Source organism: Pelobates fuscus, chromosome 1 (genome assembly GCF_036172605.1).
Source record: "Pelobates fuscus isolate aPelFus1 chromosome 1, aPelFus1.pri, whole genome shotgun sequence".
NCBI lineage: Eukaryota > Metazoa > Chordata > Amphibia > Anura > Pelobatidae > Pelobates > Pelobates fuscus.
Genome location: NC_086317.1, coordinates 477,061,481 through 477,205,659, shown reverse-complemented (window position 1 = coordinate 477,205,659; position 144,179 = coordinate 477,061,481). Strand labels below are relative to the sequence as shown.

The 144,179-nt window shown below is 43.4% G+C and overlaps 1 protein-coding gene across 1 annotated transcript; it reads right to left on the bottom strand.

The window, feature by feature from the left end:
* Positions 1 to 29,083: 29,083 nt before the first annotated feature.
* Positions 29,084 to 137,400, bottom strand: MOGAT2 (monoacylglycerol O-acyltransferase 2). The gene is made up of 6 exons (XM_063432300.1): positions 137,208 to 137,400; positions 125,313 to 125,491; positions 70,949 to 71,153; positions 63,615 to 63,789; positions 53,789 to 53,988; positions 29,084 to 29,493 (listed from the first exon to the last, which is right to left on the bottom strand). The coding sequence occupies exons 1-6, from the start codon at positions 137,299 to 137,301 to the stop codon at positions 29,339 to 29,341; spliced, it is 1,008 nt and encodes a 335-aa protein (XP_063288370.1). The 5' UTR covers positions 137,302 to 137,400; the 3' UTR covers positions 29,084 to 29,338.
* Between the last annotated feature and the right edge of the window lie 6,779 nt (positions 137,401 to 144,179).

Genomic DNA, 144,179 nt, shown 5'->3' with positions numbered 1-144,179 from the left:
ATGAGATTAGTGTGGATCCTTGGGTTAGTATGTGGTGAGTTTGTTGAGAGGGGACCGGGGTTTGGAGAGACATCACCAGCTGCTAGGAGCAGAAGGATAGAAAGGAAGTGAAGGTGGGAGAAAGATTTGAAAGTTTTGTAGGAGGGTATGTAGAGGATTTGGGAGGTGTTTTGATACTATGTCTGCTCCCCCAGATATCAGGGCTCGTTTTGTGAATTCTGAGTATCCCATAGTTTTAGAAAGGAACTTGATAAGGTCTGTTGAAGCCTCTGAAAGCCATTCACTTACCAACTTGACCTCTTTCAGGGACTCAGAGATGTGCTGTCAACGTACACCTCTATCCAGGTCTTCCTCTATATCCGTGATCCAAACCTTCATAGCCCTTGACATGGCAGAAATGACTAATGCTGGATGACAGCCTAAGCCTGCAGCAGCAAACAATTTTGATAGGTTGGTGTCAATTCTCTTATTCATCGGATGTCTAAGAGAAGCATTACTATCAATATATAGTGTAGAATGCTTAGCCACCTTAATAATTGGTGCATCAACTTTAGGATTTGAAATCCAGATTCTAGAATCCCCTTCATTAATCGGGTAAAGCTTTGGGAGATGAGATTGCAAGTATAATCTCTTCTCTGGAGTGGCCCATTCATTTCTCATAAGTTCCTTGATAGATTTGTGCACTGGAAAGAAGACTTTTTTGCGGCTTAGGTCTGCAAAGAACTAGTCTGTGGCAGATGATTCTTGTACCTCTTCAGTAATCTCCAGGGTTCTACTGACCAAGAAGATCATATGCTCCATGGCCTTGGAGTCCAAAGGACATTGGCCACTGGAAGATTCCTCCTCACTTGAGGAAATTTGTTCCAATTCCCAGGAGTCTGCCTTATCCCAGCACCAATGTTCCTCTGATGTTCTGCGTTCTGTGACGAGCGGGGTCTAATGCCACTGAGGGCAGACTTAGTGCTGCAATGTAAGCATTGCAGTTCTCTGGAACTGCAATGTTTTACATTGCAGTACTAGGTGCAAAAGGGACCAGGGGCGGACTGACCGGTCGGGCACTTCGGACATGGTCCGAGGGCCCGGCCGGGAGGGGGGCCCGCCATCAGGGGGCCCGGCCGCCCCTTTAAATGCTGCAGCCGCCTGAGCGCTCTCTTAAGAGCCTCAGGCGGCTGCAGCTTCTCACCTCCCCGTAGCGTGGCCGAGCTGCTGTGCGGTCCGCGGTGCCGGCCGGAGTGATAGGAAGGTGCACACTCAGTGTGCACCTTCCTGTCAGTCCGGCCGGGTACAGGAAACAGAAACTCCTGTTCCGCGCGGAACAGGAGTTTCTGTTTCCTGTACCCGGCCGGACTGACAGGAAGGTGCACACTGAGCACCTTCCTATCACTCCGGCCGGCACCGCGGACAGCACAGCAGCTCGGCCACGCTACGGGGAGGGGAGGTGAGAAGGAGGGGGTGAGAAGAAAGAGGGAGGGGGAGGGGGGTGATGAGAAGAAAGAGGGAGGGGGAGGGGGGTGATGAGAAGAAAGAGGGAGAGGGAGAGGGGGGATGAGAAGAAAGATGGAGGGGGGATGAGAAGAAAGAGGGAGGGGGGATGAGAAGAAAGAGGGGGGGGATGAGAAGAAAGAGGTTGGGGGGATGAGAAGAAAGAGGGAGGGGGGATGAGAAGAGGGAGGGGGGTGAGAAGAGGGAGGGGGGGTGAGAAGAAAGAGGGGGGTGAGAAGAAAGAGGGAGGGGGATGAGAAGAAAGAGGGAGGGGGGATGAGAAGAAAGAGGGAGGGGGGATGAGAAGAAAGAGGGAGGGGTGAGAAGAAAGAGGGAGGGGGGTGAGAAGAAAGAGGGAGGGGGGTGAGAAGAAAGAGGGAGGGGGGGTGAGAAGAAAGAGGGAGGGGGGTGAGAAGAAAGAGGGAGGGGGGGTGAGAAGAAAGATGGAGGGGGATGAGAAGAAAGAGGGAAGGGGGATGAGAAGAAAGAGGGAGGGGGGATGAGAAGAAAGAGGGAGGGAGGGGGGGTGAGAAGAAAGAGGGAGGGAGGAGGGGGATGAGAAGAAAGAGGGAGGGGGTGAGAAGAAAGAGGGAGGGGGGTGAGAAGAAGGGGTGTAAGAAGAGGGGGTGGGGGGTAAGAAGAGGGAGAGGGGGGAGTAAGAAGAGGGGGGAGGGGGGTAAGAAGAGGGGGAGGGGTGAGTAAAAAGAGGAAGGGGGGAGTAAGAAGAGGAAGGGGAGAGTAAGAAGAGAGGGGGGAGTAAGAAGAGGGGGGAGGGGGGTAAGAAGAGGGGGAGGGGGGTAAGAAGAGGGTGAGGAAGAAGAGGGGGGGTTAAGAAGAGGGAGGAGTAAGAAGAGGGGGGAGGGGGGTAAGAAGAGGGGGAGGGGGGTAAGAAGAGGGTGAGGAAGAAGAGGGGGGGTTAAGAAGAGGGAGGAGTAAGAAGAGGTGGGAGTAAGAAGAAGCGGGGGAGTAAGAAGAGGGGGAGAGTAAGAAGGGGGATACGAAGAGAGTGAGGGGGGAGTAAGAGGAGGGCAATTGCCCCCTCCCCTGTCCGCAGGCACCGTGCGGGCAGCCTGCAGGGGAGGGAGGAAGAGAGGACCCGGGAGCTCTTACGAGAGTAAACTCTAGCCCTGGAGCTACGGGCTAGAGTTCACTCTCAACACTGTGACCACCAGGGATTCCTGGTGGTCGCAGTGGTGAGAGTGAACTCTAGCCCCATAAACACACTGCCCCCACACACCATACACATTCACACACTGCCCCCCATACACACACCATACACACACTGCCCCCCATACACACACCATACACATTTACACACATTGCCTCACACACACACACATACACTGCCCACCCATACACACACAGCCCCCCATACTAACATTGCCACACACATACACAGCCCCCTCATACACACATTGCCCCACGCACCCTACACATTCACACACTACATCCCCTCACACACACTGAACCTTTCACACACACTGCACCCCTTACACATTGCACCACTGCTCCTATACCCTACTTCAGCCTCATATCCCAGCAGACCCCAGGTAAGTTGTCAAACTGTTCTTAAACGGTTTGACTACTTACTCTGAAAGGGGTGCCCGGCCCTCCTGGCACCATAACGACTACACAGAGCAGTAGTGGTTAATGTGCATTATTTCTTTAAATAATCTACAAGTGCCCCAGTAGCCAGCAAGCCAGCCAGCCCACAGGCCGGCCAGCCAGCCAATAGGCCGGCCAGCCAGCCAGCCCACAGGCCACCAGTTAGGCTTACAGCCAGCAAGCCCACAGCCTGCCAACCGCAGCCAGCAAGCCACAGCCTGCCAACCAGCAAGCCACAGCCTGCCAGCCGCAGCCAGCAAGCCAACAGCCTGCCAGCCGCAGCCAGCAAGCCCACAGCCTGCCGGCAGTAGCCAACAGCCTGCCAGCCGCAGCCAGCAAGCCCACAGCCTGCCGGCAGTAGCCAGCAAGCCCACAGCCTTCCAGCAAGCCCACAGACTGCCAGCCAGCAACAGTAATTAAGGTAAGAGGAGCCAACTTGGCCTAGGTATCAGCGAGCTATGTTGTGTTGCTATATTGTGAATAGGAATCAGAGTGTTGGAGAGACCCCCCTCCAGGCCCCATTAGACTCCATTGTAGTCTCTAATGGGACCTGGAGGAAATTCGTTCTAACACACCCTCTAATGGACACTGAGATAGCCTCTGCTAGAATGCTCCCCCCCTCCATGGCCCATTAGCCCTCAATTGTAATCTCTACTGGGGCCTGGAGGCGACTGTTTCCAGCAGGGACACTGAGTTGGCCTCTGTTAGAAAGACCCCCTTCCAAGCCTATTAGACTCCATTGTAGTCTCTAATAGGGCCTGGAGGGGATTCTTTCTAACACACTCTCTAAAGGACACTGAGATAGCCTCTGCTAGAAAGACCCCCCTCCATGGCCCATTAGCCCTCAATTGTAGTCTCTACTGGGGCCTCAAAGGGATTATTGCACTTTTGTTCCTTGTGTCTAAAGATTGTGTAGGGTGTGGCTGGAGGCGGTGCATGGAGGCGGGACATGGGTGGCGCTTGCTGCGGAGTATGGGTGGGGCCTGTAAGGGGGCCCTTGATTTATTTTGCCCGGGGGCCCTGAGGGTTCTCAGTCCGCCCCTGAAAGGGACACAGCACTCAGACCACTTCAATGAGCTGAAGTGGTCTGGGTGCCTACAGTGTCCCTTTAAGCAGGGAGGAGTTGAACCTCAACATCCATGGAGAGGCTGTGCATAGATTTTAAACATAAATTGTGATATCTGCATGGTCCAACCACGTAATGGAGTTAATCTCTGATTTCCCTATTCTAGCCATTCCAGCTCCATTAGTGAGAAAATAGTCTATTTGAGAGTTTGTATTATGTGGCACACGTCCAGGTGTCGAATCTGCCATATGTCTATGTGACCTGTTTTTTTGATAAATCTGTTTATTAGATTGTCCTTTCCCCATAGCCTGTGTTAGCATATCCTTATCTCAGGCCGTCATGCTGTGCCACATTATCTGAGCCCACATTATCCTATACCACATTATCTGAATCCACGTTATCCTATGCCAACGTATGTAAGACCACTTAATGCTGCGTCATATAATCTGAGCACACATGTCACCTTATGTCAAACCACGTTTTGCTATGCCACATTATTTTACCACATTGTACTCTGCCACATTAGCTAAATCCACATTATGCTACGTCAAATTATCATGGGTTGGCATAGGAGATAATCTATCCTGATTTGTTCTACCCGCGCCTCCTAGGGCTGCCTTTTGGCATCGAATTATAGTGCTCGCCTAGCAGACATCAATCTTTGTTATAATATATTTTTATGTTCGCTCCATTGTAATCATAAATTTTAAAATATTGCTTAAAGGGTTACTCTAACCAGCATGATCACTACAGTGATTTGAAGTGGTTATGGTGGTAGGTGTATGTATGTGCAGTGTATCAGCTTGAAATATTGCACATACAGAGATGTATTTAATTGTGTGCACCCCCAGCACGAGTAACATTCCTGTTCCGGGTTTCCAATATCAATTATGTGCATAAAAAAGTCTGTGTTCAGCTCACACTGCATGCTCCTTCCTTCGCCGGCACAGAGCACGTGCATGGCATCACAGGCATCTCTCACAGCTTGTAACAAGGCGTCTGTGAAGTCGGAGGGGGCCCAAACGTCAATCAAGGAAAGGGGATCTCAATCTATATTCCCCCATAAAGTATATTAAACAAAGTAAATGTCCCCCCACTTGTAAATTGTAGAATTATTTTAAATAGAATTACTTATATGATTACATATCATTTCAATGCTGTCCCAAAAGTTATATTTAGTTACAAACTATCTCACATGAATAGAAATACAGACATTTATTTGCTATATACGTTTTTTGTAAAGTGGATTATACTATTGAACTTTTTTTTTTTTACAATAGGGATGTGTGCTTAGTAATACACATTTTAATATATCCCATGGGCTTATTTTCAGATAATGAATTAGACCATGCAATGCTTGCGTCATTGTCTTTCTCAAGGCAGGGGTGAATGCCTTAAATAGACAGAAGATATAAAGATAGCTTTTTGGATATTCTTTCCTTTGCCAGGTGCTGGCATTGCTGAGCAACACAATATTGTCCGTGTGTGTGTGTGTGTGTGTGTGTAGCAAACCTGTAAGCAGATCATTGAAATTCTTTTCAGCTTCAATTGCGATCTGGTGGGAGTATTAGGCCCAATGCCCCATACTAAAGAAATTCTATATGGAATCATGGGTCAGATTTTGAAATTTCCTCTGCAGAAGCAAAGTTCACAGATTTTATTTTTTTTAAAGTATCAGACAGGGTGACTGAACTTGGCAAGATAATGTCTATTTTAACATTTACATCATACTGAGTTAGCCTTCATCGATTCAAACAAATGATGGGAAAAATGTTTTCCAAATTTATAGAATTCTCAGTTTAAATGTATTTGATACTAGGTCCCCATGGGGTAGAGACAGGCAGTTGTATCGGGGATTCACCTTGTGTTATTTTATTTTTCTATATCTTGATTTCTAATATTTGCACTATTAATAACACACATTTTCTTTGATTTGTCAGGAGGCAAACATCTGTGCACGAGCCCTCATCCAGTTATGATGGTTAGATCTGACGGCTGATGTTTTAGTGTTTCTTGACAAAATAAGTAACTCTCTCTATTTAATCCCCCCCCCCCCCAAAAAGAAAATAGGTCAAACTTATCTCATTTCCAGTTCTCCCTGCAACAAATACCAAGAGTATGAGGCTAAAGAGACCTTAAGAAACCTCAATCACTTGCCCTTCGTTTAGTCCCCGCTAAGCCAGGTCTATGTTTTTGCTCACTAATGCCATTACAGAGAGTACCTATTCAATTTACTATCACACTGATCCCACCCTTAACGCCAATAAGTTACCTTTGCTCAAAAGATCCAGCAACCCTAGGAGATCATTTCAACTCATTTTAGCCTCGTCAGCGAGGTGTAGCTGAAACTACTTTAGGCACTGCGAGCACGGGGTGCATGTTCTAACTCAAGAAGGAATTTTTTGTCCTAGCTTGTTGCAAAATTGTGCTTCAAACTGGGTTTTTTTTTTTTTTTTGCCTTTTGGATCAACAGCAAAAAACAGGTGTGAGGAAGGCTGAACTTGATGGACGCAAGTCTCTTTTCAGCTATCTAACTATGTAACTATGTAACTATGTAACTCTTTGGTTGACGTCACTCCTCCACACCAGAAATGGAAAGATGTCATGGAGGACAGGCTGAGGGGAAGACAAGGGCAGCTGGTGCCAAAATGCTGTGCCTGCTTATGTGGAATGTAAAATCTGCTCAGAATTAACATTAGCCACCAGGAACTCTTGTTTAGGGCTGGCTTCTGGTGACTCAATAATCCTGTGGAGGAGGACTTACCTTTGGCAGCAGATGGGTTAAACTCTCTATGTGCAGGGTTTAATAGTGAGATTCTGCAGATACAGGCTCCAGGCACTATGACCACTTCAAATCACTGAAGTGGTTATGGTGCTCAGGGAAGCCCGTTGACGGTAATTTCAAACTGCAAAGGAAAAATCACACCCTGAATATCTTGGTCAGCATTTTATTATCAACTGGCTTTGTACCAAATTGTTACAGTGGCAAATACTTTATTACGCAACATAAAATCAACATTTCTGTAATAATTTGGCTATCCTACCGCACTGTCTGAAAATCTGTCTGAAAGCGAAATACAGTGGTTCCTCCGAAGGTCAAAAGATAAACGTTTTTGCTTGTGTACATTAATCAGTAATTGTGTATACATCGTATCATCAATCCACAGTGCAATGGTTTAGGCGATTTGTTTTATATGTTAATTAAAATGAAACTCCAGGCACCCAAAGTCTGTGCAATGAATACGTTATTAATTTCATTTTTCTTAATGTTCATTAGAAATAATACAAGTTTTTCATATTCTCTCCTTTTTCCATATTATATATTTTTTATGATCCATTTTCCAAAGCTGCATACTGGTCTCCCAAACTCGAGGAACTTTACTAGTTACAGATATGTAACAATTTATCAGTGACGTTATGCAGTTGTGAATATTTTAACAGAAAATATAATGTAGCTCTCTCCTATCTCCTTGGGATTCAGTCACCAAAATTCACAGAATTATAAAAAGTTTAAATTCCAAAGCTTACGCAAAAAGAGCTTGTCATGGACCCAGCGTTGCAGGCAAGGGTTAATCTTGCTTGGGTGGGAATTTTACAAGGGGAATTGGTTGTGCTCATAAAATATGTATATTTCTGGGTGTTTGAATTATATTTAAAGGGCATGCTGGTATAATAGAGAACAACGACTTTTGTATTCTATTCACATGCTTTGACAAGAGTGATAACAAGAGTGATATGGACAAAATGGACAAAATGGCGCTGAGTATTTGTTTGTTTTGGTGGGGCACTGATTAGTGAGCTCTCTGCTCAGCTCCCCTCGCGCGCCGCAGAGTGATCCCGGGAGCCGGAATATGATGTCATATCCGACTCCCGGCATCACTCTGCGGTGCGCGAGGGAGCTGAGCAGAGAGCTCAGGGGAAAGTGCTCCCTCGCCAGCGCCGCCCACCCGACTGGATTTTTAGTTAGCCCCTAGGCTAACAAAACTTTTGCCTGGGCATTTGGGGGCGGCTTTTTTGCCGCACCCTGGAAAGTGCCGCCCGAGGCAAATGCCTTGTTTGCCTCACGGCTAATACGTCCCTGCTCTCAGGGCCATTATGCTAGCAAAGCATCAAGGGAGATGTAGTCCAAAACATCTGGAGGGGTGCAGATTGCCCACCCCAGCTCTAGGGGTATAAATACCTCGAACAGCTGCAATAAAGTGTGTTATGTTTAACCCCTACATGTAGTCTTGCCTCATGGTGTGGGGTAATGACTATAATCACAGCTATAGTCACTCACTATATTTCACCTCCAAATGCTGTTCAGATTACTTGGAAATGGGAAACTGCGCACTCCTAATGGCACTGAGTATTTGACCCAGCAAGTCGATACCAGATGGTCCGGAAATAGCGTAGGAAGTAACAGAGGTACTTACCTGGTGTACGCGCAGGCCGTTACAGAACTGATGTGAAAGAATTCTATCTGGGCTATGGTCACTCTATCATTATTTTAGCCTCACTTTTGCAAACTGGTTTTATAACTTTTTTGCACAAGTCTAGTGCTTTTTGCATATGAACCCTGTGCAGAATACAGGATCAGGAATATGTCCAGAATACTGAGTTTAAACTATCTAGGCCAGTGATGGCGAATCACTGATCTAGGCTAACGATGCCACAATGACCCTGTGGAACGCAGAATTACCTCTGGCAGCCGAGGGGTTAAACTCTGTAGGTGCAGCTTTTTATAGTGAAATGCTGCATATACAGAGTCCATGCACCATGACCAACTCAAATCACTGAAGTGGTTATGGTGCTTGGAGTAACCCCTTGAAAGTAATTTCAAACTGCAAAGGAAAAAATCATTTCCTGAATATCTTGGTCAGCATTTTTTTATCAACTGGCTTTGTACCAAATTGTTACAGTGGCGAATACTTTATTACGCAACATAAAATCAACATTTCTGTAACCATTTGGCTATCCTATCGCACGGTCTGAAAATCTGTCTGAAAGTTAAATACAGTGGTTCCTCCGAAGGTCAAAAGATAAACATTTTTGCTTGTGTACATCAATCAGTAATTGTGTATACATAGTATCGCCAAGCCACAGTGCAATGGCTTAGGCGATTTGTTTCATTTGTTAATTAAAAGGAAACTCCAGGCACCTAAAATATGTGCAATAAATATATTATTAATGTTTTTTTTCTTTATGTTCATTAGAAATTATAAATGTTTTTCTTATTCTCTCCTTTTCCATTTTATATATATATATATACTTATAATTCTTTATTTTTCCATTCCGCATGTAAATAAGACACAGGCAGATGTTGGGTAAAGTAAACATGCATGTACAAGAATTAGGTCATCATCAACAGAATAAGAGCATGAGGAATGTTTTTTTGTAAATTTAAACATTAACGGTTGAAAAACACAAATAGTTTGCTCCCTGGATTATCCCTCTCAGGTAAGTGTCTGCGTGAGGTTCAAGATTCTTTGAGTGTGTGGGCCTATGTGTGCATTCCTGTGCAGTATCATGCTGGATAATTTAAATTCGAGTGACTGGCCAAGAATGGCCGTGATCCTGACAAGGGAGGTTATAGGACACGATTGATAGACTCTATATGACATGAGCGTAGAATGACGGAAGATAAAGGCCAGGTCTACATAGAGCTGAACTTAGTTAGGGAATTGGTAGCCTTACAGAAGATCTGTCACCAGCGCTCATGGATGCTTAAGTCACCCCTAATCAACAGGGTGGCGGGAAGGGGGGGGGGGGGGAGGGGACTGGAACTGTGCTCTGTTAAGGTAAATACAAATACAAAAAGATAAGTCCTGCGTTCACTCCCATCACTCCTGGGCGGCAGCAACGACCACAGTACACATCATCCGCAATACATCATAGAACATATGGATTAAGGAGAGAGCGCAGGTAACTTTTTGTATTTGTATTCACTTTTGTATCACACAGCTTTGTTGCAATGCTGCTGCCCATCCCATGTGTTCCCTATTAAGGGTTAATACCCTTTTCTGTCTCATTAGAGATATCTTTGCCAGAAGCTCAAGGAAGCAAGGTGAAAGGTCAGTGTAGGACCCGCCTAGGGGGGGGTTTGCCTTGACATTGGCAGGCGGGCATTCCTTCCAATGGCCATTGGAGTAACTAAATGACCTCCATTTGTTTAAATATACATAGGGATTAAAGGGACACTATAGTCAACTGAACAACTACAGCTTATTGTATTTGTTCAGGTGAGATCTATAGCTCCCTGCAGGCAATCTAATGTAAACACTGTATTTTCAGAGAAAATACTGTGTTTATATTGATTGATAGGAATACCTCCAGTGGCCGTCACTCAGACGGCCACCAGAGGGACTTCCTATCATGTAGGGCCCTAAAAAGGCCTCGTACACGTCAGACGTATTAAAATACATCTGACGTGTGCAGGAGAGAGAAGGCACTGTGTGCGCGCCTTCTCTCTCCAGCCTGTCAGCAGAGGAGGGGGGCGGGAAAAGACTGCGAGCTGAGCTGTCACTCAGCTCAGCTCGCGGCCGCGCACACCGCGCGCATGTGCGGTAGTGCGCTCAGGACTTCAGAGGGCGGCATGAATGCTGCCCTATGAAGTATGTGCGCACGTGCGGCGAAGCCGCGCATGCGCACAAGGGAGCAATGACGATTCCAAATGGAAGCGTCTGATTGCTCCCTGCTCGCGCCCGCCTATTTTGTCATTTTGACGAAATAGGGGGCGCGGCGTCACGAGGCTCCCGGCGCTGGAACCAGGTAAGTAAAATCGTCTGCCTGGAGAGTCCCTTTAAGGAGAGAGCGCAGGTAACTTTTTCTTTTGTTTAAGCAGTTAAGGTGAGCTGCTCCAACTTGGATGACCTATTTATAATGATGGTAGCCTGTGATGTGGCAATAAAACAGAACAATAGTAAACAAGAAACAAGTCATAACAAATAAAAATAATAAAGACATTTCCAGGTTTGTCAAGAGTCCGTGCCCGGGCGAACCCCCGTTGACCTCTCGGGACAAATGGCACTACTTGGCTCGTAATCAAAATTATTCAACCCACACTAAAAATCAGATTTATTGTCAAAATTTACAGACTTTCCGCTGTTTGCAATGAACAAATCAAAGAAAAGCAATTGGAATAGCTCGATACAACGAATGCTTCAAGTGGTTTCCCAAATTCTCCTGAATATGCAAATTATAATCACTTCTCCAGTCTCAAAATTATTCGACCCCTTCATAGCAAGCATCTTTAGTACTTAATAGATCACCCTTTCGCTGTTATGATCTGCAAATGAGATGCAATGGCCAGACAAGCTTCTCGCAGTGTTCCTGAGGAATCTTAACCCATTGTTCATGAGCAATGACCTCCAATTCAGTAATATTCTTGGGTTTGTGTGCTGCAACCACCTTCTTAAAAATCCAACCAGAGATTTTCTATGGGTCAAGTCAGGTGACTGTGATGGCCCTTGTAGAATTTTCCAGGACTTCTTCTGCAACCAATTTGAGGTATGCTTGGCATCATTGTCTTGATAGAAGGTCCAATTACACCAAAGCTTCAGCTTCCTGTCAGATGCCATGATGTTTTTTCCTAGGATTTCCTGATACTTTAATGAATCCATCTTGCCTTCCACACACTGCAGATTTCCAGTGCAAAACCGCCCCAAAGCATCACAGATCAGCCACCATGCTCAACTGTAGGCAGAGTGTTCTTTTCATCGTACTCTTCATTCTTTTTCCTCCAGACATATCGCTGATCCATTGGGCCTAAAAGTTCCAGTTTTGTTTCATCGCTCCACAATACAGAATCCCAAAACTTCTGTGGCTTATTTACATGGTTTTGAGCATATTGGAACCGACTTTCCTTGTGTTGTTGGTTCAGTATTACTGTACATGTGTTTTTTTTTGTATGTAAACCTTCTATATTTAGTATGTGCCTTACTGTGCCACTGAGTCTTCTTTGGCAGTCACTCAAGGGTCCTTCTCAACCCGACATCTCATAATTCTGGTTGCAGTCATTGCTAGTTTCCTGTCCAGCTAGCCACTGTTCCTTCAACTTTTAACTTGTGAACTATGCTTCCAAAGGTGTCTCTAGGAACATTCAGTGCCTTCACAATCTTTTTGTATACTGTTGCCTGATTGTGAAGGGCGGTGATCTCTTCTCTTAACTTTGTGGACCATTCTTTTGACATAGCCATATTTCTAATATGCAGTCACACGTGACACTCAACAAAGCCTAGCAAGTTCAAGTATTTCAAGTGTTCCAACTCAAGCACACTTGGTACAAGTAATTAAGCCTTTGATTCATTGTTTGAGACTAGAGAAGTCATTATAAGATGCATTTTTAGTTGAATTTGGAAAAACCACTTAAAGCATTCATTGTGTTGAGCTATTTCAACTGCTTTTGTTTAATTTGTTCATTGCAGACAGCTGAAAGTCTGTATATTTTAAATTTTAAACCTAACCTAAAGCTTTCAATGAGGGTTGAGTACTTTTGATTGCCACTGTATCAGGGCGCATTTTTGCAAATGGCTATTTACTTGCCTCATGCCAGTGAACAATAATTGAAAGTATTATTTTAGGAGAGCCACTAGAGGTGCGTTTGACCCTGCAATACTTTGCATTTTTCTATGTACGCTGTATGAATGTATTTTAATTGTTCATATGTTGTTGTTTGATTATTAAAATAGTTCAGTTCATAGTAAGTCATCCTCCCCACATCCATAGCCCGTCTCATCTGCACTGATCATTGGGAAATTACATTTATAATTATCTGTCCAACAATGATAATGAAGCAGCGATAGACCAAAAAGCACATCGGAGAAAAGCTAAGAAAAAAATCTCTAGTAAGAATTCAATGATGATAATTATCCCTATGGGATAGTGCTTTGCTCTCTCCTCCAGCTCTGCTTCACTCCTACTTGATATTTCCTATCCTAATGTTTCTAATACCCCACCTCCTATAGACTGTAAGCTCATTTGAGCAGGGTCCTCTTCAACCTATTATTCCTGTAAGTTTTCTTGTAATTGTCTTATTTATTGTTACACCCCCCCCCTCTCAAAATATTGTAAAGCGCTACGGAATCTGTTGGCGCTATATAAATGGCAATAATAATAATAATAATAATAATAATGGCTTTTAATAATTTGTTATATCTAAAAAGACTGATCCAAGTCTAGAATCAAGGTAAAGTTATTAACTCTGTTAAATCATATTACTGCTGTCGGTGAGTCTCTTTACAACATGGGTCACTCCTATCTCATTGGAGTCCGGCGCTGGCTGTTAATAGACTGGCCCACCACTGGCAGTATGTCTGTCTGACAAAATGGTGTCTGTTTCCTGTGAAGGGAGTAGCCCAGAATATATAGTGCAATGTCCTTTTTGGATTATGGTGCTTAGAGTGTCCTTTTCACTATCCAGCTAGTTTGATAAAAATTCATGAAATTAGAAACAATGTGTTCGTAGAGAAACAACGGATCTGAACGTGGCCTTGAACTAGTGAGTTCATGAGAACGTTTGGTTTTGGATTGAAAATACTAAACATCTTTGTGTTTCTAGCATGAGAGAAAGAAAGACTAGAATCAGACAGAAATTAATTCATTCAGCTTCCAGAACTCTAATAATAATCTGGATCAAACTCAAAAACCTCCAGTAAATATCTGGGTAACACTCTAACTGTTCTGGAATCCAGGATGGCGTATTAGCTCCCACTTATTTTAAATGCTGGGAATTGTGACGGACAATATGTAACAGCTGTGACTGTAGAATTATTTACTTTAGGGTCCGTTATGTATTCTATATATTTTCATGTATAAAGAAATATACAATCTAAAATACTTAATATGCATTAAGTCTGTGTATACTTCAGTTGTTTATGTAACATTGGATTAGGTAGGCTTTGTTAAAATTATTTCCATGCAGCAAGTATACCCAAACTTCGTAGTGACTTACAGTACATATAAGGCTCTTTTTGGTATTAAGTACTTTACTATTTTCTAGCAAATCCTCCCTTTATGTTAGTGCCTGATCAGCCATTTTGCTGATTTCATGTATTCCTGGGTCCCCCTTGCATGTATACAGTGTTTCCTGGTTACTTCCTGTTGCCATGGTAACACGGAGATCATGTGATACATGATGAAATCATCATGCACCGTGATTGGTGCAATCTAAATGTTTCTACACTTTGATTTTGGCAGGGTTGTGTGTTTCAGTCCCCTGTATGGTGTCTCCTGGAGCAGCATTGTTTGGTGGGTGGATGGTTTCAAGCACTGTATATATGTGGGTAAGTGGGCTTATGTTAGTCAATTGCATTGTACATTGAGAGAGGGACACATGCTTGAAACACCGCCGCCGTCAGCAAGAAGCAATCCCTGCTTCCCCAGCCACTAGACATTCCACACATGTGCCCTGGTCCAAGATAGTTGCACAGTAGTTTTAGCCATGTGAGTACTGAACTTTTCTTGAACATCCTGTAGCTTCTACCACATTCCCCTCTTTGATGCTTCAACACCTGGATACAGGTGGCCGATATGCATCATGTAACCGGAAATACCATACCAATATAGTCTTGGGTTCTAGGCAAGTGTCACGAATTTGGGAACCTAAAACGCTAACAGGTCACAGAGAGGAAAAGGTGCAGTACCGGTCCTTAGAATGGCCGGGTTAAGCACACCAAGAATAGTCAGGAGACAAGCCGAGTAAGGGGAGCCAGAAAACAGAAGAACGTGAAACAAGCCGAGGTCAAAGGGATGGAGAATACAGGAGAGTCGGAGAAACAAGCCAAATAAACGGTAACCAGAGAGAAACAGAAGCAAACAGCAATACAGGTAACCAAAGACCACAACAGGGCACAGAGAGACAGGAAAGGTAAGTATTTAAATCCTGTGCTTAATTCTGATTGGATAACTTCCAATCAGAATTAACAATCACACGTGGGGGATATCTATACCTCCCACCGTGATTATTGTGCTGTAGCTTTAACGCCGGGTCATGTGAGTGACTCCGGCGTTCAGATATTTGTGCCGGCTCCCAGCGTGCAGCGTTATACATGCTGCCGCTCAGGTCCGGATTAAGAGCCCAGTGGGCCTGGTGCTGACAATTATGAGGGGCCAAAGTACAGAATCTTATCGACCAAAAACACTAAAACAGACATAACTCTCAAGCATTATGTATCTGGTGGAGATGTTGCCGGAGGGAAACTCATAGGATGCAGCTATAAAAAAAAAACTTAGATTCTCTTAAAATATGCTAATCTCTCTGTAAATTATGCTTTAATCTTTCAAGTAAATCCATACTCCCTAACAGCAGTGTCCAGTGAAGCAGTAAGTCAATGGGCGGTGTAAAAGGGTGGGCCAGTGACGCGGATCATGTAACCAGAACTTCCAAAAGGGCCGAACATGTCCAAAAAGGAGGCGTGTCTGCCCAAAGAATTGGAAGGCTATTCTAGCATGAATGCATGTCAGGCTGCCTGCCAATCATGCATGCTGGCCAACAGCTTCCTGAGCTTGGCATAAATGCATCTAATGATGTGCTCTCTCTATGCTTTCTAAGGACTGTCCCCTAGTACTCGCTGGTCCACTTCTATCCTAACCTTCTTACTAGCAGGCAGACGCTCCTGGTATACAGTCTGAGACAGGGAAAAGGTGGATGTAGTGAGTGTAGAAGAAAGGGAACATGGCACAGTGTTAGAGAGACCAAAGTCGGCATTACCTTAACTAATTTAATTTCAGTTAGTCCACACAAGTTTTGTTCCTCTACATCCCTCTTAAGTTTCCATACTTAAGCAAGAGTATGTGCATCCTTTCTTGGAAAAAAGAAAGGATGCACATACTGTATTGCCGGTATTACTGCAATATCAGCACTGGCCAGGCAGCCTCAAATAAATGTTTTGTAAAAAAAAAAAAAAAAAAAAAAGTAAAAAAATGTTTTACTTTTTTTTTTAACCAATGGGCCTATTCCATGGGCCTAGAGCTGCAGCTCCATTATCCCCTATGTTAATCCGGCCCTGCTGCCGCTGGGAGGAGGAGAGGAGGACGCGAGCGGCGTGTCAAGAAGAGAGGACGCCGCTCGCTGACAGGTAAGGGGAGAGAGGACCGCCATAACCCCCCTCGAGGACCGCCCGGAGGGCAGGAAGCTGAAGGCTTCAAAGGAAACCGTGCATGAAAGGAGCGGACCAAAGAGGGCGCGTCCAAATCAGAGACAGAAACCCAAGACCGCTCCTCAGGGCCGTAACCCTTCTAATCAACCAGATACTGCAACCGACCTTGAGAGAAACGAGAATCAAGGAGAGCAGCCACCTCGTACACGTCACTAGAGACCGCGCGGGGGGGCATCGGAATGCCTGAGAGACCCAGAGAACCGATTACAGAGCAAGGGCTTCAAAAGGGAGGTGTGAAAAGAGTTGGGTATACGCATGGCAACGCCAGGCAACGCCAGGGAGCAGGGCACTACCTTATAGGGGCCAAGGAACTTGGGCACGAATTTCATCGAGGGAACCTTGAGGCAGAGATTCCTAGAGATTCCTAGAGGACAACCAAACCCTATCACCCGGAGCATAAGAAGGAGCCGCACACCTACGGCGATCAGCGAATCTCTTCTGCGCAACCGCTGCACGAGAGAGAGCAACATGGACCTGATCCCACATCTTCCGTAAGGAGGCGAGGTGCTCGTCCAAAGTGGGCATTCCCTTGTCGGAGGATACACCGGGAAGGACAGAGGGTTGGAACCCATAATCAACCATAAAGGACTTAAGCCAGTGGACGAATGAGTCACAGTATTCCTGGCGAATTCAGCCCAGGGAAGAAGACGAGACCAGTTGTCCTGGTGTGCATTCGTGAAGCAGCGTAAATACAACTCCACAGACTGATTGGCCTATTCAGTAGCTCCATTAGATTGTGGATGATAGGAGGACGTAAACGACAAGGAGATCCCCATCTCTGCACAAAAGCCCTTCCAAAACCGAGAGACAAATTGAGAACCCCTGTCGGATACGATATCCATAGGTATACCATGCAACCGGAACACCTCTTTGGCAAACACCTGAGCCAACTGAACCGCAGAAGGAAGTTTCTTAAGTGGAATAAAGTGCGCCATTTTAGAGAACCTATCTGTCACAGTCAAAATTACTGTCTGTCCATCAGAGGAAGAAAGATCCACAATAAAATCCATGGACAAGTGGGTCCAGGGTTTCTTGGGTACAGATAGGGGCATCAGGAGTCCCCGGGGTTTAACATTAGGCGACTTACACTGTGTACAGACACGACAAGCCTGCACATACTCCACCATGTCTTGTTTAAGTGAAGGCCACCAAAACTGTTGAAGGAGACCCTTGTACGTCTTGGTAATCCCTGGATGACCAGCAGTTTTGGCGGTGTGAAATAAAGCTAACAATTTTTTTCTGTCTTTTACTTTTACGTATAGTTTACCAACAGGTGTCTCAGAGGGTGCTTGTGCTTGGTATGTCTTGATACTATCAAGGAAAGGAGACGAAATAACCAAACGAGTAGCAGCTATTATCTGAGACGTAGGTACAATGGGTTCGGGTGCAGGGGCAATAGACTCCAAAGGTTCTGTCGGGAGATAGCATCAGCTTTGACATTACGGTAACCAGGCCTATATGTAATAACGTACTGAAAGCGTGAAAGAAATAAAGACCATCTAGCCTGCCGAGAGGACAACCTTTTAGCATCTGCTATATAGGAGAGATTCTTGTGATCAGTTATAACCAAAATTTTGTGTCTAGATCCCTCTAATAAGTACCTCCATTCTTTAAAAGCCATCACAATAGCCAATAGTTCCCTGTTCCCGACGTCATAATTATTTTCTGAATCAGACAGCCTTTTAGAAAAGTAACAACAGGGATGGAGGGGTTCGTCATACGATAATCTTTGGGACAACATTGCTCATACACCTGATTCAGAAGCATCCACTTCCATAACAAATGGAAGGGAAGGATCAGGGTGGTGTAGCACAGGGGCAGTGGCAAATGCCTTTTTGAGAGTCTCGAAGGCCTCAAGGGCTTCAGGAGTCCAAACCCTGGGGTGCAAACCGTTTTTAGTTAGTTTCGTAATAGGGGAAATAAGTGGTGAAAAGTTTTTAATAAACTTCCGATAATAATTGGCAAACCCTATAAAGCGTTGTATTGCTTTAAGTCCTTGGGGAAGAGGCCAGGACAGTATGGCTTCCAACTTAGAGGGATCCATGCTGAATCCCTGTTCAGAAATGACATACCCTAGGAATTGCACAGAAGTCTGGTCGAACAAACATTTTTCTAACTTGCAATAAAGACCGTTCTGCAACAATTTCCTAAGCACCATCCTCACATGAGTATGGTGTGACTTTAAATCAGGAGAATATACAAGTATGTCATCAAGGTATACCACGGCACAGACATGCAGTAGATCCCTAAGGCCATCATTTATGAGGTCCTGAAACACAGCAGGAGCATTACACAGTCCAATCTTTTGTCATATTCTTACAGCGTATTGGGTCTTAGAAAGGTGCGAATTCTATTTGCAACCATATACTTACCCATGTACAGATATTGTATTAATCACTTCAGTTCTAATATTTATTATTTTTTATTATTATTTATTATTTTTCATATCATACTTCACAATCAGAACTGACACTATTAGGGAAGGATTTGCTCCCCAAAATCGCCATATACTACTTGCCTGTATATGTAACGACCTAGGGAACACTGTTCATGATGTTTATCGATTACACATGTTCCCTACGGCCGGTAACAATAGCCGAGTCAGGGAGAACAGAACGGAGAGTAGTCAGGAGAAAGCCGAGATCCAAATACCAAAGTAGACACAGGAATACAACGCTTTCTTGGGATCTAATAACAGAAACCACAACAGGGCAATTAATCATACTGTAAGTGTTCCTTGTAAACCCTATGCCTTTAATTTATAGCCACGCCCCCCAAACAAACAAATTCATACATTTTGGCAGGCTGTGACATCATCAGCGTCATGACTTCGGCGTGCATGCACGCACAGCGTCATAAAAAGGGACGGAGCTGTAGCGGCTGGCGTCGGAACCACTGGAGAGGCACAAGGGATTAGAGCCGGTAGATCAGAGCTCCCTCGTCGCCTCAGATTCCAATACAGTCGTACGCCTCCCAGTAGCCCCACTGGATCCCAGGGACAGATCCACGTCAGCTGTCCATGTTGGGTTGCTGGGTGGAATTTTGTTAAAGTATTTTTATAATATTAATTATTAGTGAGTGTATGTGTGTGTGTCTGTGAGTGTTTGAGTGTGTGCCTGTGAGTGTTTGTCTGTGTCTGTGAGTGTATATTTGCGAGTGTCTGTCAATTTAGTGAGTCTGTGTCTGTCAGTGACATCTCTGTGTTTGTCATTAAGTGTGTGTGTGTGTGTGACTGTCAGTGCGTATCTGCCAGTGTGTCTGTTGCAGAATGTGTGTGTGTCGAATCAGTGAGTCTGTCTGTCAGTGACGTCTGTGTGTTTGTCATTGAGTGTGTGTGTGTGTGTGTGACTGTCAGAGTGTGTGCTTTAAGGGACACTATAGGCACCCAGAGCTCTTCAGCTCATTGAAGTGGTCTGGATGCAGTGTCCCATTCCTCTTAACCCTGCTAGTTTAATTATTGCAGTTTCTCTGAAACTGCAATATTTACCTTGAGGGGTTAACTCCTACCGGGTGGTTAGGTGACCAAAAGTCACCAAACTAATGCTGGACGTTCTCATGCTGTGCATGAAGACATCAAACGTCTGCTATATCCCCATAGGAAAACATTGATACAAAAATGCTTTCCTATGGGGAAGCCTAATGCAAGCGCGAAGGAGATGCCTAACCCATCGCTGAGGGACATTGGCGCTGGATTCAGGTAAGTGACGGAAGGGATTTTAACCCCTTCAGTGCTGAGTAGGGGGGGGAAGCATGAGGGGGGGGGCACTATAGGGAACTTTTAAATGAGTAGGAAGGTGGATTCTAAAGAGGAAGGGGTGGGTTCTTTTAACCCCTTAACGCCGTTATGGCGTACCATGCCGTCACGCATTAAATGGGCTTTAAAGCCGTTGCGACGGCATGGTACGCCGTAACGGCTTAAGCCCCCAAGAAGAGAGGTGTACTTACCTCCGCCGCGATCCTCTTCTGGGGGGCTGCCTGAGAGCCCAGGCAGCCCCCTTCCGGCAAATGAGGCCCCCGGGGGCCATGTGATCGCTCTCAAAGAGCGATCACATGGCCCCCTATAGCTGGCTGTGGATCTGCCAGCAGGGGGACTGTTTGAAATATCAGAGAGTCCCCCTGCTGGTAGGTAGTGTAAAAAAAATAAATTAGACATGTGTAAAAATAAAATAAATATATTTATATATATATATATAATATGTATATATATTATATATATATAATATATATACATATTATATATATGTAACGTCATACAAAGTGTATTTTAATATTAATATAAGTACATATATTAATATTAAAATACACTTAGAATGATGTTATATATATATAATATGTATATATATTATATATATAATAGATGTACATATATATATTATATATAAATACGTATAATTAAAATAATAAATAAATAAAATAATAAAATAAACAAATAAAATATTGAAACAAAATTTAATATAAATTATATATGCATATGTAATTTCATTCTAACTGTATTTTGTTATTAATATATATATATCGGTAACAAAATACACTTAGAATGACATTCTATATATATCTATCTATATATAAAATACAAAAAAACGCAAATATATATATATAGATAAATACATATAATTACATAAAAGATTACATTAGTATACGCGTAGAATTTAAATACCTATAAATGCATATATATTAAAATTCTACGTGTATATTTAAATAATCTTTTAACGTAATTATGTGATTTGATTAATTAAAATTTGATTGACATGCCTGACAACACAGGGAGAAAGTGCAGAGAATTTAATTCGCAAGCACTATATTTGACCCTGTAACTCTCCAAGACACCATAAAACCTGTACATTGGGGGTACTGTTTTACTCGGGAGACTTCGCTGAACTCAAATATTCGTGTTTCAAACTGGTAAATTGTATTACAACGATGATATTTTAAGTAAAAGTGACGTTTTTCACATTTTTTACAAGCGAACGGCACTTTTATGGTCTATATTATTGTTGTAATATGTTTTACTGTTTTAAAACACTAATATTTGTGTTTAGTGAAGTCTCCCGAGAATAACAGTACCCCCCATGTACAGGTTTTATGGTGTTTTGGAAAGTGAGAGAGTCACATATAAGGCTTGCATTTCATTTTTTTCACATTGAAATTTGCCAGATTGGTTATGTTGCCTTTGAGAGCGTATGGTAGCCCAGGAATGAGAATTACCCCCATGATGGCATACCATTTGCAAAAGTAGACAACCCGAGGTATTGCAAGTGGGGTATGTCCAGTCTTTCTTAGTAGCCACTTAGTCACAAACACTGGCCAAATATTCGTTTTTTGCTTTTTTCACACAAAAACAAATATGAACGCTAACTTTGGCCAGTGTTTGTGACTAAGTGGCTACTAAAAAAGACTAAACATACCCCACTTTCAATACCTTGGCTTGTCTACTTTTTCAAATGCTATGCCATTATGGGGGTAATGCTCATTCCTGGCTACCACACCGTCTCAAAGGTAACATTACTAATCTGGAAAATTTCAATTTGAAAATGGAATGTTCTATATTTGACACTGTAACTTTCCAAAACAACATAAAACCTGTTAATGGGGGGTACTGTTGTACTCGTGAGACATTGCTGATTACAAATCTGTGCATTTTTTTGCAGTAAAACCTAACAGTGTTATGACATTCACAGTTAAAATGTCAGACGGAAATGCACATTTTAAAAAAAATCTAATTTTCTCACATGTTTTTTAATTTTATTCATAATAAATTATGTTCCATATATGAATAGTTAATGATAGATTAAAGCCCTGTTTCTCCTGAACAAAATGATATATAATAAGTGTGGGTGCATATAATTTGAAAGAGGGGAACTACGGGTAAACAGACATATAGCGCAAATTCCAGTTTTTGTTTACGTTTTGTTTTGATCAGAACGTGCACTATTGACTCCGTCCTGAAGGGGTTAAATTATTGTTAGTTTTTTTTTTTAATTCTTTATTTTTGTTGTGCATGAAAGAACAATCGCACATCAACAATGCCACAGCAGCAGTTATAAGCAAATTTAAAAACACATGTTCGTCGACTGCTATACAGCATTCAGGTTAAACGCACCAATTTTTAAGTTAACAATACACGCTAAGTACAAGCTGAGTAACTACACCTGTCATAGTGAATTAAGTTGTCGATTAGTAACAGTAGTTTATAATTAATAATAAGTATCATCGCTTCAATGTCTAGACGTTTAGATTACTGTGATTCCGCTTAACTGCTTAAGTGAGGGGCATGCATTTTGTATAGTAACAGTAGGCCTCATTTGTCATAACATGCAAAACATATATTGGTTCCATCATTATTAATAACAATTACATGCTATTCAACTTTGCCTAGCTAGATATAAAGCAGCCATTAGTGCCTCTTCATCTCGAGTGATTGAAAGGTAATAAGGGGTGGGTTCTTAATCAGGAAGAGGTGCGAACATATTTAGATTAGGGGGTGCCCAGGTTTAGTCATGCCCAGACCAGCACAAAACCTAAATACACCACTGATTGTGATTGGCTTTGATCAACACTTTTTATGATGTCAGCCAAGGTGGCAGATCAGTGGGAGAGCCAGAAGCAGCAGACTGGAATAAAAGTAAGGTTTTACTATATATAGAGGGGCAATGGAGGCAAGAGGGGCTAGATGGTGTTTTTAACACTATAGAGTCAGGAATATAGAGTCCCCACTATAGAGGGGAATAGTGAAACACACAAGAAGAGTAAAGAACGATGAGTGGGTGCAAAAACGAAAAACAAAAGCTTAAAATTCTGGGATGGGGTGCCAACATAGATTTCCATCCTGGGTGCCAAGTGACCTAGGTACGCTGTGTGTTTTTAGTGTCCAATAAAAATTGTAGCAGTTAAGTGCGCATGATATTCTGGTTTGTCTTTGGTTTGTTTTTTGATATTATATAGATGTTGGAGTTTATACTGCTATAAGAGAGCCATAGTGGTCTTGAACTAGCTGCAAAGAAGTCAACATCTTGTTTTGATGACGAGGAGATGGGTCCTCGCCAGACCCTCTGCCCTGATGGCGCCTGGATCCTGGGGCTCCGGAGGCGTGAGTATGTGCTCTGCTTTATCGGGGCTCTTCTCACCCTTAGTTATACACCTAGCCTACAGTTTCAACGCTAATCCCCACCGGAACTGAACAACTCTGCTACATTGCTGATCCCTGGATTGGGCCCACCAGGACTCTGTTGGTGGGGTGGGGGTGTAAAATTGAGGGTCTGCAAATTATTTTTTCTTCCCTTTTTGGGGTTTGGGTGGGCACTCCAGGGGGTATTTGCTTCTGTGTTACAAGCAGGAATTGTGAGATCCAGCTCCTGATGATCCTGAGTCATTGTGCCCCTTCGTGAAAGGACTCACACTACTGAGGGATGGGGCATGGCTGATGTCTGGGCATTGATTTTGGTTGCCTGCTTGGGATTAGCGGGGGCTGGTTGACATTGTCCAAGGCACCTACACAGTGTTCAATCAAAATTGCATCACCTTGGCCTTGTTGGTTTGCCTCCAAAACCGTGACTCTACTAGTGTGCCACACAGCATCGAATTGTAGTCCTATTTTTATGGTTTGTTATGGTGATATTAAATGTAGCTACTTTGATGTCCAGATCTGTCATGCTGGGGCAGGTAGACATACTTTAATGTAAATGTCACTACTGGGATCTTGATTGGGGGGGAAGACCACACATGCTACTTGTGTATCGTATATGGTATGTTCCAAATATGTAGTAACACAGACGACCACTTTGGGGTATTCACTTTAAAAAGAAAACACCAAGTAGACTACTTATTGATACAATCCCTCTCTCTCTCTATGTATATATATAATGTGTGTTAAGTTATATTTGAAATAAATGTAAGATATAACAATAATCTATATTTAAAACTTGGACCTGGGGTAATCCTCAAGTAAACACATACAGAGCCACGGTTTGTACAAACTGACCTTTAAACTCATCCCTCATCTCAAAGGTTACAATTGTTTGTGTGTTGTTTAAAAGGAGGAAGCAGTCCGCACTATCCTCACTTCGTAGTCCAAGGTACAAAACCGGACCGGAGGCTGGCACCTCAATAAATAAGTAGCAATATGATCCAGGCACTAATTAACAATCATTGTAGGTCAAATAACAAACATGCACTTAATTCATTGAATAATCCGCATCTAAATCCAAATGACCGCAAAAAGGACCGCAAACAAGAAAGCTTGCCTGGTAGCTATTATGTATTTTATCTGAAATCTTTTAAGACAAATAAAATGTTTGAGCTAGAACATCTATGTGTTTATGTATAATGATGGAGACTGTGAGTATATTTACTTTGCTTTATCTATGGATTCCACTGGACAATACCTATAGACTCTATGGCAGTGATGGCGAACCTTTTTGAGCCCGAGTGCCCAAACCGCAATACATGCCAATTGTTTTTTCCTTAAAGTGCCAACAAGGCAATTAAACCTGAATATTAAGGTTTAAGTTTAGAAAAAACAACTCGTACTGTTGTCCGAACTAATTAACAACTTTTGTTTTAAAAGAACACAACAACAGAGAGTTCAATGAAACAAATTTTAAATAATGATATAAATAGATAAAATTAAGCTTATATTTATTAGTATCTCCAACAAATGCAATACATACACACACACAGACTGCTGAATACAAACACACAGTCTGCTGAATACACACACACACACACACACACACACACAAGACTGCTGAATATAGAGACTGATGAATACACATACAGACCGTCTGCTGAGTACACACACAGACAGTCTGCTGAGTACACACACAGACAGGCTGCTGAGTACACACACAGACTGGTGAGTACACACAGAGACTGGTGAGTACACACACAGACACTGCTGAATACACACACATACACTGCTGAATACACACACACACACACACTGCTGAATACACGCACACACAGACTGCTGAATACACGCACACACAGACTGCTGAATACACACACAGACTGCTGAATACACGCACACACACAGACTGCTGAATACACACACATACTGCATTGAGGGGTGTAGTGTATGTGTTTGTGTGAGGTGCTGTGTGTGAGGGGTGCAGTGTGTGAGGGGTGCTGTGTGTGAGGGGTGGTGTGTGTGAGGGTTGCTGTGTGTGAGGGGTGCTGTGTGTGAGGGTTGCTGTGTGTGAGGGTTGCTGTGTGTGAGGGGTGCTGTGTGTGAGGGGTGCTGTGTGTGTGTGAGGGTTGCTGTGTGTGTGTGAGAGGGGTGCTGTGTGTGTTTGAGGGGTGTGTGTGGGGGGGTGCTGTGTGGGGTGCTGTGTGTGTGTATGAGGAGTGCTGTGTAAGTGTATGAGGGGTGCTGTGTAAGTGTATGAGGGGTGCTGTGTGTGTGTGGTGCTGTGTGTGTGGGGTGCTGTGTGTGTGAGGGGTGCTGTGTGTGTATGAGGGGTGCTGTATGTGTCTTTGTGTATGAGGGGTGCTGTATGTGTGTTTGTGTGTGTGTGTGAGGGGTGCTGTGTGTGTTTGTGTGTGAGGAGTGCTGTGCTGTGGTTATGTGTATGAGGGGTGCTGAGCGGAGGTGCTGGGCGGGGGTGGGGGTGCTGTGTGTGTTGTGGGGGTGCTGTGTGGGGGGTAGGGGTACTGTGTGTGTGTGAGGGGTGCTGTATGTGTGTGTGAGGGGTGCTGTACGTGTGTGTGTGTGTGTGTGTATGAGGGGTGCTGTGCTGTGTGGGGAGGTAGGGATGCTGTGCTGTGTGGGGGGTGGGGGTGCTGGGCAGGGGTAAGGGTTCTGTGTGTGTTGTGGGGGTGCTGTGTGGGGGGTGGGGGTGCTGTGTGGGGTTAGGGCTGCTGTGTGGGGGGGTAGGGCTGCTGTGTGTGGGGGGGTAGGGGTACTGTGTGTGTGAGGGGTGTTGTGTGTGTGTGTGAGGGGTGCTGTATGTTTGTGTGAGGGGTGCTGTATGTGTGTGTGTATGAGGGGTGCTGTGGTGTGTGGGGAGGTAGGGGTGCTGGGCGGGGGTAAGGGTGCTGTGTGTGGGGGGTAGGGGTGCTGTGTAGGGGGGTAGGGGTGCTGTGTAGGGGGATAGGGGTGCTGTATGGGGGGTAGAGGTGCTGTTTGGGGGGTAGAGGTGATGTGTGTGGGAGGTAGGGGTGTAGGGGAGGGGTGGGGTGTAGGGGAGGGGTGCTGGGTGTGGGGGAGGGGTGCTGGGGAGAGGAGGGGTGCTGTGTGTGGGGGGTAGGGGTGCTGTATGTGGGGGGTAGGGGTACTGTGTGTGGGGGGGTAGAGGTACTGTGTGGGGGGTAGAGGTACTGTGTGTGGGGGCAGGGGTACTGCTGGGGGGGTAGGGGTACTGCTGGGGGTAGGGGTGCTGTGTGTGGGGGGTAGGGGTACTGCTTGTGGGGGGTAGGGGTACTGTGTGTGGGGGGTAGGGGTACTGTGTGGGAGGGGGTAGGGGTACTGCTGGGGGGTAGGGGTGCTGTGTGCGGGGGGTAGGGGTACTGTGTGTGGGAGGGGTAGGGGTACTGTGTGGGGGGGGTAGGGGTACTGCTGGGGGTAGGGGTGCTGTCTGTGGAGGGGTAGGGGTACTGCTGGGGGGTAGGGGTGCTGTGTGTGGGGGGGTAGGGGTACTGCTGGGGGGTAGGGGTACTGTGTGTGAGGGGGTAGAGGTACTGTGTGTGGGGGCAGGGGTACTGCTGGGGGGTAGGGGTACTGCTGGGGGTAGGGGTGCTGTGTGTGGGGGGTAGGGGTACTGTGTGTGGGGGGTAGGGGTACTGTGTGTGGGGGGGTAGGGGTACTGCTGGGGGGTAGGGTTGCTGTGTGTGTGGGGGTAGGGGTACTGTGTGTGGGAGGGGTAGGGGTACTGTGTGGGGGGTAGGGGTACTGCTGGGGGTAGGGGTGCTGTGTGTGGGGGGTAGGGGTACTGCTGGGGGGTAGGGGTGCTGTGTGTGTGGGGATGGGGGTAAACGTTTAAAAAAAAAAAAAGTATGGTAAATCATTATCTTCTCCCCCCCCCCCCCCCCCCTTCTTACCTTTAATGAAGGAGGGGGGGGACACAGTCATCCCTGGTGGTCCGGTGGTGGCAAGTACTGCTTCCGGTTCGGGAGGCAGGGGAGGGATCTGTGAAGCAGCTCCCCTGTCCTCCCGCGCGATACTGTGTGGAGCGTTGCCATGGTAACACGCGGCAACGCTCCACACTGATTGCTCGCCGGAGGACAGGGGAGCTGCTTCAAAGATCCCTCCCCTGCCTCCCGACCCGGAAGCAGAGTAGGCGCCTGCCGTTTCGGGCAGGCAGGTGCCTACTCTGCATTAATGGCGAACCTATGGCCGCGTGCCCACAGAAAGGGCCCGGCGTGCCACCTGTGGCACGCTTGCCATAGGTTCGCCATCACTGCTCTATGGCTTCCATTGCAAGCTCTTATATGATAGTCTGCTGATATGCTGCTCCCAAGCTTCACTCTGCATGATTATTACTTCTTTAGCCTTTTTGACATAGAACTTCTCTGCATCATATTTTCAACCTCAGCTACGACCCGTGTCATATTGTCTTTCACTGAATTGAACTCGTGTTCCTGCATCTTCTTACAGGTCCTCATTTTCTTTATATGTTTCAAGAGGACAAGAATTGAGGACAAGCAATATATGTATCATGACCCTGCAACCTCACTGATACATTATCTGCCATTTAGGAGTTAAATCACTTTTTTATGTTTATGCAACCATAGCCACACCTCCCCTGGCTGTGACTGGCACAGCCTGCATGAAAAAAAATGTTTTAGTTTTCATCAGAAGTTAACTTGCCTTATACGTTTTTATCTCCTGCTCTGTAAATTGAACTTTAATCACACACAGGTGTCTGCTGCAAGGTCTAGCAAGCTATTAACAATGCATGATGAAATTCTAAATTAAACACACTGTGCAATAAAGGAAGTTTAAACACAAGCTCTTTCCTTTAAGGAAGTTGTGTAGGAAGGCTGTGTATATTACATACAGGGAGGCTTGACGATCACTGTATTAACAAAGTGACTATAGTGTCCTTTTAAGAAATCATGTCCTCAAATAAAGTGCAGGGTGGAGAATTAAACTGGCTTAATTACCATGGATCTGTCAGTGAAACTGGAATTTTCAGAAATGAACATAACAAGGTTTTGTTTTGGGATTAAAGTCTAGCTCTTACAAGGAGCTTGAAGCTAAATTAATTTCTTCAAATGAATGTTTTTTTTCTACATGAACGATGTATATCAAGAAATATTCCAAGCAGGGGACTTATGGTCAGTTAATGATGGAAGACATGTTCACGGACAAATACATGGGTTTATTTACCAAGTTAAGAATGTTATGTATTGTTTGACATATCCCTATGTCTCTGCTTATGTAAGGGTTATCAAGTTGTCCAACAGGCTCACTTTAGTGAATAAGCCTTAAATAGTTTGTAACTTTTTATCAAACACTATCTGATGAGGTTACCCTGACAGAGAACCAAAAAAGAATGAAATATGGGTAGATTTAAAAAAAATACTTATAATTATGTTAAACGTTGTGTAAGTTATATTTGTAATGTATGAATGGTTCGGGCAGAAAAGAAAAAAAATAATACAAGTACTCTATAAATAATTATATATTATTCACACCAAAAGAACACCCGAGCTCTATTTTTTGGAATAAAAAAACATTTATTAAAGGAAACATACATTATTCTCTATATGTTATTAAATAGTTGGCAATCAAAACATAATCTTAACTCTTTAAGTACCAGAGGGTTATGCGTTGCTTTGCTTGACCCTCTGCCACCCTAAAGGTTAGTCCTGATTTGCCAAAGGTAGAGTTGCATTTTTGGAGTCATAAATTAGTCACTATTTCAAGTAAGTAATTATAAAAATATTTTTTTTTTCACATAATTCTATCCATTTTCCAGTAAATTCTTCTGAATTGAAATAATGAGTAAACAATCACAATTTTAGTTTTAAATTATGCCCTAGGAACGTGATATCTGTCAATCCAAAGATCCTTGTAAACTGTAACGTCATTTATCTGTGTAATGCCATGTTATACGAAGGTCAGGTGCTTGTCGGCTGGCACATTGTACTTGGTTTTATGCTCCTCAAACAGTTTGTAGAGCTCTTCTGTGTAAATCGTGTGCATTCGATCTATCTCCTCGTGGGACGGGTCCGGGTTCTCCACCACTTTGATTGGCTTCCCAACTAGAAAACAAAATAGAAACACGTAGCACTAGTAATGACATCTGATCCCATATGAGTCAATATAAATCTGCGGAAAATAGGCTAAAGTTGAAAAAAAAAACAATAATTGTCATAATCTGTAGCAAGCAAATGCACCGATATACCTTTAACAGGAAAAGGAAGAGTACCGTAAGTTGTGGTCACGTCACCAAGTCCCAGAGCAACTGGGAACACTGTAACCGTGTGATTTCGCATACGGTGGTATTACACAAAAATAGAATTTGTGCTGAAATGGCACCGATCTCTTTTTGTGGACTGAAGGCGCTAGCTAGTTTAAGCAGGGGGAGGTAAGTGAGCATTGACCCGCTAATTATCAAAGGGAATAGATGGGTGTCTCCTTTCCACATGCCCAATGTTAAAGAGATTAGAGTGTCACATAATACATAACATTCATGGGGGTCATACAGCAAAACAAGCCTGAAATTGTAGAATTTCCATTTAGTAATAATTCTCATTTATCAGAAGCTCAACAATTTTAATATCATAGAAAATAAAAAGACTCAAAAAACAAGGAATAATTGCAGATTAAAAATTAATAAAATCCTTACGAAGCTCACTAGGTGAAATAAAAATATACCTTAATTGTTATTGCTAGATACATGCAATTATTTTTGGCCGAATATCAGTCAATATACATATTTTTTTTATTATTTTTTGATCAATCTTTATTTAAGATTTCTTTTGATCAATTCAAAAACATAGAGAAAAAAAAATCAGGGGAAAATATCACACGCGGGGGAGGCAAAGAAAACAGAAATATGGTAACCAAGATGTAAAAAACACCCAAATTTTATATAGACTTTCGAAAAGAGCTCATGGGAACAACAAACAAGTGTTGCACATCATTATGTAGGTTCAAAATGTGAGATAATGTTACTCGGATACAGCAGGGGAAGCCTTGGACTAAATCCAGAGGCTGATATGATTTGGTAGGGAACTATGAATAATGAACAAAAGAGAACGGGGTAGGGAGACAGGAAGACTCAAGGAGAAGAAAAAAAAGCAGGGGGAAAAGTTAAAGAGCTAAGAATAAGAGGGATCAAGAGACAGGAACTGGTCTATCCACCTCCTTCATGGCCCCAAATCCCGGCCCCAAATTTCCCAGATGTCACTCCATCCAGGAAATCCAGCCTTGGGGAGTGATAACACTCCTGCCTCTGGTATAGGGTAGGCCATCATCTCCTAAATAGGTCTAATTCCAGCGACCCTAGCAACCCATTGTTGGAACATCGGAGGGCAAGTGCCCCTTCAGAGGACTGGGATCAGAGTCTTGGCAGCATTCAAGAAGACTATATACATTATTAATATTAACTTAATATATTTTCAGTGGTATAACTGCAGTAATCCATTGCCTATTTTAAATCTATACATCTCATGTTATATTTCAGATTTCCCTGTGTAATACATATATTTTCTTCAGCACAAATGTCTTAACCTTCTAAGTTGAATATCTCCCCTTTAGGGGGTTGTAGTGTTGCCACTTTTTGGATTCATTAATTCTCTGTAGGGATATTTGGTTTGAACCAAAACTTTATGAATTAACAACATTTTTTAGATTTTTGTCTCGAACCGAATCAAAAATCAAACTAGTATTCGGTGATTCAAAAAGTCACAACGTTTCAACTGAACTGAAACAAAAATTCTTCTAGTGAACATCTCACGTTAGTACAACATCTTCCTTGTTTAATATAAATGACATATTTTACAAAAATAATTTTCCTCTGAAACATGAAAATATATTTGGATATTTGCGGGTGTTTGCTTTGCTATTAATGTTTCACCTATTTCGAGGTAAAACTGTCTGCGGGGCGAAATTCGGCCACTTTGCTGATACTATTAATAACGAAGCTGAGGACAATCAGCAGTCACAAAGTGTAACGCACCATTACATTGTGTACAACAGACAGTTTGTGACATTAGTGTTGGGCACAAGAGGAACTATTTAACCATCCATCTATTGAGGTGACATGGGAAGCAGTATGGAATATGTCAGGACAGTCAAGGACGACCAGTTTGTACTTTGCTAATAGCCTTCGTAATGACCGTCACTCATTGTGTTGCGCACTCACCCACTGCTGACATGGCAAATAATTGTATACACATTAAACACTGCAAACACTTATCTGTTGGGTTGTTGAATTATGTGTTATTTTAACAGCTTGTGATAACTTACTACGTGCTCCATGCCAGATTTTTATTCAGGCAAAACTGTTGAGGCAGAATGTGAATGTGACGTTATACCAACGTTTTTATATATATAATATAATAATATATTAATGTATATAAAGGGTAAAGTATAGCTCAAGTTTAAGCTCATTAGTGTTTGGAAGAGCATACACTCACTCTGAGAGTCTGTCCATTCACCCTTAGAACCTGAGTGTACACTCACTTACAAAGAGTCTCTGTTCACCTTGAGCGTACACTTACATTGAGGGTATGCCCATTCACCCTGAATGTTCACTCACTTATGTAGAATCTGCACATTCACCCTCAGACCACCTGAGTGTGCACTCAATATACAGAGAGTCTGCCCATGCATTCTGAGAACCTGAGTGTACACTGAGATAACTTTTTAAGGTAATATTTATTCATTAAAGTGAATAAATATTATTTCATTCAGTTTTTGATAAAAAAGGAAAGGTTGCAGCTTGGAGTTGATATAAATGTCTAGTTTGATGAAACCGTGATTTATGAAGCTATTTGTATTAGAGTATTTACACTGGAGAATGTACTTAGAGCCTGTTTAGAGTATATTAAAGTTGCAGCCAATGAGACTTTGATTAATAACCTCCAAAGTGTCATTAATTCCTTCCCCGTCAGCACAGTCCTTTGTCCCCATAAAGCTGGATTAAGTGATTTTTTATGTGACGGCAGATAATGGCACAAGCAAAGAGCAATATTAAAGCAATTCAGTATTAATCAGAGTGATTCAAAGTGGATTTCAGATTTTCGGCCAATTTATCTAAATTCAAAAATTTTCCAAGTCAGACATGATTTTAGTTCAGCTATTTGAGGCTAAGATGTGAATGTTCTGAATTCTCAGACAATATATTCTTTAGTGAATAGCTCTGTACATGGTCTATGCTTCAGAAACTCTAGGGCTGGGTAGGCCACGTGGGCAACGCGGATTGCATCTCTCACAATGCTCTTACAAACATAATGCATCATGGGAGATGCAGGGCTGGATTAACATGTTAGGTACCTGTAGGTACAAAATTACAAGGTTTTAGGATAATGCATATAATTAATTTTTTTTAGCTGGACATCGCAAACCTAAAACCAACTAAAAACATTCATATTTGACAGCTGTATACATATAAATGTATGTTTGTATGTATTGTGTTTGAACCTGTGCGTGCAATGTAGTGAGTGTATGCAGCTGTGTAATGTGTGCACCGTTAAAGATAATGTTAGAAGTGGTTAGGGCAGGGTTGGGCAACCATCGGCACTCCAGATGATGTGGACTACATCGCTCATAATGCTCATACAGCCATAATGCTGGCTAAGCATCAGGGGAGACGTAGTCCACAACATCTGGAGTCCTGGGTTAGGGTAATGGGAGGTTAAGGTTAAAGAGGGGTTAATGCAGAGGCGTAACTAAAAACCACCAGGCCCCAATGTAAAAATTGCCCTAAGCCCTCCAATTGTCTCATTCTCTGCCCCCAATGTGTCTCATTCCATCCCCCCAGCCCTTCCATGTGTCCAATTCCCTCCCCATAACTCCTCCATGTGTCTCATTCCCTTCCCCAGCTGCTCCTTGTGTCTCATTCGCTCTCCCCAGCTGCTCCTAATGTCTCATTCCCTCTCCCCAGCTGCTCCTAATGTCTCATTCCCTTCCCCAGCTCCTCCATGTGTCGCATTCCCTCCCCCCAGCTGCTCCTTGTGTCTCATTCCCTCCCCCCAGCTGCTTCTTGTGTCTCATTCCCTCCCCCCAGCTGCTCCTTGTGTCTCATTCCCTCCCCCTCAGCACCTCCATGTGTTTCATTCCCTCCCCCCAGCCCCTCCATGTGTTTTATTCCCTCCCCCTCAGCACCTCCACGTGTTCCCTCCCCCTCAGCACCTCCATGTGTCTCATTCCCTCCCCCCAGCCCCTCCATGTGTCTCATTCCCTCCCCCCAGCTGCTCCTTGTGTCTCATTCTCTCTCCCCAGCTGCTCCTAATGTCTCATTCCCTCTCCCCAGCTGCTCCTAATGTCTCATTCCCTTCCCCAGCTCCTCCATGTGTCGCATTCCCTCCCCCCAGCTGCTCCTTGTGTCTCATTCCCTCCCCCCAGCTGCTTCTTGTGTCTCATTCCCTCCCCCAGCTGCACCTTGTGTCTCATTCCCTCCCCCTCAGCACCTCCATGTGTTTCATTCCCTCCCCCCAGCCCCTCCATGTGTTTTATTCCCTCCCCCTCAGCACCACCACGTGTTTCATTCCCTCCCCCTCAGCACCTCCATGTGTCTCATTCCCTCCCCCCAGCCCCTCCATGTGTTTCATTCCCTCCCCCTCAGCACCTCCATGTGTCTCATTCCCTCCCCCCAGCTGCTTCTTGTGTCTCATTCTCTCCCCCCAGCTGCTCCTTGTGTTTCATTCCCTCCCCCTCAGCCCCTCCATGTGTTTCATTCCCTCCCCCCAGCCCCTCCATGTGTTTTATTCCCTCCCCCTCAGCACCTCCATGTGTTTCATTCCCTCCCCCTCAGCACCTCCACGTGTTTCATTCCCTCCCCCTCAGCACCTCCATGTGTCTCATTCCCTCCCCCTCAGCACCTCCACGTGTTTCATTCCCTCCCCCTCAGCACCTCCATGTGTCTCATTCCCTCCCCCTCAGCACCTCCATGTGTCTCATTCCCTCTCCTCAGCACCTCCATGTGTTTCATTCCCTCCCCCTCAGCACCTACACGTGTTTCATTCCATCCCCCTCAGCCCCTCCATGTGTCTCATTCCCTCCCCCTCAGCACCTCCATGTGTTTCATTCCCTCCCCCTCAGCACATCCATGTGTCTCATTCCCTCCCCATCTCTCCATGTGTCTCTCCCCCTCCGCTCCTGTAGCTGCTCACCGCGGTACCAGGTCCGGACTGACAGGAAGTGCTTTCTCAGTGAGCAATTCCTGACAGACTGCGATCCGCTTGGCCATGCTACACCCAGGCACAGGCTTAAGGCCTGTTTAGCCATGCACCACATAGTTACGTCCAGGGTCGCCACCAGAAATTTGGGGGCCCCTGACAAAGCACACGGTCTGGGCCCCCCCAGCCCCCCCCTCCCCCACCCGCTCGGCCTGCTCGGCCCGCTCACAGGACTCCTACCTAGTCCGCTGCAAATGATGCAGGACTGAATGTGGTGTGTATAGTGGAAGTGAATTAGAATGTGTGTAATGGATGTAGTGATTGTGTGTATTAGATACTGTTTGTGCAGTGAATGCAGAGTGTGTGTTTGTGAAGCGGATGCAGTGTGTATAGTGAACGCAGAGTGTGTTTGAGTAGTGGATGTAGTGTGTGTTTGTGTAGTGGATGTAGTGTTTGTGTGTACTAGATGCAATGTGTTTAGTGGATGAGGTGTCTGTAGTGCATGTAGTGTGTGTATTAGACGCAGTGTCTCTGTATAGTGAATGCAGAGTGTTTGAATGTGTGGTGGATGTAGTGTGTGTACTGTGAATACAGGATGTTTGTGTAGTGGATGCTGTGTGTATAGTTAATGCAGAGCGTGTGTCAGTGTAGTGGATGCAGAGTGTGTGTCAGTGTAATGAATGCAGAGTGTGTGTCAGTGTAGTGGATGCAGAGTGTGTGTGTGTGTGTTAGTGTAGTGGATGCAGAGTGTGTGTTAGTGTGGTGGATGCAGAGTGTGTGTTAGTGTAGTGAATACAGAGTGAGTGTGTGTGTTAGTGTAGTGTATGCAGAGTGTGTGTGTGTTAGTGTAGTGAATGCAGAGTGTGTGTGTGTTAGTGTAGTGAATGCAGTGTGTGTGTGTTAGTGTAATGTGTGTATGCAGTGTGTGTGTGTTAGTGTAATGTGTGTATGCAGTGTGTGTGTGTTAGTGTAGTGAATGCAGAGTGTGTGTGTTAGTGTAATGTGTGTATGCAGTGTGTGTGTGTTAGTGTAGTGAATGCAGAGTGTGTGTCAGTGTAGTGGATGCAGAGTGTGTGTGTGTGTGTGTTAGTGTAGTGGATGCAGAGTGTGTGTGTGTGTTAGTGTAATGTGTGTATGCAGTGTGTGTGTGTTAGTGTAGTGAATGCAGAGTGTGTGTTAGTGTAGTGGATGCAGAGTGTGTGTTAGTGTAGTGAATGCAGAGTGAGTGTGTGTGTGTTAGTGTAGTGTATGCAGAGTGTGTGTGTTAGTGTAGTGAATGCAGAGTGTGTGTGTGTTAGTGTAGTGAATGCAGTGTGTGTGTGTTAGTGTAATGTGTGTATGCAGTGTGTGTGTGTTAGTGTAGTGAATGCAGAGTGTGTGTTAGTGTAGTGAATGCAGAGTGTGTGTGTGTTAGTGTAATGTGTGTATGCAGTGTGTGTGTGTTAGTGTAGTGAATGCAGAGTGTGTGTTAGTGTAGTGAATGCAGAGTGTGTGTTAGTGTAGTGCATGTAGAGTGTGTGTTAGTGTAGTGAATGCAGAGTGTGTGTGTGTGTGTGTGTTAGTGTAATATGTGTATGCAGTGTGTGTGTGTTAGTGTAGTGAATGCAGTGTGTGTGTGTTAGTGTAATATGTGAATGCAGTGTTTGTGTTAGTGTAATGTGTGTATGCAGTGTGTGTGTGTGTTAGTGTAATGTGTGTATGCAGTGTGTGTGTGTTAGTGTAGTGAATGCAGAGTGTGTGTTAGTGTGGTGGATGCAGAGTGAGTGTAAGTGTAGTGAATACAGAGTGAGTGTGTGTGTTAGTGTAGTGTATGCAGAGTGTGTGTGTGTTAGTGTAGTGAATGCAGAGTGTGTGTGTGTGTTAGTGTAGTGAATGCAGAGTGTGTGTGTGTTAGTGTAGTGAATGCAGTGTGTGTGTTAGTGTAATGTGTGTATGCAGTGTGTGTGTTAGTGTAGTGAATGCAGAGTGTGTGTTAGTGTAGTGAATGCAGAGTGTGTGTGTTAGTGTAATGTGTGTATGCAGTGTGTGTGTGTTAGTGTAGTGAATGCAGAGTGTGTGTTAGTGTAGTGGATGCAGAGTGTGTGTTAGTGTAGTGAATGCAGAGTGAGTGTGTGTGTGTTAGTGTAGTGTATGCAGAGTGTGTGTGTTAGTGTAGTGAATGCAGAGTGTGTGTGTGTTAGTGTAGTGAATGCAGTGTGTGTGTGTTAGTGTAATGTGTGTATGCAGTGTGTGTGTGTTAGTGTAGTGAATGCAGAGTGTGTGTTAGTGTAGTGAATGCAGAGTGTGTGTGTTAGTGTAATGTGTGTATGCAGTGTGTGTGTGTTAGTTTAGTGAATGCAGAGTGTGTGTTAGTGTAGTGAATGCAGAGTGTGTGTGTGTGTTAGTGTAATATGTGTATGCAGTGTGTGTGTGTTAGTGTAGTGAATGCAGTGTGTGTGTGTTAGTGTAGTGAATGCAGTGTGTGTGTGTTAGTGTAATATGTGAATGCAGTGTTTGTGTTAGTGTAATGTGTGTATGCAGTGTGTGTGTGTTAGTGTAATGTGTGTATGCAGTGTGTGTGTTAGTGTAGTGAATGCAGAGTGTGTGTTAGTGTGGTGGATGCAGAGTGTGTGTAAGTGTAGTGAATACAGAGTGAGTGTGTGTGTTAGTGTAGTGTATGCAGAGTGTGTGTGTGTTAGTGTAGTGAATGCAGAGTGTGTGTGTGTTAGTGTAGTGAATGCAGTGTGTGTGTGTTAGTGTAATGTGTGTATGCAGTGTGTGTGTGTTAGTGTAGTGAATAAAGAGTGTGTGTTAGTGTAGTGAATGCAGAGTGTGTGTGTTAGTGTAATGTGTGTATGCAGTGTGTGTGTGTTAGTGTAATGTGTGTATGCAGTGTGTGTGTTAGTGTAGTGAATGCAGAGTGTGTGTTAGTGTGGTGGATGCAGAGTGTGTGTAAGTGTAGTGAATACAGAGTGAGTGTGTGTGTTAGTGTAGTGTATGCAGAGTGTGTGTGTGTTAGTGTAGTGAATGCAGAGTGTGTGTGTGTTAGTGTAGTGAATGCAGTGCGTGTGTGTTAGTGTAATGTGTGTATGCAGTGTGTGTGTGTTAGTGTAGTGAATAAAGAGTGTGTGTTAGTGTAGTGGATGCAGAGTGTGTGTGTGTTAGTGTAGTGAATGCAGAGTGTGTGTTAGTGTAGTGGATGTAGAGTGTGTGTTAGTGTAGTGAATACAGAGTGAGTGTGTGTGTGTTAGTGTAGTGTATGCAGAGTGTGTGTGTGTTAGTGTAGTGAATGCAGAGTGTGTGTGTGTTAGTGTAGTGAATGCAGTGTGTGTGTGTTAGTGTAATGTGTGTATGCAGTGTGTGTGTGTTAGTGTAGTGAATGCAGAGTGTGTGTTAGTGTAGTGGATGCAGAGTGTGTGTTAGTGTAGTGAATGCAGAGTGAGTGTGTGTGTGTTAGTGTAGTGTATGCAGAGTGTGTGTGTTAGTGTAGTGAATGCAGAGTGTGTGTGTGTTAGTGTAGTGAATGCAGTGTGTGTGTGTGTTAGTGTAATGTGTGTATGCAGTGTGTGTGTGTTAGTGTAGTGAATGCAGTGTGTGTGTTATTGTAGTGAATGCAGAGTGTGTGTGTTAGTGTAATGTGTGTATGCAGTGTGTGTGTGTTAGTGTAGTGAATGCAGAGTGTGTGTTAGTGTAGTGAATGTAGAGTGTGTGTTAGTGTAGTGAATGCAGAGTGTGTGTGTGTTAGTGTAATATGTGTATGCAGTGTGTGTGTGTTAGTGTAGTGAATGCAGTGTGTGTGTGTTAGTGTAATATGTGAATGCAGTGTTTGTGTTAGTGTAATGTGTGTATGCAGTGTGTGTGTGTTAGTGTAATGTGTGTATGCAGTGTGTGTGTGTTAGTGTAGTGAATGCAGAGTGTGTGATAGTGTGGTGGATGCAGAGTGTGTGTTAGTGTAGTGAATACAGAGTGAGTGTGTGTGTGTTAGTGTAGTGTATGCAGAGTGTGTGTGTGTGTTAGTGTAGTGAATGCAGAGTGTGTGTGTGTGTGTTAGTGTAGTGAATGCAGTGTGTGTGTGTTAGTGTAATGTGTGTATGCAGTGTGTGTGTGTTAGTGTAGTGAATAAAGAGTGTGTGTTAGTGTAGTGAATGCAGAGTGTGTGTGTTAGTGTAATGTGTGTATGCAGTGTGTGTGTGTTAGTGTAGTGAATGCAGAGTGTGTGTCAGTGTAGTGGATGCAGAGTGTGTGTGTGTGTGTGTGTTAGTGTAGTGGATGCAGAGTGTGTGTGTGTGTTAGTGTAGTGAATGCAGAGTGTGTGTTAGTGTAGTGGATGCAGAGTGTGTGTTAGTGTAGTGAATACAGAGTGAGTGTGTGTGTGTTAGTGTAGTGTATGCAGAGTGTGTGTGTGTTAGTGTAGTGAATGCAGTGTGTGTGTGTTAGTGTAATGTGTGTATGCAGTGTGTGTGTGTTAGTGTAGTGAATGCAGAGTGTGTGTTAGTGTAGTGGATGCAGAGTGTGTGTTAGTGTAGTGAATGCAGAGTGAGTGTGTGTGTGTTAGTGTAGTGTATGCAGAGTGTGTGTGTTAGTGTAGTGAATGCAGAGTGTGTGTGTGTTAGTGTAGTGAATGCAGTGTGTGTGTTAGTGTAATGTGTGTATGCAGTGTGTGTGTGTTAGTGTAGTGAATGCAGAGTGTGTGTTAGTGTAGTGAATGCAGAGTGTGTGTGTTAGTGTAATGTGTGTATGCAGTGTGTGTGTGTTAGTGTAGTGAATGCAGAGTGTGTGTTAGTGTAGTGAATGTAGAGTGTGTGTTAGTGTAGTGAATGCAGAGTGTGTGTGTGTTAGTGTAATATGTGTATGCAGTGTGTGTGTGTGTTAGTGTAGTGAATGCAGTGTGTGTGTGTTAGTGTAATATGTGAATGCAGTGTTTGTGTTAGTGTAATGTGTGTATGCAGTGTGTGTGTGTGTTAGTGTAATGTGTGTATGCAGTGTGTGTGTGTTAGTGTAGTGAATGCAGAGTGTGTGTTAGTGTGGTGGATGCAGAGTGTGTGTTAGTGTAGTGAATACAGAGTGAGTGTGTGTGTTAGTGTAGTGTATGCAGAGTGTGTGTGTGTGTTAGTGTAGTGAATGCAGAGTGTGTGTGTGTTAGTGTAGTGTATGCAGTGTGTGTGTGTTAGTGTAGTGAATAAAGAGTGTGTGTTAGTGTAGTGAATGCAGAGTGTGTGTGTTAGTGTAATGTGTGTATGCAGTGTGTGTGTGTTAGTGTAGTGAATGCAGAGTGTGTGTCAGTGTAGTGGATGCAGAGTGTGTGTGTGTGTGTGTGTGTGTGTTAGTGTAGTGGATGCAGAGTGTGTGTGTGTGTGTGTGTGTTAGTGTAGTGGATGCAGAGTGTGTGTCAGTGTAGTGGATGCAGAGTGTGTGTGTGTGTGTGTGTGTGTTAGTGTAGTGGATGCAGAGTGTGTGTGTGTGTGTGTTAGTGTAGTGGATGCAGAGTGTGTGTTAGTGTATTGAATACAGAGTGAGTGTGTGTGTGTGTGTGTCAGTGTAGTGTATGCAGAGTGTGTGTGTGTTAGTGTAGTGAATGCAGAGTGTGTGTGTGTTAGTGTAGTGAATGCAGTGTGTGTGTGTTAGTGTAATGTGTGTATGCAGTGTGTGTGTGTTAGTGTAGTGAATGCAGAGTGTGTGTTAGTGTAGTGGATGCAGAGTGTGTGTTAGTGTAGTGAATGCAGAGTGAGTGTGTGTGTGTTAGTGTAGTGTATGCAGAGTGTGTGTGTTAGTGTAGTGAATGCAGAGTGTGTGTGTGTTAGTGTAGTGAATGCAGTGTGTGTGTGTTAGTGTAATGTGTGTATGCAGTGTGTGTGTGTTAGTGTAGTGAATGCAGAGTGTGTGTTAGTGTAGTGAATGCAGAGTGTGTGTTAGTGTAGTGAATGCAGAGTGTGTGTGTTAGTGTAATGTGTGTATGCAGTGTGTGTGTGTTAGTGTAGTGAATGCAGAGTGTGTGTTAGTGTAGTGAATGTAGAGTGTGTGTTAGTGTAGTGAATGCAGAGTGTGTGTGTGTGTTAGTGTAATATGTGTATGCAGTGTGTGTGTGTTAGTGTAGTGAATGCAGTGTGTGTGTTAGTGTAATATGTGAATGCAGTGTTTGTGTTAGTGTAATGTGTGTATGCAGTGTGTGTGTGTTAGTGTAATGTGTGTATGCAGTGTGTGTGTGTTAGTGTAGTGAATGCAGAGTGTGTGTTAGTGTGGTGGATGCAGAGTGTGTGTTAGTGTAGTGAATACAGAGTGTGTGTGTGTGTGTTAGTGTAGTGTATGCAGAGTGTGTGTGTGTGTGTGTTAGTGTAGTGAATGCAGAGTGTGTGTGTGTTAGTGTAGTGAATGCAGTGTGTGTGTGTTAGTGTAATGTGTGTATGCAGTGTGTGTGTGTTAGTGTAGTGAATAAAGAGTGTGTGTTAGTGTAGTGAATGCAGAGTGTGTGTGTTAGTGTAATGTGTGTATGCAGTGTGTGTGTGTGTTAGTGTAGTGAATGCAGAGTGTGTGTCAGTGTAGTGGATGCAGAGTGTGTGTGTGTGTGTGTTAGTGTAGTGGATGCAGAGTGTGTGTTAGTGTAGTGAATGCAGAGTGTGTGTTAGTGTAGTGGATGCAGAGTGTGTGTTAGTGTAGTGAATACAGAGTGAGTGTGTGTGTGTTAGTGTAGTGTATGCAGAGTGTGTGTGTGTTAGTGTAGTGAATGCAGAGTGTGTGTGTGTTAGTGTAGTGAATGCAGTGTGTGTGTGTGTTAGTGTAATGTGTGTATGCAGTGTGTGTGTGTTAGTGTAGTGAATGCAGAGTGTGTGTTAGTGTAGTGAATGCAGAGTGTGTGTGTTAGTGTAATGTGTGTATGCAGTGTGTGTGTGTTAGTGTAGTGAATGCAGAGTGCGTGTTAGTGTAGTGGATGCAGAGTGTGTGTTAGTGTAGTGAATGCAGAGTGAGTGTGTGTGTGTTAGTGTAGTGTATGCAGAGTGTGTGTGTGTTAGTGTAGTGAATGCAGAGTGTGTGTGTGTGTGTGTTAGTGTAGTGAATGCAGTGTGTGTGTGTTAGTGTAATGTGTGTATGCAGTGTGTGTGTGTTAGTGTAGTGAATGCAGAGTGTGTGTTAGTGTAGTGAATGCAGAGTGTGTGTGTTAGTGTAATGTGTGTATGCAGTGTGTGTGTGTTAGTGTAGTGAATGCAGAGTGTGTGTTAGTGTAGTGAATGCAGAGTGTGTGTGTGTGTTAGTGTAATATGTGTATGCAGTGTGTGTGTGTTAGTGTAGTGAATGCAGTGTGTGTGTGTGTTAGTGTAATATGTGAATGCAGTGTTTGTGTTAGTGTAATGTGTGTATGCAGTGTGTGTGTGTGTTAGTGTAATGTGTGTATGCAGTGTGTGTGTTAGTGTAATGTGTGTATGCAGTGTGTGTTAGTGTAATGTGTGTATGCAGTGTGTCTGTTAGTGTAATGTGTGTATGCAGTGTGTGTGTGTGTTAGTGTAATGTGTGTATGCAGTGTGTCTGTTAGTGTAATGTGTGTATGCAGTGTGTGTTAGTGTAATGTGTGTATGCAGTGTGTGTTAGTGTAATGTGTGTATGCAGTGTGTGTGTTAGTGTAATGTGTGTATGCAGTGTGTGTTAGTGTAATGTGTGTATGCAGTGTGTGTGTGTGTTAGTGTAATGTGTGTATGCAGTGTGTGTGTGTTAGTGTAGTGAATGCAGAGTGTGTGTTAGTGTAGTGGATGCAGAGTGTGTGTTAGTGTAGTGAATGCAGAGTGAGTGTGTGTGTGTTAGTGTAGTGTATGCAGAGTGTGTGTGTGTTAGTGTAGTGAATGCAGAGTGTGTGTGTGTGTGTTAGTGTAGTGAATGCAGTGTGTGTGTTAGTGTAATGTGTGTATGCAGTGTGTGTGTGTGTTAGTGTAGTGAATGCAGAGTGTGTGTTAGTGTAGTGAATGCAGAGTGTGTGTGTTAGTGTAATGTGTGTATGCAGTGTGTGTGTGTTAGTGTAGTGAATGCAGAGTGTGTGTTAGTGTAGTGAATGCAGAGTGTGTGTGTTAGTGTAGTGAATGCAGAGTGTGTGTGTGTGTGTTAGTGTAATATGTGTATGCAGTGTGTGTGTGTGTTAGTGTAGTGAATGCAGTGTGTGTGTGTGTTAGTGTAATATGTGAATGCAGTGTTTGTGTTAGTGTAATGTGTGTATGCAGTGTGTGTGTGTTAGTGTAATGTGTGTATGCAGTGTGTGTTAGTGTAATGTGTGTATGCAGTGTGTGTTAGTGTAATGTGTGTATGCAGTGTGTCTGTTAGTGTAATGTGTGTATGCAGTGTGTGTGTTAGTGTAATGTGTGTATGCAGTGTGTCTGTTAGTGTAATGTGTGTATGCAGTGTGTGTTAGTGTAATGTGTGTATGCAGTGTGTGTGTTAGTGTAATGTGTGTATGCAGTGTGTGTGTTAGTGTAATGTGTGTATGCAGTGTGTGTTAGTGTAATGTGTGTATGCAGTGTGTGTGTGTTAGTGTAATGTGTGTATGCAGTGTGTGTGTGTTAGTGTAATGTGTGTATGCAGTGTGTGTGTTAGTGTAATGTGTGTATGCAGTGTGTGTGTGTTAGTGTAATGTGTGTATGCAGTGTGTGTGTGTTAGTGTAGTGTAAATGGGGCATTCCAAAAAGTTATTCCCCCCTCCCTGGTTCTTACCTGGTCCAGGGAGGGGGTAGATTCCAAGATCCCTGGTGGTCCGGTGGCATTGTGGGCCCCCCGGCTCCCTACACTTGCAGAGGGGGCCCAGCAGACCGCAAGTGTACTTACAAGCTCTTCCCTCTCTTTAACTCCCGCGAGAGCGGCGTGCGTGGCGCGCGGAGCGTTGCCATGGCAACGCTCTAACGGCCGCACGTCTCGCGGGAGTTACAGAGAGGGAAGAGCTTGTAAGTACACTTGCGGTCTGCTGGGCCCCCTCTGCAAGTGTAGGGAGCCGGGGGGCCCGCGGCTGCACATATATATATATAGCGATCATCGCTATATATATGTGCAGAGAGTAATTGTGGGGCCCTGGACTGCCAAAGCAGTCCGGGCCACCCAGGACCGCTGGGCCCGTGACAACCGTTACGGTTGTCACCCCCTAATGGCGGCCCTGGTTACGTCACTGGGTTAATGTTAGAGTTAGATTATATAGGGTGTTTAGTGTTAAGAACATTAACAGCTTGAGAGGTGTTAAAGTCATAGTATAAAAGTTGCTTAGATTAATTGGGTTTAGTGTGAGAGTTGGATTAAATCTAGTATTGGGGTACATCAGTTGTTTACTTTTTAATTAAACATATGAATAAGGTAAAGGGTCTTTTCAGGGTTAGGCTTTGAGTGCTGGAGTTTTTAGGGTTATTTGCAAAGTACTCACCTTCCTACACACATGCCCCCGGCCATCCACCTGAAAGCGTGATCCATCAGATTATGCAACCTTCTTCCATTGCTCCATGGTCCAGTTCTGATGCTCAAGTCCCCATATAAGGTGCTTTCGGCTGTGGTTCGGGGTCATCACGGACACCCTGACCAGTCTGCACCTACACAGCCTCATACGCAGCAAACTGCGATGCACTGTGTGTTCTGACACCTTTCTATCATGGCCACCAATAAGGGCCCTCTAGTAGGTAGGCTCTGGCTATTTGGAAATGCGGCCCTGGCAAGATGTAGTACACATCACATAGAGCTCAAATTGGCAGACAAAACTCAGTCATATATAATAGTCTCTTTTTATGATGGATAATGACTGACAATGCTATAGGTAAACATGGAATAGTTAAATGTGGACCACCCATAAATATTAAAGTAACACTCCACAAGAAACATAACGTAAAAAAGAAAATGTGTGTGCATATATATATATACACAAAATAGTGACCGCACTCACAGGACTTGAAAAAAGTAATACTTAACTTTTATTGATTCATCATAAAAAGAGTGGTCGACGTTTCAGTCTCAACAAGGGGACTTTTATCAGGACTTGTTCCCTGGGTGGGACTGGTATAGGTTATAGATATAAGTTAGCTCTGTTGAGGCACAAGTGAGCAAAAAACTATTTTGATGCAAAGAAAAAGCAAAAAAAATACATGTTTTGGACCGCCTGGGCCTTAGACACAGGAGTCAGGTGGTCCGAAACATGTAAGAAAGAGTTTATTTCTTTGGCTATTGTTTTTCCTTGTTGGTTTATGTACCTTGGGGAATACATTTTTCCTATCGGATTCAAAGTACTTGATTTTTCTGGTATTATTTTTTTTTTTTTTGACCTTTATTATTTGACCTTTATTATTAATAAATTATTTTTGTACTTCACAGCACAGTGGATGAGCTCCCTGGATTCCAAGTAATTTTGAAAACTATTTTGAGACCTAAGCAGAGACTAACTGAAAGGCAAGCTATTTAGGTTTCTCAGAGTTCTCATATTGTCTGTTTTTGTGGCATAGCCATTGTAATAACCAGCTCCTAATGCAGTTGTCCCTAGTGGTCAAATAGGGTATGACTAGTGATGTCCCGAACGGTTCGCTGGCGAATAGTTCCTGGCGAACATAGCGTGTTCGCGTTCGCCACGGATGGCGAACATATGCGATGTTCGGTCCTCCCCCTATTTGTCATCATTGAGTAAACTTTGACCCTGTACCTCACAGTCAGCAGACACATTCCAGCCAATCAGCAGCAGACACTCCCTCCCAGACCCTTCCACCTCCTAGACAGCATACAATTTAGATTAATTCTGAAGTTGCATTCATTTTTTTTTTGTATTATTATTATTATTTTTTTTGTGTGTTTATTATACATTATCCTCCATAGCCAGTAACCTGTGTTTATTATAAATTATCCCCCATAGCCAGTAACCTGTGTTTATTATACATTATCCTCCCATAGCCAGTAACCTGTGTTTATTATACATTATCCTCCCATAGCCAGTAACCTGTGTTTATTATAAATTATCCCCCATAGCCAGTAACCTGTGTTTATTATACATTATCCTCCATAGCCAGTAACCTGTGTTTATTATAAATTATCCCCCATAGCCAGTAACCTGTGTTTATTATACATTATCCCCCCCATAGCCAGTAACCTGTGTTTATTATACATTATCCTCCCATAGCCAGTAACCTGTGTTTATTATACATTATCCTCCCATAGCCAGTAACCTGTGTTTATTATACATTATCTCCCCCATAGCCAGTAACCTGTGTTTATTATACATTATCCTCCCATAGCCAGTAACCTGTGTTTATTATACATTATCCACCCATACCCAGTAACCTGTGTTTATTATACATTATCCTCCCCATAGCCAGTAACCTGTGTTTAATATACATTATCCTCCCATAGCCAGTAACCTGTGTTTATTATACATTATCCTCCCATAGCCAGTAACCTGTGTTTATTATACAAAAAGTTAGCATTTAGTAATTATAAAAAAACAGAGTGAAGAAGACAGAATGATCTATAAGATTAGGCAGAAAGAGGCTAAGCAAGTTATAAAAGCTTCCAAATCACACACAGAAGAGAAAATAGCACAGTCGGTAAAAAAGGGGGACAAAACTTTTTTTAGATACATAAATGAGAAAAGAAAAGTAAAACAAGGATTAGTTAGACTAAAAACAAAAGAAGGAAGGTATGTAGAAGAGGATAAAGGTCTAGCTGACTGCCTCAATGAATATTTTTGTTTGGTATTTACAGATGAAAATGAAGGAGAGGGACCTCAGTTAAGAAAAAGAAAAAGGATAAATGGGTCATTTATACACGTGAGTTTACAGAGGAAGAGGTTCTATTTCAACTCTCAAAAGTAAAGACAAATAAGTCTATGGGACCTGATGGAATACACCCAAAGCTATTAAAAGAGCTTAGTGGTGTACTAGCAAAACCATTAACAGATTTGTTTAACCAATCATTGATAACAGGAGTAGTCCCAGAAGATTGGAAGTTGGCGAATGTTGTGCCCATTCACAAGAAAGGTAATAGGGAGGAGTCGGACAACTATAGGCCAGTAAGCCTTACTTCAGTAGTGGGGAAAGTGATGGAAACCATGTTAAAGGATAGGATTGTTGAACATCTAAAAACACATGGATTTCAAGATCAGAGACAACATGGGTTTACTTCAGGGAGATCATGCCAAACTAATCTTATTGATTTTTTTGATTGGGTAACTAAAAATATAGATCAGGTTGGTGCAGTAGACATTGCTTACCTAGATTTCAGTAAGGCTTTTGACACTGTTGCACATAGAAGGCTTATCAATAAACTGCAATCTTTAAGTTTGGATTCCAATTGTTGAATGGGTGAGGCAGTGGCTGAGTGACAGGCAACAGAGGGTTGTAGTCAATGGAGTATATTCGAAGCTTGGGCTTGTCACCAGTGGGGTACCTCAGGGATCTGTACTTGGACCCATTCTCTTTAATATTTTTATTAGTGATATTGCAGAAGGTCTTGATGGTAAGGTATGTCTTTTTGCTGATGATACTCAGATATGTAACAGGGTTGATGTTCCAGGAGGGATAAGCCAAATGGCTAATGATTTAGGTAAACTAGAAAAATGGTCAGAGTTGTGGCAACTGACATTTAATGTGGATAAGTGCAAGATAATGCATCTTGGACGTAAAAACCCAAGGGCAGAGTACAGAATATTTGATAGAGTCCTAACCTCAACATCTGAGGAAAGGGATTTGGCGGTGATTATTTGTGATGACTTAAAGGTAGGCAGACAATGTAACAGAGCAGCAGGAAATGCTAGCAGAATGCTTGGTTGTATAGGGAGAGGTATTAGCAGTAGAAAGAGGGAAGTGCTCATGCCATTGTACAAAACACTGGTGAGACCTCACTTGGAGTATTGTACGCAGTAGTGGAGACCGTATCTTCAGAAGGATATTGATACCTTAGAGAGAGTTCAGAGAAGGGCTACTAAACTGGTTCATGGATTGCAGGATAAAACTTACCAGGAAAGGTTAGAGGATCTTAACATATATAGCTTGGAGGAAAGACGAGACCGGGGGGGATATGATAGAAACATTTAAATACATAAAGGGAATCAACACAGTAAAGGAGGAGACTATATTTAAAAGAAGAAAAACTACCACAACAAGTGGACATAGTCTTAAATTAGAGGGAAAAAGGTTTAAAAATAATACCAGGAAGTATAGAGGGTAGTGGATGCATGGAATAGCCTTCCAGCTGAAGTGGCAGAGGTTAACAAAGTAAAGGAGTTTAAGCATGCGTGGGATAGGCATAAGGCTATCCTAACTATAAGATAAGGCCAGAGACTAATTAAAGTATTTAGAAAATTGGGCAGACTAGATGGGCCGAATGGTTCTTATCTGCCATCACATTCTATGTTTCTATGTTTCTACATTATCCTCCCATAGCCAGTAACCTGTGTTTATTATACATTATCCTCCCCATAGCCAGTAACCTGTGTTTATTATACATTATCCTCCCATAGCCAGTAACCTGTGTTTATTACACATTATCCTCCCATAGCCAGTAACCTGTGTTTATTATACATTATCCCTCCCATAGCCAGTAACCTGTGTTTATTATACATTATCCCTCCCATAGCCAGTAACCTGTGTTTATTATACATTATCCCCCATAGTCATTTATCGTTGGACTTAGGCAGGGCTGCCATCAGAAATTTTGGGGCCCCTGACAAAGCACAAGGTCTGGGCCTCCCCCCCCCCCCCCTCCCTCCCGGGCCCGCCCACGCCCGACCTAGTCCGCTGACAATGATGCAGGACTGAATGTGGTGTGTATGGTGGAAGTAAATTAGAATGTGTGTAATGGATGTAGTGTTTGTGTGTATTAGATACTGTTTGTGCAGTGAATGCAGAGTGTGTGTTTGTGTAGCGGATGCAGTGTGTATAGTGAACGCAGAGTGTGTTTGAGTAGTGGATGTAGTGTGTGTACAGTGATTTAGTGTGTGTTTGTGTAGTGGATGTAGTGTTTGTATGTACTATATGAAATGTGTGTAGTGGATGTAGTGTGTGTATTAGACGCAGTGTCTGTGTTTAGTGAATGCAGAGTGTTTCAATTTATGGTGGATGTAGTGTGTGTACTGTGAATACAGGATGTTTGTGTAGTGGATGCTGTGTGTACAGTTAATGCAGAGTGTGTGTCAGTATAGTGAATCCAGAGTGTGTGCATAGTTTAGTGAATGCAGAGTGTGTGCATAGTTTAGTGAATGCAGAGTGTGTGTTAGTGTGTAATGAATGCAGAGTGTGTGTTAGTGTGTAGTGAATGCAGAGTGTGTCAGTGTAATGAATGTAGTGTGTGTGTTAGTGCAGTGAATGCAGAGAGTGTGTTAGTGTGTAGCGGATGCAGAGTGTGTGTGTTAGTGTAGTGAATGCAGAGTGTGTTAATGTGTAGTGAATGCAGAGGGTGTGTTAGTGTGTAGCGGATGCAGAGTGTGTGTTAGTGTAGTGAATGCAGAGTGTGTTAATGTGTAGTGAATGCAGAGGGTGTGTTAGTGTGTAGCGGATGCAGAGTGTGTGTTAGTGTAGTGAATGCAGAGTGTGTTAATGTGTAGTGAATGCAGGGGGTGTGTTAGTGTGTAGCGGATGCAGAGTGTGTGTTAGTGTAGTGAATGCAGAGTGTTAATGTGTAGTGAATGCAGAGAGTGTTTGAGTAGTGGATGTAGTGTGTGTACAGTGATGTAGTGTGTGTTTGTGTAGTGGATGTAGTGTTTGTATGTACTAGATAAAATGTGTTTAGTGGATGCAGTGTCTGTAGTGGATGTAGTGTGTGTATTAGACGCAGTGTCTGTGTATAGTGAATGCAGAGTGTTTCAATTTGTGTTGAATGTAGTGTGTGTACTGCGAATAAAGGATGTTTGTGTAGTGGATGCTGTGTGTACAGTTAATGCAGAGTGTATGTTAGTGTAGTGAATGCAGAGTGTGTGTCAGTATAGTGAATCCAGAGTGTGTGCATAGTTTAGTTAATGCAGAGTGTATGTTAGTGTGTAATAAATGCAGAGTGTGTGTTAGTGTGTAATAAATGCAGAGTGTGTGTTAGGGTGTAGTGAATGCAGAGTGTGTGTTAGGGTGTAGTGAATATAGTGTGTGTAAATTTGTAGTGAATGCAGAGTGTGTGTTAATGTGTAGCGGATGCAGAGTGTGTGTTAGTGTAGTGAATGCAGAGTGTTAATGTGTAGTGAATGCAGAGTGTTAATGTGTAGTGAATGCAGAGAGTGTGTTAGTGTGTAGCGGATGCAGAGTGTGTGTTAGTGTAGTGAATGCAGAGTGTGTGTCAGTATAGTGGATGCAGTGAGTGTGTTAGTGTGTAGTGTATGCAGAGTGCATGTTGTATTAGTGAATGCAGTGTGTGTATTGTATTAATGTATTAGTGTATGCAGTGTGTGTTGTATTCGTGTATGCAGTGTGTGTTGTGTCAGTGTTTGCAGAGTGTGTGTTGTGTCAGTGTTTGCAGAGTGTGTGTTGTGTCAGTGTATGCAGAGTGTGTTGTGTTAGTGTATGCAGTGTGTGTTGTGTCAGTGTATGCAGAGTGTGCTGTGTTAGTGTATGCAGTGTGTGTTGTGTTAGTGTATGCAGAGTGTGTGTTGTGTTAGTGTATGCAGTGTGTGTATGTTGTGTTAGTGTATGCAGAGTGTGTGTTGTGTCAGTGTATGCAGTGTGTGTGTTGTGTCAGTGTATGCAGTGTGTGTGTGCAGGGCCGTCTTTAATAACGACTGGACCCTGGGCAAGCGTTTGCTTGGGCCCCCTGGGCCCTGCCGCCATCGCCCCTCACTCCCTGGTATGCAATCACGGCATCCATCCCAATGCAGTGGCGGCACTAAAATAGAATGAATTTTATTGGGACACCCAATTGCAAGATTGGACTAAAGGTAGAACCCCATCTGTCGTGCAACTCCAACAATGCTTTGACAGCTGGGGCTCTACCAATTTCGCATGCTTGCAGGGTTGTATTTAGCACTGTTTTGTGTGTTTGAATGTAAGCATGTGTTTGTATGAAGTATGTTTGTGTGAATGTGTTTGTATGTGGTACTGGAGTTTGAATGCAAGTGTGCATTTACGTGTAGTGTTTGTTTTTGAATGTAGGAGTGTGCTAGTGTTGAAGTTTGAATGGAGGGGTGTATTTGTATATAAAGTTGCACAGGTACATACTCTGACACACAAGCAGATACACAGATACATACACTGACTACATACAGATAAGCAGGCACATACACTGACAGACATACTGACACACAGGTACATATATTGACACACACAGACACATACACTGGTAGACGTACTGACAGACACACACAGGCTCATATACAGACATACTGACACACAGGCACATATACAGACATACTGACACACACACTGATCAACATACTGACACACATACACTGACAGAAATACTGACACCCACACACAGGCACATACACTGACTGAGATACTGACACACACACACACACACTGACAGACACACTGACACCCATATACACTGAGAAATACTGACACACATACAGGCACATATACTGACACACACAGACTGATATACTGACAGACACACAGACACATACAGAGACTGACACATGCATGCACATGCACTGACAGACATACTGACACACACATAGACATACTGACACACACACAAATATATTGACACACAGACAGACCTACTGACACACACAGATATATTGACACACAGACACACAGACAAACAGACATACTGACACACAGACAAACAGACATATACAGACACACAGACAGATATATTGACACACAGACAAACAGACATACTGACACACACACACAGACATACTGACACACAGACATACTGACACACACACAGACATACTGACACACACACAGACATACTGACACACAGACATACTGACACACATGTAAAATGTACATTTTTAAAACCACCCTCCAGTTTCCTACCTTTTGCTGGAGGGTGGATTCCCTGGGGTCCAGTGTGGTGCCTGAGGATGATGGGAGTGAGGATCCCCCATCCTCACTGCAGCCTCGTCCTCTCTCCCTCGCGACTCCTCCTGCCACCTTCCATGCAGCTCCTCTCTTTATGGGAGGAAGTGACTTGCGGCTGTCACTTCCTCCCAGCCGGCTGCCGGAAAGCAAGGGGCCCGGTCGCGGTGTTAAAGGGAAAGAGCGCCCGACCGGGCCCCTGCTGATACAAGCCCCCCGGGTGGCCCTAAGTGCATGGGCCACCCGGTGGGACTCAGAGGACGGGGGAAATTTTTTTACATATTTTTTTTTTTTTAATTTAATTACATGTTTCTCCCCCCTCCCTGCTTACCTTTGTCCAGGTAGGGGGGAGATTCCATGATCCCTGGTGGTCCGGTGGGGGCCCCCCGCTCCCTGTTACCGCAGATGGGGCCCAGGCAGCACACAGCTTCTACTCTTCTCTCCTCTCATCCAATAATTCTCGCGAGACCCGCGGAGCGTTGCCATGGCAACCGGGTCTCGCGAGAGTTATTACAAGAGAGAAGAGAGGAGAAGCTGTGTGCTGCCTGGGCCCCCTCTGCGGTAACAGGGAGCGGGGGGCCCACGGCTGCACACATAGATAGCGATATTCGCTATCTGTGTGTGCAGAGAAAGAAAGTGGGGCCCAGGACTGCCAGAGCAGTCCGGGCCCCCCAGGGCCGCTGGGCCCGTGACAACCGTTATGGTTGTCACCCCCTGATGGCGGCCCTGGACCTAGGCAGCATGATGTCTTAGGCAGGCCCAGAGAGTGAGTGAGTGAGTGAGTGAATAATATAATATATATGTTCAGAAACATATTAGTAATATATGTAAATCGGGCTCATGCAAAGAGGGTAAAAAGGTATTAAAGAAAAACACACTTATTGCATCAAATTTACAAAGCCAAACTTTTAAAAGCTTTCCTCACTTCTTTCTCGGGATGAGGAATATATCAGTTGTAGACTGAGGATTTCCATCTGCCCGATCTTTTAATAATATGCACTGGAGTGTCAGTGTTGAAGGAGACCGAAGCTGCCCCTATTCTAAATGAAAGACCCGAGACATGGATACAACCCAATCTTAGGAGTAGTGTTCTGATGTAGAAGATGAATTTAGCCGTAGTCAGAGGGATTCAGTGAGAGTAGTGGTGAAATGTGTGTGGCATGACTAAGTGTGGGTAAGTAAGAGTCAAGTATTTTAACTGGGCACTAGTTCTAGGTGGGATAAAGTGGTATAGCGGATGGATGAGTAGTTTTGGTTCGTTTTAGAGGTTTGTAGAGAAAGTATATAGTGATCCAGATTTTTAGCGATATCCAATATTTTTAAGGTGGTCCCAGTGCCACCACTCATATCTGCTGTCACAATAGCTTGCATTTAAAAAAAAACAAAAACTTTTTTGACTGTAATATAATAGCAGTCAGTTTCCTTCACACGTGTGCGTTTCAGGGCCTGCCAAGGCACAGTGTCACACCAGTGCAACTCATATCTGGTGTAACAGTAGTGTACATTAAAAAAAAAACTAGAAATTTGACTGTGAAATAATAGTAGTCAGTTTCCTTCACACGTGTGCATTTCAGGGCCTGCCAGGGCACAGTGTCACACCAGTGCAACTCATATCTGGTGTAACAGTAGTGTACATTTAAAAAAAACAAAAAAAAAAAACAGGGGGCTTGTTGTCACCTTTCGGGGACCCTTGGTGTTGTACATGGCTGAGTGGAGGAAGAGACCTTCAATTACATCAGTGAGGACAAGGAACGGGACATGGCTAGCTTGGTATCCAACCTTGTGCAAATGGGGAGTTTGCGGTTGTGCAAATAGACTGTTTGCGGTTGTTTGCGGTGCGTTAAACGGGGAGTTTGGTCTGTCACTGTGAAGCTGCTTAACCCTTACACTACCTGATCGATACAACATCATACCTGATGTTTTAAAGCACGTTATTCCAAACAATTTAGTAATGTTAGGTGATTTATACCCTTTATGGATTAAAACCAGACTCTGCATCAACTATGTCATTTTCCATGGGAGTTTTGCCATGGATCCCCCTCCGGCATGCCACAGTCCAGGTGTTATTCCCCTTGAAACAACTTTTCCATCACTATTGTGGCCAGAAAGAGTCCCTGTGGGTTTTAAAATTCGCCTGCCTATTGAAGTCTATGGCGGTTCGCCGGGTTCGCCCGTTCGCGAACATTTGCGGAAGTTCGCGTTCACCGTTTGCGAACGGAAAATTTTATGTTCGCGACATCACTAGGTATGACAACTTCACAAAACAAACGGTTGGCAAGTTGTGACTTACTTACCTACAGTACACACTGGCTTTCTGTAGGGAAGGAGCCCAAAACTGTACTGGAAGACGCCACGGGCGTGAAAGAGTGGCAATGCCACGCCCATGATTTTCTGTAACTTCTCCTGGATTGTTCTGAGCCACGAGCCCCTTGGATTTTCAACTTGGTCAAAGAGTTCATTCTCCCCAAAGGAAAATACAGGAACTAATGAGGCCCTGAGTACAAAGTAAGAGAGAGAATAAGGCCACCATAAATAAATAAAAATAACATTTCGCACAATAATAATTAGTGTATTCATTATATAATAGACATGTGCAATTCGTTTCACTCCGAACTAAAATTCGGCCGAATTTCGGGTAATTCGGACATTCAGATGCTTCCGAATGTCGGAATGGCTGAATTGCCGAAGTGCCGAATTTCCAAAGTGCTGAATTACTGAATTTCCGAAGTGTAGTAGTGCCGAAGTGCCGAATTGTGGAAGTGCCGAATTGTGGAAGTGCCGAAGTTCCGAAGTTGCCGAAGTTCCGAGGTGTCAAAGTGCTGAAGTTACAAAGCACAGTATTGCCTAAGTACTAATATACTTACCCAGTGAAAGAAGAAGAATGTTACATTGCATACAATTTCAAATAAAAAGTATACAAACATAGACAGGATTCAGCTGTAAGCATTTGCAACACTTACAACAATCAAGTACCATACATTCATATAAAATGTAAGTTACTTAGCCAGTCATGTAATGACTGGAATGAATAAGTAGATAACTCCCTAATTCCCACCTATTGTCCTCCCCACCGGCCCCCACCCCTGAGCGGTGGGTGGGGGCCCTAAATAAAAATTGGGGGGGGGGGGGACCTAATGTCATCCCCGCTGGCCCCCACCCCAGGGAATGATTCATCATCCACACCAGCTCTCCAGGTAGGGAGGCTGGGTGGAAAATGTGTATTTCTAAAATACTTAGTGAATGTATGTGATGTGTCTGTGTGTGTGTCTATGTCTGTGAGTGACAGCGTGTGTGTCTGTGAGTGACAGCGTGTGTGTCTGTGAGTACCAGTGTGTGTGTCTGTGAGTGACAGAATGTGTGTCTGTGAGTGACAGCGTGTGTCTGTAAGTGACAGAGTGTGTGTCTGTGAGTGACAGAGTGTGTGCCTGTGAGTGACAGAGTGTGTGTCTGTGAGTGACAGCGTGTGTGTCTGTGAGTGACAGAGTCTGTGTCTGTGAGTGACAGAGTGTGTGTCTGTGAGTGACAGAGTGTGTCTGCGAGTGACAGAGTGTGTGTCTGTGAGTGACAGCGTGTGTGTCTGTGAGTGACAGAGTGTGCGTCTGTGAGTGACAGAGTGTGCGTCTGTGAGTGACAGCGTCTGTCTGTGAGTGACAGCGTGTGTGTCTGTGAGTGACAGCGTGTGTCTGTGAGTGACAGCGTGTGTGTCTGTGAGTGACAGCGTCTGTCTGTGAGTGACAGCGTGTGTCTGTAAGTGACAGCGTGTGTCTGTAAGTGACTGAGTGTGTGTGTATGTGTGAGTGCATCTGTGTGTGTGTCTGTGAGTGATTGTATGAGTGTGTGTGCATGTGAGTGTATGAGTGTTTCTGTCAGTGTATGATGAGTGTGTCTGTCAAATCAGTGAAAGTATGTTTGTCATTGAGTCTGTGTGTGACTATCAGTGTGTCTGTCAATGAGTGTCAATCAGTGTGGGTCTGTCAGTGTCAATGAATGAGTGTGTGTCAGATCAATGAATCTGTGTCTGTCAGTGACATCTGTGTGTTTGTCATTGAGTGTGTGACTGTCAGTGTGTACAGAGTGTAGCGGAGCGGAGCGCGGTACAGGAGCTTCTGTTTCCTGTACCTGGCCAGACTGACAGGAGGTGCTCACAGAGAGAGCACTCCCTGTCAGTCCGGCCGGGTACAGAAAACTGAAGCTCCTTTAGGGGATCTGCTCTGCTCGACAATGCAACAGTAGAGGTAGGAGGCACACCAGGAAGGGCAGTGTGACCACTAAAGGGGTGTGGGGTGCACCAAGGGACAGGGAGGGAATGGGAGAGAAACACCAAGAGACAGGGAAAAGAGGGGGGAGGGGAGAAGAACACTAAGGGACAGGGAAGGGAAGGGACCACTAATGGTCGGGGAGGGAAGAGGGGCTGGTTAAGAGGCACATAGGTGAAGATGTTTTTTGGGGGGGGGGGGGGGGCGGAAAAATGCATCTTCGCCTATCCAAGCACCGCTGCACACATCCAAAATATACAGGCTGTGTCAGTGTGCCTGAGCTTAATGCCATTGGATCATGGATAGGGGAAAACATGAGTAACTAGTGAAAACAAGAAAGGAAAAAGGGAAACACATGAGGTATCAAGCATTTCTAGTTCAATGCACTCTGTTCAGCCGATGCCGGCTCTTGAGGCTTGGCAGGTGTGCCAGGGATAGTGGCAGAGTTGGTGCCTCGGTATGTTTCCATCTCCGATGGACCCTGGAGGGGCTCTCTGTCTGTGTCTTTCACCGGCAGGTGGCTGTGCTGTATCCCTGTAAACCTTGTGGTTGCCTGCATGAGGCCTTGAGTGTGGGACTGTGCTTTGCTGGTCAGAGGATTTCAAATGGGCTGGCATCTGCTGGCCGCGGGCACGGAGGCTTCCAGAGTCCCAGTACTTCCCCTTTCGGAGTGCATGGAGTGCCTTGTTAAACCTGTGCCTCCCTCAGCGGACGACCCTCCGTCTGAACGGGTGATGTTGTTACTGTTGTTACTGTGAGTGAAGGTGGTTTCTGTGTTGAGTGCTTTGCTAGAGAGGGGTCTGCTCACCTCTTGTCTGGCTGTCCACCGCGTGCCCTTATGATGCAGTGTAGCAGAGTCCTGCAGTTGAGTGATGAGAGTGTGGCGTGTGGTAGTAGGTATGTTTGCTCGATTAGGCTGATCACCATGAAGGGGCCCACATTCTGCCGGTCTCTCTCTCCTCCAGTTCCCTTCTGGGTTCTTTTTTGCAGTGTTTGACTGGCATGCTTCCAATGTTTTCCATAAGCGTTCAAGGATATTGTCGAGTCTCTACATGAGGCAGTCAGCAGCATGCGAATGTCCCAGGGCAGACGGAGGCCTGGGCAGCGTGGTGTTGGGCTCCAACGCCATCTTGCGTGATGGTGTGATAGTTTTTTGGGCTTTGCGATAGTGCAGGCTTCTTGCCAGGGGGGGCCGGGATAACCCCCCCGATCCAGAGGGGGGAGGGAATGGGACCTCGGGGTTAATGATTGAAGGTGCAGCAGTCGCCTGGTCGGAAGAGTGGCTGTCTCTCCCGCCGGGTAACTCCAACAGGCCTCTACTAGATCACCGCTATGAGCACAGAACAATACCGATCGGTCGGCTCCGGGTTCAGCCACCGGCTACTGGAACAGGCAGGTCTCGGTCTTAGGCTTACAAGCGGGCTGTTTATCATGAAAGTTGGCTTGGAAGGGAGATCAGGCCCAGAGCTCAGCCAAAGCACGTCCTGCCGCCATGAGGCTCAAGCCCCGTCCCTTCTTCTTTGGAATTTTCACATGTTGTGTAATTTGACTCATAACTCTCTGATTGGTTACTTAATCCACCAATCAGAGAGTTATGAGTCAAATTACACAGCGTGGGAAAATTCCAAAGAACTTTCCCACGCTGTGTAAAATGACACAGAGCACTCTGATTGGTGGATTTCAAACCAACCAATCAGAGTGCTGTGACAGGTAAATGTAGAGACTTACCTGTCAGTCTCTTCATTTACCTGTCAGAGTACTCTGATTGGATGGCTTAAACCCACCAATCAGAGTGCTCTGAGCCTAATTGAAGGGTGGGGCAAGGCTTTATAAGCCTTCCCCAACCCTGCAGAGCTCAGTCTACGCGGAGCCCTCCATGGTTGAAGATGGATTATTTTTTTTGCACTCGTTTTCTTTTTTTTTTTTTTATTGCGTCGGTTATTATGAATTTTTATTTGGCCTTTTTTGGGGCTGAAAAAAAAAGATTTTAGAAGAAAGAAAACATCATATGGTAAGTTTATGTTTATTTTTACAGGTACTTAGTTAAAGGTCCCCCCTCATTATTTTTAGGGTGAGGGGGGTAGGTATGGGTTTATTTTTTAGGGGAGGGGGTGACTAGGGGTTTGGCGACCCCTAGTCACCTGTGGGGGAGGGGGATTACATTTTCATTTAGGGCCCCCACCCACCGCTCAGGGGGACATTAGGTCCCCCCTTATTCTTCTTTAGGGCCCCCACCCACCGCTCAGGGGTGGGGGCCAGGGGGGAGGACATTAGGTCCCCCCCAATTTGTATTTAGGGCCCCCACCCACCGCTCAGGGGGACATTAGGTCCCCCCCTTATTCTTGTTTAGGGCCCCCACCCACCGCTCAGGGGTGGGGGCCAGGGGGAGGACATTAGCCCCCCCTTATTCTTGTTTAGGGCCCCCACCCACCACTCAGGGGTGGGGGCTAGGGGGGAGGACATTAGGTCCCCCCCCAATTTTTATTTAGGGCCCCCACCCGCCGCTCAGGAGTGGGGGCCAGTGGGGAGTACAATAGGTCCTCCCCCCCTTTTTTACTTTAGGGCCCCCACCCACCGCTCAGGGAGGGGGGATCCTTTTTTTTTATTATTTCCTTTTTTTTTTAACAGTGAGCAGCCACAGGCTGCTCACTGTTTACTAGACATGCCCCTACTCGCGGTATAGCGAGTAGGGGCACAATTTACTAACTAATTTTTACTTAGTATTAGTAAATTTGGCTGAAAGACCAATTTAGGTCTTTCAGCCCTTTGGTAGATAACTCCCTAATACCGTGGGAATTAGGGAGTTATCTACCAAGCGGCTGCAAGAAAAGTCCAGAAATGCCGGAGTTCCGAAGTTGCCGAAGTGCTGAAGTTCTGAAGTTCTGAAGTGTCTAATATCCGAAGTGGCCGAAGTTTCGAAGTGCTGAATTGCTGAAGTCCCGAACCGAGCCGAATATTTTCACCATGCACATGCCTATTATATAATGAGATATGGGCAGTGAGATATGATGATATGTAAGCGGAGTTATAGAATACAATCTCTGCCGGATCCAAACTCACTGGATTCTAATTTGATTGAGGTTAGCATAAGCCTGATGAAGGTCTCATGGCTGTATTTCGACTCTTAAATACATGTGCTTATTGTGAATGGACAGATGGGCCATATAGCACAAAATTCAAAAGTGAACATAATGTGCTTTATTTGTAAACACATTTATAATACAATCCTCATCATGGAGTGTCATTTTTGGATTTGTCTTTGTGGTTTTTTTTTTGCATATGTTACTGGTGCTAATGGAAGAGCTATAATAGACTGCAAGCTACACAATTATATAATCACAATGTCATTAAACAGACTGTGTTTTTCAACACATCTGTCAAGGTGCACCCACAGCTCCAGCATCCTAGTTGGGTTCTCTACCATGCTATCCACCAGGGGGCTTTGGTATTTGTCTGCTTCATCCTCCTGACTCCTTGCCTGGATGGAGCAGTGCTGACCAATTAGGGTCAGCTGCTCCTAATTAGAAGGCTGTAAAAGCCAGTTCTGCCTGAAACCTAGGATATGATCATTTTGTTTGTTCGGGTTTTCTTGCTGGATCTTTGCTGCTCTGCTGACTGATTTCTGGACTCTGACATCTGCCTGCTTTACTGACTACGTTACTCCGCTGCCAGCCCTGACTTCTGCCTCTTGTCTGATCCTGCCTTTGGATTTCCCCTTAAAGGGACACTCCAGGCACCCACACCACTTCTGCCCATTGGAGTGGTCTGGGTGCCAACTCCCACTACCCTTAACCCTGCAAGTGTAATTATTGCAGTTTTCATAAACTGCAATAATTACATTGGAGGGTTAACTCCTCCTCTAATGGCTGTCTACTAGAATATAGGTCTCATCGCCGCCATCTAGATAGCGTTGTGAGATTCTAGCACATTCCCAGTTAAACACTCGGGCATGCGAACGGGTATTTAATCTATTCATTCATCAGAAAGACGAATGAATGAATAGAAATGTCAGACGAACAAACAAACACCGAATATCAGTGTTCGTTTGTTCAGTTTATTACAAGGAGGGAGCTACTGGCTCGCAGCTCCTCCCTTGTAAAATGTAAAGATAGAAGCGGCGGGGAGCTGTGCTCCCTGCCACTTCCTAAGCCCCCCTATGTCCTACCTCACTCTATGGGGGTCAATATGACCCCCATAATAGCATAAGAGAGATTAAAATCTCCCGAATGCCCCTATCGCTATACCACGAGTAGGGGCATGTCTACTGAACAGTGAGCAGCCTGTGGCTGCTCACTGTTCACAAAACCCCAGTGCCCCCACCCCTGAGCGGTGGATGGGAGCCCTAAATAACAATAAGGAGGGGACCTATTGTCCTCCCCCCGGCCCCCACCCCTGAGCGGCCGGTGGGGGCCCTAAATTAGAATGGGGGGGAACCTATTGTCCTCCCCCCCCACCAACCCCCAGCTGCAGCTCCAGGCCCATGGAATAGGCCCATTTAAAAAAAAAAAAAAAACATTTTCTTTTTTTTTTTACTCACTACTCTTTGGTTTGCCACCTGACTGGTATTTTACCAGCACAGACAGTATTTGAGGCTGCCTGACCGTGTGTCACGATTCGGGGAACCCAACACGCTAACACACACACAGACACACACACAGAAAGTGTGCAGTACCGGACCTTAGAGTGGCCGGGCTAAGCACACACAGAATAGTCAGGAGATAAGCCGAGTAAGGGGAACCAGAAAACAGAATAACGAGGAAAAAAGCCGAGGTCAAAGGGTAGGAGAAAGTCACAAAGTCAGTATAACAAGCCAGAGAGTACGTAACCAGAAAGCACACGTTCAGTATCAATACATAAAGCAAAGACCACAACAGGGCACCGAGAGGCAGGAAAGGTAAGTATAAATATCCTAGCCTTAATTCTGATTGGATAACTTCCAATCAGAATTAACAAACACGCGTGGGGGGTATCTATACCCCCCACTGTGATTTTTGTACTGTCGCTTTAACGCCGGGTCACGTGAGTGACCCCGGCGTACTGATATGGGTGCCGGCTCCCAGCCTGCAGCATTAGACATGCTGCCGCTGGGGGGAGGAGAAGGAGAGGACGCGAGCGGCGTGTCAAGAGGAGAGGACGCCGCTCGCCGAACGGTAAGAGGAGGGGGGACCGCGGGCAGCGACGGACCGAGGGTGAGTGCTGCGAGCGGATTGCAGCCTCCCCTCACCGCTGCCCACGGAGCCCTGACACCGTGTCGGTATTTACCGGCAATACAAATGCAGATATTTTTTCTCAGTATAAATGGAGATTACTCTGCAATACCAGCACCAGCTTGTAGGGGTCACTGTGTATGGAGAGAGGCAGGGATAGGAAGTTACAGCATATTCCTCCCTGCCTCTCTCACTCACTGATCCGCAGGGGAGCAGATACACAGCACAGAGAGTTCAGGCAGAAGCTCCGAGCCTGCAGAGACAGACTACAGCTCAGGGAAGGGAAGGGAAGGGTGGGGGGGAAAGGCAGACATAGGGACATTGGGAGACATGTTGGGACATGGAGACACTAGGGACACAGTGTCCCCATGGCTACCGGTGTCCCCAAATCTCCCAGTGTCCCCAAGTGTCTCAGTATTCCCATGCCTCCCAGTCAGTGTCCCTAGTGTATGTGTCCCCATGTCTCCCAGTGTCCCCTAGTCTGCCACTGTCTGTGTTCCCATGTCTCAGTGTTCCTAGTGTCTTATTGTCCCCAAATGTCTGTGTCCCTATGTCTCCCAGTGTCTGTGTCCCCACGTCTCTGTGTCCCTAGTGTCTGTGTCCCCATTTTTCCCAGTGTCCCCAAATGTCTCCCAGTGTCCCCAAATGTCTCCCAGTGTCTCCATGTCTCCCAGTGTCTCCATGCCTGTATCCACAAGTGTCCCCAAGTGTCTGTGTCCTCAAGTGTCTCAGTGCCCCCATGTGTCTCAGTGTTCCCATGTCTCACTGTGTCCCCATTTCTCTGTGTCCCCCCTGTATCCTAGTGACACGGAAAACACAGACATGGGGACACGGGGAGAAATGAGGACTCTGAGACACTGGGAGACTAGGGGACTGGGCGACATGGGGACACTGACACTGTGATACATAGGGACACTGATGCCAGGCTGGCCTTCCAATTCTTTGGACAGACATGCCCCCTTTTTAGGCATGTTCGCCCCTTTTGGCAGTTCTGGTCATGTGATTCGCGTCAGTGGACCACCCTTTTACCCTGTCCATTGACTTCCTGCTTCACTGGACACTGCTGTTAGGGGTTATGGATTTACTTGAAAGATGAAAGCATAAATTAGAGAGAGATTAGCATAGGGTATGTGTTTTCTTATAGCTGCATTCTTTGAGTTTTCCTCCAACACCATATCCATCAGAAACATGACGCTTGGGAGGTATGAATGTTTTATTGTTTTTGGTCGATAGGATTCTGTAAGTAGGCCCCATAATAATTGTTAGCACCAGGCCCACCGGGCTCTTAATCTGGCCCTGATCAGAGCTGATACAGCTTGATGCCTTTTATGAGAAAATGACCCTTCCTGCATCAGCACACTCTGTTCTAATGGTAATCTCAGCTGGGGAGGAGAGGCAGCCATGGCAAGACTGGCGTGCCAGACGATAGAGGTAAATAAAACTCTTAATTTAACAATTTAAGAGGAAACCGTAAAACTAAGTAACGTTAAAGGACCACTATAGGCACCCACACCACTTCAGCTTAATAAAGTGGTCTGGGTGCCAGGTCCAGCTAGGTTTAACCCTTTTTTCTGTAAACATAGCAGTTTCAGAGAAACTGCTATGTTTGCAATATGGTTAATCCAGCCTCTAGTGGCTGTCTCATTGACAGCCGCTAGAGGCGCTTCCGCCTGATTTTCACAGTGAGAAGACGCCAGCGTCCATAGGAAAGCATTGAGAATGCTTTCCTATGGACTGGCTGAATGTGCGCACAGCTCTTGCCACGCACGCGCATTCAGCCAATGACATCAGAAGAGGGAGTAGAGTCCCCAGTGCCGAGGGAGCCCGACGCTGGAAAAAAGGATTAACCCCTTCCTCCCCCTTGTTTTCCTGGCACTATAGTGGTCCTTTAAGTATACATGTATATATTCTGAACGTAAATGTTCTTTTAAGAAAGATTCCTGTTTTAATATACAAATAATTTCCACTATAGGCAACCTGAACCAATCTGGACCAGTTTGGGGGCCACCAGAAATCATTTCAGTATCATATCTGAGAAATATATATGTTTGGTGTACATTCAGCTAGTGCAATATAAAGATTAAATTATTTGCAGGGAAGATATGTTCTCTGATATTATGCAATGTGGAGTTATTTTAATGCTCCATGAATCTTATAAAACATTAGACATGTGCAATTTGTTTCGTTCCGAATGTGAATTCGGGCAATTCGGACATTCGGATGCTTCCAAATGTCTGAAGTGCCGATCCGAACCGAGTTGCCGAAGTGCTGAATTTCGGAAGTGCCGAAGTGCTTCGGATTTCTGAAAAGTGGCAAAACAAGAGAGGGAGGGAAAATGACCCGAATTATGTTATGGTTAAGGTTAACCATGACCCGAAGTGCCGAATTTCGGAAGCGCCGAATTCCTGAAGTTTCAAATTTTTTTTCCTACCCGAATTTCCGAACCAAAACTAATTTTTTGCCCATGCATATCCCTATAAAACATGTTACTGTATTAAATATAATTTGACAACATAATCATTTATAATCATTACAACACATAGCATAATAATATAATTTCAGTTTAAATTTATAATATATTTTTGCCATGTATTCTAGATATTTGTTAGTCTAACTTTAAATATTTTTTTATACGTAAGAAATACAGCAGATATTACCCATGTTGTATTGCTAGTTTAACAAAACCTTTGCGGTTTTTCAGAAGAAGAGTGTAAGCTCCAGGCCGTGCATCTAAAGATTCTGGGGCTCCTCCCACAGCGATAACAACTGCATTTCCACCTTTACGGTTTTTTAATAAGTATGCAGCACTTTCCCTGTCAGATGGGATCAGACCTGGAGGGAAAAAAAAACATAAAATCACACTGGAATACTAAATAAGACCATCATGCCTATAGTGAACATATTGAAGGTATTGAAAGACATCAATAGAACGTGTAAGATATCAATCATTAAAACATGCAGGATATCATTCAATAGAGCGTGTAAGATATCAATCATTAAAACATACAGGATATCAATCATTAAAACATGCAGGATATCATTCAATAGAGCGTGTAAGATATCAATCATTAAAACATACAGGATATCAATCATTAAAACATGCAGGATATCATTCAATAGAACATGTAAGATATCAATCATTAAAACATGCAGGATATCATTCAATAGAACATGTAAGATAGCAATCATTAAAACATGCAGGATATCATTCAATAGAACATGTAAGATATCAATCATTAAAACATGCAGGATATCATTCAATAGAACATGTAAGATATCAATCATTAAAACATGCAGGATATCATTCAATAGAACATGTAAGATATCAATCATTAAAACATGCAGGATATCATTCAATAGAACATGTAAGATATCAATCATTAAAACATGCAGGATATCATTCAATAGAGCGTGTAAGATATCAATCATTAAAACATGCAGGATATCAATCATTAAAACATGCAGGATATCATTCAATAGAACGTGTAAGATATCAATCATTAAAACATGCAGGATATCATTCAATAGAACGTGTAAGATATCAATCATTAAAACATACAGGATATCAATCAATAGAGCGTGTAAGATATCAATCATTAAAACATGCAGGATATCATTCAATAGAACGTGTAAGATATCAATCATTAAAACATACAGGATATCAATCAATAGAGCGTGTAAGATATCAATCATTAAAACATACAGGATATCAATCATTAAAACATGCAGGATATCATTCAATAGAGCGTGTAAGATATCAATCATTAAAACATACAGGATATCAATCATTAAAACATGCAGGATATCATTCAATAGAACATGTAAGATATCAATCATTAAAACATGCAGGATATCATTCAATAGAGCGTGTAAGATATCAATCATTAAAACATGCAGGATATCATTCAATAGAACGTGTAAGATATCAATCATTAAAACATGCAGGATATCATTCAATAGAGCGTGTAAGATATCAATCATTAAAACATACAGGATATCAATCAATAGAACGTGTAAGATATCAGCCAATAGAACATGCAGGATAGCAATCAGTAGAACATGCATGATATCTAATATTATTATTTTAATATTTATATAACGCCAGTAAATTCTGTAGCGGTTTACAATGGGTGGACTAACAGACACGTAATTGTAACCAGACAAGTTGGACACACAGGAAGAGAGGGCTTGAGAGCCCTGCATAATGAGCTTACATGCGGGAGGGAGTGAGGTATAGTGACACAAAGGGTATAAGTAGGGGTAATAAAATAGGTTGATAGAAAAATAATCACTGAGAACTTAGTAGGTTATTTTTGACAGTTGCAGGAAAGAAGTCATTGGGGCGGGGGGTGGGGGGTGGGGGGGAATGAAAACCTGCTAACAGTTTACATGAAATGCTATCCTGAAGAAGTGAGTTTTCAAAGATTTGAAGGAGTGGAGATTGGGTGAAAGTCTAACAGAAAAGGGAAGGGAGTTCCACAGAAAAGTTGCAGCCCTGCAGAAGTCTTGGAGGCGAGAATCAGATGTGGGAGTACGGACAGAGGATAGACGTAGGTCTTCGACAGAGCGCAGGGGCCTTGAAGGGACATATTTGTGTATTAGGGAGGAAAGGTAGGTTGGAGCAGTATTATGTAGGGACTTGTAAGCATGCCCCAAAATCTTAAATTGAGCCCTATATCTAACTAGAAGACAGAGGGAGGGAGGCGTGGGAGGTGCGGACAGACAGGAAAATGGGCCTCGCCACCGCATTCATTGTAGATTGAAGCGGTGCAATCTGGGAACAAGTAAGACCACTGAGAAGGGGATTGCAGTAGTCAAGGCGAGAAAGAACAATGGCATGGACCAGCACCTTAGCTGCATCTGGTGTTAAATAAGGGCGGATGCGAGCTAAGTTTTTGAGATGGAAGCGGCAGGATTTGATGATCGACTGGACATGAGGGGTGAAGTAGAGGTCGGAGTCAAGAGAACACCTGGGCAGTGAGCATGTGAGGTAAAGGTGATGGTAGCGCTATTGACTTGGAGGGAGACAGACACAGGAGTAGCAACACTTGAGGGAGAAAATTTGTTTTGGACAGGTTGAGTTTACGGAAGTGAGCAGCCATCCAGTTGGTAATCGCAGAGAGGCAGTCAGAAACACGAGTCAAGATGGGCGGAGAGAGATCAGGAGATGACAGGTAGATTTGTATGTCATCTACATATAAATGATAATGGAAGCCAAATGAGCTAATGATTTACCAACGGGAAGCAGTATAGATATAGAACAGTAGGGGACCAAGGACAGAACCTTGGGGAAAGCCAACAGAAAGGGGTTGGAGAGAAGAGGGAGAGCCAGAGAAAGAAACACTGAAAAAGCTTTGGGAGAGGTAGGAGGAGCACCAGGAGAGAGCAGAATACCGTAAATGAGAAGAAGCTGTAGAAAGCAGCAGAAAGATCAAGGAGAATTAGGATAGAGTAATGGCCACGAGATTTAGCAGCGATTAAATCGTTGGATACTTTGGTCACAGCTGTTTCAACAGAGTGACGAGCGCGGAATCCACACTGAAGCGGGTCAAGCAAAGAGTTGGATTCGAGGAAGTCAGTCAATCTTGCATACACAACTCTCTCAAGGATCTTGGAGGCAAATGGCAGTAGCGATATAGGCTGGTAGTGGGATGGGGAGTTGGGGTCAAGGTTGGGATTTTTCTGAATCAGCCTTATGGTTGCATGCTTGAAGGGTGAGGGAAATGTGCTGGTAGAAAGGGAGAGATTTAAAATTTTAGTGAGAGGAAGGGCAATAGAGGGAGAAAGAGTGCAGATGCGATATGAGGGAATAGGATCCAGGGAACATGTGGTGGGGTGGACTGGAGCAGAAAAGAAACCTCTCCCATTGTAGTAGATGTGAATGAGCATAGAATAGCGGAGGGAATGGGGTTGGGTGATGTATTGGAAGGGTAGGAAGAGACATTAGAGATCTCTTCCCTGATTTTAGAAATCTTCTCAGGGGCAAAGTTTGAGGCGGACAGGGTGGTAGGAGGATGGGGAGCAGCAGGGCGAAGGAAAGCATTACAAGTGTGAAATAGGCATTTGGGTTGGCGGGACAGTGTGCTTATGAGGGTGTTGAAGTAATTTAGTTTTGCATAGGAAAGAGCCAGAGTGTAGGAGCATGGCATAAATTTATAGTGGAGGAGTGAGACTATCTCCAACAACTTTCAGCAGTTCTTGAACATTTTTGGAGATATCAGGTTAGCTTGGTGTGCCAGGGTTGTAATTGGAAATGCTTGCTGCGTTTAAATGTAGGCGGTGCCAGGATGTCTAGTTGAGAGGAGAGAGAGGAGTTGTAGAGTGAGGTTGCAGGGTTAGGGCAAGTGAGATTTGAGATGGATAAAAGGAGTTTGGTGGAGAAATGCTGGAGATCAAGGCAGTGGAGGTTTCTGCGAGATTGGAGAGTTGAGGGTGGGGAAATTTGGGTATGGGATATGCTGATGTCAAAGGTCAGCAGATGGTGGTCAGATAAAGGAAATGGAACAGTGGAGAGATTGGAGGTGGTACAGATATTGGTGAAGATGAGGTCAAGAGTATTTCCTGCTGTATGAGTTGCTGAAGTAGACCACTGTGTAAGGCCAAAGGAAGAGGTTACAGAGAGCAGTTGATTGGGATGTTTAAGTCCCCAAGTATTAGGGAAGGCATGTTAGAGGAGAAACAGTGGGATAGCCATAAAGAAAAGTGTTTAATGAATAGCCTAGGATGACCGGGGGAAGGGACGATAGATGATGGCAATTCTTAAAGGAGTGGACTTAAATATGCGGACAGTGTGAATTTCAAAGGAAGTAAATGATAGGGCAGGGGCAGGGAGGAAAAGTAAATTGAGGGTAGAGAAGGCTATGTCCTCTTTGGAGGTTTATTTTTGCAATATGTCTCGTAGTTCTGAATCAGGCCCTAAAGGCAGTGCTGTATTTAGCTTAAGGCAAACTAGGCATTTGCCTTGGGAGGCACTATCCATGGGGCAGTAAAAAAATGCCACCCCAAACGCCTGCTTTCCTCTGTTATCAGGGGTCCTAGAGCTTTCTGGCTGACCATCTTCTGTACCCCCTGGCAGGCGGCTGTGTTCACATCAGAGCCGGCGAGGGAGCTATGATCTTCCTGCTCTGTTCCCTCACGCACCGTTTGCTGATGCAAGGAGCTGGATTTACATCATATTCCGGCTCCCAGCATCAGTAGATGGCCTGCGAGGCACGAGGGAGCAGATCAGGAAGATCACAGCTCCCTCGCTGCGTCTGATGTGCACACAGTCGCCCGCCTCACAGCAGCCCCACTGGACCCCAACGACCGATCCACGCCAGCTCTCCCAAAGGTAGGGATGCTGGGTGGAAAAATAAAACAATGATATTAATCATATTTGAGAGTGTGTGAGAGAATGTGTATGTATGTGTGTGTGTGTGTGTGTGTGCATGTGTCTGTCAGTGTGTATGTTTGTGAGTGTGTGTCAAATCAGTGAGAGTCTGTTTTTCATTGAGAGTGTGTGTGTTACTATCATTGTCTGCCAGTGTGTGTGTCTCTCAATGAATGAGTGTGTGTCAGTGAATGTGTGTGTGTGTGTGTGTGTGTCAAATCAGTAAGATTCTGTGTCTGTCAGTGATGTCTGTGTGTTTAGCATTGAGTGTGTGTGTCTGTCAGAGTGTGTGTCAGTGAGCGCATGTGTATTTGAGAGTGCGTTTGTGTCAGTCTGTGTCCTTCAATGAACGTGTGTGTTGGTTAAACAGTGTGTGAGACAATGACTGTCTGTCAATGAGTGTATGTGTATCAGTGAGGGCATGTTGTCTGTCAGTGAAAGTGTGTGTTGGTTAAACAGTGTGTGTGCGCCAATAAGTGCATGCATGGGTCAGTGAGAGTGTATGTGCTTAAAATGATTAGGTATGAAGAGGTGGGGTTTTAAGAGGAAAGAGTGGAGCCTAAAGAGGAAGAGGCAGGTCTTTATCAGGAAGAGGTGTGGCCTTGACCGGAAGGGGTGGGGTAAATTGGTACATTTAGATTAGCGAGGTGCCCAGATTTACTCATGCCTAGTGCAGCGCAAAACCAAAATACACCATTGCCTTAAGGCGCCTAAGAAGCAGAGAGATTGGTTTGTGAAACTGTCAGTGAAGGTGCACGGCACCATGTTGGATCCCGGGCCTCCTCTTCTTTGTCTGTTCTTTCCCTAAAATACTTTATCAATGCATGGAAACTTGATCCCATAGAGGTCTTTGTTGCTTTTGCAGCCAGAGAGTCTCTTTTTGTCGCCCATGTCGTCAAACTTTGGTGAATGTCTGCCTTTTAGGAGCCATGCATATTTTTAAAGAGAACTTGATATCTGCTAATGAATCGGGTCCATGTTGACAAAAAATGGGATCTATGGTAGTAAATTGTGGGAATGAAATATGCGATCCCAAGAACAGAGGAACTATGGTAAAAAACATGAACTTCACTCCCAGGAGCTCTCAGTGTTCTGTTTAATAAACCCTAAACAGCAATTTTTGGGGAGACTGTCAGAGCAATCGGCTCTAGCTATTAGTGTGTTATCTGCCTTTTTACAAGAATGCAAATGTCATCTCTCAGTTACCGTAGCAATCCTGTATTTAAATAACTCTTTATGGAGATCTCTCCCTGCATTATGAAACCTTCCTCGTATTTCTTGTCATGGTAACAGGGATACGGGATAACATATCACTGTTACCTAAATGCTCCAATATTTATTTAACTCATCATTGAGGTACCTGGTCTCAGGCACTAAAACAAAGATATAGCATTTATATTGATGTATTTCCATGTGTGATTAACTATTTAACCATCAATAAAATACTGTACTAACTAACAGGCTGAGATTCTCCTATGTATACTAGTGATGTCAACTATGATGGTTCAAAGTATTGATAACGAATGTGTCAATTATCCCTAAACTCATATACGTGCAATATATATATATATATGTATATACATTGTATATACCGGAATATGTCAAGTTAGACATTAAGAAGTCCCCTTGGGCACATGCAATTTTAGTAATCATGTTTCCACAACTATCCCAGAGTTCCCAGCTTGATATGCAAATGAGCACAGACAGGCATTGTGTTTCAGACTTCATACTGATACCCTTCGCAATGGCATTGTTTTAAACACAGCTTTGTTAAACCAAATTAAACCATGAACTGTGATCCAAAAGGACCAGTGACCAAAGACCAGCCATGGATTGTATAGTTTCGACCATGTGGGTCTTGTCATCATGGCGTCAGTTCTGGTCTGAAAATTGATGCTTCTCTTTTTTTCTCGATGATAGAGACAGACAGATAGACGGATAGATGGACAGACAGATTTATAGATGATAGAAAGATATATATAGATAGATAGATGGATGGATAGATGATAGAAAGATATATATATAGATGATAGAAATAGATAGATATATAGATAGATGGACAGACAGATATATAGATGATAGATGGATAGATAGATAGAAAGACAGAAAGACAGACAGACAGACATATGACAGATAGATAGATAGACAGATAGATAGATAGATAGATAGATAGACAGATAGATGACAATGCTTGTACATACCACTCATCTCACTGAGACACATTGCTGCATCATGCTTCCTGATGTATTCAGTGATCTCATCTCATAGAGAAAGATTGGAGGTGAGATACGCATGGACGGCATAACGCCAGCCCATCTAATCAAATGCTCTCCATGAGCTACATTTGAATGTGAAGAGGAGGAAGTGCCTCCAGTGACTGTCAAGAATAGGGCCACTAGAGATGTGTTTAACCCTGCACTATAAACATTGCTGTTTCCACGAAATGGCAATGTTATAAATTTAAATGTTAAAATGACAGTAACACTGAATTCCAACATTGAGATGAAGTGGTCTGAGTGCCTTTTGGACAAATCCAACAGAATATGAGTTACATCAACCGAACAAATGATCGAAAAAAAAAAATTAAAGATGTACATTACTATTTTCGTATAATGTTCTTACCCCCACTCATGATGTAGTCCCTGAAAAATGGAGCTCGGAACCATAGAGGTAACATCAGGAGATAAGGAGTAATTCCTGGGAAAAGGTCAGGAAATCCAGTTGCCTCTGTGCAAAAATTGGTAAATGCTCCAGCCACAAGCACCCCGTGGGGGTGGGATCCCACGACATAGTTCTCACGAGGGTCCAAATCTGCTGTTTTTACTAACTGCAAGACAAAACCCAAAAAATTATTACAATAAGGAGATTTATTGAAGCTTAGTATTGTATTTCCAACCTAAGTTGTCTACTGGCATTTTGTGATGTCTGCCACATTCAGGAAGTTCCTTTTGATACCTCCTAAAAACAGAAACCCCAATGAGGTGATTTGGATTCAGCTTTGCCAAAGTCACCGTGGCCCCCAAAAAACTTCTTCCATCTGAGAAATTATTTAGTCTCTACTATGTACGTGGGGATCAATTTGTTTACATGTTAGAGGTGTTGAAGAGATATTTGAAGATATCAGTGAGAAGACCACTAAATAACTTAATTATGGACTCTAAAGTAGGGCTAGTCATTGACATGTTGGGAACCATAGCAGACTGGTACACGGCAAGAAAATTCAGTTTAGTGAAATAATTTATTCCCAAATATAGAATTTTTTTTGCAGTTCAGTTCGAAATGAATCCTAAAATCTAAACCAGTCCCGAAACCTGGTCTGATGATTGTTCTTGAAGGTAGATTTTGAGGACCATTTCTGTACAGACCTTTTAAAGTTAACTATCTAGAATTGGCCTGGCAAGGTTTGTCTGGTAATATCTACAGAAGTCCAAAAATAATACCTACTGGGAAAGACACCATTTTCTTTATGTATGTTAAATAAATAAAAAGCATGTTATGAAGCTGTCCTTAATATGCAATCTGGAGTTCTGTTGTTGTTAGACTGGAATTTATTTATACAGTAAAATCAACAGCAACTGTGTCAGATCTACACAATCTTTCCTTTAATTACAATCTGTTCCCAAACTAAAAGGAACATGATAAAATAAAATTACAATATAGCCTGGAAGACGTAAAGCCATTGGTTAACAACTATATCAGCATCACCTAGAAGGTAGAATTTGTCAACTCTTTCTACATATTATTATTATTATTAGCTCAGTTTTCTGTAATCTACCGTAACTGCTGCAATAAACACACATATAGAATGCATATAAAAAAGTTAAACTACCACCATGTACAAATTAATTAGAGATACACAGGACCCAGATCTTCCTACTTATACTAAACGATGGGAAGAAGAATTTCAAACAGACTTCTCTCAACAACATTGGAGGTCCATTCTACACTCGGTACACAAATGCATTACCTCATTAGCAACCCAAGAAAGTAATTATAAGCGTATCTCCTGTTGGCACTACACACCAATGAAAATCCACAAAATCCATATTACAACCCCAGCTGTATGCTGGAGATGCCAACATAATGCCCCACGATAGAGACATTTTGGGCTAGAATACAAACTCTTATACAATCAATTATGGGCGTTTCGATTCCACTCTCTCCCGAACACTGCATCTTCACACTCTCACCAAAAGGCCTCTTATTTAATCATCTTGTTATGGCCGCGACACAATTAATTCCCAAATATTGGAAACAACCACAAGCACCCTCGGTGATGGAATGGACACAGAGAGTCGAGGGAGTTGAACAGATGGAAGAACTAACATTTGCTAAAACTAAAAACTACAGCAAGTTCACACAAACATGGGAACCATGGAATAACTTCCTACAGGCTAATCGACTGTGAAACGCTACGACTTATGACATTAATTGCCATCCTATCCAGAACAGTTTAGAATAATACACCCCAACGACCCTGGAGGTAACCCAAATCTGACACAACCCTACAACTTTGCTAAACAATGAACGCAAACTGCAAAACTGTAGCCCTCTAATGTCCCCTAACAGAAACAGAAACTGACTCTCTACTGGGACTGGAACTGAACCAACCTTAATGTCACCCTTGCTGTTAACCACCCACCACGACCACCACATTATTACGGTTTTAACTGCCCAAAAGATGTATAAAATGGACCTAGAGATATTTTAATTGTATGCCAATTTTGATTATTAATCATACCACAAACACAATTTTCATAAACTGTAATGTAATCCTGCACCATTCAAGCCTATCATTAACGTTAGTGTTTATTGTTAGTGATTTATGATGTACTGTAATCTTACACTTCTGTTTCACCATCTATTTGCAACGTATTGTTTTATATGTATCTGAAAAATAAAAATCTTCAAATATAAAAAAAAAAAAAAGTTAAGCTATTGAAAATATAAAACTAAATTGTATTTTTTATCCATTTGCTGTGGATATAGGTCACAGCTTACTTGAATACGCCAAACATCATAACCACTACATCATCTGGTCCCCCCCCCCAATGTCATCAATGTATTTAAACCAGTTTAGAATGGTTTGACTTCTTACCTCGGGTAACTGCCGCACTTAACTCAAGAGACGCAATGGAAGCTCCTAGCTAGAGCTTCCGGCTCTCCTAGAGAAACGCCCAGCAGATCCCAGGTAAGAAATCAGATCATTCTAAAATGGCAATATCTACGCTGAGTGTACATTTCTCTTACTTCTTGAGCAACATATGAGCAGTACTTACTGAAAGCACGCAGTCCTTCAACATACGATTTGCAGTAGCAAAAAACAAGCAAAAAAAAGTGCACTCATGCCATTATTAGTATTTATATAGCTCCAGCATGTTCTGTAGCACTTTAGAATTAGAGAAAGGCCCTTCTCAAATGAGCTTACAATCTATGGTAGGTGGATATATATTGTTGGGTGTCTTGTCCAGGAACACTTACTGGTGAGGTAGTCATAAGCGTCCTCACAAAGGAGCAAGGGGGGGTAGGTACCCCATCAGGTAAGTGAGGGATGGGGGGGGGGGAGACAGCCTCCAGAGCAGGTAAGTGAGGGATGGGGGGAGACAGCCTCCAGATCAGGTAAGTGAGGGGTGGGGGGCAGCCTACAGATCATGTAAGTGAGAGATGGGGACAGCCTACAAATCAGGTAAGTAAAGCATGGGGTTGGCAGCCTACAGATCAAGTAAGTGAGAGATGGGGGCAGCCTACAGATCAGGTAAGTGAGGCATGGGGGTGGCAGCCTACAGATCAGGTAAGTGAGGCATGGGGGTGGCAGCCTACAGATCAGGTAAGTGAGGCATGGGGGTGGCAGCCTACAGATCAGGTAAGTAAGGCATGGGGAGCATCCTACAGATTAGGTAAGTGAGGCATGGGGGCAGTTTACAGATTAGGTACGTGAGGCATGGGGGAGGGACAGCCTACAGATCAGGTAAGTGAGGCATAAGGGGAGTGTAGCAGGACACCAGTGGATGGACAGGCTCTGCTAAATAATAAATCTCAATCTAATAACACATGGATTTAACTGGCTGATAATCATCACCTTCAGGATTATAGAAAATAATTCAGGACTTCATGTATGAAGTCAGAGTAGGAGGATGTAGGACCAAATTTTTATTTTTTTTAAAGTTCCATCTCTGCTGTATGTCCCATGTAGTCAGATTCACTATTACCACATATGTGGACTATGATACATTAGAGAAAAGGGAAATGGTTACAGTCACAAAAGTGTTAACTAGGTGCATTACTTCCGCCCACAGTGTTTTTGGGGCTGCACAAAGCATACAAAATAGACCGGGAAAGGGCAGTATACCCTTTCCTAATGTCTAAAATGTCAGGGACTGAATCCTCGGTGTTGCCGATGAACGAGGGAGGGCTGTTTGATGTGTGTGTTTGTTTATTCAGCAGTGAGTGTATGTATTCAGCAGTCTTTGCGTATGTATTCAGCAGTCTGTGTGCAGGGCCGGACTGGCCCACCGGGATACCGGGAAATTTCCAGGTGGGCCGTCGGCACCTGGGGCCGGGGAGACATGTGGATGTCCTGCGGCCGCATGGAGAGCTTGGATGTCGGCCGCAGGGGAAGCTCTTCTTGCGGCCGCTGGGGGAGCAGGCTGTTCTGTCTCTGCTCCCCCTCCCTCGCATGTTAGAAAGAGACCATTAAGCTGCACGCGAGGGAGGGGGAGCAGAGACAGAACAGCCTGCTCCCCCAGCGGCCGCAAGAAGAGCTTCCCCTGCGGCCGACATCCAAGCTCTCCATGCGGCCGCAGGACACCCACATGTCTGTGTGTGTGTGTCTGTCATGGTGTGTGTGTGTCTGTCATGGTGTGTGTGTGTCTGTCGTGGTGTGTGTGTGTGTCTGTCGTGGTGTGTGTGTGTCTGTCGTGGTGTGTATGTGTCTGTCATGGTGTGTGTGTGTGTCAGTCGTGGTGTCTGTGTGTGTTTTTAAAAATAGTGTTTTACTCACCTTTTTTTTTTCCAACGTCGTGCTGGTCTCTGCCTCTATGACTGAGATCATCAAAATCTTTACACTCTGCATGGAGGTGCTGAATATTCCTCATAAAGATGCATTGATTCAATGCACCTCCTCATGCACAATAGCCTTCAAATGCTTTCCTAAGGGAATAGAGGTGGGGCCAGCAATGACAAGACCGGCACGACACAGGAAAAAGGTTTGCTACATAACATCAACTGTGATTGAAACGCAGGCATTTCTAACATAAAAGACACAGACATCGTGGCACAGTCACCAGGAAACCCAAAGATTTGTTACAGTTAATGCAGACATTGCACAAGAAAATACATGTAACTTTCATTTATGTTATGTGAGTAATTTACCCGTGAATAGAACAGCCGTCAGAAAAGTTTGGGGTCTTGCAAAAGTCTTGCCAGGTAAACAAATTAAATCACATACCATACAAATTATTTGTAGCCTCCCTTCTGTTTCCTTACACTTCAGTTCTGTGTCCCCGATGGTGGACCTGCTTGTGAACCTAAATACTGAGCAATATCCACACCAAGTGTCATTTAATACACTCACAAAACAAACAATACATAAATATGTTCCAAATGTGTGCGCAGAGTGAGTACGGAGCTCATCGCATGGGGAGTCTCCCAATAATTGGTATATTACATCACAAATAGTAGAACGCAAACTTAAAAAACAAAAGGTGCAAAACAGGTAAAAACCTCAAAGTATGCATTCTTTATAACCCTTTCTAAGGTCACGTTTCATATTTATAAGATTGTACGCGTACAGTGTATAACACAAAAACATCATAAAATCTCCTGAACGTGATATGACCCTAGTATTTATTGATCTATTACAAATATTAACGTATTAGGTTATTTGCCAATAAAAGTTATCAAACTGTGTGCTGTTCACTCATTATCTCTCCAGTAAGGAATCATTATGAAAGACGTGTTTTTCTCAAGGTTTGTCCATGTTTTTCGAGCCCTGTATACTTTGGACAGATGTGGGTACAATGTTCTAATTGTGGAGAGTAATTCTATTCGATCAATGTGAAGACCCTTTGCTATCATGTTACAACTATATCCGGATGCTGTTTACATTTGGTGGTACTTAACATGGCTTCAGGCTTGGAGTGGGGACCCATTCCCTCAGGGACAAATTTATGTTCCTTCCTTTCCTCTGGGGATGCACGCGTTGGCCACCTATTAGTGTATGTTTTAATACCCTCTGATGTCCATTCGCTTGTATACATACCTATGTGTCTAGGCCATCATTTCTGCCTGAATACTTTATCTAGTTATCTTTAGCCTAGGACAGGGGTTCCCAACCCAGTTCTCAAATACTCCCTACCAGTCTAGGATTTAGGGATTACCGTGTTGTGTCTAAAGTGTTTTTTTTTTTCTCTTTCTAAAAACACCTTAGACACAACTGGATAATCTCTAAACCCTGGACTGTTAGTGGGTACTTGAGGACTGGGTTGGGAACCACTGCCTAGGACATAACAGCTTTGATTCCTCTCTATATCCTATATTTATGTCTGACGTGTCTGCTTATGTCATTTTGGCATAGCAAGCGACTCTGTTATAAATTGCACAAACTAATTAAAGAATATATTAAAAAAAGAAAGTAATGTGCAGAATCAACGGTAATCAGCTATGACAATTTTAAACCGACCTGTATATAGTGGATTGTATAACAATTGTAGGTCTCATCTTTCCTATTGGAATGTTACCAGAATATTGCTAAAATTACATTGTACACCAAAATGTTATGAATTCGAAAGTTTTAGGAAGGCTGCACTCAATCCAGTGAAATGAACCAGACTCGGTGGGGCTTTCCTTTACATGTCATCATTTCTTTCACTGTCAGACCACTGCATATGTTGGTCATTTAAAGGACCACTATAGGCACCCAGACCACTTCAGCTCAATGAAGTGGTCTGGGTGCCAGGTCCATCTAGAGTTAACCCTGCAGCTGAAAACATAGCAGTTTCAGAGAAACTGCTATGTTTACACTGAGGGTTAATCCAGCCTCTAGTGGTTGTCTCACTGACTGAAAATCACAGTGAGAAGAAGCTGGACGTCCATAGGAAAGCATGGAGAATGCAATGTCGGCAGAGGGAGGAGAGTTCCCCAGCGCCGAGGGAGCCTGGTGCTGGAGAAAGGTAAGTGGCTTAAGGTGTTTTAACCCCTTCAGCCCAGGGGGAATGGGACTCTGAGTGTGTGGGGGTCCTATTAACACTATAGAGCCAGGAAAACGAGTTTGTTTTCCTAGCACTATAGTGCTCCTTTAACCCATAGACTAATATTTATTATTACCATATCAATATATAATAAAATTATCATCCATGTATTTGATACAATCTGTGTTTTGTGAGAATTCTCTTGATGACTAGCCACTGGAGTTTTTGGTTATTTTTTGCCTTCTTTTGATTCAACAACATAAAAAGATATATTTTAAAGGTTGAACTTGATAGATTACAATGTAACCTACATGCTTGGTTATCATACGCTAGCAGCCTTTGGTCTGCCTTATAATGAGAGCCATCTGACAAATTAGGGCTTTTTATAGTAATGAAACTGGTTCCATAGCTGACCATGAGTGTTGAGTGATGGAGCAGGTTGGTGCACACCTGTATGAGGAGTCCACCAACTGAATGACAGGGAGAAATGGCACAAAAGGTAAACGACAACACGGGGGGCAGCAACAAAAGTGATTTGTTTAAGGCAAGTGACAATTATTATATATGGAAAGCTCAATCCATGGGTCAGGATAACAGATATCCAGAAACCAGTAAAAGATACAATCAAGTGGGAAAGGCAGGAGTGAGCTAAGGTTCGGTGACACCTGAGTACAATATTCTTGTCAATGGTGCATTTGTTGATTTAACCCCTTAGGACACAACTTCTGGAATAAAAGGGAATCATGACGGAATATTTTTGTCATATGTCCTTAAGGGGTTAAACTTTCATTATATACAGTATACTTTGCAGTTTGTTGTTAAATCTCTTCATGTCTAGTTTCCCCTTTAATGCAGTGCCAAATGGTAAAATTATACAGTTACGGTTAGAATTATTTTTAATCAGCTGACAACTGAAGTGGAACCAGTAGACATCAACCCTCTCAGTATTAGAGAGGTAAACAGTGCATTTACATAACATGTCATACACTTCACAACTTCTCTAATAATGGAATAGGGCCATGTAATGCTCTAGGCTGAAAACTGACATTAAAGAAACTATTTTCTATGCAGTATTTTAAAGTATGGGCACATGGTAAGGCCGAAATGGCACAGACGGGCAAATTAAAATATCTGCGTAAGACGAGGAAAGGGCAAGAGGCAAGTTCTAAAGACAGTTCTAATATTTGTCACATTTTCCAAAACAATGAAAACGACTAATATGCTTAGTGGGATTTTAATGCAAACTTTTAGAACACTTCCAACATTTTATTTATTTATTTATATATTTTTTTTGACATTCTTTATTTAGTTTTCTCACAGTTATAAGATATGGAGACATTGGCTATGCAAGTTATAAACATAGAGGTTTAAGTGCGCCCTTTTTTCAAAGGGTTGTGCGGCAGTAGTCGCGATGCAATCACGTAGTAACAATACAACATTAACAACTTATTAATACTCGTTGATTACAAGTTAACTTGGGAACATAGAACGATATGCATAGCAGTGTCTTGGGGCATGTGCTCGTGCTGTCCGAGTGTGCCATCCAAAACGGCAGAGTCAGTGGAGTATGTGGGCTGCTTGTTGGCTAGAGAAAAGACACTGTATTGCAAATAGGGTGCTTGTCGGGGCCTAACGCCCTGGATATCGATGTCGGCCGCAGTCTTGTTGCCTCAATAGCTTTTGACTCTGGGCAGGGGGTTCTATGCGTCACTGTGTGGTATTATGGCGTTTCGTCGGGGCGTGTTACCGGTCTGCAAGTGGTTGGGTTTGCTAGTGCATGGAACTATGCTGAGTTGGCGTGGGTGTCTTAAGGGACCCGTTGTGTCCCTATTGCGGCTTATGTTAGGCTTGACACTACAGGTTTCTATAATCGTTTTCTTATTCGTCTTTTGTAGTAGTTGATCGTATGCCCAGGTGGGCATGTTGAGCAGGGGCTGTCACATAAAGTCCCCGAGTCACTCGCCTGAGCGTGCTGTGCCCTGGGTTTGTGAGACGGTCGAGATCGTCTGCTCAGGCATGGGTTTTGCCGCTTCTCGGTTATGTGGCTATGCTTGTGTTTGATCTATAATCCGTCTGCGTCCTGTTATCGGTTACCTGTGGGTGTCTGTGTATGCTGTCGTGGGTGATATGGTACGTTGTGGGGTAGCTGTTTTTGTTTGTGTATGTTGACGGTTCTGGTGTTGGCAACACTCGTTGGATGGTATATTTGCCGGTTGTTTGTGCTTTGGTTTCATGTATAGGACCGAAACAGGAGAGAGGGAGAAGAAGAGAAGAGAGAGAGAAAGAATAAAAAAAAATAAAAAAAAGGGGGGGGGGTGTGGGGGAGGAAGGGTAGTAGCGTGAGCAGACCTATGATGCAGGGCCCCTGCGTGCCTCTAAGGAAGCTCCATGGGGGTGCCCCCTCTCCTCCCCTCATTCCTTCTTGGTCCCGTCTGTGCGGCCCTCTGAGACAGAAATACTGTCCATGGGTACCAGTGGATAGTGGATAACGTGCCAGGTATTATCCACCCTGGCTTGTAGGCTGAAGGGGAACCCCCACTTGTACCGGATCCTCTGTTCCTGCAGCATGCTGGTTAAAGGGTGCAGGGCCCCGCGTGCATCCAGTGTGATAGTGGAGAGGTCATGGTACAGGGACACCTGTGCATCCATGAAGGTTATGTTGTGCTGTGTTCTGGATTCCTGCATGAGGCTTTCTTTGAGGTGGAAGGATGTCAGGCGGCATATGATGTCCCTGGGCTGGCCGTCACTCCTCGGTGCTCTAAGGGCCCGATGTGCCCTTTCAATGACAAAGTCAGATGGGGCAGCTTCTCCCAGTATTTGGTGGAACAGACCTGTCAGGAGCTCTCGGGGATCTTCGTCGTCTGCCTCCGGTATGCCCCTTATCCGGATATTGTTCCGGCGCCCCCTGTTATCCAGGTCTTTGACCTGACGGCGGAGATCAAGGAGGATGTTACCTTGTCTCGTGGCAGCCAGATCAGAGGTCAGTTGGTGTTGTGCGGACTGCAGTCGGTCTGCCTCCAGGTCATCAACCCGCTGCTCTAATGCTGTGAGGTCTGTCCTGACGGCCGCGATCTCCTCCCTGATGGTCGCTCGCAATTCGGCCACCAGGTACTTCTTGTCCGCCCGCGTCATCATGTTGGCGGTGATTGCTGCCAAATCTGCCGAGATCTGGGCAAGGGAGCCGCGTGGGGGTGAGTCGGGGGTCGAGCCCGCCTGACTGTCCGAACTGGGGGACGGTGGTGGCGGGGCCTCCTGGTCCCCCGTGCCGTGTAAGCCGTGCGGTGTGGATAAAAATTAGTCCATCGGGCCGGATTGTTGCCGCGTGGAGGGTGCTTTTGCCTGTCCAGAGGTTGTCAATCTCTTTGATTTCCCCATTAATGTGGGTATTTAGTGCTTTGAAAGCGTGCTGCACGAGTTGGGGCCTAGGAGCTCAGGAAATATGCGTCCTACTCCATCAGTGTCTAGGCCACGCCCCCCTCCCAACATTTTATTTTATTATTGGGGGACAGGGAGGGTATTGAGAAATTTTTTACTCTACATAGCCAGGATTGGGTTTAACCCAGTACTGGATGAATTGGCCAGCACAATATTTGGGGAAAAGGAGCGTGTAAACCATAGTCCATTATTAAACTTTGCCTTCCCTATAGCAATAGGAGATGAGGCAAGCATTGTGTGATCTGTGCCTGAAAACCTTCAAACATAGGTAGTGAGAGAAAAAAAAAGTATTTGTGGGCACCTGATTGGTTATTATGGGATCCTGGGGATGCCTCTTCCATTTTTCTGGACCCAACACACAATGATATGATGAGGAAAAATCTAGGAGCCTGTTATCCTTAGCCAACAACGCTTGGATTATTTAGGTCCTGCTCTCTGCGCATAGAGTTGAGTATCAAAGGGAATCGTTGTATGCATTCAGTGTCATTCATCAATAAAACGATCTACAGATGCAGAGGGACATTATATTTTTAACTGAATATCAGTTTTCACAATGAATACTCCATTAGTGGCTAATATGTACACAGAGATGGGGGAACTTTGAAATAGGAGATTGGGACTGGAAATAACTAAACAGAACAAGAGGACCTGAAATGAAGAACGAAAACTGAGAAATAGGCAGAGGAAGCAAATCTTTCATCGACTGATAAATGGAGAATGTAAGTGGAAAGTAGACGGATATTTTCAACAGAAGGAGGATCAGTGGAATGATTAGGTAATTAATATAAGAAATGGTGGAAGGCCGGGAAAATATATGGAATTAAAGTGGTGTCCACCATTGATTTCAAATTTGTAACAATATTCGAGCACCAAACATAATTCAACAGATATCATTTAAAATGTGTTCTAGCGCTGCTCGTTGCATGCAACGACTTTAAACTAAAGATACTCAGGCTCTTCACATCTAAAGGTTATTGCAATAATTAACAGCCAGCGTACTTTCAATGGGTAGATGTGAAGCTTAACGCAAGCCAGTTTTCATTGACAGGGCTTTTTCCAAGTTCATCTCAGTACCAATGTCCCTGACTAGTTAAAGTCAAACTATGAAAATAAATAAACCACTTGTGGAATTACGCCATAGAGCATTAAATAAGTAATGTATTCATAACAAAGGAAATCCAGTCTGGATTAGTTACTAATGTTTAGAATAATTTGTGAAGTTTTTATGAACTAGGCAAACACAAAATTAACTCTCTGCTTTTTAATCTCGTAATGTTTCCCGACCTTCATAAACCTAGGTGTTCTTTCACTTCACCCAAGTGGGGAGGGGTGGATGTTCTCTCACACCTGTGGAATATGCCACCTCTACCCCACGCTGCATAACTTAACCCTTAACTACTTAAGGACGGAGCAATTGTCCTGGAGACCATGGAACAACGCAGTGGGAGGAGTGGGCCTTGACAGGGCCAGAGAGTGGGCAGGTGTAATGTGGTTGGGGTTGGTTTAGGATAATACTGTGGGGGGGGGGAGGGGGGAGGATGGTTAGTTTAAATAACGGCCATCTTAGAGAGTGGCCATTTTAATCAGAGCCTCACTTACCTGTTAATTGTCCCTCCCACCCTCCCTAGTTGTTGAGGTGTTTTTCCCGTTTGGTCACAGCGGCGGGAACAGGGCGTGCTAAAGTCGGAATTTTGGTGGAGTTGGAAGTGGACAGGCCAAGGTCTAGGCTGGAGTAGGCCAGATGGAAATAAGGTTGGTAGGTTCGAGCTCTTCGGTGGCTACGAACCTAGGGGTGTAGGGGTGTCTGGGGTACACCCCTACAGTTAACTTATGGAGCTGGGGCCTCTTTGGTAGGCAGTGTGTTACAAGTTAAATGTTATTTGGATGTTATTTATTGTTCAGGTGGTAGGGTCATTGTCAGGGGGATTGTGTGTGGGGATAGTAACATAATGTCAGTTGTGACAATGACCCTAAATATGTTAATTTATTTATAGATATAAGAATAATTAATAAAGCTGTGGACTTTATACTCCAACAGTATAAACGGTGTCTGTGTCTTATTTAAGTTAAGGTTTAATTAGCACCTGCCGAATAACGACGGTGCACATGTCAAATGTCTGAACCAAAACAAAACCTACAGTTTGAGCTACATGTCTGTTCAACCATAATTGACCTCTTTCATATAAAGTGCACCCACACTTATTATATATCACTTTGTTCGGGTGAAATAGGGCTTTCATTTCACATTAAATATGGTTATATAAAACATAATTTTATCTGAATAAAATCTAAAAGTGTTTGAGATATTACAAACTGTTGTTATGTTCCAAGTCCTGCATGGCATTTTAACTGTGAATGTCGCAATACTGTTAGCTGTTACTGCAATAAAGTACACATATTTGTGTTCAGCGATGTCTCACGAGTACAACAATGCCCCCCATGTACAGGTTTGAGGTATTTTGCAAAGTTATAGGGTCAAATATATGCCTTGCCCTTTTCAGTTTTGACTCATCGGAATTTGCCAGATTGGTTTGTTGGGCCTGTGTTGCCTTTGTGACATGGCCATCCAGGAATGAAATTTACCCCATCATGGCATACCATTCCATTTGCAAAACTAGACAGCCCAGGGTATTCAAAACGGGGTACGTATTTTCTAGTGACTAGTCACAAAGTGTGGCCAAAGTTGGTGTTTTTATTGTTTTCTATAATTTTTAACACAAAGAAATGCACTTTGACTGATGATATCATCGTCATTATGCGTTTTACTGTTCTAAAACACTCTTATTTTTATTAAGCGATGTCTCATGAGTACAACGGTATCCCCAATATACACGTTTTCTTTGGTTTTGGGAAATTACATGATCAAACAACAATACCCCATGTACCAGTTTTCCTGGTTTTTGGGAAGGGAATTCACAGAGCCAAACATATTGGATGCTATTTTCAACTTGTAATTTTGACAGAAAAAGTTATTTTTTGGGTCAATGTCGCCTTTGAGGTGGTGTGGTAGCCTAACAAAGAAAATTACCCCCATGATGGCATAACATTTTTAAAAGTAGGCAACTCAGGGTATTCCAAATGGCATGTTTTGAGTTGTCTGGTCTGGTCACTTTATCACAAATGCTGGTTACAGTTATTGGTTACATTTTCATATGTTTCCCCCACACATGAATTCCATTTTCACAGAAATGTCATAATTCTGAAATGTGTTAGTGCAATAAAGTATGTTTATTACACACCGTCTCATAATTATAACAGTGCCCCCCCATGACAAGGCCAAATATATTATATGCCCTTTTTAACTTGTAAAATTGATTAAGTGATTTTCTGGGCATATGTTGTCTTTGAAAGAACATAGCACCCTAAGAAAACAAATTTCCCCCATGATGGCATGCCATTTCAACAAGTTTTCCAAATGTAGTATTTTGAGTTGTTTGGTATCGCCACTTTATAATGGCTGGGTTTAATGTAAACAGGGACAGGAGAAGGTCAGGGGGGTCCAGAAGTCAGAGTAGTCAATAAAACAAGCTAACTTCTGTCCGTACTCCCACCTCTGATGCTTGCCTTCAAGATTTCTCGAAGGCTGCATCGTTCCTGTGGAACTCGCTTCCCTCCTCCGTTAGATGCTCACCCAGTCTCCACTCCTTCAAAAAATCGTTAAAAACCCACTTCTTCATAAATTTATCAATTAAACTGTTAATAGCTTCTGACTGATTCCTCTTCTGCAACTGTCACTAGTCTAATACTATCCTTACCTTTTGTGTCATTTTACCCCACTCCCTCTAGCATGTAAGCTCATTGACCAGGGCCCTCAACCCCTCTGTTCCTGGGTGTCCAACTTGTCTGGTTACAACTACATGTCTGGTCGCCCACCCATTGTAAAGCGCTGCGGAATTTAATGGCGCTATATAAATATCATAATAATAATAATAACAGGCAGCTAACAAAGAGTAATCGGGACAGAGTAATCCAGAATAATCAAACAAAATACCAAAGTCCCATACAGAGTGATTCAATAGTTTAGCTCTGTATGGTAGACTCTAAAACTGTCTGTTATGCAGAGGGCAGTTTGAGATGGGCAGGAAGGGCAGTAAAAACTAGAGTCCTTTCGAACTCCTTTTTTGTAGCAAATGTAACACTTTGTCTGGGGGGACTTTTACAGGGGGAGGAGGAAAAGGGTTGGGAAGGAAATTGCTTGCCACAAAGTCTTTGGACGACCTCCGATTCCAAAGAGGGAGGAATTTCATTTTCTGACCCACGGAATGTTTTTTTTGTTTACGGATCCTTTAAGAAGTGTACCATTAGTTCTCATAAAAACATTTTTACTTTGGTAGCTAAACATCGAACAATAATTTCAAAGAACTCTGAATGAGTCTGAATGTACCATAAAATGACACCTTGAGATTAGTAAAGGCTAGCAATAGCCATATTCTGCTAATCAGAGATTACTAGTCATTTTTAGCTCAGCTACATAAGCCTATGGAAAGCCTATAGAAAGATCAAGTGATGTGACCTGGGGAGCTTAAATAGTCAGCTTTGGGCACCTTGAGGCCAGATTCTCAAATAAAAAGTATGTCAGAATACAATTTTATACAGACATCGAGGAAGTCCAACATACGTTTTTCTAAAATTGCCAGATTGCTTCAGGCTATATGTATCCATATAGCCTGAAGCAATCTGGCAATTGATGGTATATGATAGATATGGTATATGATAGAATATGATGACATAAACCCCATTTATATTGAGTTTAGAGATATAAGGTGGAATTATGTATTATTGTGTGATTTGTGTGATTTGCGTTTATACATAGATATCTCGTGCCTCCCTCCACCATTGTCTGCTCCTTTGTTAAGGTGTTTAATTCCTTTGAAAAGATATACCATAGCTTGTCAGTGTTCCAGTTTGACATTTGTGAGATCAAAGGTGAGACACTATATCCTAGATATTAGAACAGTAGGTATTACAAAGGGGATACAATGGAGTCACCTTTTCTTCACCATTATCATCGTTGGTGGAGATTGAAAAAGGGGAAAAACTTAAACTCCTGGGGAAATATGTTAACTTACCACAATTTACACAGTGTAAATTTACTCTTAGCTTCCCTGGTGATATTCCCTAGGCTATCATCCCTTTTATACAGCGTGAAACAAACAATATTTGGGAATTCGCTAAGCTTCTACAAAGGAAAAAATAAACCAAACATAGTGAAATACAGTTTGTTACAGCAAGAATTGCGCTTTACAGATTGCGCTCCCAGTGTGTCCATATAAACTGCGCCTTGGGGTGCCTCCCCTGGTATAGGCTGGGGGGCTAATACATTCTCTCAATTCCTCTTACTGCGGATCGGTTCAGGATAAATCAGAAGACTAGGATTCTTTCCAAGCTTCATATCGATTTATTCCGTACAAAATGGATAAAATAACAATCATAGTATAAAATCTCGTCCAACGCGTTTCTTCCACTACTGTGGACTTCTTAAGGGACAACAATAGAAACATAGAATGTAACGCCAGATAAGAACCATTCGGCCCATCTAGTCTGCCCAATTTTCTAAATACTTTCATTAGTCCCTGGCCTTATCTTATAGTTAGGATAGCCTTATGCCTATCCCACGCATGCTTAAACTCCTTTACTGTGTTAACCTCTACCACTTCAGCTGGAAGGCTATTCCATGCATCCACGCATAATAATATATAAAATAAAAGCAATAACACAATAAAATGTCTAGCAACCTAATATCCCCCTCTCCCCCAGTCCTTTAAATAGGGCTATTCCCCTTCAGTCATTGATGGTTCGGTGGGTGTGGGTTGGTTGGTCCTTCCTGATAGGATGAGGTTTCCAAATGTTTTCCTCCAACTTTAAGTTTCACGCTGGCACGCAACCCAACTTTAATTGTAAAGATGACAAAGTGTTTTCTAGGAGGAGACTGACGTTATCATTTGTCTAACCAAGGTGGAGGATAGGGACATGGATATCAAAATAAGACAACTCTGAAGGAGGCAGACATTAGGAAAACCTTGAATCTGTTTAAATTCTCAATATCATGCGTAAAATATGCAGATGTATTTGTATCTGATAAGCAAAAAATCTTTTGTTTAAAAAGCTACTTTATTTTAAAAAATAATTGATAGGACAAATACACTTCTAATAAGGAAAAATGTGTAAATAAAAGGGAAAATAAATAAATAAATAAAATATATATATAAAATTAGATACTAAATCAAAACATAGAAATTGACGAACTGTTTTCTATTTTTCTTCATTTTATAGAGTATATATTTCTTTAGTATATTTTTTATTATATTTTCTATAAATAAGTCATGTTTTTATGTCGAGGGACAACTTGGGAGAGGCGGAATTTTGAAAACCTGTGTGTATTAAAATAATACCTCTATACTGAAAATGTTTTGATTTAGGATTGTTTTGATTTAGGGCCTATGCAAGCCCTCCCTACCTAACCACGGCCAGACTTTCTGTGGCTGTCCAATCACAGACTTCTATGCAGAGCGTGGGGACGCTGAACACCCAGGCAGCACCTCTAGTGGCCATCTGAGTGACTGCCTCTCGAGATATTACTAGGCAGTAATGTAAACACTGCCTTTTCTCAGGGGGTGTAACAAAGTGAATTTATAGATGAGCCAATTTACATTGAAATCTGCATTTTTTGTAATATGAAATCTTTACTTATATAACAATTCAACAAGCTAAAGTGTTTTATGTACGTGGTTTATTTTTTTGATAAGAATGACAAGAGCCTAGAAGAGCCTTAACGTCGAAACGCGGGTCGGGACGTTATTTGTATGGTGTGGCTTCTTTGATGAGGGAAGACATGCTTTAACATATTCAGACTATATCACCCATACAATATTTATTATTTTATTTTATTTTATACAATTAATTAATTCATTTATTTATTTCATTTGTACTTTTTTTCTATTCTTTATTCCAGTTTTCGTTCTGTGATTTCTAAACATCCTGCATTTACTCTACTAAGAGGAGGGGAGGTGGTTATTAGTATTTTTTAAGGGGTGCCCTCGAAGGCACAGCAGAGTAGGGAAGCTAGTCTCTCCACTTTAAGCTTTCTCTCCTGCCTATCTATACAATCTTCTGCAGGTCTTGCCGTTCTGCTAGTATTCAAACCGCATTTATCTTTGTCCCGCCTCTCTATTTATTAGACTGGAAACATTTGTTACTTTTGCTAGCAGTTACATTTGCTGTTATTCTGTATCTACTTTTTGCAGTATTTCCTTTTGCTTCTTACTGCCACTGACCTACAGAGTGATATTATTGAATTATTATTATTTATTTATTTCTGTTATTTTTTTATGTTATCCAAGCAATAGGGTAACATTTGTCTATTATTTTATTTTTTCTTTAACTGATTTAGGAGCTTTATTTACTCCTATCTAAGCAGAAGCTATAATAACTCTGTTTATTCTCATTATTTATTACAGTCAATTTTTTACACTCTATTAATTAAAAGTTACGTTTTATCTGGGTTACTCGTATTTCAGAAGGGTTCAGCTACTAAATGGTTCACCCTTTTGTTTCTTCTCTCTATTCTTTAGGCGTTATACAATACTTATTCGAAAATGGACTCCTTCCCCCAGGGCACGGTATACTGGTGACCTTATAATTGGCGATGTTGAGTATATGCTTTTTAAACCATTTTTAAAGTTGTCTAAATAAATGCCCTGCTATTTTTGACCTTATTGGCTTTCCGCTCTATTATAAAAAGGCTCTCCCTTTGCATTTGGGATTTTTATGTATTGGAGCTGTGAGGAACGGTTGATTTGATTGGAGACTCTCTAATATCTGTGTCTGTGAGTGCACAATTTCCATGTGCTGGTGGTCTTTAGGGAGTATACACAATTTTCAGATTTTAAAGGGCTGGGCTTGTGAAAAATACAGGTAACATAATTGCTTTCTAAACTTTTTGTAAATCATTAGATGCCCTGTGTGTGCTCATTGTGTCCTAAAAACCAAACTCATCGTAAAGTTCATTGACTCATTACTAATGCCAGCGGAGGACTCAGCCGTAGGACATAATGTAATAGTATTTAAGCATTTTCCACTTTTCGAAGGCATGGAATAACACAGTTTTACTGCTATTTTGTGTAGAATACTCTTATATTAGAAAGATAACAATTTCTTGTGTATCTACAATCTAGACATTGGATCAAAATCAAACCCAAGAAATAGTCTGTTCGTATCCACCTAGTAATCCATAGAAATCACGTCCTCCTCTCTGTCCATGATGGGACTTAAAGAAGTTAAACTGAAAGTGTTATAATAAAACAAGTTTTGTTACACAATAAAAACATTACTTGTCTATTAAACTCCCTCACTATGTTCCCTTCAATAGAATAGAATCTTAACACCTGATACACACAAACAGAATAACTCTTGCAGAAATCCCTTAGAATGCAAACTGGCACCAGTATTTAACTGGCATAACCTAATTCTGGAGGAAATCCCTCTGGAATCTTTGGTGTCACTCTTTTGATAATAATGTGAATTCCGCTCTGTATTCTAGTGTTTTCTAGTTAGAATGAAATCACTGAATGGGACTTTATAGGTAAGTACCTCACAAATCCATCCTTTGTGATGCTTTGTCAGGCCCTTAATGCAGCTGTCTTCAGTTGTTGTTTTTTCTACCTTAAGTTTTGTCTTCAGCAAATTAAATGCATGCTTGATCAGCTTGAGATCAGATGATTGACTCGGCCATTGAAGAATATTCCATTTATTTGCCTTTAAAAACTGGATTGGTTGCGCAGTATGTTTTGGGTCATTGTCAATCTATAAAGTGAAGCGCCATCCAATCAACTTTGCTGAATTTAGCAGAATCTAAGCAGGCAATATACTGTATCCCTATACACTTCAATATTCATCTGGCTGCTTCTGTCTTCTGTCACATCATCAATAAACACTAGTGATCCAGTGACATTGGAAGCCATGCATGCCCATGCTATCACACTGCCTGTACCATGTTTTACAGATGATGTGGTATGATCATGAGCCAAGCCTTCTCCATACTTTGTTCTTCCCATCATTCTGGTACAGGTTGATCTTAGTTTCATCTGTCCAAAGAATATTGTTCCAGAACCAAGTTGTATTTTTTTAGGCTTCTCTTGGTAAGGTCTTATTTGGCCTTTCTGATGCTTACGGAAGGTTTGCACCTTGTGGTGAACCCTCTGTATTTACTCTTGCTAAGTCTTCTCTTCATGGTAGACTTGGACAATGATATGCCTTCGTCCTGGAGGGTGTTCTTCACTTGGCTGGATGTTGTGAAGGGGTTTTTCTTTACCATGGAAAGGAGTCTACGATTATCCACCACTATTGTCCAGGATTTTTTGTGTTGCGGAGCTCAGCAGTGCGTTGTTTTTTTTACTCAGAATGTACCAAACTGTTGATTCTGTCACTCCTAATGTTCTTGTCATCTCTGATGGATTTGTTGTTTTCTTTGCAGGCTAAGGATGGTCTGTTTCCCTTGCTTTGAGAGCTCCTTTCACTGCATGTTGCGGGTTCACAGCAACAGCTTCCAAATGCGAATGTCACACCTGGAATCAACTCCAGACCTTTCACCTACTTAATGAATGAAGAAGTAACAAAGGAATAACCCACACCTGTCCATGAAACAGCTTCTGAGTCAATTGTCCAATTACTTTTAGTCCTTTGAATATGAGGAGGCTACATCTTACAGAGCTGTAATTCCTAAACCCTTCCTCCGAATTGGATGTTAATACGTTCAAATTAAAGCTGAGAACTTTAAGTCCATATTAATTATCAACTGTAACTTGAGTTTATTTTGGTAAAAAATTTAAATAACAAAATTTGTGCCTGTGACGAAGTGCCCTTCACCACTTGTTCTTGCAGAGGCCTGTTTGCCAGCCTCTTGCCTTGTGACTATGGCCCCTGGGAGGTATTGTCAGTTAAAAAACACTATTTGGGCTTATTGGTTTTTACAAGACTGTTTCTGCCCCTTTAAATCCACGGGGAAATGTGCCTCTTCCCCTCCCCCTTGTTCTCCAGCAGGCGATTGTCCCAGGTACACTGCCAGACCAGTTTAAACTAGCTGCTTTGTCCCTCCTCAAGCTCTCATCAGCCCTTGCTATGGTTTAACCCCATGGAGATCCAACTGTATTCGTGGGATCTGAGTGCTTTTCGGACATATTGAGAGCTCGGATCCAAGCTATCTGGGGATATGTTGGACATATAGGTTAAACATTGTATTATATGAGTTATGTATTTTTATGTAGTTTTTGTAACAGTTTTTGTATTTAGAGATAATTGGCTTACCACAGCCACTTAAGCCAATTATCTCCAGGACAGAGGAGAAGATAGACCGTCTGCACAGCCTAAATCTGTGGAACTGTTTTGGGCACGAAAGCCATGCTTGCAGTCGGTCAAATATGACTTCCATAAAACTTTTGAACCCAAGGGTGATTTTTGGATGTGTTGTTCACCCAGATCAGGGCTATCCAGGGATGTAGGAGGATATGTTTGTGTTTTGGGGTGTTTCTGGACTTTGGGTAAAACTGTATATTTTCTGCCTGTGATAATTAAGTTAGCCCATTGTGTTTGTTAATTGCATTACAGGCAGAGGAGAGGGTTTGTGTGCATTAGCTGGGAGTGTCTGACTGTACTGTACTGTGTTGCTTGGCTTTGTAACTTTGTGTCCTGTGTACCACAAGGTCCACATGGGTGGTAACCTTGTGGGAAAACTTGTATAAAAGAGACAATAAACCCGCAGTTCATTCTGTTCCTGTTTGACCCTCAACACATACTCTTGTCTCGTGATTGGAGGGGAACTGCTATAATCACACTGGGGATTGCTATACTTTGTATACTCCCTTTTAAGAGCTGTTCCTGATTCCACACGGTCCTGGAGGAAAAAGGTTGATCCAGGGTGGAAGGAAGACGGCGAGACTCCAGTTAAGCTACGGCGGTTGTGGAGTCTGCAGTGGTTGTGGTGTCCGGTGCGGCGCTTGTGGTCCACGGCGCAAACTAGGAAGCGTCCATCAACGAAAGGTACTCAGTCGGAGTACAGGAGATCTGTTACAGTGCCAATGTCCAAATATTTTGCAGCCTAGCTGTATATACTGTTTGTGTATTTACGTATGTATGTATGGCATGTATGTAAGACTTGTACAATCACAAGGGAATATAAGAGCACCCCACACTAAACTAGGCCTCTCAACTTTTTATGGATTTTTGTAAGCCCTTACCCAGAAGGATCATTGCAGAGTTCCCTGGGGAAATAAGAGAAAGGACAGATAATACATCGAACTGATACAAGAATGTCTGGAATTCAGTAAAGAGTAAAGTCACTCCTATTCCCACTGCAGGTCCTAATATAAATACAATTATAACATGTGTAATTATGATAATAAGCATTACTCCTAATTATTCCAAATACATATTACATATGACTCAAATTACATATTTATCATAGAATTATTTGAATAATCTCCAACATTTAGAGTAAACGTGTAGAGTGAATTGATATGGATCATGTTTTGTTTTTTTGTTTTACATAGAATTTTGGAGATTTAAGTAATAGGGAAAAACAAAAAAAACAACAAGTGCAAAGGAATGAAGAGGGATAATAAATATTATCTTTAAGATACCCAGCTCACAGAGTTCTAGATAATCTAAAGTGAGGAATAGATGAGAGTTAGGAGAACTGTTGATTAGTAATTTGTCCATTCTTGGTATCTTTGTGGTCAATGTTCTATTGAATTAAAAAGGTTTCCTTATCAGTTAATTATTGCAGCTTTAGTTACTACATCTGTAACCTTGAACTCAATTTAACCAGCAAAACATAGAAACAAACATGTTTTTCTTTGGAGAGCTATGCTACATGGAGCCTCTGAGGACTGTTTAATATTTGACTGGATCTATCCAAAGTTAAGATATAAGCAGTACTGTGTCCTGTTGTGCGATGTCCTGCCTGATACAGTGTATTTCAGGAATCCCTTGTATCCAAACAATCTGCACCCATCTCACACACCCCCATCCCGCCTTTGAGAAGGAACGTGCTAAGTCATATTTCCAATGGTAGTAGAATAGATACGTATAGATACAGTAGACTGGCTGATTTGTTTTGAATTGCATTTTGTCCACATTTTGGACAATCGGGTGAAATTCCGAACACCCAGTCCTAATGTACCCAACTAATGAACCGAAGAAAATGTGCAATGCCGGACATGTTTTATGGGACATGATTCGGTTCGTGATGCCAAAACAAGAGATGACTGATTAGAAAAAAGAAGATTATTGATGTCTAGGGGACAGTGACTAAATGTTTATTTTATTCACAGATCAAGGGAGAAGTTGGAAAAGAAAATCTATAATTATATAATGATTTCGTATATATTTTATAAACATACGATTTACACATTTCTTTATTGCTTCTCCTGTTTTTACTCTGTTAGTTATATTTTCTCACTTGATCTGTGATCCATATGGAGGTAAAGTGCTCTTCTAAGTGTACAGCAAAATAAATACAAATATTATCTAATATGTTTTGGATCGTCTGATTCATGCACCAGGTTTTGGACAAAATGTAGACATCCAGGAAAATGATCTGTGTTGGGGAAAATGGCTTCACCAAATCACATTTTATCACCGTGTACGAGTCGAATGTACACTAAACATTGAATTATTTGTCATCAGAAATTTTGGGCTTTGAAATTAAGGTCTGGAAACCCTGGGCCAATCGCGAGTCCACCCACGGGACCCACCGTGAGTCTGTCCACAAAGATGCAGTGCATGTGTTTAGTGGATGCAGTGTGTGTATATTTAGTTGATGCAGTGCATATGTATAGTGGATGCAGTGCATGTGTTTAGTGGATGCAGTGTGTGTGTGTTTAATGGATGCAGTGTGTGTGTATTTAGTGGATGCAGTGTGTGTATAGTGGATGCAGTGTGTGTGTGTTTAATGGATGCAGTGTGTGTGTATTTAGTGGATGCAGTGTGTGTATAGTGGATGCAGTGTGTGTGTGTTTAATGGATGCAGTGTGTGTGTATTTAGTCGATGCAGTGCATGTGTATAGTGGATGCAGTGTGTGTGTGTGTGTTTAGTGGATGCAGTGTGTGTATAGTGGATGCAGTGTGTGTGTATTTAGTGGATGCAGTGCAGGTGTTTAGTAGATGCAGAGAGTGTATAGTGGATGTAGTGTGTGTTTGTGTAGTGGATGCAGTGTGTGTGTATACAGCGCTGTATTTAGTGCGAGGCTGACAAGGCATCTGCCTTGGGCGGCACTTTCAGGGAGGCGGCAAAAAAAAGCCGCCCAATCGCCCTGGCAGATGCCTGGTCAGTCTCTTTTCCTGGAGGGCCCAAGATCTAGCCAGCTGGCCACCTCAGGGCCCCCCCGAGGCTGGCATGCACTAATGTAGGAGGCGAGTGGCGAGGGAGCATGCTCTTCCTGCTTAGCTCTCTCGCGCGCACCGCAGTGATGCCTCGGCATCACTTAGAGGCGCTCAAGGGAGCTGAGCAGGAGGATCAGAGTTCCCTCGCCGCACCTCTGAACTGTGTGTTACTAAGTGTGTTAGTGTTTGTGTCTGTTAGTGAGTGTGTATGTGTTTGTGTGTCAGTGAGTGTGTTAGTGTGTGTGTCTGTTTGTGAGTGTTAGTGTATGTCCGTTAATGAGAGAGTGTGTGTATGTTAGTGAGTGTGTGTCTGTTAGTGTGTGTGCCTGTCACTGAGAGTGCATATGAGTTTGTCAATGAGTGTGTATGTGTGTTTGTCAGTGAGAGTGTATATGTGTTTGTCAGTGAGTGTGTATGTGTCTGTCTGTTGGAGTGTATCTGTCACTGAGAGTGTTTGTCAGTGTGTGTATGCATGTGTCAGTGTGTGTGTATGCGTGTCTGTCAGTGTATGTATGTGTTTCTGTCAGTGTGTGTATGCGTGTCTGTCAGTTAATGTGTTTGCTTGTCAGTGTGTGTTTGCTAGTGTATGTGTGTCTGACACTGAGTGTATATTTGTCTGTCAGTGAGTGTGTATGTGTTTGTCAGTGTGTATATGTGTGTCTCGGTGTGTGTGTGTGTTTGACACTGAGTGAGTGTGAGTCTGTCAGTGAGTGTGTAAGCGTTTCTGTCAGTGAGTGTGTATCTGTCAGTGTGTGTGTGTGTCTGTCAGGGAGTGTGCATGGGTATCTTGTCAGTGAGTGTGTATGTGTGTCAGTGAATGTGTGTCTGTCAGTTAGTGTAAATGTGTGTCTGTCAGTGAATGGGAGTGTGTGTGTAACTGTGAATAAGTGAGTATGTCTGTGAATGTATATGTTTAATGAAAGTGTGTGTTGGTTAAACAGTGTGTGAGAAAGGGACTGCATATCGTAGTGGATGCAGTGAGTGTGTGTATAATGGATGCTGTGTGTGTGTTTAGTGGATGCAGAGAGTGTATCGTTGATGTCGTGTGTGTGTTTGTGTAGTTGATGCAGTGTGTGTGTAGTGGATGCAGAGAGTGTGTGTATAGTGGATGTAGTGTGTGTGTTTGTGTAGTTGATGCAGTGTGTGTGTAGTGGATGCAGAGAGTGTGTGTATAATGGATGATGTGTGCGTGTTTAGTGGATGCAGAGAGTGTGTGTATAGTGGATGTAGTGTGTGTGTGTTTGTGTAGTGGATGCAGTGTTTGGGTATATTTGTGGGTAGGATAAGGGCTGCATTTTTTTTAAATTAAAAATAAATAATTGTATTCCCTGCTCCCTACCTCTTGCCTGTGGCCAGAGAGAGTGGACTTTATCTTTGGCTTTGAGCTGGTGCCTGTATGGTAAAGAGGGGGCCCAGCACATGCGATCTTAAGTTTTCAGCAGCTCTTCTCTCCAACTCTCGTAAGCCTGCCCAGCATGGTAACCCACGCCAATCCTATCGTAACCCGCGCCAACGCTCTGATAGCTGGGGGTCACAAGTGTTCGAGAGAGGAGCTGCTTGCTTTTCCTAGTGATCTGGTCTCTTTGCCTTAATTGGAGTAAATTACTGAGCAGTTTTGTCCAGTCGATAACCTTCTCTGACATAGTATCATGTGAGATCACAATCCAAAGCTAAAGACCATTTACTACCAGTAATGTCACTAAAATCATAAAGCATTATTGAGTTTAAACCAGGCAGGAAATGCGATTTCAGTAGTTATTCTCATATACCAGCAATGCAATGTTAAAAAACTAAAACTTTCACTTTAGCTGTTTGTTTTTTTTGTTTCATCACAGAACAAAAAGTGAAGGCAAGGTCAGGGTAAGAGGGAGGAACACACGGACACCAAGGACAAACCAAGAAGCCGTTCAGGTAGTATGCAAAAATCCCCCAAATAAGATTATGAAATTAAAAATAAAACCTCAGCGATTACAAACAGGACTACCACACAGCCTGAACTTAATGTTCCTCTCGCTAAACCCTCTTCGTCTACCTACAGTGTGACAAGTCCAAACATGTTCGGTTCCACTCAGATCAGAGTTCCAAACAATCCATTTCCAACAAACCCCTAAAACACTCCACTGCAAACATACTGTGAGAAACACAGATATCATGCTGAATAAAAAATATCTTTCTGATCCAGATGTTTAAGAAAACTGGTGGTGGACCCTCAATCAGCATCAGCGTTAAAGAATTGGAGGAGAAGATCAGATGCAGCATGTAACCAGCAGACCAGATTAGTTACCAGATTGGAATGTGGTGTAGACATAAATGATTAAGTTCATCAATACGCATGAAAGCCAAAACTCTAAACTTTTGGAATATACTGTGACCCAACACGAAGAATTAAGTTAAACACAGAAAAACGTTAGTTTAAATAAACGTAATACCGGGTCTTAGAATAACCGGATTTAACATAAAAGAATGGTCGGTAATAACCCGAGGTCAGGGGCAATAACGAATAGGTAAAGCCAAAAAGTCAAGGACACCAGAATTAGGGATAGTCAAGGACATGCCAAGATCAAAATACTAGAATTATAACTATAAGAACAGGATAACCAACAAGTGAAAACCATAACTGGACACTGCTAACAAACATGTTTGGGTTTAAATAACCCTTAAACACTGCTGATTGGTCAAAATGGGCTCAAAAGAGGGCCAAAACAATCATCTGGAATTGCTGTATCTCTCGTACAGAGAGAACTTGCTGGCATTTCGGTTCTGGACTGCCCGTATGGGTGGGACCAGTCTGACATGCATCAGAAAATGTTGTTTCTGTAATGGCACAAGTGAGCAAAAAATGTGTGACCTGAGCGGGGATGTACCGAAGGGCAAACTACTAAGTTTCCCTAAGCTTTTGTCCATTCTCAGCTTTCTCATATTTTGTGAACCAAAACTCCACACATTCACGTCACAGCTAACTGTATGAATGTGTTCCTTAGCTCTATTCTCTAGCAGTGCGATGTATCAATTTAAGGGACACTGAAATCAACATAACCACTACAGCTAACGTATACAGTAGGTACGCTGAAATTAGAATAAAACCTCAGTATAGAACGCATAAAAACCACATTAATGGCAACAAGAAAAAATAAATTAAAATATTGTCAGTGGTGTATAATTATGCAAGATTATTATAGTCGTAGGAAAAAAATGAATCATCAGAAACAAAGAAATCAATAGGCAAATGACTTCACCCTAATGGTGCAGAGTCCATTTTATGTCCATCTGAATTTACCACATCGTTTTAAAGGAACACTACAGTGTCAGCAATGCAAACATGTATTCCTGACGCTATAGTGTTAAACTAACTATTTAGGTCTCCACTAGTGATGTCCCGAACGGTTCGCTGGCGAATAGTTCCTGGCGAACATAGCGCGTTCGCGTTCGCCACGGACGGCGAACATATGCGATGTTCGGTCCGCCCCCTATTTTTTTTTGTTTTTTTGTGGCCAAATTTACTAATACTAAGTAAAAATTACTTAGTATTAGTAAATTGTGCCCCTACCCACCCCTGAGTGGCGGGTGGGCGCCCTAAATACCAATAGGGGGGGACCTATTGTCCTCCCCCCGGCCCCCACCCCTGAGCGGTGGCCCTAAAAATAATAAGGGGGGGACCTAATGTCCCCCCCGGCCCCCACCCCTGAGCGGTGGGTGGGAGCCCCAAAATTAACAATAAGGGGGACCTATTGTCCCCCCCGGGCCCCACCCCTGAGAGGTGGGTGGGGGCCCTAAATACAATGGGGAGGACCCTAGTCACCCCTCCCCCCAAATTGTTTTTATCTCCCTACCTACCCCGCTCACCCTAAAAATAATGAAGGGCGGACCTTTAACTAAAAACCTGTAAAAAAAATTAGATAAAAACAACTTACCATTCGATGTTTTCTTTCTTCTACAATCTTCTTTTTTCAGCCCCAAAAAAGGGCAAATAAAAAACCATAATAACTGACGCAATAAAAAAACAAACAAAAAAAAAACGAGCGCACAAAAAAAAAATCCATGCTCACCCATGGAGGGCTCCGCGCAGACTGAGCTCTGCAGGGCGGGGGAAGGCTTATAAAGCCTTGCCACGCCCTGCAATTAGGCTAAGAATACTCTGATTGGCTGGTTTAAGCCAATCAGAGTGCTCTTTGTCATTTTACACAGCGTGGGAAAATTCCAAAGAACTTTCCCACGCTGTGTAAAATGACACAGAGCACTGTGATTGGATGGCTTGAAATCCATCCAATCACAGTGCTCTGTGTCATTTTACACAGCGTGGGAAAGTTCAATTTTCCCACGCTGTGTAAAATGACACAGAGCACTGTGATTGGATGGATTTCAAGCCATCCAATCACAGTGCTCTGTATCATTTTACACAGCGTGGGAAAGTTCTTTGGAATTTTCCCACGCTGTGTAAAATGACAAAGAGCACTCTGATTGGCTTAACCCCTTAACGACGCAGGACGGTTCAGGACCGTCATCGGCATTTTTCCCTTGCCGAACGCCGACGGTCCTGAACCGTCCTAAATTTAAGAGGTACTTACCCGATCGCCGTCGTTCCCCTGGCGGCGATCGGCGGTGCTACCGGTGTGGGGAGACTGCCTGCAGCCCAGACAGTCTCCCCATGGCGGATTAGGACCCCTGTGGCCATGTGATCGCCCAACAGGGCGACCACATGGTCACAATAGGTGTCCATGTGTCTGCCTGCAGGGGGACTGTCTGTGCTGACAGGCAGTCTCCCTGCAAGTGTAAAATAAAAAAAAAAAATTAAAGTTATAGTTAATAAAAAAAAATGATTATTATATATGTGTATATATATATGATATATAGACATATATTATACCTATATAATATATGTCTATATATCATATATAATGTCATACTAAGTGTATTTTTATATTAATATGTACATATATTAATATAAAAATACACTTATAATTAAATTACACACGTATATATATAATATATATAATAACTATATATATTGTATATATATATATATATATTATTATAAAATACAAATAAAAATTAATTTAAATTAAATTAAACATGTAAAAATAATAATAAAAATTGTAAAAAAAATTATATATCTATACAAAATTTTATTCTAACTGTATTTTGATATTAATATATATATATTTATATCAAAATACACTTAGAATGAAATTGTATATATATCTTTGTATATATAAATAAATAAAAAGAATACGAACTATTCATATGTCCATATACAAAATTACATAAATAATTATATAGATATACACGTAGACTTCAAATATATAAATATGCATATATATTTAAATTCTACGTGCGTATTTATGTAATATTTTTACATAACTAAGTTATTTTATTGATTGCAATTTAAGGGACCTGCCTGCCAACCCAAGCCGAAAGTCCAGAGAATTTAATTTGCTGTCACTGTATTTTACCCTGTAACGTTCTACGACACCCTAAAACCTGTACATGGGGGGTACTGTTTTACTCGGGAGACTTTGCTGAACACAAATATTAGTGATTCAAAACAGTAAAACATATCACAGCGATGATATTGTCAGTGAAAGTGACTTTTTTTGCATTTTTCACACACAAACAGCACTTTTACTGATGATATAATTGTTGTGATACATTTTCCAGTTTTGAAACACTAATATTTGTGTTCAGCAAAGTCTCCTGAGTATAAAAGTACCCCCCATGTACAGGTTTTATAGCGTTTTTGAAAGTTACAGGGTCAAATATATGGGTCAAATATTTTTACATTGAAAATGGCCAGGTTGGTTACATTGCCTTTGAGAGCGTATGGTAGCCCAGGAATGAGAATTACCCCCATGATGGCATACCATTTGCAAAAGAAGACAACCCAAGGTATTGCAAATGGGGTATGTCCAGTCCTTTTTAGTAACCACTTAGTCACAAACACTGGCCAAAATTAGCGTTCAATTTAGTTTTTTACTTTTTTCACACACAAACAAATATGAACGCTAACTTTGGCCAGTGTTTGCGACTAAGTGGCTACTAAAAAAGTCTGGACATACCCCATATTGAATACCCTGGGTTGTCTACTTTAAAAAATATATGTACATGTGGGGTGTTATTTAGCGATTTATGACAGATAATAGTGTTACAATGTCACTATTGATACATTTTAAAAATGTATGTTTTGAAACCGCAATATCCTACTTGTACTTATAGCCCTATAACATGCAAAAAAGTAGCAAAAAGCATGTAAACACTGGGTATTTTTAAACTCAGGACAACATTTTGAATCTATTTAGCAGTTTTTTTCGCTTTTGTAGATGAGTAAAAGATTTTTCACATAAAAGTCAAAAAACATTTATTTTTTTAAATTTTTCATCATATTTTTTCATTTTTTAAAAATTAAATTACATGAGATTATATAAATAATGGTATGTAAGAAAGCCCCTTTTGTCCTGAAAAAAACAATATATAATTTGTATGGGAACAGTAAATGAGAGAGCGGAAAATTACAGCTAAACACAAACACCACAAAAGTGTAAAAAGATGCCTGGTCGCAAATGTACAACATCGCAAAAACAGTCCGGTCCTTAAGGGGTTAAACCAGCCAATCAGAGTGTTCTTAGCCTAATTGCAGGGCGTGGCAAGGCTTTATAAGCCTTCCCCCGCCCTGCAGAGCTCAGTCTGCGCGGAGCCCTCCATGGGTGAACATGTATTTTTTTGTGTGCGCTCGTTTTATTTTTGTTTGTTTTTTAATTGCGTCGGTTATTATGGTTATTTATTTGCCCTTTTTTGGGTCTGAAAAAAGAAGATTGTAGAAGAAAGAAAACATTGAATGGTAAGTTGATTTTATCTAAATTTTTTTTTTTACAGATTTTTAGTTAAAGGTCCCCCCCTCATTATTTTTAGGGTGAGGGGGGTAGGTAGGGAGATAATTTTTTTTGTGGGGTGAGGGGTGACTAGGGTCCCCCCCTTTGTATTTAGGGCCCCCACCCACCGCTCAGGGGTGGGGGCCGGGGGGGACAATAGGTCCCCCCCTTATTGATAATTTTAGGGCCCCCACCCACCGCTCAGGGGTGGGGGCCGGGGGGGGACAGTAGGTCCCCCTTGTTATTTTTAGGGCCCCCACCCACCGCTCAGGGGTGGGGGCCGGGGGGGGGGACAATAGGTCCGCCCCTTATTGTTATTTTTAGGGCCTCCACCCACCGCACAGGGGTGGGGGCCAGAGAGGTCCCCCCTCATTATCTTTATGGCCCCCACCCGCCACCCAGGCAGGGGGGGGAGGACAGTAGGTCCCCCCCTCATTATCTTTATGACCCCCACCTGCCGCCCAGGGGTGAGGGCCGGGGGTGAGGAGGACAGTAGGTCCCCCCCCTCATTATCATTATGGCCCCCACCCGCCGCCCAGGGGTGGGGGCCGGAGAGGGGGAGGACAGTAGTTCCCCCCTCATTATCTTTATGGCCCCCACCCCCACCCGCCACCCAGGGGTGGGGGCCGGGGGGGCGGAAGGAAAGTAGGTCTCCTCCCCCCCCCTTCAACCACTATTGTGGCCAGATAGAGTCCCTGTGGGTTTTAAAATTCGCCTGCCTACTGAAGTCTATGGCGAAAATTTTATGTTCGCGACATCACTAGTCTCCACCACCCCCCCTCCGATCACATGGGAAGGTGGTTTTATTAACCTTTTTTCCAAAGCCGTGCTGCAACAGGCTCAGCCTAGCTCCACCTCCATGGCCGAGATCATGAAACTTGATGATCTCAGGTAATCGGATGCTTTCCCATAGGAACGCATTTTGAGGCTATTACGCAATGCACAGCAAAACACTGCACCAATTAGCATCTCCTCATAGAGATGCTTTAAATCAGGGCATAACTATGGGGAACGTTCAGCGCCACCTGAGTGACTTCCACTATAGGTGTATATGTAAACACTATCTTTTGTCTCTTAAGCTGTAGCTGTTCTGGTGACTATAGTGTCCCTTTATTAAAGGCCAACAATAAGAGTGAATACGGAGGTGGGAGCATGACTGATTCCCTGAGTGGTTGGCATAGTGTGACGGTAGTCACCATCACTGGGAACATAAGATGGACAATTCTAACCCCGGATGACTCCTGTGTCTGGGTCACCCTGTGCCCGTTGTGCGTGCGGGGTGTTTGTGATGTGGTTGTTTAGTGTTGGGTGTTTTGTCTGCTGTGTGCGCTGCCTGAGTGGCGGGACTTGGGGATTTGCATGTTCAGGTGGATTTGCCTGTTGCGAATACTGCAGGCAGGAGAGATGTTTGGTGTTGGTTGTTGTCTTCCACACCCCTTTATAGATATGTTATGTTGTTGTAGTTCCCTGTGTATTTTATAGCATGTTTTGGTTGTTTGTATTTTGTTGGGTTTGTCACAATGGGCTTCACGTGGTAGTTGTATGGGCTGGTCCCAATTGGAGCTGAAGTTTTGTATGTTGGTTCCTTTTGGAACTATGTCCTGTGTGGATTTTTAAGGATCCCAGTAACAGAGTCTTGGGTCCTGTTGGCTGGCTGCAAGATCAGTCTAGCCCTGGGATGAATCAAGAGAGCTTGGCCTGAGAGCCGCAAGTGCCTTTGTAAACCCTCCCCCCCCCCCCCCCCAAAAAAAAAAAATATGTGTATTACATCAAAATAAAACTCCATTGTTGCTAAAAGAACTCATAACATAAACTAGGGACTATGTTCATCAATAGTAATAAAAGCCATTGTCTATGATGTGGTTGTATCCTCTCTCTCATGAGTAAAGCACTGATGTGGGATCTGGCAGTTTATACAACAGGAGGTGAAGATGATCAGCCAGATGGAGATGATGGCTACGGTGAGGGACAGTTACAGGTAAGTAAAACCTAACTTCCCCTGCAACTCCGGGCCACAGCAGACCAAGCAGTGCTGGAACCATCGGGGGTCTTACAAAATATGCTCACCAGTGGACATCTCAAACATCTCCAAGACCAACAAACAAGAACATCTATCTGTAAATGGAGCTTTATCTCAGGAGCCATCTTCTCTGTTTGAATGCGTGAAATATTTGGACTCTCCCTCACTCACACACAGGGGCTCAGCTAGCAAGCCATAAAATCAGCTCCTGCTAAAGTTTTTTTAAGTTATCAGCTGAAGCAAACCTCTCAACGTGTGCACCTACTAAACCTGTATGCACTGTCCAATCTTTATTTGCATCTAATTTCCAGTTAATTTAAATTTTCAACAACAACAAATATTTCCCTTCTTGAAATCAGATACAATCACGCCAAGAATTATTTTTCTTTGTTTTGACTAATCTAAATCATAAATGGTAATTTAAATCATAAATGGTTACTCCAGCATCAGTGACCTCTTCTGTTTTTTGAAGTGGTCATGGAGGAAGGAATCTGTATTTGCAGTGTTAATGCTTTAAATGTTGCACATCCAGAGATATATGTACATTTGTGCTACTTACACCCCCGATGTGACTTTGGCATGGGGTTTGAACCAGTTAATTGGTTTCATCAAAGACTTCTGTATGAGAAACCTTTGAATGGACCTCGCGACAAAGTGCTGACTATTCAAAATAAAGAACTGTGTCCCTACATTAGTATCTACCTGTAGGACTGAGCTACTGACCAATACGAAGATGTTATAAAGTACGTTATAAAATTCCATGGTGACTTAGGGCCGACATGAAGAATAATTTCAGTACAGGATAAACATCAAATGTAAAGTTAATTGAGATACACCACAGGTTCTATATCAACAGTGGTCATGAAGACATGAAGATACAGAACATGTGTTGCTGGCAGTGACTGAGTGGACAATCATGCCCTCCTATAACGTTGAATGTGTCAATCTTGGAGTGGAGGGATGTCACTCCTGGAGGGTTTTTCACTAAACTCTGAATGAAAATCTGCAAAATCTCCAAACTTTAGGCTAAATTTGATCTAAAATAGGTCACTTATAAGTCATGGTGTCAGATGTCCCCTAGCACCGTCCCTTGGTAAATAGTTAAACCATTTGCAAACATTTGGACCTGTGTCCCCTGACACCTTGGGTCCTGCCCCCTCTACAGGTGCACCTAAAATATGTTTCCTGTCCGCATTAGTTATATCCAATTATTTCTATGAATGTTCTACATGTGAATTAGTCAAGAAAACACACAAACACAAAAAAGGTTTTGTAAAAGAGATATAGTGCAAGTTTTTATCAAATGGAAATTAAGGCTTTATTGAAAAGAAACATAAGGACACTGGAATAAACAAAATAGGCTTGGAAAAAGACAAAATTAATTTGAGGAAAGAAACCCTTTTCTTATCATTTTAGGGATGTTCAGATCACGAGATCTGTATAACGATCTGTATAAAAGAAATGTGTTTTTCTTGTGTCATCAATTGCAATGCTGTGACCCTGAATGGCCCTAAAAAGAAGCACAATATGGGGTTAATTAACGCAGATCTCTCTCCTGACGGTTTCCAGACTCAGACCCACTCTGTGCTAAGAGAGTTCTAATTTAGGCACGACTTGACTTTAAGGTGACCCTATACCTTCCTCAAAAAAACTGCAAAGGTGTGGGGTATAGTCTAATCCAGACATAAGATACGTTCTAAAGCAATAAACAAATAAATGGTATAAAATGTATAATATGATTATATGTATTTATTAATGTGCTAAAACAGCCTGTGTTACGAATGCACAAAATCTTAGAAAAATGTAAGTCACTAACGGGTTAATAAATAATAAAAAAAACTGCAATAAAACCATCCAGCAATATATCTGCTGCATGTGAGCTTCTAATCTGAGCACTCACATCTCCAGCTAATAATGCCACCTAGTGGCTATATTGTGTGGTGCATCACTTTCTCTAACTTGGCTGAATTGAAGATTATTGTCAGTAATACCTGGAGACACAAACAGGGCAGCCTGAGGTTGGGTGGATGGGAGTGATTGTGACAAGGTCATATTATTTTCAGTCTCATACAGAATCCCTGAACAGAACGCTGCTAACTTGACTCCCGGATCCAAAGCTAATGTCAGATTTCAAAGATTATCACCAAGCTTCCTGCTTGAGATGTGCTGCACCCTCCCAAGTACCTTTGTTAACCCCTTAAGGACCAAGGCTATTTTGACATCTTTGTGGCCAAGGTTCATTCTGCCACAATCTCATCCTTTCTGTTTACGGGCACCCAAACATACTATATGTATTTTAAAGGAGAATTTGGTCTTTCTTCTGTTATGTATTCATAACACAATATTAAATAGAAATAAAACATGAAAAATCTAAAATAAACATTTTTCTCAGTTATGCATTTAATAGTTTCTACATAACACACGTAGCTAAAGAAAACAAACTAAACTAGATTCACTAATTAGTCCAGATTGTTAATATTTCCAATAAATCTAGGCTTTTAATTCATTTTAAGAAGTTATAAAATAAATATGGCAAGGTGTGAATTATGGGTTTAATGCTAAATATTAGCAAAATCTGTTAATATAGTAGTGACAGAATCCAAAATCCCTATACAAAAGTATATATTTATAGAAAGTGCACCCCCAGGCTATGTAACGGTGACACTTTGCATTTAATTTTTTATTTAACCATTCTATGATAAACGTAATTCAAAATATTATTTTTTTGTGTTTTTTTTCGAACGTGTTTTATTTTGGGGAAATTCACAGACAACACGTGCCCCACTACTGCTACTGTTATCAATTACAATTATACCTACATGTATACTTTTTCCCCTAATCCAACCCCTAACACAACCCTTAAATAATCCATTAATCCAACCACTAATCTAACCCACTATCCAACCTATAACCCAAATCATAATCATCTCCATAATCCCTGTCCTAATCCTACTACTTATCCTGCTTACAGTTCTGAGGGATTCCCTCTGCTGATGTCAGTACTGACAGGATTTCCTAGTTCACACATTACAAGGCCTCAGTGAGTGCTCTGTACTGTGTGACTGCAGCATGAGAGGGATATCTCCACTCATGCTGCAGCTCCAAGATAGGTGATGGGCAGCTGGTAAAGCCCACCACCAATTCAGGGGCAGGGGGCAAGTAGGGAGACCACACCAGGGTCATTTCAGACTTAGGAGTTATCCCTTATAATAGGGGCAATTTAACTTGGGCATGGGGGCCTGCAGGTTCGGAAGATCTGATTATGGGCTTCAACAACACGACCAAGGGTGGGTGGGAGCTAAACTAGTAGGCAAGTAGTCTGTTCGGCCAAACCATGCACTTTGACTTGCAAGGTCTCCAGTAAAAACTTGTTGTTTCGGTTGGGGACTAGCCCACATTATGGAACGGTGACAGCACAGGCTCCTTACAAGTTGGAACAGTCTCCTCCCACATTGAGAGAATGTGATGTCCATTCACCTCCTCCCAGCACAGCAACCAGTGCCAGAACCCCACTGGGGACAAGATAAGTCACCCTCCTGGTAAAAAGTAGGCAAAACGGAGGGTGGCTACTACTACTGACATTTCAATATATGAGTTTGTGTGAGCTTCTGCCAGTGTGTGGATTTTCGTATTTGGTGGGTTGGTGTGTATGTGTCTGCTGGTGTGCGTTGTTGGGATATTTATGGGATAATAATAGTAAATAGTTGAGAATTGCCCACTATTTCAATTCTCAGATCCCAAAGATCGTTATCGTGTAAGTGAAATGTATTCCATATAAATAAAATCACAATTTGTTATAAAAATAGATACAATTTATTGTGACAAATTAAATAATAATAATATGTAACATGCGTGATAATAATCAATGAATATTTAGTATAACATGAATATGCAATACAAAGTCAATACACATTCCAATGGCTAACACAGCAATTGTCAAACAATATTTATGACGGTGTTTCACAGAGCTTGCAGCGTAAGGCCATAAAACTTAGCCAACAGTTAGAATAACCCTTTCAATGCTGGCTAGACCTCCTAGGTAATTAAGACCTATTCTCATGTAATTTTAAATAAAATAACATTTAAACCAGCTCATTAGTCATTTCCTGGAACCATACAATATGAGTAATCTACCATGTTCTATAAGCAGAATTTTAATTTGCCTAAACAGATATTTTATCTTATTTTAGAGCAAATCAATACACCTGGATAAATATCACGATATGCTAACATGTGATAAATCACATAAATACATAATTATTCTAATTCCATCTGCAGAATGGAATGGTTATAACTATATACTTCTTAGTTAACTAAGATTTCTAAATATCGAAATCTGATCGTGATTTATCCAGTCATGTATCATGCTATTAGAATTCTTTTTATTAATTTAGATTAATTAAATGAAACCAGTATATTTACCAGTTGAGTAGACATTCTCATCAGATGTTCTCAGGTAGCTAAGTGTCAAGGAATGTTTCTTTCTCGCTCTGACTCTGCTTTTCTTTCTTAGCCTGCTTCTGACTCTTTGACTTTTTCCCCCGACTGTTCACTCCTTTTCTTCCCTTTGCTTCTCTCCTCTGCTACTCCCTCTCTTCCCTTTGTCTTAACTTTTTTTAAAGGGAAAGATTCTCTGTTCGTCACTAGGTGATAGACCAATAGAAAACTGGAGGTGTGGTTACCTTCCAGATAGCAATTTAAGTATTTGGTCTATAGAGGGCAGTCTCGTCCCACTAAACATTCCTATCCAGGAAAGAGTTAACTTTTCCTGGTGGCTATTTTGACGTCATTTAGCTTATCTTTATGGTTATCTATAACTTAAGTTTTCTGTCAGTTCAAAGTGTTTCTTTAGGCTTTCTTCAGACTATGTGTCTGGCAAATTCTGCTATAATTTCTAATATGACAGTTATAAACTAAATATGACCTCTAAATTACAATGGGATCTTATACAATATCGAAAGTAAAATTACATTATTTAATCTTCTCTGTCACAAATGTCTGGGTTTAGAATTTATTCTATTCCATTAGCATTTAGACAGTCTGTCCATCCCCCGTTCTCATTTCTTATCACCTGGTTTGTATATACTATGCATTCTTTTAGCTCTGGCAAAGTGGTTAGTTTTACAGAAGGGATAGAAATCTTGTGTCTTTTGTTAGCTTGAAAATAACAAAATCGAGTCTGCTCTGTTCAGAGTGACTCTGACAATATACATTTTAATTTCTATCATAGCACAAAATGTCTGCCGATATAAATACCCTGACAGCGTGTGGTTGCCAGTGTGTGAATTTTCGTATTTGGTGGGTTGGTGTGTATGTGTCTGCTGGTGTGCATGTAGCTTCCAGTGTGTGAATTTCCGTATTTGTGGGTCGGTGTGTATGTGTCTGCTGGTGTGCGTGTGGTTGCCAGTGTGTGTGTATTTTCGTATTTGATGGATTGGTGTGTATGTGTCTGCTGGTGTGCGTGTGGCAGTGTGTATTGGTTTGGTTGGAAAGACTAAGAGAGCCTGGAGAGCCAGCCTCAGACTCCCAACAGTCTCAGCCAGCATCCAGATCAAAGTGAACACAAGGAAGACAACCTCCTGGAAGCAGGGCCGGACTGGGAACAGAAAGCAGCCCTGGAAAAAAAATATTCCAGCCCTCTAATTCATTGTGTCACATAGTATGCTTGTATTGTTTATATGTATGTACTTTGAAGAAGACTTTTGTCTTACCTGCAGCCCCTCGTTCTAGATGATCCATGGGTGTACAGTGCTATAGCCGCCACCCTCCGGGACGCCCCCTGTCCGTTGTGACTGGCTCTGCTTGGGGACAATTCTTTAAGCAGGGAAACACTCCATGCCGATATCAGCATATCGGCATCAGTGTGTCAATTGTATAGTTTCAGAAAATATATATATTAAAAGGATGTTCCACATGAATAAATCACACTAGTTCAATGGCGCACACACACACTGACTACAAAAGAGTTCACTACAGACAAGCTCACCGATACACACAAACGCTCTCTGACACAAGCAAAAGCTCACTACAGACAAGCTTACTGCCGTACACAAGTTCACTGATATTCACTCAAGCACACTAGAGACAAACTCAGTGACAAACACAACCTAACTACAGACAAGCTCACCACACACACAACCTCTCTGACCAACACATGCTCGCTAATGACAAACACAGAAGTGCTCTGACCCACACAAGCTCACTGACACACAGAAGCTCTCTGACCCACACAAGCTTACTACCGGCAAGCTCACTGACACAAACAAGCACACCAACACACACAAGCTCCCTGCCCCATACACAAGCTCACAATAGTCAAACGGACACACACAAGCTTATTACAGGCAAGTTTACTGATACACACACAAGCACACTAATACACACAAGCTTACTACAAGCTCACTGACAAAGACACAAGCTAACTGATACACACACAAGCACACTACAAGCTCGCTGATACACAAGCACACTACAAGCTCACTGATGTACACAAGCTTACTGCAAGCTCACTGACAAACACACAAGCTCACTGATACACACAAAAGCACACTACAAGCTCGCTGATACACAAGCACACTACAAGCTCACTGACAAACACAGGCTTACTACAAGCCAGCTGATACACACACAAGCACACTACAGGCTCACTGATATACACACACGCACACTACAAGCTCACAGATATACACATAAGCACACTACAAGCTCACTGATACACACACAAGCACACTACAAGCTCACTGATACACATACAAGCACACCACAAGCTCACTGATATACACAAGCACACTACAAGCTCGCTGATGCACACACAAGCACACTACAAGCACACGGATATACACACAAGCACACCACAAGCTCATTGACAAACACACAAGCTCACTGATACACACACAAGCACACTACAAGCTCACGGATATACACACAAGCACACCACAAGCTCACTGACAAACACAAAAGCTCACTGATACACACACAAGCACACTACAAGCTCGCTGATACACAAGCACACTACAAGCTCACTGACAAACACAAGCTTACTACAAGCCAGTAGTGATGTCCCAAACGGTTCGCTGGCGAATAGTTCCTGGCGAACATAGCGTGTTCGCGTTCACCACGGACGGCGAACATATGCGATGTTCGGTCCGCCCCCTATTCGTCATCATTGAGTAAACTTTGACCCTGTACCTCACAGTCAGCAGACACATTCCAGCCAATCAGCAGCAGACCCTCCCTCCCAGACCCTCCCACCTCCTAGACAGCATACAATTTAGATTAATTCTGAAGCTGCATTCATTTTTTTTGTATTATTATTTTTTTGTGTGTTTATTATACATTATCCTTCATATCCAGTAACCTGTGTTTATTATACATTATCCACCCATAGCCAGTAACCTGTGTTTATTATACATTATCTCCCCCATAGCCAGTAACCTGTGTTTATTATACATTATCCCCCACAACCAGTAACCTGTGTTTATTATACATTATCCCCCCACAACCAGTAACCTGTGTTTATTATACATTATCCCCCCATAGCCAGTAACCTGTGTTTAATATACATGATCTCCCCCATAGCCAGTAACCTGTGTTTATTATACATTATCCCCCCATAGCCAGTAACCTGTGTTTATTATACATTATCTCCCCCATAGCCAGTAACCTGTGTTTATAATACATTATCATCCCATAGCCAGTAACCTGTGTTTATTATACATTATCCCTCCATAGCCAGTAACCTGTGTTTATTATACATTATCCCTCCCATAGCCAATAACCTGTGCTTATTATACATTATCCCCCCCATAGCCAGTAACCTGTGTTTCTTATACATTATCCTCCCATAGCCAGTAACCTGTGTTTATTATACATTATCCCTCCCATAGCCAATAACCTGTGCTTATTATACATTATCCCCCCCATAGCCAGTAACCTGTGTTTCTTATACATTATCCTCCCATAGCCAGTAACCTGTGTTTATTATACATTATCCCTCCCGGACTTTTCGGGACTTTTCTTGCAGCCGCTTGGTAGATAACTCCCTAATTCCCACGGTATTAGGGAGTTATCTACCAAAAGGCTGAAAGACCTAAATTGGTCTTTCAGCCAAATTTACTAATACTAAGTAAAAATTACTTAGTATTAGTAAATTGCGCCGCTACTCGCAATACCGCGAGTAGGGGCATGTCTATTAAACAGTGAGCAGCCTGTGGCAGCCTGTGGCAGCCTGTGGCAGCCTGTGGCTGCTCACTGTTAAAAAACAGCGAGTGGGGGCCCTAAAGTAAAAAAAAAGGGGGGAGGTCCTATTGTCCTTCCCACTGGCCCCCACCCCTGAGCGGCGGTGGGGGCCCTAAATAAAAATTGGGGGGGGGACCTAATGTCCTCCCCCCTGGCCCCAACCCCTGACCGGTGGTTGGGGGCCCTAAACAAGAATAAGGGGGGGACCAAATGTCCTCCCCCATGGCCCCCACCCCTGAGCGGTGGGTGGGGTCCTAAACAAGAATAAGGGGGGGACCTATTGTCCTCCCCCCTGGCCCCCACCCGTGATCGGCGGGTGGGGGCCCTAAATACAAATGGGGGGACCTAATGTCCTCCCCCCTGGCCCCCACCCCTGAGCGGAGGGTGGGGGCCCTAAATACAAATGGGGGGACCTATTGTCCTCCCCCTGGCCCCCACCCCTGAGCGGTGGGTGGGGGCCCTAAACAAGAATAAGGGAGGGGGACCTAATTTAGTTAAATGGTCCCCCCTCATTATTTTTAGGTGAGGGGGGTAGGTAGGAGTTTATTTTTTTGGGGAGGGGTTGACTAGGGGTTTGGGGACCCCTAGCCACCTGGGGGAGGGGGGTTAAATGTGTATTTAGGGCCCCCACCCGCCGCTCAGGGGTGGGGGCCAGGAGGGAGGACATTAGGTCCCCCCCCTTATTTTTGTTTAGGGCCCCCTCCACCGCTCAGGGGTGGGGGCCAGGGGGGAGGACATTAGGTCCCCCCCAATTTGAATTTAGGGCCTCCACCCACAACTCAGGGGTAGGGGCCAGGGGGGAGGACATTAGGTCCCCCCCCAATTTGTATTTAGGGCCCCCACCCGCCGCTCAGGGGTGGGGGCCAGGAGGGAGGACATTAGGTCCCCCCCCCCTTATTTTTGTTTAGGGCCCCCACCACCGCTCAGGGGTGGGGGCCAGGGGGGAGGACATTAGGTCCCCCCCCAATTTGAATTTAGGGCCTCCACCCACCACTCAGGGGTAGGGGCCAGGGGGGAGGACATTAGGTCCCCCCCCAATTTGTATTTAGGGCCCCCACCCGCCGCTCAGGGGTGGGGGCCAGGGGAGAGGACATTAGGTCTCCCCCCCTTATTCTTGTTTAGGGCCTCCACCCACCGCTCAGGGGTGGGGGCCGGTGGGGAGAACAATAGGTCCTCCCCCCTTTTTTTTTTACTTTAGGGCCCCCACCCGCTCAGGGAGGGGGGACCCTTTGTTTTTTCTTTTTTTTAACAGTTAGCAGCCACAGACTGCTCACTGTTTAATAGACATTCCCCTACTTGCGGTATAGCGAGTAGGGGCATAATTTACTAATACTAAGTAATTTTTACTTAGTATTAGTAAATTTGGCTGAAAGACCAATTTAGGTCTTTCAGCCTTTTAGTAGATAGCTCCCTAATACCGTGGGAATGTTTGTATACTTTGTATTTGAAATTGTATACAGTGTAACATTCTTCTTCTTTCACTGGGTAAGTACATTCGTACTTAGGCAATACTGTGCTTCGGAACTTCGGAACTTCGGCACTTTGACACCTCGGAACTTCGGAACTTCGGAAATTCGGTAATTTCGGCACTTCGGCAATTCGGCACTTTGGCAATTCAATGATTCGGACATTCGGAAGCACCCAAATGTCTGAATTATCTGAAATTCGGGCGAATTTTAATTCGGACCAAAACTAATTGCACATGTCTAGTATATAGTGATCATGATTTTTAGCGATATCCAATAAGGTGGTCCCAGTGCCACCACTCATATCTGGTTTCCCAATAGCTTGCATTTAAAAAAAACAAAACACTTTTTTGACTGTAATATAATAGCAGTCAGTTGTCTTCACACGTGTGCGTTTCAGGGCCTGCCAGGGCACAGTGTCACACCAGTGCAACGCATATCTGGTGTAACAGTAGTGTACATTTAAAAAAAATTATACAGGGGGCTTGTTGTCACCTTTCGGGGACCCTTGGTGTTGTACGTGGCTGGTTGGAGGAAGAGACCTTCAATGACATCAGTGAGGACAAGGAACGGGACATGGCTAGCTTGGTATCCAACCTTGTGCAAATGGGGAGTTTGCGGTTGTGCAAATGGACAGTTTGCGGTTGTTTGCGGTGCGTTAAACGGGGAGTTTGGTCTGTCACTGTGAAGCGGGCGTAACCCTTACACTACCTGATCAATACAACACCATACCTGATGTTTTAAAGCGCGTTATTCCAAACTATTTAGGAATGTTAGGTGATTCATGCCCTTTATGGATTAAAACCAGACTCTGCATCAACTATGTAATTTTCCATGGGAGTTTTGCCATGGATCCCCCTCCGGCATGCCACAGTCCAGGTGTTAGTCCCCTTGAAACAACTTTTCCATTACTATTGTGGCCAGAAAGAGTCCCTGTGGGTTTTAAAATTCGCCTGCCTATTGAAGTCTATGGCGGTTCGCCCGTTCGCGAACATTTGAGGAAGTTCGCGTTTGCCGTTCGCGAACGGAAAATTTCATGTTACGCGACATCACCACAAGCCAGCTAATACACACATAAGCACACTACCAGCTCACCGATATACACAAGCACACTACCAGCTCACCGATACACACAAGCACACCACAAGCTCACGGATATACACACAAGCACACCACAAGCTCACTGACAAACACACAAGCTCACTGACACACACACAAGCTCACTGACACACACACAAGCTCACTGACACACACACAAGCTCACTGATACACACACAAGCTCACTGATACACACACAAGCCCACTGATACACACACAAGCCCACTGAAACACACACAAGCCCACTGATACACACACAAGCCCACTACAAGCTCACAGATATACACACAAGCACACCACAAGCTCACTGACAAACACACAAGTTCATTGATACACACACAAGCACACTACAAGCTCGCTGATACACAAGCACACTACAAGCTCACTGACAAACACAAGATAACTACAAGCCAGCTGATACACACACAAGCACACTACAGGATCACTGATACACACATAAGCACACTACAAGCTCACTGATATAAACAAGCACACCACAAGCTCACTGATATACACAAGCACACTACAGGCTCACTGATATACACAAGCACACTACAGGCTCACTGATACACACATAAGTACACTGATACACACACAAGCACACTACAAGCTCACTGATATACACACAAGCACACCACAAGCTCACTGATAAACACACAAGCTCACTGATACACACTAGAAGCTCACTGATATACACACAAGCACACCACAAGCTCACTGACAAACACACAAGCTCACCGATACACAAGCAAACCACAAGCTCACTGACAAACACACAAGCTCACTGATACACGCACAAGCACACTACAAGCTAACTGACAAACACAAGCTTACTACAAGCCAGCTGATACACACCCAAGCACACTACAGGCTCACTGATACACACACATAAGCACACCACAAGCTCACTGATACACACACAAGAACACTACAAGCTCACTGATACACACACAAGCACACCACAAGCTCACTGATACACACACAAGCACACCACAAGCTCACTGATACACACACAAGCACACCACAAGCTCACTGATACACACACAAGCACACCACAAGCTCACTGATACACACACAAGCACACCACAAGCTCACTGATACACACACAAACACACCACAAGCTCACTGATACACACACAAGCACACCACAAGCTCAATGATACACACACAAGCTCACTGATACACACACAAGCTCACTGATACACACACACACTACAAGCTCACTGATATACACACAAGCACACCACAAGCTCGCTGATACACAAGCACACTACAAGCCAGCTGATACACACACAAGCACACTACAGGCTCACAGATATACACATAAGCACACTACAAGCTCACTGATATACACACAAGCACACCACAAGCTCACTGACAAACACACAAGTTCACCGATACACACATAAGCACACTACAAGCTCACTGATACACAAGCAAACCACAAGCTCACTGATACACACACACAAGCACACTACAAGCTCACTGATATACACACACACACTCTCTCTCTCTTTCAGTATCAATCATACAATTACCTGTCACTGGCAGTGTGGATCCTGATCATGTGCTTCCTGTACTTCCTCTTCCTGTGTGAAAGTTCACCAGGCTGAGGCTGGTGGGCGGAGCTCCAGTGTGGGGGCTGAATCCTACCAGACAGGCCGTGCAGAGGAACTGGCAATGTGGGAGAGACTATCACTCCTCCCTGCTAGAGGTGGCTGCCACCTCTGTCTGTGTAGCAGCCACTTAGGTAATTATCTGCCCCAGCCTCACACACAAACTCACAGGAGGGAAAAATAAATGTATCAAATGCTGCACTGCCGGCCCCAAGTCCACCGGCCCACCGGGAAATTCCCCGGTATCCCGGTAAGCCAGTCCGGCCCTGGCTGGAAGTTATCATCTGCATGAGTGTGTGTACCAGAATACTAAACTTGTAAAGGACCTAAACAAGGATTAACTGAACAGCAAACATATAAGACTTTGCCTATTTTCAATATGTTCAACAGTGAACTAAAGTTCAGTCTCTACGTGCTTTTTGCAGTCAACACTGTCTTTTCAGAGAAAATGCAGTGTTTACATTACTGCTGGAGAAACACTGAATGTTAGTCACACTGTGCAGCACTGCCCCAGGAAGCACCTCTAGCAGCCATCTGAGGAGTGGCCAGTGAAGTTATCACTAGGCTGTAATATAAACATAGCATTTTCTCTGAAAAGACAGTGTTTACAGCAAAAAGCCTGAAAGTAATCATTCTACTCACCAGGACCAATACAATAAGTTGTTGTTGTCCTTGTGACTACAGTGTCCCTTTAAATAAATAACGGCTCTTATTCTCTCCCTTTTTGGTCTGTCTTTTGATTTTAGCCGATGCCAACAAGTGGCTGTATCTGGTACTGCAACTATTATATTATAATTTATATAGAGATAAATTTTTCTTTCAAATAAATTTTATTAAAGAATTTTGTAAATTTAACAATGATGACTAAAAATAAACAGTAAAATCAAAACAAATAAAAACAAGGGAAAACATCCCTCCAATATACAGTGTGGTGGAACCCGCCTCGCCACTGGGCATTGGAGGGGCCTGGCTGCCTGCCTCCTACCTGCTGACTATGGCCCCTGGAAAATTGGTACGTTTGAAGTATATTTGGGCATGTTGTATTTTGTATTGCTGCTGCTAGCCCTTTTAGAATCATCCGTGGACATATTGGGACTTTTGGGAATAATGTCCCTTTAAGACTTTGCAGCATATTGCAGTAATACTGTCTTAATTATATATGTATGTTATTATGTGTTCGGTTAACTTGTATATGTGTATGCAGCATTCAACTGATTGTTCGGTAGAATCACTCCATTCATTATATTGAGTGAAACTACTGAACAGCCAGACCACCCAGAAATAAGTGTACCTCTCATTACCGTTTGCAACAATGTTGCAAACAGGTAATTGGCAATCAGTGCAATGTGTTCTTTGTCCTCTGGGTGGCCTCCATTCGGGAAACAAACACGTGACGGCGGCCATCTTAAACTCCCGAACAGCGGTGTTTTGCCGTCGAGTGTCTGGAACTGAAATCGGACACTCGACTAGTCAAACACCGCTGAGACCTCCAGACTTCAAGTATTTCGTGTAGAAACTACCGAACGGCCCGCCGTTTGGTAGAAAGAACCCCACGAACTAGGGGATTCATTTGAATCCTCCCCAGGCTCCATAATCCAGGCAATTCGTGTGTTTTTATTCCCTTTTCTGTGACCGACCGCAGGGCCAAAATACATGGAACTATTTTCGGATACTTTACCCATGCGGTCGGTCAAATCTTTGCCTGCCCATAACTCCCGAACCCCTGGTCCGATCTGGGTGATATATGAGTATGTTGCTCACCCAGATCAGGGCTATCAGGTGTTACCTGATATTTTTAGAGGTGTATCATATATATTTGGGGTACATCTGAAACTTAGGGGAAATGGTGTACTGTTTAATTGTGTTAACAGATAAGTTAGAGGGAGGAGATGTGTGGGTTGTACCTTAAACTGTATTGGTGGCTGTACTAATTGTGGTAAATCCCTCCCTTGCATGGGAGAATGCCTTAAAAGGAGGTTGTGTGAATAAATGAGGGAGTTCCTGTTTTAACCCTCAAAGTGAAGTGTCGTCTCATTCTTGGGGGAGGATTTATTGTATGCTGTTCCAGTTTGACTGCTAGGAGTGTAAACCTATTCGTATGGTTTCCAATTCAACTGTCTACAGCATTCATATGCTTGAGAGGATTTATATGCTTCTTCGGTTCGGTGATTGTTGTGTCTGCCATAGTGCTTGGAGTCCTCAGGAAACGCTAGGAGCATCCTTCAACAGAGGCAGGGCCGGTGCTTGGATTTTTAGGTACATAGGCGAAGATGCATTTTTCTGCCCCCCCCCAAAAAACATCTTCACCTATGTGCCTCTTAACCAGCCCCTCTCCCCTCCCCGACCATTAGTGGTCCCTTCCCTGTCCCTTACTGTTCTTCTCCCCTCCCCCCTCTTTTCCCTGTCTCTTGGTGTTTCTCTCCCATTCCCTCCCTGTCCCTTGGTGCACCCCACACCCCGTTAGTGGTTACACTCCCCTTCCTGGTGTGCCTCCTACCTCTATTGTTGCATTGCCGAGCGGAGCAGATCCCCTAAAGGAGCTTCAGTTTTCTGTACCCGGCCGAACTGACAGGGAGTGCTCTCTCTGTGAGCACCTCCTGTCAGTCTGGCCAGGTACAGGAAACAGAAGCTCCTGTACTGCGCTCTGCTCCGCTACACTCTGTACACACTGACAGTCACACTCAATGACAAACACACAGACGTCACTGACAGACACAGACTCATTGACACTCATTGACAGACACACGGATAGTCACACACATACTCAATGACAAACATACTCTCACTGACTTGACAGAGACACACTCATACACTGACAAACACACTCATCATACACTGACAGACACACTCCTAAACTCACATGCACACACACAGACGCACTCACTCACACACGCTGTCACTCATAGACGCACGATGTCACTCACAGACGCACACTCTGTCACTCACAGACGCACACACTGTCACTCACAGACGCACACACTGTCACTCACAGACGCACACGCTGTCACTCACAGACGCACACGCTGTCACTCACAGACGCACACGCTGTCACTCACAGACGCACATGCTGTCACTCACAGACGCACACGCTGTCACTCACAGACGCACACGCTGTCACTCACAGACGCACACGCTGTCACTCACAGACACACACACAGACACTCACAGACACACACGCTGTCACTCACAGACACACACAGACACTCACAGACACACACACTGTCAATCACAGACACACACAATGTCAATCACAGACACACACACTGTCAATCACAGACACACACACAGACACTCAGACACACACACTGTCACTCACAGACACACACACAGACACACACACAGACACTCACAGACACACACACTGTCAATCACAGACACACACACTGTCAATCACAGACACACACACAGACACTCACAGACACACACAGACACTCATCACATACATTCACTAATTATTTTAATAAATATACATTTCCCACCCAGCCTCCTTACCTGGAGAGCTGGTGTGGATGATGCATCCTTCCCTGGGGTCCTGCTGAGCGGCGCGCAGCTGTGCTGTGCGGAGATCAGACGCGGCGAGGGAGCTCTAATCTCACCGCTCTGCTCCCTTGCACGCTGTCTGCTGATACCGCGGGAGCCGGAATATGACGTCATATTTCGGCTCCCGCGGTAATCAGCAGACAGCGCGCGAGGGAGCCGAGCGGTGAGATTAGAGCTCCCTCGCCGCGTCTGATCTCCGCACAGCACAGCCGCGCCAGGGGCCGAGATGGTGGCTGGCAGGAGGGAGCGCTTCCCTCCTGCCGGTCACTGAAATTTTGCGCCCCCAGAGCCCGTGCGCCCTAAGGCGGCCGCCTGTGCCGCCTTATGGACGCGCCGGCCCTGAACAGAGGTACCCAGTCGGGGTGCCAGGCGATCCGTTACATACAGTTATTAACACGTCCATCAAAGTATGCACTAAATAATCGCAGGCAAGGTATATCATAATTAATATTATTATTATTATGATGATATTTATATAGCGCCATCAAATTCCGCAGCGCCTAGATGGGACATTCTTGTGTATTAGGGAGGATAGATAGGTGGGAGCAGCATTATGTAGAGATTTGAAAGCAAGAACCAGAATTTTAAATTAAACTCTATATTTTATAGGAAGCCAATGTAGGGACTGACAGAAAGGTGAGGCGTGGGAGGTGCGGGCGGACAGGAAGATGAGCCTCGCTGCCGCATTCATTATGGACTGTAACGGCGCAAGTTCGGAGCACGTAAGACCACTGAGAAGCGGATTACAGTAGTCAAGGCGAGAAAGGACAGTGGAATGGACCAACACCTTAGTCGCATCTGGCGTTAGGTAGGGGCGGATGTGCGCAATGTTTTTGAGATGGAAATTACAGGATATGGCGATAGATTGAACATGAGGCTTGAAGGAGAGGTCGGAGTCAAAGAGAACACCTAGGCAGCGAGCCTGCGTGGTGGAGCTAATATTACAACAATGCACAAAATATGAGTACTGATAATATTCATAGTGTGTTACGAAGCACACAGACAGCATAATCTATAGACTGTAAGCTCGTTTGAGCAGGGTCCTCTTCAACCTATCGTTCCTGTAAGTTTTTGTAATTGTCCTATTTATAGTTAAATCCCCCCTTTTATAATATTGTAAAGCACTACGGAATCTGTTGGCGCTATATAAATGGCAATAATAATAATAATAATAATAAAACAGGAACAAACAAATGGTAGTGTGTAGTAAGTGCTACAATAATACATATATATAGCAGCTCAAAAACACGCGTATACAGTACCTTTCCCCTCACACCAATAAAGCCAACACCAGATCCAGATATTGTATGTGAAGAATTTACAAAGATAATGAAGCGCTAAAACCAGCAAACAGGGGCTTTCTTACACTCTTACATAAAGGATCAGGACGGGGGAATCAAACAGTCAGCATGTGTAAAACAAGAACAAAAAAAATATACAACACAACACAATAGTGCAGATGGTATGTACTCTTTTTAAAAATGTTTTTATTTTTTCTTTATTTTTGCTGTGCATAAGATAACAGGGGCTGGCAATGCCACGACAGCAAAAGCAAGCACAATAATATCAAAGCACAACATACGCATGGCATTGAAATAACAGAACGTTTTTTTAAGGAAATGTATGTCTACTTGATGTACGGATAGGCTTGTATGTAGCAAGGCATATTTAGACATGGGTTTAACATAGTGTAAAGGCCGCTGGTTCCAACCCCATCATATTAAACAGAAAGCAAAACAATAAACAGTGATATAATAATGATAATTCCATGTGAGCTAGTATGTAATGATGACTATAAACAGCAAGATATGGCGTCCACTTATCTTGGTAAGACCCCACAAAAGAAGCAGCCCGGGTAAATACAGCTTTGTTAAACCTATTCCCAAGAGTGGAAAGCATCTGTTAGACGTACATAGGTAATTGAAGGTAGCGGCACCGTAGGCACTAGACAGGGCATCCCACCAGTCCCAGACCGGTATCCTGGCCAGCATCCTTGAACCACAGACTCTGGGGCTCATGGAGTCCAAGTCCATCCCTATAGAGGGGTAACAAAAGACCTCAACGGTAACAAAAGATCGCTGGTCGCAGTCAGTCTTCTGTGCATGTGGACGATGCAGAGTGGTCTCTCCCCTGATGGCCCAGGTGGGCAATTAGTAGCTCTTGAGTGTTTGGCATTGGTTTGCCTGAAGGAGGCCCACTAACCCCCTGGCTCTTCCATCTCTAATTCCCAACCTTAGGTGTGGGTGACATATCTGCCTGACGTGGTTCTATAGATGTCCAGAGTTGGTAAAATATCTCTTCCACACACTTCAGGGATTGTGCGATGAACTCATGACATGTTGTTTCAGGCTGTGTAGGCTTGTGATCACGAGCTAGAAGAACAGTCGCCATCATGAGAGAGCATGTTGCATTCAGCTGAGGTAGCATTAAAGAGTTACACTGATGAGAGTTGTAAACCAGTGGGGACTAGAATATCCCCCACAATTCCAGAGGGGGAAAAGGGGTTGCAAAATATCTCTGTGCGTGCTCAATGTTGAGCAGAATGGGAGATGGGCCACCTCACCCATCCTACAGTTGCACCAGACCCCGCCGGCGTCTTCAAGATATGCAGAGAAGAGTGGGATATCCTGCAATAAGAAAGGTGGGGTGCTACCAGTATTAGAGAGCCCTAATTGATGGCTCCATTTCATGCGAGTGGATTTATAACATCAACGTCTTTCTTATAAAAGTACATACCATCTGCACTATTCTGTTTTTTTGTTTTTTTCTGGCTTTACATATGCTGCCTGTTTGATTTTTTCCCATTTTCATTTTATGTGTAAAGAGGTAGCAGCCCCTGTCTGTTGGTTTTAGTTCTTGCAATACCTGCATCATAGTATAGGAGACTAACATAATTAAATTGGTTCAAGTAAACTCCAATTATAAAGAATAGTTATGCTTAATGTTCTCCAAGACATTCCAATGATTTTTTAATGCATCATTTGTAGTGGGTGGCTTTTTAAGACTTAAAGGAACACTATAGTCACCTAAATTACTTTAGCTAAATAAAGCAGTTTTAGTGTATAGATCATTCCCCTGCAATTTCACTGCTCAATTCACTGTCATTTAGGAGTTAAATCACTTTGTTACTGTTTATGCAGCCCTAGCCACACCTCCCCTGACTATGATTGACAGAGCCTGCATGAAAAAAAAAAACTGGTTTCACTTTCAAACAGATGTCATTTACCTTAAATAATTGTATCTCAATCTCTAAATTGAACTTTAATCACATACAGGAGGCTCTTGCAGGGTCTAACAAGCTATTAACATAGCAGGGGATAAGAAAATCTTAATTAAACAGAACTTGCAATAAAGAAAGCCTAAATAGGGCTCTCTTTACAGGAAGTGTTTATGGAAGGCTGTGCAAGTCACATGCAGGGAGGTGTGACTAGGGTTCATAAACAAAGGGATTTAACTCCTAAATGGCAGAGGATTGAGCAGTGAGTCTGCAGGGGCATGTTCTATACACCAAAACTGCTTCATTAAGCTAAAGTTGTTCAGGTGACTATAGTGTCCCTTTAACTCATAGCATTTGTTTTCTAAGAGCAAATTGATTAAATGTTTAATACTGGGATTAAACTAGATTTCCAACATTTTGGAATGACCATTGTAGTCATTGTAGCAATTAAAATATGGCCTATCATAATTTTGTAAATTTTAAATATATTGTCTGGGAAGAGCTTAAACAAGCACAACTCAGGTGTTATAGACTATGGAGAAATTAATGTCTTTGATTAGTTTATGGACATTTGACCAAAATGCCTGAATACATGGGCATAAGTCTAGCCAAGACTCTGTCAAAAATGCACATGCAAAATAAATCAAAGGTTTAGCCTGATTTAAAAAGAGAAGATGGGGAGATGATGTAACCTGAACATTTCCTGATGATTAGGTCAGATTCACTCCCTGAAAATGAATACCCTCCCCCAAAAAATGAATATATTTAAGGGCAATACCCATGTCCATGGCTTTATCCTTTTTCAGTAAGATTCGTTCGACTACGTTGGCCTTTATTTGGAAGAATAAACCTAGCAGGGTAAGACTATCTGTTTTTCAGAATCTCCGTATAAACGGTGGGTTGGAAATACCTGACTTTAAAAGTTATTACGCTGTGAATGCAGCACAGATTTCAAATTCATTGTGGATGTTAATTTGCCTGTTTGGCTACAGATGGGGAAGGAAACATTACTTTGACATTCAATGAAGGAAGTGTTATGGGCGCCTGTCACATAGTAAATGCCCCAAAATTAGGGGAATGTTTCCCTCTACTAAAATTACTCTTAAAAGCTTTGGAATGCACTGTATAAAGCTCTTAAGAAAAACATTGTTAGAGCCAAACCGGTAGCCGGCATGACATCAAAAAAACAGAAACTTGTGAATTGGATCATGTTGGCTACCAAACGGGCAAAAATAGTTGGCCTCAACTCCGTCCTGCATGACTGAGGTGACAAACAATCAAAGAAAATGATTTAATGGACAAACTCACTGTGATAATGCAGAACTCCACAAAATCATTAGAGAGAGCATGGGCATCCTGGGCAGGATTGAGGACCTAGTTGAGTGGGGCGGGTGGTGGTCTCATGGTGAATCACTGATGCCCTTGGGTGTGTTCTCCTGAGGGTCAGACATACCCACAATGAAACCGCATGTAACTAAGTTGCCTGGGGGGGGGGGGGGGGGGCAGGGGGGGGAGGGAGTTGGAGGGGATTTTTCTCTTCTTCTTTCATTTTTATGGAATAAAACAAGGTGGTCAAGTGGGACCATTTTGCTAAATGAAAACAAAATACCATTTGGGTGATCTGGCTGCTCCGAGATATGAAATTATGGTTAATAATAAACTTAAATAAATGTTTGAAGTCCCTGAGTTGGATCTTAAGTATAATTTACAATATGAAAAGATGTACCTCGAGGACCCAAGCAGAAAGCGATCTATATAATTATATTATTCTTACAGAACATTTAGGACTTTGGATAGATCGATATTTCTCATACAGGGTTACCGTATTTACTAAAGTAAGACTTCACAGTGAATTTAGAATTTAAGGTCAAAATCGTCAAACTGCAGAAATTCTCTAAATCAGCTAGTCTGGCCTTAAATGTAAAATTCTCATTGAATTCCCACGTTACTACATTACACTGATAGTATTTGCTGTGGGAACAAACATTGCAACCTTTCACTAAACCGTTTGGATCATTTAGTTGCACAGAGTTCTTATTCATTAACTGCACTAAACCTGTTCGATCCAGCAATTAGTTAAACTAAAATTAAAAAATACATTTAAAAAAAACTTTATTTCAATACCCTGATTTAAAAAATAAAAAAATACCTGGCATAAAAAAATGGGTGATCTCCTATTCCTAAATACACCACTAGATGGCACTCTGCTCTTTACTGTGAATTTTTATGATTCGTTTGATATAGAGTTTCATAACTGCATGTGGGTGGGGGATAGTTCTGCTGGGACAGGTGACCCAGGGCAGTGATGTACAGCAAACCCTGCTAGGTTGGTTTCTGGTATTCTCCGACCGAGCAATGAGGGCTGTATTATTTAGAGGGAGATTTAAATGTGTGAGAGATAGGTTTGGGCATTGTTCGACCCATTAACACATTTACTTAGCCTGCCTCCCCCTCACCCCGGCACAAAGTTGGAAGGAAAGCATAAAAATAAGGAATTGTAAAATGCGTTGGTTGTAATTTTTTTTTTTTTTTTTTTTTTAAATGCCTTTTATTGTAGTGATTTGGTTTCACCTAACTTGATATAATCTTGATACATAGCTCTCATTATTTTTTCTATACTTAACATCACCTTGGTGGTTAATTTAAGCTTAAAAAGTGGTAACAAGTCAACATTTTATTTCATAAACTTTGAGCATATTCTCTTTTTTTGTGGAAAAATTGGGTCAACTGTGTTTTGCTTAAAAAAAAAATGAATAAATAAAATTGTTTAACTGAAAAGCTAAAATGTTACCTATCTATGGCACCAGATTTCAGACTAGGGAATAACTTTATATTATAAATGTTCACCTTCCAATTAATCCATTTCAGTGTTCCTACGTAAATGCACATATCCATGTACACGAGACGTACCGGACGTGTTGTACTTACTGTGATTGGAAAGTAATCTCTCATATATCGCCAGACAGCCCATCTTCTCATAACATCACTTCTTCTCCCGCCTTGGCTGGGGGTGTCCCAATCGTAAAACCAGTAGATTCCATATAAAACACTTATTATCCAGAATCGGGTGAAGACCAGAAGAAAGAAGAGGATAATACACGTCTGGGCTGCAAGAGAAGCAATATCAGTGATGGTCCTCCTTGATGAAGTCAATCTCACTCAATCACTTAGCATGGCTTCACTCAACCAAGTAAGCATCATCTCAATCAAACACGTGAACTCAATTTCCTCCACAGGCCTGTACAGTCCCCATACCTTAAGCCAAGAGAGAATCTATTTCATACCTCCCAAGTGTCCCTATTTAGCAGGAACAGTCCTTATTTTGAGCCCAAATCCCTCTGCCTCTCTACTAGAAGCTCCATATTGTTGGTGTGTTTGAGTGTATAACAGAGCACAACAGCAATAATACTCCCAGTAACAGAGCTCCACTGCAATGATACTCCCAGTAAAGTGTCTGAGTGTATATCAGAGCTCCACTGCAATAATACTCCCAGTAATGTGTCTTTAAAATACAAAAAACGTGTTTGAAAATCAGTCTGTGTAAATAAGATTAGTGATGTCGCGAACATAAAATTTTCCGTTCGCGAACGGCGAACGCGAACTACTGCAAATGTTCGCGAACGGACGAACCGGGCGAACCGCCATAGACTTCAATAGGCAGGCGAATTTTAAAACCCACAGGGACTCTTTCTGGCCACGATAGTGATGGAAAAGTCGTTTCAAGGGGACTAACACCTGGACTGTGGCATGCCGGAGGGGGATCCATGGCAAAACTCCCATGGAAAATTACATAGTTGATGCAGAGTCTGGTTTTAATCCATAAAGGGCATAAATCACCTAAAATTCCTAAATTGTTTGGAATAACGTGCTTTAAAACATCAGGTATGATCTTTTATCGATCAGGTAATGTAAGGGTTACGCCCACTTCACAGTGACAGACCAAACTCCCCGTTTAACGCACGGCAAACAACCGCAAACAGTCCATTTGCACAACCGCAAACTCCCCATTTGCACAAGGTTGGATACCAAGCTAGCCATGTCCCGTTCCTTGTCCTCACTGATGTCATTGAAGGTCTCTTCCTCCACCCAGCCACGTACAACACCAAGGGTCCCCGAAAGGTGACAACAAGCCCCCTGTATTTGTTTTTTAAATGTACACTACTGTTACACCAGATATGAGTTGCACTGGTGTGACACTGTGCCCTGGCAGGCCCTGAAACGCACACGTGTGAAGGAAACTGACTGCTATTATATTACAGTCAAAAACTTTTTTTTTTTAAATGCAAGCTATTGTGACACCCAGTGGCGTACTAAGGGGGGGAGGGGGGGGGAGCGGCGGGGGCGGTCCACCCCGGGTACCACTCACTAAGGGGGTGCCCAGGGCGCACTTTCACAGGGGCGGCATTTCGCCACCCCTGTGTCTTATGAAAAGGGACTGGTGTGCCGCGAGTTCGTGTATCAACGCGATTTCCCATCAAGCAGCAGTAGGTCCTGTTCTCGCGATCCGCAAGAGCGTTGCCGCAGCAACCCGCGGCACGCCCTCGCGGATCGCGAGAACAGAGGACCCTGCTGCTGCTGCTGGATGGGAAACGATGATGCAGTACTGGGCCCCTCTTCACCAGTCGAGGAGTACAGGACGGGCAGGTAAGTGGCAGCACTTATTCCACACAACATGCACACTGCACACACTATACACTGCATACACTACACACACACACTATGCACACTATATACTGCATGCACTATACACAGACACTGCATACACACACACTGCACACACTAACTATACAGGCATACACTGCATACACACACACACTGCATCCACTATGCAAACACACTGCATTCACTACGCAAACACACTGCATTCACTACGCAAACACACACTTATACATGTGTATCTGTATGTCTGTGTGTCTGTGTGTCTGTATGTCTGTGTGTTTCGGTGTTCAGTGCCAAATACATAAAAAAAAATTTGCAGTTGTTTTTTACATTTCAAAGTGGGGCGGGGGGGGGGGGGGGGTGCCAAATAAAGGCAACTAGATTACACAGGGAAAAAAAAGCAGACTGATGTTCTAGCCCTAAAAAAGGCTTTTTGTGGTGCTGTCCTTACAGCAGAGATCAGATGAGTCCTTCAGGACTGTAGTGGACACTGAATACACTAGCCTAGCTATCGATTTCCCTATTAAATCAGCAGCTACACTGTCCCTCCTCTCACTAAGAATGCAGCTTCCGGGGGGCGGTGCCTAGCTGTCATGGAGGAAGGATGCACTTCGTGTGAGCTCCCTCAATATCTCACTTTAAGCAGCTATCAACAAGCGAATTTCACCCCAGAAGGGGATGACCCAGCAATGTTGCTCCTACCTGACCGACCCGACATGCTTAATAGCGGTCAGCAACTCGACAGAGTCTTACTTACCTCCGCGTGGCAAGTGTGGCCTGGTGCTCACCGGGCGGGAGAGGCGGCCGATCTCCCGATCCTGGGATACCCAGGAGCAGCTACTTCCCGGCAGGAGCTCCGCTACCCCCCCCCCCCCTCGGACTGGTGGGGGTTATCCCGGTCCACCCCTGAGAGGCTGTCTGGAGCTAATGGACGCACAGAGTACAGCCGCCCAGGCTGACATACTCATCTGCGACTCTCCCAATATGGCGGCAGCCGCGTGTCCTCCTGGTACCAGCAAAGCATGGCAGGATATTGAGTCTAAGCTGGACAGACTCTTTAATCAATTTTGGAAGCAAATAACAAGCAGGAAGCCCCAACAAGCTCCACCACAGCTAAGCGAAGCAGTCCCCATTAAAATCCACCAACGCAAAAGGTGTTGAAGACGGGACCGGAGGCACAAACAGAAATGCAGAGCCTGCCCCACGTCAAGCACTCGCCTCCACCTTAAGCCACCACAATCCCGCACCGGACGTGAAGCACCACCGGGACAGATCCGACCACCCAACAAAACAAGCTTCCACCACCTCAAGCCGCGAACCCGGCACTCAGCCAGAGTCTTGCCTTTGTTGTTCCAGGTATCAGGGACTCCCAGGGTCTGCACCTGGCGCCCAGAAGGGATCGGATGAGCACAAGCAGTAAACAGCAGCCTGCCAAGCATGTCCCACTATAGCCGATCCTCCACACCATGCCTTTGATCACATGAACTGCTCTCTGCACATTAACTAATCGTAAAGTAGCAAGCGTTTAACCCCTTACGGACACATGACGTGTGTGACATGTCATGATTCCCTTTTATTCCAGAAGTTTGGTCCTTAAGGGGTTAAACATGTCATTATTTCACCTCCTTAAGAGTTTATTGTCGTAGTTCCTTACATGCCTTTACCTTAACCATTCATGTATTATGTTATTCACTAGTCTCATCTCATGGGGCGACTCACACTTGATTTATAACTAGTGGTGGAGCTGCTGATATAAATACACAGTTGATAACGTGCAAGCTACACCCTAAACATGACAGCCATCTTTCACAACAATGTACTGCTATATACTCATACCCTCAGTGCAACTAGCCATGATATACGCACGTTCAGCCTAGCATGCTCAAATATAAGACTCTTCTGTCTTGAAAAAATTAATAAAATAATAATAAAAAAATAAAAAAAATGAATGCAGCTTCAGAATTAATCTAAATTGTATGCTGTCTAGGAGGTGGGAGGGTCTGCTGCTGATTTGCTGATTGGCTGGAATGTGTCTGCTGACTGTGAGGTACAGGGTCAAAGTTTACTCAATAATGACAAATAGGGGGCGGACCAAACATCGCATATGTTCGCCATCCGTGGCGAACGCAAACACGCTATATTCGCCAGGAACTATTTGCCCGCGAACCGTTCGGGACATCACTAAATAAGATACGTTGTTCTTGTTATACATTAAAATTTAACTGGATAAATTGTTATTAATAAGTCAACTAAAATCTCTCAGAACAGCCCCGTTTGTTTGTTTTTACCGGAGTGGCGATAGCGGAGGTCTATACAGAATCCCATCCATTCTTTGTGTTACATGGGCATTTATTTCTTACACTGCAGCTAAGGATTCTGGGCAATGATTTCCTTTAGTCTCTCAGTACATTCCCCTTTAATGCCTATCCACCCGTCCTGATCTCATACCTCATACCCAACGTTAGGAGGTACGTGATAGAGGCAAATACAGCCGTGTGAATTTCTGCATTTAACTCTATTTTTCAGGCAAATAAATTTTTTTACATATAGGGGATAAATAAACAATCTTGGAAAAAGACAGTGCACCTTTTAAAGTGTCCATTCAATATGAATTAATAACATTATTGATCTTTATTAAATTGCTTTACGAGAAGCAAGTATCAGTATCTGGAATTTCTGAGAAGGTTTTAAGAATGGAAGCACACTCCAACTTCTACATCATAGAGCTGCCACGTACCTGCTTTACCTATTAGTACACTGATAGTAAGATTTTTTTTGTACCTGGAGCAATTTGCTGACAGAATCATAAGGTTATCGAAGATCTACACATCATGCCGATTATGGCTCTAACAAAATTATAAAACAAACAGTCCACAGTGGACTTCGCTCGTGGAAGTTCTCACTTCCAATTTAACATTAAACCTGCGTCTTGGTCGATCTGCGGAGTATAAAATCCAGATACAATCAGCACCGTGTTTACCCCTGCTGACTGTGGATAAAAGTCATTTTACGACAATCTAGATACAAACTTACTACACACACCAAATACAGACAAGCCAGAATAGTTTCTGATCAATCAAAGCTGCAGGAAATGTGTCCAAGTAATTATCTAACCCTTTGGATTGCTTGTTCTAATCTCTTGTCATCAAAGGGTTGGCTCGAGAATAAAAATCACTTCTTGACCTGGGATAAGTTTAATGCAAAGTAAAGTCCGGGATGGATTACGTTGGTATAATATATCATCTATCAAACCAAAAAACATCAGATTGTTACCGAGAACGTACTCGGTAACAATATGTATATAACAGAATATATACTGAGCATGAGAGAAAGTTCACATTGCGCATGCATTTTGTGGTTTGTTCTTCGAAGGGGTGTGACAAGAGACACAGTTTGTGGGGTTTTGCTGCATGTCCGCACGATTTTATGTCTACGTCTACAAACGTCGTTTTTTTGCCAATGCTGGATTTTGTAGCAAGAAATAAATGGGAAATGGTTTTGCAAATAGTTGGAACCTGCCAGCTGTATCTTAATCTGGTTTAGGAGATCTGATGTTCAGCTGGAATCACGGTCAATGAAAAGGCAGGACAGCTTTATGGGCAATATAATGGGAGTTTTTATGGGCGTTTGTAGTAGTTTTAACGGATGTGTATGGGAGTTTAACCCCTTAAGGACCAAACTTCTGGAATAAAAGGGAATCATGACATGTCACACATGTCATGTGTCCTTAAGGGGTTAATGGGAGTTTAATGGGAGTTTTAGTAATCTATAGCAATTGTAATGGATGTATAGTAGATATGTGCATTTGTATTTAGAATAATGAAAAATAACAGAAAATTTAGTTTTTCATTAATTTAGTCATAATCTGGATGCAAATGCATCATTGAACATCATTGAATGGCTCTCTGACCAAATGCAATTTGGATGCCCTTCAGGCATTGCAGCGAGCAGCCGCTGCCTACTTGCTATTTAGCAGACATGCCCCCCCACTGGCAGCGTGATAAGTGAGGGCATAGAGGAGGTAGAACAAAGACTCATATTTTATAAAAACATTGAACTTATTTTGCCCTTTTTGGGGGCTGAAGAAAAGAAGATTTAGAAGAAATACATCAAATAATAAGTACACTGATCAGCCACAACATTAAACCCACTCACAGGTGAAGTAAATAACATTGATTATATCGTTATAATGGCCCCTATCAAGGGGGATATATTAGGCAGCAAGTGAGCAGGAAAAACAGGCTAGCGAAAAGATCTGAGTGACTTTGACAGGGCCAGATACTGCTGGCTAGATGACTGGATCAGAGCGTCTCCAAAACGGCAAGTCTTGTGGGTTGTTCTCAATATGCAGTGGTTAACACCTACCAAAAGTGGTGCAAGGAAGGACAACCGGTGAACTGGCCTCAAGGTCATGGGCTCCCAAGGCTCATGATAGAAAGGTATTAGAACACACAGTGCATCGCAGTTTGCTGGGCATAGTGCAGCGTAGCCAAAAAAACATGTGCATGTCAGTCGTTTACCTGGGGAAGAGATGGCAGCAGGATGCACTATGGGAAGAAGGCTGGCCAGCAGAGCCTCTTTCTGCGTGATAATGTACCCTGCCACCAGGGGCGGGCTGGGCCGGGGGGCAGGGAGGCAATTGCCCCCCAGGCCGCCCGAAATTATTTTAGGACCGGCCGCGGCGGGCCGGCCCTTTAAATGCTGCAGCCACCGAGCGCTCTGTAAAGAGCGCTCACACGGCTGCAGCTGCTTTTCCCTCCCTCCCCTCCCCTGTAGGTGGCCGAGCTGCACTCCAGTCCGCGGTCCCGGCCAGAATGATGGGAAGGTGCACACTGAGTGTGCACTTCCTGTCAGTCCGGCCGGGTACAGGAAACAAACTCCTGTTCCGCGCGGAACAGGAGTTTCTGTTTCCTGTACCCGGCCGGACTGACAGGAAGGTGCACACTGAGCACCTTCCTATCACTCCCGCCGGGACCGCGGACTGGAGTGCAGCTCGGCCACCTACAGGGGAGGGGGTAAGAAGAAGGGGGGGGGAGTAAAAAGAGGGGAGGGGGAGAGTAAAAAGAGGGGAGGGGAGGAGAGTAAAAAGAGGGGAGGGGGGGAGAGTAAGAAGAGGGGAGGGGGGGAGTAAAAAGAGGGGAGGGGGAGAGTAAAAAGAGGGGAGGGGGGAGAGTAAAAAGAGGGGAGGGGGGAGAGTAAAAAGAGGGGAGGGGGGAGAGTAAAAAGAGGGGAGGGGGGAGAGTAAGAAGAGGGGAGGGGGAGAGTAAAAATAGGGGAGGGAGAGTAAAAATAGGGGGAGGGAGAGTAAGAAGAGGGGGGAGAGTAAAAAGAGGGGAGGGGGGAGAGTAAAAAGAGGGGAGGGGGGAGAGTAAGAAGAGGGGGTGAGAGTAAGAAGAGGGGAGGGGGTGAGAGTAAGAAGAGGGGAGGGGGTGAGAGTAAGAAGAGGGGAGGGGGTGAGAGTAAGAAGAGGGGAGGGGGTGAGAGTAAGAAGAGGGGAGGGGGTGAGAGTAAGAAGAGTGGAGGGGGTGAGAGTAAGAAGAGGGGAGGGGGTGAGAGTAAGAAGAGTGGAGGGGGTGAGAGTAAGAAGAGGGGAGGGGGTGAGAGTAAGAAGAGGGGAGGGGGTGAGAGTAAGAAGAGGGGAGGGGGTGAGAGTAAGAAGAGTGGAGGGGGTGAGAGTAAGAAGAGGGGAGGGGTGAGAGTAAGAAGAGGGGAGGGGGGAGAGTAAGAAGAGGGGATGGGGGAGAGTAAGAAGAGGGGAGGGGGGGAGAGTAAGAAGAGGGGAGGGGGGGAGAGTAAGAAGAGGGGAGGGGGAGAGTAAGAAGAGGGGAGGGGGGAGAGTAAGAAGAGGGGAGGGGGGAGAGTAAGAAGAGGGGAGGGGGGGGAGAGTAAGAAGAGGGGAGGGGGGAGAGTAAAAAGAGGGGAGGGGGGAGAGTAAGAAGAGGGAAGGGGGAGAGTAAGAAGAGGGAAGGGGGAGAGTAAGAAGAGGGGAGGGGGAGAGTAAGAAGAGGGGAGGGGGAGAGTAAGAAGAGGGGAGGGGGAGAGTAAGAAGAGGGGAGGGGGGAGAGTAAGAAGAGGGGGGGAGAGTAAGAAGAGGGGGGAGTAAGAGGGGAGGGGGGAGTAAGAAGAGGGAAGAGAGGGAGTAAGAAGATGGAAGAGAGGGAGTAAGAAGAGGGGAGGGTGGGTAATAAGAGGGGGGGAGTAAGAAGAAGGGGGAAGTAAGAAGGAGGGGAGATAAGAAAAAGAGGGGGTAAGAAGAAGAAGGGGGAGTAAGAACAAGAGTGGGGACTAATTAGAAGAAGGGGGTAAGAAGAAGAGGGGGGTAAGAAGAAGAAGGGGGAGTAAGAAGAAGAGGGGGGAGTAAGAAGAAGAGGGGGGAGTAAGAAGAAGAGGGGGAGTAAGAAGAAGAGGGGGAGTAAGAAGAAGAGGGGGGAGTAAGAAGAAGAAGGGGGTAAGAAGAACAAGGGGGGGAGAACACACAGAGGGAGGAGTGAGAAGAACACAGGGAGGGTGGAGGGGGGATGAGAAGAGCACAGGGAGGGTGGGTGAGTGTGAGAAGAGACCGCTAGGGGAGGGTGGGGGAGAGGAGAGACCACTAAGGGGCAGGGGAGAGCTCTAAGGGACAGAAGGGACAGCTCTATAGGACAGGGGGCAAGACAGGGAGCTCTTTTACACTACGCGCACACACACACAATGCATCCCTATACATACACAGAAACACACAATGCACCCCTATACATACACAGAAACACACAATGCATCCCTATACATACACTGAAACAGAACATGCTTCCCTTACACACAGAGAAACACACAATGCATCCATTACACACACACACAATGCAACCCTTACACACAAAGACAATGCATCATTTGCACACATACACAGAAACATACAATGCAAACCCTTACACACACATGCAAACACACACACTGTTTTCTTACATACACACAGAAACACAATGCATCTCTTACACTCAATGCACACACATACAGACACACACCTTGCATCCCTTATGCATACAAACACAGATTCACACAATGCATCCCTCACACACAACCAGAAACACATAATACATCCCTTATACACAAATACACACTGCTTCCACTACACACAAACACACTGCATCACCTGCACAAACTGGTATCCCTATACACTACATACCATAAACACACATATTAGATAACACATAACACATCCCCTACACACTCCACTCCCTGTGAGCGAGCTCATGGGTAGGTGGAACATATAAGTGGACTTATGAGTGGGCCTTATGGGCATACTCACCGTCAGGCACTGGGGCCCAGACCTTGAGCTGTGTAAGAGGCCCCCCCAAAATGGAGCTGCTTCCAATTCTCCCAGAACGTTGAATTTTGTGACCACAGTTGCAAACAGCCTCCAGAGGTCCTGTTCTACACCAGACCAGTGGAGCCAAACTGCAGCCCATCATCATCCTCATCTAATTGTAAGTAGGCAATCTAGTATATTATTAGTGACACTAATCTATAATTTACCTCACATTAAAGGGACACTATAGCTTAATTAAGTGGTTGTGGTATCTATAGCTGGTCCCTGCAGGCTTTTTAATGTAAACACACACTGTGTGCAGCACTGGTGTTAGTTCATATGGCAGATCATATGGGTGGGGCATTGTGATGTCACATGGGGGGGGGGGGCGGCAAATTTATATTTTGTCTAGGGCGGAAAAAATCCTTGCACCGGCTCTGATCCTGGGCAGGTGCACCAGTCTACTGGTGACCCACAGGAGGGGAGTGCACTGATTGCACTGCACTCTCCTCCTGCCCAGACCCGTCTTGACCGCAGTGCAAGTGCCCTCTGCCCCTAATTTACAGTGGCTCACACTCACAACAAGCAGTGCCTGGAGCCCTTTGCAGAGACGGAAACAAAGAGGTTCTGCGGCAGCTGGCCGTCCTGCAAGCATTACAGTAAACAGCTGTTCCCCATGCAGCCACAGGTGGCGTTGTGCTGGGAGACTGTGATTACTCTTCACTTCCTCCCAGCCTACAGAGCAGCGCATGGGGGAGAGAGAGGAGGAGGCATGATTTAATCTTGAATAAATCCTCTAAGCAGACCTTTATAAATTTGGGGGGATCAGCTCTGTTTCCACAGTTTATTGGTGTTTACTCTGATGTCTGTATTAATATTGAGGGATGTCTAAGTAGTAACGTCAGTGTGTGTCAGCAGGGCCAGCCGTTGGGGTGGGCAAGCTGTGCGGTCACGCAGGGTGCCATGACAACAGAGGCGCCCGGCGGCCAACACAGCTCACAAGTTGGGTACACCAGCATATTTAATTTAAACGATTCGCTGGTGGTCCACTGGTGCGCACCAGCAGTAGGTGCAGTCAGATCATATCCTCTCCATCTCATTAGAGATATATTTGCAGAAGCTCATGGAAGCAAGGTGAAAGGTTAGTGTAGGACCCACCTGAGAGGTTTGCTTTGACGTTGGCAGGTGGGCTAAACTCTCTAATGGCCATTGGAGAAACTAAATACCCTCCATTTGTTTAAATATGCATTTGGGAAGAGATTTGGGAAGAGCATAGGTAACTTATTTCTTTGGTTTTTACAAATGTGTAGTCCTGACATTATAGGTCTAAATACCATTTAGCCCTCAAGCCCTCCCTTGAAAAGGTGACTTACTCACCCTATTCCAGTGCCACATGGGTCTGGTCGTGGCTGGCTTTGCCCTCGCTCTACCCCTTTTGCTGAGATCATCAAATTTGAAAAGGCAAATTTGGGAGGCTATTGCACATGCGCGTCAAAAGGCCACATTACACCAATCAGCATCTCCTCAAAGAGATGCATTGACTCAATGCATCTTTATGGGGAAAGTTCAGCGCTCCATGCAGAGAGTGGAAACACTGAACGTGCAGCACTGACCCCGGAAGCACCTCTAGTGGCCGTCTGAGTTACTGACATTGGAGGTATCCATAGGCTGTAATATAAACACTGCATTTTCTATGACAGTGTTTACAATACAATGCTTGCAGGGACCGGCTATAGACATCAGAACAACTATTGAGCTGTTTTTCTGGTGACTATAGTCTCTCTGCTAATGCCAGATACCACAGGACACGTTTAGAAGTCTTGTGGAGTCCATGCCTCGATGCATGAGAGGTGTTTTGGCAGCACAAGAGGACCTACACGATATAACGCAGCTGGTTTTAATGTTGTGGCTGATCAGTGTGTGATTTATCTTTCCTTATAGATATTAAGGTATTACCCATTAAACCTCCCATATGCTCATTATCAGTATACAATTTAATTCCCTTGTTATGGACTAGCAGCATTTTGGAATGAATGGACTCCAATACAGTATCAGACCAAAGATGGTATTTCTGCTTTGGTGCTAATATGTCAGATCCTGTCTGGAATAATGTGATAAAGGAACACAATATATTCTCTAAAAATGCTATATTGTCAACAGTTCTGAAAAAAGTAAATGCATAAATGAAAACAGGATGTAGCAAGCCATAGTGACAGCATTTATTTAAAACAATAGGTTAAATCCTTTGTGACCAATTCTGGCTACATCGCCCCCAGCTGGGCAATAATGGTAATACGTCCTGGGAGCAAGGTGTATTGTGGCTAATTACCTGCATGTTCATTTCCTGCACATTAACCCTGCATGTGATTGGAAGAATTATTGCAGCAGTGAGTTAATCACGCACTGGGGTTTATCTGTGAAAATTGGAATTGTGAAGAATTGACAAGAGAATTATCCATTTGAGATCAGAAAATGCCAATCTGCAAAATTCTGAAGCTCAGCTGTTTTTCAGCTTGGCCTAAAATCTTCAACTATCTGTGAGATCTCTGCAGCTACCTGTACAGTGCACAAACCTCACACTCACTCTCATTCACACCTCCGTACACAGTTTCAGTCATGGGAGAATTTGGACAAAGTTGATCATCCTTTGAAACAAACGTTAACTGACGAATAAACCAAACAGATCGCTTTTTGCGTGCTACTTAACCATTTGAGTTCCGGAGGTGTTAGCTACACAAGGAGCTTTCTCCATTCTTTTTTCAATATGTTGAACTCTTCACGACAAGGGACCAGGCAGATCTCTTTAAATCATGCATACATACTGTGCCTTTGGTCAATTAGGGGTTAAAACAAAACCGAAAGAAAGTTTGCATCCTTACCGAGTGCCAGGAAAGAGTACACCCACTGGACAACGGCGGCTGTCTGCAGCCTCCTCTCTAAGGGAACAGAACGTGGCGCAAATTCTATAGCCATAATGGACGGCAGCCTCGGCAGGACTGTACTGTGCACAGAGAGTATGATTGCCCAAATGGCTGGAACTGGGGTCCAAAGTCTCCCTGCTCTTACATGACGTGTTTCGAAGTCTGGGCATTAGTGCAATACTCTGTAAAGAAAGCTCTACGATTAGTACACGCTAGGTTAAAATCCAGTCCCAGAAACTTGTTCAAACAGAGACTGATATCTACTTGCTACTATATCAGCAGCTCTCTTATCAAACATCACATAGTCCTTTATACTGTAGCCATGGATGGCCCTGTGTGACTCAGGTATGTCAGCCTCTGCAAGATAACGCATTCATTCTAATCTGAGAAACTGTATCCTTGTGTCAAACCAGCAAGAAAGTCTGCAGATTTAATTTAATATTATTTGGAAACATTTTTACCATAATAACCCTTCCTAGTAGATTGCAAGCTCATATGAACAAGGCCTTATTGGATCTGACAACATTATTAATGTCGAATTACGTGTTAAATTAACCCAATTATTAGACAACACCATTATTACAATTTATTACCATTGCAGCAAATGGGCCATTAACAACCATTTTCTTCTAGACATAATATCTGTGTGTTTTATAGTACTTTTAACAAACACAGGAATTGTTTGCCCAGAGCTTGCTAGTAAATATGATTGGGGATATCCGGGTTACTCCAATGGAAATCAGGTCGATTTGGAAAAAGTAAAAACTTTACTGCAATAATAAAAAAAATCTATATGAATCCCCGGCTATCAGCAGGCATGCTTAGCGTGAGTCTCAGTAACTTCATTGTGATTGAAAAACATTTATTGAATTTCAGTCATGCAATATTAGAGTATTACACTATGACTGTACTTTCATTGCTTGTGATATACTGTGTATCTAATAAAAGACAGATAAGGTTTAGTATTACCAACAAGGCAGGATATCTGTTCTGATCAAAAGAGCCCTCTGTCAAAAAAAATTGATATTCCCTGAGCCAGGACCTGGGTTCTGGTACACGGGAGTCAAAGTTTAATACTACTTTAGTACATCAGTGTTTTATATTGCACCATTGTCGTTTTCTTTTTTCACAACTATACCAATTTTATGAGTAAAATACAGTGTGTTTGTGTTCTATATTGAGTTCCACTTAAAGGAGAAAACATGTATTCCTGACACTATAGTGGTAAAATCACTATTCAGGTTACCAGCCCCTCTTGCCACCCTTTAACCCCTTAAGGACACATGACGTGTGTGACACGTCATGATTCCCTTTTATTCCAGAAGTTTGGTCCTTAAGGGGTTAAATAGGCATTTTACTCACATTTTTCCAGTACCGCGCCGGTCTCGCAGTGGCTAGCTGCGCCTTGCTCCTTACTGATCTCTGCCATTCCATTGCTTTCCCACAGAATCAATGCATCTCTATGAGGAAAGTTCAGTGTCTCCACCTCTCTCATGTCAGTCACACTGTGCAGCACTGCCCCAGGAAGCACCTCTAGCAGCCATCTGAGGAGTGGCCAGTGGAGTATCCCTAGGCTGTAATGTAAGCACTGCATTTTCTCTGAAACGAATAGTGTTTACTGCAAAAAACCTGAAGAGAATGATTCTACTCACTAAATGCAATAAGTAGTTATTCTGGTGACTATAGTGTCACGTGAGGGTCAAAATAGTCAAAATTAAAAAAATCTCTAAATCAGCTATGCTCTTAGTTTGACTACTCTGGCCTTCAATTTAAAATTCACTTTGTAATCACCTTGAATTCTTAGTTTAGTAAATAACCCTTTTAGTATTTATTATAGTGAAGGATGGGTGTGTGTTCGGTAAAGTGCAATTAAATAAAGAAGGATTAAGATCTTAAGGGCCCTAAGCAGGTCATCTGTCTGGGGCCCCTTCATTATCCACACAGTAATGGTGAAAGGGGTACCTGTCTAACCCGGCTCCCGAGGCGGGAACCTGAGCTCCTCATATGATTAACCCAGCTCTGGAATAAATAAGGGTTGGAGCTGACATGCTGACGGTTTTGATGGTTGAATTGGGCTGTAACGCTCAATTGTTGATAAGATGGAAACAACTGCAGATTTCTGAGTTTGATAACTTTATTACTTTAATTAAAAAAGATAATCAAATTGAACTGTCTCTTTAATTCCTGGCAGGTTATAACCAGCAGCGGTGTTTGAAGTTGTTTTAGGATAAGGTAATTTTAACACAACCAGCGAGAAGTTCCAATTTAGGATGCAGATAATTAATAAGTAGGTGTTGGAAACAAGATTATGAGTTGATGTGGAGCAGATAGCGAACCACTTAGATTTAGGATTGTTATATATTAAGGTTGAGCCAATCTGGTTTACTTAACTTATGAAGGAGTGATAATCCAAATTGGTGATGGAGATTCCAGAGAGAAATCGAGGTTGCAGCAGGCGAGAGAATATCCAAAAACAGTCCGAGGTCGTAGGAGAGGAGAAGGAGGGTAAATGATTAAACAGTCCGGGTCCGATACACAGTAGAAGTAATTATTCAGTTTGAAGTTCGCGGGAGCTTTCGAGTTGATCAAGCACTGTGGTGTTGACGCGGACTCTCTATGAACCCTGGGAACGACCACGTCATAGGAGGGGGAGTGGCCGCGCTCCGAGAACCCGGAAGTCCACGGTTAGCGAATGCCGGAAGGTCTGACAGAACCCCCCTCATAAGAAGCAGCCACCGGATGCTGTCAACGAGGTCTGGATGGGTAGCGAGCATGGTACGCGTTGATAAGTCGACGAGCGTGCACCGCGGAGGACGACACCCATGAGTCTTCGTCAACTCCGTAGCCCCTCCACCGGACAAGATATTGTAAGGAACCACGATGGATTCGTGAGTCGAGAATCCTCTGAACCTCGTATTCCTCTTCACCTTGTACCAGAATGGGATCAGGAGTGGTATGAACATCCCTCATGAAAGGGTCGGAGTGGTGTGGTTTAAGCAACGACACATGGAAGACTGGATGCAGCTTCATGGTAGGTGGAAGTTTCAATCTAACCACGTTTTCGTTGATGAGTGACAATATACGAAAAGGGCCAAGGAAGAGTGAACCTAGTTTCTTTGAGGGACGGTTGGTAACAATGTTTTTTGAAGAGAGCCATACTAGATCACCAACCTTGTAAGTAGGGGAAGGTCGTCTACCAGTATCGAAAAACTTTTTCTGAGCAGATGATGCATTTTTAAGGTTATCACGTAACCTGAGGAAGAGGGCAGACATGAACGAGTTATGGTTGGAGACGTATGGATTAGAAGAAGGAAGTCCTTGATCGGGGAATGAAGAAGGATGGAATCCAAAATTTGAGAAGAATGGAGTCATTTTGCTACTAGAGTGTACCGAGTTGTTGTATGAGAACTCTGCCATTGGTAACCACGTGATCCAATCATCTTGTAAATGAGAGCAATAACATCGCAAGTATTGTTCAAGACATTGGTTAACTCTCTCTGTTTGTCCGTTGGTTTGAGGATGATAGGCTGAAGATAATTTACGTTGAATGTTGAGGGAGGAACACATCTCATTCCAGAATTTGGAGGTGAACTGTGTTCCTCTGTCTGATATGATTTCTTCAGGAAGACCATGAAGTTTCACGATGTTGTTGATGAATACTTTTGCAAGTTCAGATGAAGAGGGTAATTTCTTTAAAGGAATAAAATGGGACATCTTGGTGAAACGGTCTACCACTACCAGAATGGTGGTATGATGTTGCGAAGGAGGGAGTTCTACCAAGAAATCCATTGAGATGGACTGCCAAGGTCTTTCTGGAACAGGTAGGCTCAGTAATTGACCGAATGGTGGATGATGGTCAGATTTTGATCTCAGACAGGTTGGACAGTTTTTGACATAGGATTCTATGGTTCTGTCCTGGCGAGGCCACCAGTAATATCTTTTAGACAGCTCCAGTGTTTTTCTTGTACCAGGATGACCAGCCAGAGGGGAATCATGAATCAAGGAGAGTATTTTATTCCTAAACAAGGGAGGAATGTATAACCTGTCTTTGAAGTAGTACAAACCGTCCTTTTTTGATAGATTGCCTTGTTTGGGAAGTTCAAGATCTTCTTCTTTGAGATGTTTAATATCATCAGTTAATGACGAAATAATACCTATGATTTTAGGAGGTTGAGTTTCGTTTACAGGAAGATCTTGGTGAATTCTGGACAGGGCATCTGCCTTTTTATTTCTGGATCCAGGTCTGTAGATGATTTGAAAATTGAAACGGGAAAAGAAAAGATTCCAGCGTACTTGTCTGGCAGAGAGTGTTTTGTTGGAATGAAGATATTCAAGGTTCCTATGGTCGGTATAAACAATTACAGGAGTGTGTGTGTCTTCAAGTATGTGACGCCAGTTTTCGAATGCAGCTTTAATACTTAATAATTCTTTTTCTCCTACAGGATAATTTCGTTCAGCAGGAGACAAGGATCGTGAAAAAAAAGCTACTGGATGGAGAGGATCTTGAGGCGTTTGGTGTTGAGAGAGGACAGCCCCGATAGCTGTATCAGAAGCATCCGTTTCCATGACGTAGAGAAAAGCAGGATTAGGTAGTTGAAGAATGGGTGCACTTGTGAATCTCCGTTTTAATTCATCAAAGGCTGCTTGAGCCTCTTCGTTCCAAGCAAAGGACCGTTTACTGCTATTGAGCAGGTTGAGGGGATGAGCAACCTTGGAGTAGTTTTTAATGAACTTCCTATAGAAGTTGGCAAATCCCAGAAAACGTTGTAAGTCTTTAGTATTAGTAGGAGTAGACCAGTTGACAATGCAATCTATTTTGGAGGTATCCATACTTATTGAATGAGGGGAGATAACATATCCCAAAAAAGTGATTTCATTGACTTCAAATATACATTTTTCTGGTTTTGCGTATAATTTGTGTGTTCTTAATCTGGATAATACCCATCTCACGTGTTTTCTGTGTTCTTCAAGGTTGTTGGAGTAGATGAGAATATCATCTAAGTAAATGATGACACAAACGTCTAGGAGATCTCGGAAGATATCGTTAATGAAATGCTGAAAGGTTGCAGGGGCGTTACATAGCCCGAAGGGCATGACAAGATATTCGTAAAGACCATATCGGGTTCTGAACGCCGTTTTCCATTCATCATTGGCTTTGATTCTAACAAGGTTATATGCCCCACGAAGGTCAAGTTTAGTGTAGATGGTAGCTGTTCTTAATCTTTCAATCAACTCATTGATCAGGGGAAGAGGGTAACGATTCTTGATAGTTATTTTATTTAAAGACCTGTAATCGATGATTGGCCGAATAGTCTGGTCCTTGTTTCTTACAAAAAACATGCTGGAAGCGGCTGGTGAACAGGAAGGTCTAATGAACCCCTTCCGGAGGTTTTCATCTAGGTATTCCTTGAGGGTTTTTAGCTCTGATTCAGAGAGGGGATAAATATGTCCAAAAGGGATAGGAGCACCAGGAACAAGGTCAATCGGACAATCATAGGGTCGATGAGGAGGAAGTGTCTCTGCTTCCTTTTTACTGAACACATCAGCGAACTCCAAATAGCTGGAAGGTATAGTGGATTCCCTAGTAACATGCAAAATGGGGATGTGTTGTAGACATGTTTTCTGGCAATATGCAGAGTTAAACGTGAGAGAGAAAGGAGCCCAGGTAATAAGTGGGTTGTGAGTCCGTAACCAGTCTATCCCTAATATTATAGGATAAAGAGGAGAATTTATGACATCAAAAACAAGAAATTCAGAATGGACATAATTAGTAGTAGTCCTTAAAGGGACAGTTTCAAGGCGAATGGGCCCCGAGGAGATTAAGGAGCCATCAATAACTCTGACAGAGACGGAATTACGTTTTTGAACACAAGGAATTTTATTTTTTGTAACAAAGGATGAGTCCAGGAACACCCCATTAGCACCGGAATCAATAATGGCCTTAGTCGTAATTCTTTCTTTGTCCCACTGTAATATGAGAGAGACAGAGGAGAAATGAGAGGTTGGTTTAGAAGGAAGTACACTCATTATAGTCGTGGTAGAACCATGCTTACCGCCTCTTGGACGTTTCAATAGGGGACAGTCTGGGACCACATGTTCTTGCGAAGCACAGTACATGCAGAGGTTCAGTTGTCTTCTTCTGGTTCTCTCTTCTGGAGTAAGAGGACTTCTCACAACCCCTATTTCCATAGGTTCAGCGGGAGTTATAGGTTTCTCCGGTGCCTTTGAAGAGGTGAAGGGTTTTTTCCATAGAGAGCTAGTGAGTGATTTCTCAGCTTTTCTTTCCCTAAGTCTTCTGTCGATACTGATTGACAGTTGAATAAGTGTATTTAGTGTAGTAGGTAGTTCAGTTCTGGAGAGCTCATCTTTGACAGCTTCAGATAACCCAATACGGAACTGGTTACGTAGAGTTATGTCATTCCACTGAGTTTCAGGTGCCCATCGTTTGAATTCAGCAATGTAATCTTCAACAGGCCGGTTTCTTTGCTGCAGTGTTCTAATGGTTAAATCTGCAGTCGCTTGTTTGTTTGGGTCTTCGTAAAGGAGAGACATGGCTTCAAAGAATTCATCCAGAGAATCCAATATGGGATCATCATTCTCAAGAAAGGAATGAGCCCAGGCCATGGGTTCACCTCTCAAAAATGAAATAACAGAACAAACTTTAGATCTTTCTGTGGGATATGATCGGGGTTTTAATGCAATCAACAACTTGCAGGAATTGATGAACTCTCGGTATTGGGACCTGTCTCCAGAGAATTTTTCGGGGTTGGAGACAGCAGGGTCACTAGCCGAGTGTGTAACTGTGTGAGGAGTATGGGTTTGCAAGTCCCTTACATAAGTAAGGATTCTTTCATTGGTGATCTGTAGATCTTGCATGCCTTGAGTGAGAGTATCCACCCTTTGGTTTAATCTGGTGATTTCAGAAGTGAG

What these genes read in the sequence shown, in the direction of transcription:
- MOGAT2 (XM_063432300.1), bottom strand. Translation starts at nt 137,301, where the DNA reads ATGGCTATAGAATTTGCGCCACGTTCTGTTCCCTTAGAGAGGAGGCTG. An exon ending in GTACTCTTTCCTGGCACTCG is followed by an intron (nt 125,492 to 137,207) that starts GTAAGGATGCAA and finishes CTTCTCTTGCAG; the next exon opens with CCCAGACGTGTATTATCCTC. An exon ending in AAAGCCAGTGTGTACTGTAG is followed by an intron (nt 29,494 to 53,788) that starts GTAAGTAAGTCA and finishes TTTGTTTTCTAG; the next exon opens with TTGGGAAGCCAATCAAAGTG.